The sequence below is a fragment of the Mustela nivalis genome (assembly GCF_964662115.1).
Source record: "Mustela nivalis genome assembly, chromosome: 5".
NCBI classification, from domain to species: domain Eukaryota; kingdom Metazoa; phylum Chordata; class Mammalia; order Carnivora; family Mustelidae; genus Mustela; species Mustela nivalis.
Window position 1 is genome coordinate 95421153 of NC_139024.1, and position 139558 is coordinate 95560710.

Genomic DNA, 139558 nt, shown 5'->3' on the forward strand with positions numbered 1-139558 from the left:
ATAAATCTAGCAAGCTCATACAAGTAAGATCACCTGAAAAAAAAAAAAAAGTAAAGATATAAAAAAGAGATAACCTTCAGAGGTAACTTTAATTTTCCATTATAAGACCCAGCTGGTTTGTGACAGAAACGAAAGCTAGTTTACCATCTATTACCTCTAGCTAAATCAAAACAAAGCCATAGGACATCATTCTTTCCTCCCACGTGGATTTAAATGAATTCAGGGATAAGAACAACAGGACATCACCAAAGTTGTTTATCACTTCCTTTTCCTTGAAGCTACTAGCTGTGGGCAGTCTCTCCAGAGTTCCAAAGTTCTAGTGCTCACTTCTGATCTTAGATTCATGTTTCTGATGTTTGAGAAACTGCTCTCAGAGTTTGGGAGATGTTTACAGACAACAAAGTTAAGGACCAACTATTATATTTCTGTTCTTACCAGTGACTGGTAATGTGTCTAGAGCTAGGAAACAGAGAGAAGTTATATGTCCAGAATCTAAAAGTTATGGTTATTCAATTGGATCTAGAACTATGTTAGGTGTTACCTGACAGGAAGTGGGACCATGTCCAGTGGGGAACTATAACCAAAAGGAGAATTAGCCAGTACCAGGAAATAATGCCTTGAAACAGAGGAAAAGGGAAAAATATTTGGGCTTTACCTATCCACCATGCATTCTTCCTTGAGTGCTTTGGATTGTCTAAACTCACTCAGAAGAGAGATAGCAAAGGGGTATTGGAAAATATTCTTTATCCAACAAAGGAAGAAATTGATTAGAAAAAAAAAACCAGATAATTAATGCACAGTAGTTTTATTATCTCTAAATTCTTTACTGAAGTACAATATACATACAGAACAGTGCATGTGTAAGTATACAGCTCTTTAGAAACCCACAAATTAACCTCAGTATGTAACTGGCAAAACACAACCAAGTACCTTGGAGTCTTCCTCAATGTATCAGCCAATCACTACATCCTCACTACAAGAGTATTCAAAATATTGACATTGAACAACATAGATGAGTTTGAAGATGATGCTGATAATGATGATATAATTTTACTTTTAAGTAGAGTTACGTTCTTGCATGTATTTTTTGTTGTTTCATTTTTGCTCGAGATTATGTTTGTGGAATGCCTCCTACTGTGTGTGTAGATGTTTACCATTCATTCTCATTTTCATATGGTCTTCCATTAAGTGACTAACACATTGTAGCTTTCCATCCCACTGGCAATTTACATTGTTCTAATTAGAAACTTTTATGAAAAATGTCGTTATGAGATTTTAGTTTACACCTTTTGATGATGATGTTGAAGAAATGGGTTAACACATACATTTACAATAATTTTTATATTATACTATAATTTATATTATACATAATATAAGAATATATATTACATATAAAATATATCATATATCTAAATCACATATATAATATAATATATAATACATAATATATATTGTATATCTTTTATATTATATTATAATACATTTATAGATTTTTACATTTTTACTTCATCTAGCAATGTTTAATTGCTTTAGCAATTCCAATTTAATTACAAAAGCTCCACCTCCTCACCCTTATATACTCAACAATATATGGGATATACTTAATTATACCTCATCTTTTCTAATTTAGCCTTTTGAGTGCACAAACCATAATATTGTATTGTGGAGTTAATTTGTACAGTGAAGATGTGTGTGTGTGTGTGTGTGTGTGTGTGTGCATGTATGTAAGTATATATGTATGTACAGACACGTGTACATGTACATACACATATATGTACGCACATACATATTTGTGTATATATGTATGTGCGTACATATATGTGTATATGTGTATGTATAAGTATATATGCATATATAAATACATCTAAATATACATATGCACATACATATGAATTTATATATGTAAAACTTATGTATACAGAACATGAGTACATATATATATGCCTGTGTATGTATATATGTATATTATTGATCACATATATGATATATATATATATAGTTCTATTGTAGTATTTCCCCAGAATTTAGTATCTATAAGTACATACAAGTAAATATATTTATATATGCATATATGTATGTGTAAGTACATATGTATACACACATGAACATACATTCATTCACACATGTAAAATTCTATGTATGAAGTATGCATGTTTATATATATGCATGTGTGTGTGTATATGATTGATCATATATATGATATATCTCATATATGTCATATATTATAGCATTTTTCCCCAGAGTTTAGATACATACAAGCAAACACACTAAGACTCCAATTGCTATCAGGATAAAAATAGGATAAAAATCATTGGATGATATAAGGAATATCTTAAAAGCACAAGATAAAACAAAAAAAGTTAATTGTAAACATAATGCTATGATATAATAACAGTTATGATTATGATTATTACTACTACAGGGTACAAGGACTTATCTTATGTCTTTTTTCTCCTTACAGTAGTTGTCCTCAATCCTACACTTTGGGATATTCTTCTCAAAGGACTGACTAAACACTTGAATTATTTTTATTGTAAGATTTCTATCAATAAACAGGAAAGGACAGCTAATATGAGAATGTTATCAGGACTCTGTAATAATTATATTACATATATTTATATAATATATATACATATATATATTACATATATATGCATATGGGTATAACCCATAACCTCCATCTTTTTTCAACTCTCCCCCCACTCCTGACTCTCCTCAAAGAATGCTTGATACACATCACCAATTGTTTACAACATGCTTTTCAGATCAACATAGGATTGGCCCAAGAATCACATTTAACACAGTAGTCCCATCATGGACTTTTCTTCTCCACTGTTTCTATTCCCGAGTTCAAAGTCCCGTTCTGTATTCCATTCTTTCTTCCAAGCAGACACAATGTTCAAGAATGATTCAGGCTGAAATATATTTTATTTAGCTTTTTATTTGTTACAGACATGGATGGACAGAAATACTAGATCATGAATGAAATAATAGAGGTAATGAACTAAAGAGAAATTTAGTTAATGTTTATCCTCTTTTTTGTGACTTGGTCTCTTAAATTATTCAATGTGGTCACATTGTCTCATGCAGCAGAGAGTTGTAGGTCTTGCACAGTATGCCATCTTAAATTCTTTTTCACCACATTGATTTTTACATTGACCACTAAGTTTTATGCATGCTTCCCACCAATTAAAGACAACATAGTGCTCTTTACTTCTGGCTGAAAGAAGGCAAAAATGAATAGGATTAAAAAATCAGGTAAGAAATACCAAGATTTATTTATTTATTATTAACAGATAATGTATTATTTGTTTCAGGAGTACAGGTCTATGATTCATCAGTCTTTACAATTCACAGCACTGACCATAGCACATATCCTCTCCAATGTCCATCGCTCAGCCATCCCATCCCTCCCAGCCCACTCCCCTCCAGCAACCTTCAGTTTGTTTCCTGAATTTAAGAGTCTGTTATGGTTTGTCTCCCTCTCTGGTTTCATCTTGTTTCATTTTTCCCTCCCTTCCCCTATAATTCTCTGTCTTGTTTCTCAAACTCCTCAATCAGGGAGATCATATGATAATTGTCTTTCTCTGATTGACCTATTTCACTCAGCATAATACACTCTAGTTCTATCCACATCATTGCAAATGGCAAGATTTCATTTCTTTTGATGGCTTCATAGTATTCCATTGTGTATATATACCACCTCTTCTTTATCCATTCATCTGCTGATGGACATCTAGGTTCTTTCCACAGTTTGGCTATTGTGCACATTGCTGCTATAAACATTGAGATGCACCTGCCCCTTCAGATCACTACATTTGTATCTTTAGGGTAAATACCCAGTAGTGCAATTTCTGGGTTGTAGGTAACTCTATTTTCAACTTTTTGAAGAAACTATATACTGTTTTCCAGAGTAGAAATGCCAATAATTAAAAGAAGACACACAAAGGAGTACAGACCACAGAGGGAAGAAAGAAAAAAGGGATTCACCATTTTTTTTTTTCCATTAGAATCTTTCTATCCCTATGTATATCAGAGCAAACCAAGGAAATCAGCAAGCATCCTCTTCCAAATCTAGATGTCCTACTCCTACACATTTCAACTAATCAAGTCATAAATCAGTAAGGAATATCTGGAGAGCTTGCAAAATCATAACATCTTCTTCTGTATCTCTTGTTCATCCCTAATGAATATGAGTAAGACAATCTCCATCTTATCTCTCATTTATTATTCATGCTTAGTTCTGTTCTATTGTGAATCTTTTCCCCCTCCACAAGGTTTCCTTGTTCATTGAAACCTGACTTTAGTGTTCTAAAATGCTAAAAAATACTGTTTGTTTGTTTGTTTGTTTAATTCAATATCTCACCTCTTCTTAGTTCTGTACCCCACTTTCACCCCCAGGAAATGTTCACTAAAAAACAAATACTTTGTGAGGTTAACATAAGGAATAGAAAATAAACAGAAAAGACAAACAGAAAACATTTCAACAAGGCTGTGAATTTTTCAGTACTACTTTCCCTTTTCTCTAACATGAACATTTCTGAAGCTATAGAGACTTTAAAACTTTTCACTCTTTCACTTTGCACTTTAATTCCTTTTTGTAACCTCAACAATCATGAGGAATGAGGTAAGGATCTGCTGATTCTAACAGAAGTTCTGAAATACAGGAGAAGGTTTTCATTTATTTCCTGTATCATCAAAAACAAAACTGTAAATAAATGATGTGGATTAACATAGAACCAGATTTTAGCTCAATATAACAAATGCCTTTTTAACATTTAAAGGTTTTATAAAGATCATGAAATGTCTTGTCTTATGAAATACATATCCGTCATCTTGGATAAATATAATCAGGCCCTACTAAGCCATTGTCACGGATGTCTTTAGGCAAGCTTTAATCCCAGAGACCTTTTCATTGTCTAATTAAACAAACCCTTGTCCATCTTTTTCCAGTAAAATATTTTGTAAAGGTTTTTTATACACATATTTTAAATAAAGTAAAAATGCTATTCATATGATATACTCTTCATTCATCTATTGAAATTTTTATGACCATATAGATTATTTGCTACATGGCAAATAATTTTGCTCTTAATATACTTGTACTCTTTCCTCAACCATATGTAACAGTCTTCTGTTGGGTGGACATATTCATAATGGAAATCTATATCATAGACTATACATGTCTTCAACTACAATGGATTGTAACAAATTGTTTTTTAAATTGGTGCTACCAATCTCACTGTTTTCATCTGTGAATGAAAATTCTTACTATTTCGAGAGTGCCTGATAACTGTGGAGAAGTAAGTAGCCTACACAAGTGTAGGAAGATTAACCTAACAGATCCAATCTGTAAGAGCAGGGAGGGAGTTGAAGAGAAGGAGAAGAAATTTTAGAAACAGAAAACCAACCACTTTCTGAAAGGTAGGATGTGCAGAGAAGTGAATCTGAAGTGACAGGAAGATAGACCACAGAGGCAGAGGCTGGCTTCCAGCAAGTGGGGGAGCAATGGAGCACAAAAGTCAAACTTTTAGAAGTCTGCTCCACTGAGTGACATCAGTCCAGAGGCTAAGCAGGGGTGGAGCCCTCACAGGGACAGTGTGGTCTCAGGTCCCACAGGGTCACTGAAAGATTGGACGTATGAGTATAGCAGGACTTTCAGGTATCAGAGCAGGAAAGCTGGCTACAGAGACAGAGCCAAGGAGTGAGCTCTCAGCTTGGGGTTACCTTAAATTGTGATCCATGGCACAGTCAGACCACTTCTCTTTGAGCAGGGACCACACAAGTGGCAGATCTGGGGAGACCCACCTTTATCCACTGGAAGAGCAGAGCATTTGGAGACTCTCCCATTTGGAGACTCCAAATGGGGCTATGTACCAGAGAGAGAAGCACTCACTCATGGGCCAGAAGAGCTCAGAGCACAGCCAGGAAACCAGGGAGATTGGAGTAATTGACCACTTTTCTCCAAGGGTTCACTTTGGATTTAGGCCCTGAGCTCTCAGATCCTCTGGGCCAGAGATTGGGAGGCCACCATTTTTTATTCCCATCCTCCAGAGCTCTACTGAAAGCATTCAGGGAACAAAAGCTCCCAAGAGTGAACCTAAACAGATTACTTGGCCTGGCCCCTGGCAAAGGTAAAGCAATTCCACCTCTGGCAAAGAAATTTGAGAATCACTACAATAGGCCCCTCTCCCAGAAGATCATCAAGAACATCCAGCCAAGACCAAGCTCACTGATCAAGGAGAACAATGGATTTACAGAGGAGGGAAAAGCAAAGCATGGAATTTATGGCTTTTTCCCCATGATTCTTTAGTCTTGCAAAGTTAATTAATTTTTTTTAATTTCATTTTTTTCTAATTCTAATTTTTAACTTTTACTCCTTCCTCTTTTAACATTATTTAATTAGTTTATCTTCATAACACCTTTCTAAAAAAATCTTTTTAAACCCTCATTATTACAGACATATTTTATCCTTCATTGTACCTAACTTTATTTTTGTATACATATAGGGTTTTTTTTCCTAAAAAATTTTGAGATACAATTTCTTCTAATAAATAAAACTTTACCCTAAATCTAGCACAGGACTTTTTTCTAGTCTCCAGCCTGAGCAAATTCTCTCCACTTTCTTTTTCTTTCTTTTTCCAACGAACTTATTTTATCAATTCCATTTTTGGAATTTTTTAAAATTTTCATCTCTTCAGTCATATTCCATTCTTTAATCATGTTTACCCTTACTTTTCTATATATATAACTTTTTCTTTCTTTAAGAGTTTGGGAGGAAGTTTCTATTGAGGGAGCAAAATACACACAAAATCAAGTGGGTGGCTCTGTTCTATTCACCAGCCTATCTATCTATCTATCTATCTATCTATATATATATGATAATATACAAATAAATATATTTTATATAAAATAAATAAATATAATTAAAAATGAAAATAAAATATAAAATAAAAAAGTAATAAATAAATAAATAAATAAAATTATATATATATATATTTTTTTTTTTTTAATTTTTTAAACTTCTTTTTACCCTCTTTCTTCTACCCCTGATTTGGGGTCTCTTCTGATTTGGTTAGCATACATTTTTATGGGGACTTTGTCACCTTTTTAGTATGTTATTCTCTCATTCATTTTTCTTATCTGGATAAGATGACAAGTCGGAAACTCACAACAAAAAAATATAACAAGGGGCAGTACCAAAGGCTAGGGACCTAATCAATATGGACATTGGTAATATGTCAGATCTAGAGTTCAGAATGATGATTCTCAAGGTGCACGCTGGGCTCAAAAAAGTTATGGAAGATATTAGAGAAACCCTGTCTGGAGAAATAAAAGAACTGAAATCTAACCAAGCTGAAAAAAAAAAAAAGCTATTAATGAGGTTCAATAAAAAATGGAGGCTCTTACTGCTAGGATAAATGAGGCAGAAGAAGGAATTAGTGATATACAAGACCAAATGACAAAGAATAAAGAAGCTGAGCAAAAGAGAGAAAAAACTACTGGGCCAAAGGGGAAAATTTGAGAGATAAGTGATACCATATGACAAAACAATATTAGAATAATTGGGATTCCAGAAGAAGATAGAGAGAGGGGGGCCGAAGGCATATTGGAGCAAATTATTGTAGAGAATTTCCCCAATATGGCAGAGAAAACAAACATCAAAATCCAGGAGGCACAGAGAATCCCCCCTCAAAATCAATGAGTAGGTTCACACCCTGTCATCTAATAGTAAAACTTAGAAGTCTTAGTGACAAAGAGAAAATCCTGAAAGCAGCCCAGGACAAGAAGTCTGCAACATACAATAGTAAAAATATTAGATTGGCAGCAGACTTATCCACAGAGACCTGGCAAGCCAGAAAGAACTGTAATGATATATTCAGAGCATTAAATGAGGAAAATATGTAGCCAAGAATACTATATCCAGCTAGGTTATCACTGAAAATAGGAGAGATGAAAAGCTTCCAGGACAAACAAAAACTAAAAGATTTTGTGAACACCAAACCAGCTCTACAGGAAATATTCTAAGGGGTCCTATAAGCAAAGAGAGAGCCTAAAAGTAGTAGACCAGAAAGGAACAGAGACAATATATATTAACAGTCACTTTACAGGCAATACAATGGCACTAAATTCATATCTTTCAATAGTTACCCTGTATGTAAATGGGCAAAATTCCCCAATCAAAAGACACAGAGTATCAGAGTGGATAAAAAAACAAAACCCATCAATATGCTGTCTACAAGAAACTCATTTCAGACCCAAAGACACTTCCAGATTTAAAGTGACGTGGTGGAATACAATTTACCATGCTCATGGACATCAAAAGAAAGCTGGGGTGGCAATCCTTATATCAGATAAATTAGATATTAAGCCAAAGACTATAATAAGAGATGAGAAAGAACACTATATCATACTCAAAGGGTCTATTGAACAATAAGATCTAACAATTTTAAATATCTATGCCCCTAACATGGGAGCAGCCAACTATATAAATCAATTAATAACAAAATCAAAGAAACACATCAACAATAATACAATAATAGTAAGTGACTTTAAAACCCCCTCACTGAAATGGACAGATCATTTAAGCAAAAGATCAACAAAGAAATAAAGGCCTTAAATGACACACTGGACCAGATGGGCATCACAGATATATTCAGAACATGTTCTGAATACTCGTTCTTCTCTAGTGCACATGGAACATTCTCCAGAAGATAGCACATCCTGGGTCACAAATCAGGTCTCAAATGGTACCAAAAGATTGGGATAATTCCCTGCATATTTTCACATCACAATGCTCTGAACGTAGAATTCAATCATAAGAAGGAAGTTGGAAAGATCCCAAATACATTGAAGCTAAAAAGCATCCTACTAAAGAATGAATATATCAACCAGGAAATTAAGGAAGAATTGAAAAAATTCATGGAAACAAATGATAATGAAAGCACAATGGTTCAAAATCTGTGGGACACAGCAAAGGCAGTCCTGAGAGGAAAATATATAGTGATACAAGCCTTTCTCAAGAAACAAGAAAGGTCTCAAATACACAACCTTACCCTACACCTAAAGGAGCTGGAGAAAGAACAGCAAAGAGAGTCTAACCCCAGCAGGAGAAGAGAAATAATACAGATCAGAGCAGAAATCAATGAAATAGAAACCAAAATAGAAACCAAAAGAACAGTAGAGAAAATCAACAAAACTAGGAGATGGTTCTTTGAAACAATTAACAACCTGGCCAGACTTATCAAAAAGAAAAGAAAGGACCCAAATAAATAAAATCATGAAAGAAAGAGGAGAGATCACAACCAACACCAAATAAATACAAACAATTATAAGAACATATTATGAGCAACAATAAGTCAGCAAATTTGACAATCTGGAAGAAATGGATGCATTCCTAGAGACATATAAACTACCACAACTGAACCAGGAAAAAATAGAAAACCTGAACAGACTCATAACCAGTAAGGAGATGGAAGCAGTCATCAAAAATCTCCTAACATAAAAAAAAAAAAAAATTTTTTTTTAAAAAATCTCCTAACAAACAAGAGCCCAGGACCAGACAGCTTCCCAGGGGAATTCTACCAAACATTTAAAGAAGAATCAATACCTAGCCTCCTGAAACTGTTCCAAAAAATAGAAATGGAAGGAAAACCTCCAAACTCATTTGATGAGGCCAGCCAGCATCACTTTGATCCCCAAACCAGACAAAGATCCCATAAAAAAAAGAATAACAGACCAATAACCTTGATGAACACAGATGCGAAAATTCTTCCAAAGAACCTGCCAATAGGATCCAACAGTACATTCAAAGAATTATTCACCACAACCAAGTGGGATTTATTCCAGGGCTGTAAGGTTGGTTCAACATCTGCTAATCAATCAATGTGATATAATACATTAATAAAATAGAGAACAAGAACCATATGATACTCTCAATAGATGCTGAAAAAGCATTTGACAAAGTACAGCATCCTTTCTTGATCAAAACTCTTCAAAGTGTAGGGATAGAGGATACACACCTCAATATAATCAAGGCCATCTATGAAAAACCCACAGTGAATATCATTCTCAATGGAGAAACACTGAGAGCTTTTCCTCTAAGGTCAGGAACATAGCAGGGATGACCATTATCACCACTGCTATTCAACATAGTACTAGAAGTCCTAGCCTCAGCAATCAGACAACAAATTGGCATCCAATTTGGCAAGAAGTCAAACTATCATTCTTTGCAGGTGATATGATACTTTATGTGAAAAATCCAAACGACTCCACTCCAAATCTGCTAGAACTTGCACCCAAATTCAGGAAAGTGTCAGGATATAAAATAAATGCACAGAAATCAGTTGCATTTCTATACACAGACAACAAGACAGAAGAAAGATAAATTAAGGAGTCAATTCCATTTACAATTGTACCCCAAACCATAAGATACCTAGGAAAAAACCTAACCAAAGAAGCCAAAAATCTATACTCAGAAAACTTAAAGTACTCATGAAAGAAATTGAGGAAGACACAAAGAAATGGAAAAATGTTCCATGCTCCTGGATTGGAAGAACAAATATTGTGAAAATGTCTATGCTACCTAAAGCAATCTACATGTTTAATGCAATCCTTATCAAAAGACCATCAATTATTTTTCAAAGAATGGAACAAATAATCTTAAAATTCATATGGAACCAGAAAGGACCTCTAATAGCCAGAGGAATGTTGAAAAAGAAAGCCAAAGTTGGTAGCATCACAATTCCAGACTTGAAGCTCTATTACAAAGATGTCATCATTAAGACAGTATGGTGCTGGCACAAAAACACATAGATCAGTGGAATAGAATAGAGAGCCCATAAATAGACCTTCAACTCTATGGTCTACTAATCTTTGACAAAGCAGGAAAGAATGTCCAATGGTAAAAAGACAGTGTCTTTAACAAATGGTGTTGTGAAAATTGGACAGCCACATTCAGAAAAATGAAACTGGACCATATCCTTACACCACACATGAAAATAGACTCAAAATGGATTAAAGACCTCACTGTGAGACAGGAACCCATCAAAATCCTTGGGGAAAACAGAAGCAGCAATCTCTTCAACCTCAGCTGCAGCAATTTCTTCCTAGAAATATTGGCAAAGGCAAGGGAAGCAAGGGCAAAAATGAACTATTCGGACTTCATCAAGCTCAAAAGCTTTTGCACAGCAAAGGAAATAGCCAACAAAACCAAAAGACAACTGACAGAATGGGAGAAGATATTTGCAAACGACATATCAGATAAAGGACTAGTGTCCAGAATCTATAAAGAACTTATCGAACTCAACACCCAAAGAACAAATAATCCAATCAAGAAATGGGCAGACAACATGAACAGACAGTTCTGCAAAGAAGACATCCGGATGGCCAACAGACACATGAAAAAGTGCTCCACATCACTCATCATCATCAGGGAAATACAAATCAAAACCACAATGAGATATGACCTCACACCAGTCAGAATGGCTAAAATTAACAAGTCAGGAAACGACAGATGTTGGCGAGGATGTGGAAAAAAGGGAACCCTCCTACACTGTTGGTGGAAATGCAAGCTGGTGCAATTACTCTGAAAAACAGCATGGAGGTTTCTCAAAAAGTTGAAAATAAAGCTACTCTATGACCCAGCAATTGCACTACTGGGTATTTACTCTAAAGATACAAATGCAGTGATCCAAAGGGGCACATGCACCCCAATATATATAGCAGCAATGTCCACAATAGCCAAACTATGGAAAGAACCTAGATGTCCATCAGTAGATGAATAGATAAAGAAAATGTGGTATATATACACAATGGAATACTATGCAGCCATCAAAAGAAATGAAATCTTGCCCTTTGCAATGACATGGATGGAACTAGAGTGTATTATGCTGAGTGAGATAGGTCAATCAGAGAAAGACAATTATCATATGATCTCTCTGATATGAGGAATTTGATAGGCAAAGTGGGGTGTTTAGGGGGTAGGGAAGGAAAAAAATGAAATAAGATGGAATCAGGAGGGACACAAACCACGAGACTCTTAATTTCACAAAAGAAGCTGAGGGTTGCTTGGGGGAGGAGAGTAGGAAATAGGTAGTTGGGTCATGGGCATTGGATAAGGGTATGTGGTATGGAGTGCTGTGAAGTGTGTAAGCCTGACAATTCAGACCTGTACCCCCTGGAACTTAAAAACAAAGAAAAAGAAAATTCTTACTATTTCATTTGCGTTATCATGCTTTGTATTCTCAAACTAAAATAATTTAAACATGCTTTTAAATGTGTGGTGATATTTTATCATGCTTTAAATTTATATTCTCCTGATTGCTAATGAAGATAAAAACAATTTTACAAATTACATAATTTCTACTGAATTTTTTCTTTTGATTTACTAGAATTATTTATATATTTAGATATAAGCATTTTGCAAATTATATATTTTGTAATTTTAATATTCCATTCTATGGCTTGGCCCAGCTGCTATAGAAGAACTAAAGGAATTCTTCATGTGAAGTATTGACCAAGCAGTGTTATAGCCAAGAAGGAAGAATCTTAGAAGACAGTGAGTACTTAATCTTAGGTTTGAAATGAAGGTGACCAGAGAAAATGTACCTTTTCTTTGTATATTAATGTAACTCTGTAATTAGTATAAATTAAATTATTTTTAAATTATAAAATAATAACATAATTCTCTAAGTTCATATAAAACCACACATATGTAGAGAAATATTGATAGATATACAGAGAAACAAAAACAGATACTTAGAGATACATGGATAAATAAATGTATATTACAACCAAGGTAATTTTGACTTTGAGGAGTGAGAATTCCAGAATTGCAGATTACAGTCCAAGGGAAAATTTAATCTTATACATATCCAGCCATAGTGAGTAAATGCAAACTTTTTAAATTTTTTATATCATAAATGCTGGCTTTTCTACTTATACACATTGCCAACAATATCTGAAAGCCAAAACAATGATATTTATTTTGCTAATGTCTCAAAACAACAGCTGTGACTGAATATACATAACTCCAATAAAGGATGAGTCTTCCTTAAACTTATTTTCTTCATAGTATAATTGAAGTGATGTGATATACAACAGAACTTAAACAATTTATAATAAATCAAAAACAAATTATTTTTCTATATAGTTTAAGTATTATATCAAATTTGAGCACAGTTTGACTTAGCTAATGTTAACATATCTTCAAAGAATAATCCTCAAATTTGTCATTATGAGCCCAAAATTGACAGTTTCTTACATGCCTCTGTCCTTTATTCTTTTTTAAAAATATCCTTCTTCCTTTTTCCCCCCTTTCTGTCCTCTAAATATGTGCATTCCCAAAGACTATTTTCTGGTTTTCCTCACTCCCTTTACCCATGCATCTATCCATTTATTCATTGATTCATTAAATAAGTCTTAATTGAGCACCTACTATATTTATCTTGTTCTGTGGTAGATTTCAGCAATGATACGTGGACCAAAACCAAAACAAAACAAAAATAACAACAACAACACACACAAAATACTTGGCCCCTAAATTAACTTGGCCACTAATCTCATCACAAAGTCTTTTCTGAACACTGTCACAAAGACAAACCCTCTTTCTTTACCTTTGCATAGATATTTATTTGTATCACTCACATGGTGTTTGAGAAGACACTTTGCTAAATGATATTCTAAAAAATAATTGAGATAAAGACAAAAACAGTGAAAAAAAAAAATCTTTAAATAAATCCCCAACACCTAGTCTAGACTCTTCTTCCTCAATCACCTTTCCAAGTTCTTTTAATCACAGCATTCCTGGAAGTAGTAAGAATACCTTAATTACCCTCTCTATGTGACAATTATATTTTGTGTATCCAAAGACATCAGGCTTATGTACAAGGAACAATGGTGATTGGCTAAAAGAAATTTTGCCAGTGGTCACATAAGAGGGAAACTAAGACAGCTTAGCAGTCTCATTTGACTTCCAAGCATAGTGGCGCCAACATTTTTAAAAATATTAAGGATGCTAGAAGCAATGATTGGAGAACATTCCCTTTTGGAAATAGTAGGTACATCTGTCTAGATAGAGTTTTATAAAAAATAAGACCCTACGACTTTAAAATGAGATTTCTTTCTTATTCTGAACATGAAATTCAACTTTCGTAAATCTAGAAGTTGAAAGACGAGAAAAGTTAAGTAAATGGGAGTGGGAAAGAGAACATTGGATATTTCCTTCATTTTTTGATAGATAGTGATTAAAACTGCAACATAAAATTCTACTTGCTTTATTTACCTGGATTGTTTTTCTTTGTACTATTTTTCGCTTTTACAATATTGTGGAAGAATTATACCTCTCTGAGTATAGTTTCTCAAAACTTTTTCTACAGTTGGTCATCAATAGTGGCATAGGATTGGTAATAGGTTGGTCACAGCCTACTGCAAAAGAGAAAAAGATTACTTCAAAAGCATGAGAAAAGTTTGTTTTCCAAAATAAAGACAATAATGTATTTGCCTTTATTTCATGGTTCTATATACTATAAAGAGTTTCAAAAAATGATAAGATTGTAAAAATACATCTCTTCAAAATTAGGTTGACTGAGTAAATGAATGACTTGGCTTTTAATAAGATTATCTCACATGACCACTGTAAGGAGTAATAAATTAATAAGGAAAAAGGCAGAAGAGATGTTAGCTATTAACTTCATTGCTATTAGGAGAAAAGCATCACTGCTTATTTGTGTCTATATAATTCTACATAGTACTCAGAAAATTTTTAGAAATTTTTAGAAATATGGAGAATTTTAGTGAACATGTTTTAATAAACTTTAATAAAGATGATGAAGGAAAACATTATTCTCACTCAAATTAAGTCCATGTTCTTGAGTTACATTATCAGTTGAAGTTCAGTCTCTTTTTGGTGAGAAAATGTCAGTTAAAAAGTTACTTCATTTGAGTGTCAGAACAGAGTAGCGGTAAGAGAATGGGTGACTATAGACTTATTTTATGGTGATCTCCTCTGAACTCAATAATGAAGGTATCTTGGAGATCCAGAGAAAGTAGCAAAATAAAAAAGAATTTAAATGGAAGTGATGTACAGCTAGTTTTTGGACTTTGGTAAGCCATTTAACCTCACTTAACCTCTGCTATCAATACTATAAATATGAAATGAATAAATTGCAAGCAAGCATAAATTCATTCCATTCTCAATTTTTTTTTTCAAATATACTAGTGTCATCAAAGTGATTGCAAACTTTACTAGAGAATTGTCCTGAAAATGTATTCAAATATATTCTCCATCTAGGGGCTGTAAATAAATATAATATGGTCTTGTCAATAGTATTAATGTAATGATTTTATAACGTTAATGACTTAACTTAAAAACAATCCTGACCCCCATCCCACTTAGTGCTGATCCCTGTGGCTAATGTTCATGTTACCTGGTGGAATGAAGACACCAAAGGACAAAATAGAGAAAGAAAGAAGGGTCTTCATTGTAAATGATTTCTTAGGAGAAAACAGCTCACAGATCTTCTGTCTTAACTTAGGTATTGTTGAAATAAGAAAGAAAAAAAATACTTTCACTTATAGAACTCTTCCACACAGTCTTGATTACTGAGGCTTGTTAAAAGGAAGAACATTTCTATGCTTGGTTGAATGTTCAAAGAGATACTGGTAGACAAAGTTCGTGTATTGCCACACAAAAATGCCATCTATTGATTTCTCTTGAGGCTAGTTTCTCTAAGAAACTTTAACAGTTACAAGATTATGGGTATAAATTACTATGTGACCAAGATTGAAAGTAACCCTGCAGTAATTCACATGATACTGTGGAAGTACGTGTTTTATATAGCCACATTTATCATTTTAATGTCCCCAATATAAGAATTTCAGGAGAAATACAAAACAGAATTTTGGACTGATATTACCATTGAGGACATTTAATTTTACACATAGAAATACTGAGATCTGAAGTGGTTGGATGATTTTATAATCAATTAACATTTTTATTTAAAATATCTATTAACATAAACAATGATGGCATACCGACTTGTTTGAAAATTATCTTATCTAGATTAGTTGTACCCTGAAGAAAGGTCTATCCTCTCAAGTAGGTTTTATGAGTGTCTAAGCATAATCATCCCATGTTAAAAAGTCAAAGTTCAATTCTATTTTTTTCTATGAAGCATGAAATTATTTCTGAGATCATCCATAATTTTTCCATGGTTTATTAAAGCAGATACTGGAGAAGAGTGGCTGAAATCATTTCTGAGATCCCAATAGGGAGACATTAAGAGCAATAGTCCATTGATTCTCTCTACCCCTTTAGTGCCCAAAGAGTGCACTAAAAATCTGGGGAGAAAGGGTGCCAATGAACATTAGTTATTCTTATTCTACATCAACGGAGGTGTTTGCTATCAAAACATGCATATTTAGGATCTTAGTAAAACTTTATGTACAAAGTAATAAAGATATGTCCAATATTTTTTCCTTTTATAACCAATTTCTTCACTCTGTAAAATCTGAATTTATTTATTTATTTATTTATTTTAAAGATTTTATTTATTTATTTAACAGAGAGAAATCACAAGTAGGCAGAGAGGCAGGCAGAGAGAGAGAGAGAGAGGAGGAAGCAGGCTCCCTGCTGAGCAGAGAGCCCGATGCGGGACTCGATCCCAGGACCCTGAGATCATGACCTGAGCCGAAGGCAGCGGCTTAACCACTGAGCCACCCAGGCGCCCTAAAATCTGAATTTAAAATGAGGGATTTTTATGGAAAGTTAAGAACTTGTTGGAAAGCACATGACTGAGAATTTTATCATCAGCCAACATAGAGGAAGACCATTTAAGACTGTCTCTACATAAGATGAATTCAACAGAAATTAATCAAACACCTATTAATGTGCCTATTAATGCTTTAGTTACTGTAGTATAACTGTGGAAGGATGTAGTGTATTTGGTTGCTGTGGATGAGAATAAATGTTATCTGACTCACTACAACTAAATTACAAATTCTCTCAAAAGTAAATTATTGGGTACCTTTTCTGTTATCAAAACTCCTATGAATAAACCCTAAGAAAAGAGCAGAGAAGAAAGGTCTTTTTTTATTTAATTTTCTATATTTATTCCTTTCCAAAGGTAGGACAAAAGTGCAATATTATTACCTCTAAGAGTAGGACAAAGGTGCAATATTGTTACTTCCAGGGACTGTAGCCAATTAGAAATTTATTTTGGAGGGGCGCCTGGGTGGCTCAGTGGTTTGGGTCTCTGCCTTTGGCTCGGGTCATGGTCTTGGGGTCCTGGGATCGAGCCCCACGTCAGGCTCTCTGCTCAGCGGGGAGCCTGCTTCCCCCTCTCTCTCTACATGCCTCTCTGCCTACTTGTGATCGCTATCAAATAAATAAATAAATAAATAAATAAATAAATAAATAAAATCTAAAAAAAAAAAAAGAAGAAGTTTATTTTGGATATTTTATTTATTAAATCTCAAGAAAAAAAAACCAGCAAAATGAAAATATTAATGCAGACTTATTTAGGATTATTTGTGACTCCAGTCTAATCCTGTGGAGAACATGGAAATCCTCCCTTCTTTGAGAGTTAAGCACCATCTTACTTAGTCTTTTACTTTGGATGTCCAACACATTAAACACAGATTCTACCTCATGAAGCAGAGCTAGACTATTTTTTTCAACACTTTTTATTTGAATATGACATTACATAGCATTTAAATAGGTTTCAATTTACAGACACTGATACAAATTTTAAATCATAGACAACTGGATAATTTAGAAAGGCTTGATTCATTGATTGGCATTCTGTGATCACTTTGTACCTAATATATTTATTTTTTATTCAGTTGAACAGCAATAAACTATTGATATTTTACAAAGTGCGAAACATCCTAAGAATTTCAATCTTTGTATATTTTTGCTATATTACACGTGAAGAAACATTTTAGAAGACATTTTATTTTATTTAGAAGAAATATGTATCTCTTGATTTTACTTAACTCTTTTTCAATCTACTTTTTGTCATCAAGAATTTTCTCGTGTTGTCAAGAGAATGCCAACAGTTTTCTAAAAGTTTGGTGTGAATCCACTGTAAAAGAAATTAATTTATTTGAAAGTATAAGAAAAGGTGCTTGCAGAAGTAATAACACTTTATCTTTATTTTTAGTTAATAATTGGTATGCTCCTCACTTAAAAATAAAAACCTTACAGTATACATTTGTTTGAAAGTGTGTTGAGGGGCTTCTGGGTAGCTCAGAAGGCTAAACCTCTGCCTTTAGCTCAGGTCATGATCACTAGGTCCTGGGATTCAGCCCCATGTCAGGCTTCCAGCTTGGTAGGGAGTCTGCTTCTCCCTACCCCTCTGCTTCTCCTCCTGCTTGTGCTCTCTCTTTCTCAAATGAATAAATAAAATCTTTTAAAACATAAAGATATGTTGAATGAATAAATAAATGCATGAATGACTTGTTTATGAATAGACAGATAACTAGTGAGGAACAGTGAGCTAATATAGAAAATCTTTAGAACAGTACTCAATATGTGTTAGTTCCTTTGTCATCACTATAGATATGAATGTCAATAATGTATTTCTGGGTATTTTTATAGCTAGAAATAATCTTTTTTTTGTTTTGTTCTTTTAATTTATTCATTCAAGAGAAACAGTGATAGAGAGAGAATGAGTGAGAGCATGAGCAGGGAGAAGGGTGAGAGAGGGGGATGGAGAAGCAGACTCCCTGAAGAGCAATCTGCCAGCCACAGGCCTCAGTTTCAGGACCCTACGATCATGACCTGAGCCAAAGGCAGACATTTAACCATCTGAGCCACCCAGGCACCCCATGTAGCTAGAAAGAATCTTCATAGAATCTTCACTATTGAATATTGAGATTTCTAAAGAAAATAAAGAGAAAATTATTCACCTGTTTAACATAAATGTTGTAGCTTGGTTTACACACTCAGAAGTGATTTAGTGATAAATTATCTGCTAAAAAATGATTGATGTTTGAATTGGCTGCAGAATATATGATTCACCTATTAGTCAAAGTAAGAACAATCAACTTTTGATTTATTTTATTCTAAAGTTTTATGATATCAGTAGGTTTCTCTGTGTGTGTGTATGTCCAGACGAAGCAGTAAAGAAAATGTTAGTTGAGAATCTAGTTTCAGTTCTAGCATAATAAATTATGTGGTTTTAAAGATGTCACTTGACCTAACTTGTGTTTTCTATGTCATGTAAAACATGAAGAGCCTGACATAGAAGAATTGCAAGTTCTACCCAGGCTTATACATGTTTTTCTACATATACATTATTAATTCTTGCCTGCATATTAAATGCATTTTTCTCTATATTCAGACTATTAATTTTCATTTACATATTAAATAAATATACTTTTCTATATTCAGAATATTAATCCTTACTGACATATTAAATACATTTTTCTATATCCAGACTATTAATCCTCAAATACATATTACATGTAAATTGATTTCATAGAGTGACTGCAAGTCTGTCACTCCATTTTCTAATTTGATGCTATAGTAATGAATATACACAGTCCTTGTCATTGCAAAGGCATTTCCTTATAAATACTGTCCTTAAGGAATAATATCTAATTTTAGGACTTTTTGAGACATAGGATTTGATGTTTCCTTAGGAAAGAAAACTCAAACTAAAAATATACTTCAGGATAATGTATTTGCATTCAAAAACAATCTTGTGTTTTGAGAACAGTAGTGACAAGTAAAATTTACAGATCCTTAGTAGAAATGCTCTGTCTTCAATTCCTGTATAGTAGAGTTGGCTCAAATGTCTTACAAATTGGAAATAGTTTATTGACAATAACAGGAAGGAGGAGGAGGTCAGAATTAAGTCAAACATACAGTCAGTGCAGAGGGTGAAAGAAAATATCCAAATGTTTTCTCAGTCAAGGTCCAGAGACCTACAATAGTAAATTCTGAATAAATGTTGCTTAATAATAATAATTATCGTAATGACTCAGCCCTATAATATTAATGATTATATTATATTTTAGATATAAATACATGATCCAATATTTTAAATTAGTCCACTAAAAAATTCCATACTCCCTGGTGTAAATTATAGAGAAATAAAGAATAGAGAAATAAAGAAAAATAGAATTTTCGATGTAAATGATTTCTTAAATGTAAGGAATCCATTAATATGATTTCTCAGTTCAGATCTGGCTTAAATAGAAATCGGAAACTCCTTCATTCATAGAATCTCCTAAGAAGTTTTCATTATGCTTAGTTTATTAATGCCACATTCAAAGAGAGATGGTCTGATAAGAAAATTTGCATTGTCTCAGAAAATATACCCATCTGTTTATTATAACCTCAAGGAGGCCATCTTGGGTACAAACTTCACAATTACAAATAATGTATGTTCAAATTATTAAGACATCATTTTAAAATTATGCTACAGCAATTTAACTGGTTCCTGAAAATGTATTTTATACTCTTAGTATCAGAATGTTTAGTCTTAAGATTTCTTGAAAGCTTGAGTTAGTGCTGTGCTTTAAAAGATGTTATCTCATCCAGTATCCACAAGAACCTAAAGGTAGATATTATTCTCTACATTTTCTAGATTAAGAGAAGGAAAATAACTTTCCCAAAAGCAAATAGTTAGTCAAAGGACTAGAATCCTTACTCTGGTATGTTTTATCCAAAATATGTAGTCATAACCACCAAACTTTGGTCAAGTCATCATTTCTTTGCATCTCTTTCCTCATCTGTGAGATATGGAATTGAAAATTTAGGACAATTTTCAAACTTTATAAATTATAGGCTTTTAAAATGGAATTGTGTGTATAAAATGGACTTTTAAAAATCAAGCTGCAGCAGCAGCAGAAGAAACAGGTCTCTACATCTTCCCATCTTCGTGGTGGTCTGAAATAATTTCACAGCAGTCTTGGCTCCTATAGAAACTCATTTTGAAAACTACTAGACTACAGGCCATTGGAGGCCCATACAAATCCTTTTCATAAACATACATTTCCTTTTCAAACTCTATTTTTACCAAAGAAATTTATGATTCTGGCAAAGGACTTCTTAGTGAACATTTCATAAATGACCATCATTGGGCTACTGAGAAAAAACTATGGTTCAAAGGTCCTTTCTACTCTGGTAACTCAGGGAACATTTCAAAGACTATAAATATTCTCTGAGGACATTATTCAGACTACTCAAGAGACAAAAAGCAAGTTTGGCCCAGCAAACAAAAAGACAATGTTCTATCTGCACATGTTCTCGATCAATATGGCCTTACCATTCCCATCACCTTGGCTCAATTTAGACAGGTTTCTTTCTGACAATCAGCTCCTGAGCCCCATTTTCCTAAAGCAAGTACTTCAGAAAATTTGCAATTAGAAATTCTTTCTCTGCTTCTATGAGATGTAAATAATCTCCCAGTCTATAAGATTTACAACACAAGAATGTATTTTTCCATGATCTTCTCAAGGAATAGATGGTAGTCAGGCTTTGGAAGCCTCTTTATGTCAATGGTAAAAAAAAAAAAAAAAAAAAGTGGAAAAATAAATATGACCCAGACTCTTAGATTTTGATGCAGATGACAGTGTTTTCAAGGAAACAGATTATAAAAAATATGGTATGTGTATTGAGCAATTGCAAGAATAAATTTCAAATGATAAGGAGATACTCATGACTTCTACATAACATTTCACAGTCTCCACATGGGGCAGAAAGAATTCTGCTTGGATAAAGGCTAGAACAGACATTATCTTGCATCATTTTAAGAAAAGAAAAGGAGGTTTTCAATAGCAGGGTAAGTTATGGCAAAAGTAATCAAATGAGAAATAAGTTCAAGGTGAAGGAAATATTACCCGAAATTGATGTAGTAGAACAAGGTATAATTTAGGTGATCTTGAAGTGATAATTCTTTCCTGTGATCTCTGAAATGGAAATATGCTCATGCTGAGTATAAGGTGAAATCTCTAAGGCTGAGAACACTCTGTAATATCAAGGACAGATAACAAAATTAATTAAAGATGAAAAGTTCTTACTGAACAACCTGTAACATTTCAATCCAGCCACATGGCTACTTCCAAATAAATTGTCCATTAAACCTGCATTCCCTTTGATCCAAATCTATGCTCCACTGATATTCAAAGCAGTGGTAGTCATTACATTAGTGATAGAATTTATCACATGGTGGACATAATGAAAGTCATCTTTGTGTGAGACAAAAAAGAGAAGAAATCAAAGCAAACATGTAACAGGCTAGAAGGAATCAAAATTTGAGAATTTACTTGAAATTTTCGGTCATTATACACTTCCTGACTTAAAGATTATGTTAACATATATGCTAGAAGGGAAAGGTATTTGCCTGCAAATAATATATCGATCAAGGTTGGAACTTTTTTATAAGTAGCTAATATTTATCTAAGAATCCCCTGTAGCCATTGCTGCAACTCGCCTTCACTCATGGTCACAAAACCTGTGGGAACGGAGCTAATTTACACCAGTGTAAGGTGCAAGTCCCAGAATGTTCAAGGGGAAGCAGAAGAATCATCACAAGATTGCCTTCTTTTCTCTTTTCCTTAAATCTTCTCTAGGTTAAGAAGTGGCTTCTCCATACTCCTCAAAGGAAGAAGTTTATCAAAGTTTTTTAAAAATTCACTTAATATAGACTGCTTTCAGGGGGATAATGAAAAAATTCAGTGAAAATTCTATTTCTAAAATTCTTTCAGTATACCACAATTTTACATTCACAATCCTATTGGAAAGCTATGGTCCTCAAAATACAAAAATGTTAAAAAATATATAAAATAATCCTATATGCATCTCAGTGTTCTCCTTGACAGTAAAGGAATTAGCTTGGGTGAAGTCTAATGCCTCTTCCATGCTCAAAAACTTCTTAAAAAAAAAAAAAAAAGACTAGCATTTATTGAGCATCACTATGCTGAGTATTGTACTAGACACTTTTCATTTGGCCAGTTTCTCATAATTACCTTGCTGAATGGTTTTTACTATCACTATTTTATTTTTATTTTTTTTAAAGATTTTATTTCTTTGACAGAGATCACAAGTAGGCAGAAAGGCAGTAGAGAAAGAGGAGGAAGCAGGCTCCCTGCTGAGCAGAGAGCCCCAGGACCCTGAGATCATGACCTGAGCCGAAGGCAGAGGCTTTAACCCACTGAGCCACCCAGGCGCCCCTACTATCACTATTTTAAAGAGAGGGAACCTTATTCCTCAGAAAGTTAAAAATAGAACTGTCCTATGATCCAGCAATTGTACTACTGTTAATTTACCCAAAGAGTATAAAAATACCAATTCAAAGGGATACATGGACTCTTGCGTTTACTGTAGCATTATTTACAATAGGCAAGATATGGAAACAGCTTGTGTGTCCATCAATTAATGAATAGATAAAGAAGAGGTGATGTATATATCTACACACAATGGAATTATTATTCAACCATAGAAAAGAAATGACATCTTGCCATTTGAAATAAATGGATGGAGCTAGAGAGTGTAATGCTAAGCAAAATCTGTCAGTCAGAGAAAGACAAATACCATATCCTCTCACTCATATGTGGAATTCAAAAAGTAAAGAAAAGAGCAAAGGGAAAAAGGAGAGAGAGAGAAATTAAGAAACAGACTCTTAACTATAGAGAACAAACTGATGGTTACTGGGGGGAAGGTGAGTGGGGGTTTGGGTGAAATAGGTGATGGGGAGAAGGAGTGCACTAGTTGTGATGAGCACCAGGTGTTGTATGCAAGTAGCTGAATCACTAAATTGTATACCTGAAACTACTAAAATACTGTATGTTAGCTAACTGGAATTAAAATAACAACTTAGAATGGGAACCTTAGATTGAAAGAAGGTATATTATTCAGGACACGTTAACTATGAGAGTAAAGTAACTCAAACTTGTATAATATCTTAAATATAACGGAATTTTATTTCTTTCCCATGTAATGTCAAAATAGGTAACAGTGATCTGAAGGAGTCTCTCTTCCAAGCATTTATTCAGGAATCCGGGTCTTGTTCCATTTTAGGATTCTGGTACCTTCAACATTTGGGTTTTAAGGTGACTGAGGAAAGGAGAAGAGAAAATAACCTCATATAGGAATATTTTATGGACCAGTCCTAAAAATGGTATCTATGACTTCCTTTTACTAGATTCCAATTAAGTGACCACTCAACTCTAAAATAAATGGGAGTTACTATGGTCTCAGAAAGAAGAGAACATTATTCAGACTACCAGTCTCAAGCACAACTGGCTTCCTGCTCACCAAATACTCCTATAAGTCCCTTCCCATATGTAGAACAAATTCCCTGCCTCTCCAAAGGAAACAGCTCGAAATCACATTCCAACAAAGCCTCCATCTAGAGCAGGATCTTCAGTCTCATGCAGTCTTTTCTGTCAGGCCTAGATGTGACATATGAAAACAGAAGTTATCTTACAAGAGATAGGTATAAGAATAATCATAATAGTATCATTTGTCATAGAATATCATTAGAAATAAATTTCAAGGATGAGAATAAAGAAATTGTGGCATATTCAAAATGGTTAATTAATAATGAAAATGAATTAATTCCACCTACATTCAAAAATATAAATTACAGGGGCGCCTGGGTGGCTCAGTGGGTTAAAGCCTCTGTTTTTGGCTCAGGTCATGGTCCCAGGGTCCTGGGATCAAGCCCCGCATCGGGCTCTCTGCTCAGCGGGAAGCCTGCTTCCTCCTCTCTCTCTCTCTCTCTGCTGCCTCTCTGCCTACGTGTGATTTCTATCTGTCAAATAAACAAATAAAAATCTTAAAAAAAAATAAATTACAGAAATCTAATATACATGACTTGTAATTCTGACACACTTGTATAACAATATGGATGCATTATATTATATTAACAGCCAGTATTAGAACTCGCTAGAAAAAACATCCTGCTTCATTGGCACCTTCTTTGAAATATTTACTTTGGGTAGAAACTGATTCTCTAAGCAGGAATAAGAATAGAGGTGTCTGCCCAAGCAGAAAGAATTTGATGCTCCAGGGAGTTGAGTTATAAAAAACCAGAATACTGGTTATCAGGCTCTGCATGGTGAACCTTCCCCAAGGCGCCTAAATTTTCATTAAATTTGCAATACCATTTAATGCAAGTGGAGATTTTGGAGTTACCAGAGAAGCAAGTTCATTTTAAAGCCCAATTAAATGCAGAGGTGCCGATGAGGGAGTACGAAGGCAAAGAGAAGCATGAAATGCCAACTGTGGAAAACCTCATGTATCATGAGAAGAGTTCTCACTCTCAGCAGACCATGAAAGTAGAGTTCAGGCTGAATTTAACCAGATCATGGTGGGATAAGTGGATTCTAGTGAGCTCATAGGTTAAACTGATTGTCACTTAAGCTCACAGTAGGTCTTAAGCAGTGGAATAATTGCATAAAATAACTTACAAGGTTGATATTCACCATATTTTACAACACGAATAACCATGGCAATCACCAGTCAGGATGCCGACCATGATGTTGGAGCAGAGTTCTGAAGTTTCCCTGATATGCTAGGCATTGCCCCTTTACTAATGATTCCTGGGAAAGTCATTATGTTCCAGCATACTAGCCTGTGTGACAGTGAAGAACTAGAACACTGGCCATTTACCAACAAGATAGAAGAATTTCACTATTTAACAACTACTATGATCATATCTGTGTGTACCAATGGAACAGAAATAACTAGACACTTTGATACTGTAAGAAGTTAGAGCCTGAAAGTAAAGAGGGGAAGGAAATCCCTTTCATTCTTCCCTTAACAGTAGGTTATATTCTCCTTCCTTGCAATCAATTTATCATTGTAACACCAGGGAATGGATACAGTCATTTTTCACTTAAGGCAGGAGGAGAATGTAACATGCAGGTGTAACCCATCCAGGCAAGAAAAAAAGAAACAAGCTAATTCCCCTCCAGCTTCAGAAAAATATGAAAAGAATTTAAACAAAAGAAGGGCAAGTAGGAGAGAGCTCAGAACAGATTTCTGTTCAGAGCTTCCCACATGGACAGAGAAAACATGGACAAGTTGGGTTGAGAGAGGTTTTCACCCCACTCTAATGCTTAAAGAAGAGATTCCACTAAGACTATTTTTGTACCAACTTGGGGACAACCATGATCAGAGCAAAACAAAAACCTGTCCACATGGGCTGGTTAGACAAAGGAGGAACTTGATACAACTTTCTCCAAGTGTCTTCACTGCCATGCCAATCTCAGCTAGGGTGAGATACATAATTTTCCACATGCACTCGGAAATGTGGAGAGGGACCCACAAAAGTAAACGAGAAGTCTGACTGTGATATTGTTAGAAAACATGGCACTTGTAGGAACAAATTGATCTTGGATTCAAGGACTTCCAAAGCCTAAATTAAAAGTTCTTTATGAGAGGGTCTACAATGCCAGTGAGAACAAAGGTTTGTCCTAGTAATTGGGGAGGACTGCTGGGCCCCAGCTGAGTCAGGAAAGAATAAACCACAAGTTCAAGAGTAGTAAAATTATGACACAGAATCTGGGAGGGCAAACAGACCAGGTGGGCATAGGACATTACTAAAGAGACCAGGGGATAGATGTGCGAATTCCAACACCACCCTTTTGCTATCCTATGCTCACATGAAACCCCTTCCTCCATGTATTCAGATGCTGTCTTCGAGTCGACAGAAGATTCAAATGCCACCTGAAAGATTAAACATTCCCTTAGTGTGACATTCTAAATTATTGTGTGGGGCTCAGTTCCTCAAATGGATTGATAGGGATGGGGTGCCTAAGACTTCATAAGACAGTAACAAGCAAGTCAATGAACTCTCAAAGCTCAGCGGTCTGGAAACTTTCTGAAAAGTGTTTTGTAATCACACACGGTCTGAAAGTCTGTAAGGTTCCAAGTTTTAGAACCCATTATGATTATTTTAATCAAAGCACTGATAACAAATTTCAAAAAATAAATATGCTTTCCTGTCCAAGAATAAAGGCATTATATAATTTATTTGATATTTTTATATTCAAAAATTAAGTGATTAAAATGTTTAATAGTTTGTATTTGAAGGGAAAAACCCTAGCTAAAGAGAATATCATTTTCAACTGAGGTTTCTGTAAAACTATTTCAAACTATAGTTATTGTTTCATGGTATCCATGATGCTTAAATCATTTCTTTTTATTTTGTAATCAACATTATGGTCCAGTTAGGGTTTTAAACTTTGCTCTTTACTATTTTCGATACTTGTCACCAGATTTTGACTACATCAATCACTTCTGTCTTTATCTTTAATTCCACTTTCTCCTTTAAATGTACCCCACTTTCTTCAAAGTAAGGAAAAAAGAAAAGGATCGATTAACTATTCTGTGTAGGTTCTGTTCTATGTAAAGAAGTATTAAAAAAAAAAAAAAGAAAGAAAGAAAATGGGATAACATTGAGCTTCAAATTACACAAAGCTAGGCCAAACTCTAAGTCACCTAAATTGCTATTAACAAGATTTTTTTTTTAAGGATTTAGTTGTTTGTGAGAGAGAGAGGAAGAGAGGAAGAGAGACAGCATGTGTTAGCAGTGAGAGGGCAGAGGGGAAGAATCTCAAGTAGACTTCCTGCTGAGCATGGAGCCCAATGCCAGCAATGACCCTGAGATCATGACCTAGGCTGAAACCAAGAATCAGATGCTTAAATGACTGAGCCACCCAGGTGTCCCTGTCAAAGATTCCTTAACAAACTGTGCTATAATTCACAGCAACACTGCATCAAAATTAAAAAAAAAAAAAAAAAAAAAAAAGCCTTAGATTTTAAAACCAGAAGGACTGAATCCCATCAGTGATTGCATGGTACTATTTCTTACTTAACATGTTTATAAAACCAGAAAGGAAGTTTTCAGATGTCTACCTCATCATTTAAAAGTGGATCTTTAAGTCGTTAGACCTGAACTTATATTTTAAACAAAGTATGTGGCTGTTTAAAAAAGAAATTAGGAATAAGGGAGCAAGATATCTTGGATTGCTTGGCCAGAGTCAAGTAAGTGGATTAAATGAAGACTCTTTTCATTTTTTTTGACTCAAAGAAATCCATTCCATGACAAATAAGTTATCTTTCCTTTTTAATGGCGAAATAATGGCTTATGAGCTAAAAACAATCTGCTCACAACAATTTTAAATATCTAGAGACTTATAATTGTGACATGAAATGAAAGTAAAGCTGTGTTTGCCCTTCATTTGTCAGAAAGGTCAAGTGTCTCAGAGCATTTAATTTAAAAAGAAAAAAACGCATGAAACACAACACTATTTCACCAGTTGAAATGGCTCTGGAGTCTCCCATCAACTTCAGGAATTAGTTTCAAAATGTTGCCTGCTTTCATTCAGCCTGCAACCAGCATGGAGCAGACCACCTGCTGTGAAATAAGGGTGTAGCGACCAACAGTTATTATAGCAGTAGCCATAAGTTTATTGCTTATTGGTACTAAACTTAAATCTTAGTAATTTTGAATTACTGAGTTAGCTTAGATTTATGGAGATGCACAATCATTTAGAACGGCATTCATTCCAGAAGGGTATATTATCTAAACCAATTTTCTTATAGTGATGCAATTGCAATACTATAGTTACGGTTGTATCAGCATTTCCATTATAAAGTCCTATTTTCAGGGTTTTATAATTTGACCATAAAAATTCTCTCCTTGTTGAAACTTGGCAAACAAGGTCTGAGGCATAGAACTGAGTTGTAGGGTTTTTTTAAAATGAAATTTAAGAACACACACACATGTTTGTTCTATTCAGCCATCTTAGGCTTTAACTCTGCAAACAACAATAAAAATGCACCAAGTATATCTAGACAGATGGAAAGAGTAGAGAAAAGATCAATCACCTACAAACACCAAGGTGATGAAAATGGTCAGTCCCTATCAGTTGTACATTAAGTCCCTGTGAGAGTCAGAAGAACAATGGTTTAGAAGGAGGTTTGAAAAAGCAAGTGAAATTCTCACCACACTAACAGCACACCAGTGGCTGGGACAAGTTATTTTGCCTCTCTCATCTGCGAGGTAGAGATGATTACACTTCCCATGGAAAAGTGTGAGAATCAAATAAGTAGAAACAAAGAGTGTGAAATTTTAAAAGCGCTCTATATTCATGCAATATTATTTCTTTGGTTCATAATAGTTTCTGCTTATAAAGTTTACTGTCTACACTACTTATTTTAGATTTATTAGGCCTGTATAGATCTCTCCAAATATGTCATAAACTCCTGGAGTACAGTACCTCTCTCTTTGCCTCCAACGTGGCACATAAAAATATTTGTTGAACTCGTGGGTAATTAATTTTTTTTAATTTTCCCTTCAAAACTGCATGCGGTTGCCTGTTTTGTAGAGTCAGCATTTCCAGTTGGCATCAATCCACCCTGAAAACATGACGGTTGCCCTCTAGCGATCAACAGAAAATATGCACACGGAGTCCCAAGGAAAGGCCAGAATCCTTGACGAGACCCATACGTGGGAGTATATAAGACAAATCTGAGATGTTTGTAAATCCAGATTAATCAATATAAAAGAGGGATGGCATTTCTCAGTGTTGTATTATGGCTATTAATGAAACAAAAACAAAAACAAAAACAAAACAACAACAAAAAAACAAGCTATGATAACAGACTACTTAGGTTCCATCCTGGCTCTACTACTTGTCAGCTTTGTAAACTAGCAAGATACCTGGTAACTCTGAGACCCAATTTCCCACTTCTGAAATCAGGGATAATTGTAGCAACTGCAATCTGAGGGCTGTTATAATAATTACATAGGATAATCCATGACAATCTTGGCTCATATTAAGTATTAGAAAAATGTTAGCTATTGTTATTTTGCTCTTTCCACTGTCCCATTCTGAGCAAAATATTCTTTCCAAAATTGTCATTAATGAAGAGTATCTTTTTTAAATTTAATTATATTTTTTCAGTGTTCCAAGATTCATTGTTTATGCACCACACCCATTGCTCTATGCAATACATGCCCTCCTTAATACCCATCACCACACACACCCTTCTCCTCTACCATTCTTCCCCTCCAAAACCCTCAGTTTGTTTCTCAGAGTCCACAGTCTCTCATGTTTCATCTCTCCCTCCGATTTCCCCCATCTCACTTCTCTTCTCCTTTTCCCAATGTCCTCTGTGTTATTCCTTATGCTCCACAAGTAAGTGAAACCATATGATAGTTGACTCTCACTGCTTGACTTATTTCATTCAGCAGAATCTCCTTGAGTCCCAACCATGTTGATGCAAAAGTTGGGTATTCATCCTTTCTGATGGAGGCATAATATTCCATTGTATATGTGGACCACATCTTCTTTATTCATTCATCTGTTGAAGGGCATCTTGGCTCTTTGCACAGTTTGGCAACTGTGGCCATTGTTACTATGAACATTGGGGTACAGATGGCCCTTCTTTTCATTATACCTGTATCTTTGGGTAAATACCCAGTAGTGCAATTGCAGGGTCTTAAGGTAGCTCTATTTTTAATTTCTTGAGTAATCTCTACAGTTTTCCAAAGTGACTGTACCAACTTGCATTCCCACCAACAGTGTAAGAGGGTTCCCCTTTCTCCACATCCTCTCCAACACTTATTGTCTATAGTCTTGTTAATTTTGGCCATTAACTGATATAAGGTGGTATCTCAATGTGGTTTTGATTTTTAAAAGCATTTTTCTTTACAGACTTTGTTTTAATAAGCTTAAATCAATCTAAAATGGAAAAAAGCAAAGTTGAGTGTTACTTGCACTCTGTAAGGTATTATACAAGATGTGGCAGCTCTTACCTTCAACACACTTGTAATTAACTCTTTCACGCATGGTATAAGTAATTAAGAATTATGGGATCTTGGTGTGAGCACTGCATGGGGATGCAGAAACAAGGATATGGTCTTTATAGAAATTTACATTCAACTGGTAGAAATGTTGGACACTTTAGAAGTGGAGACATAAAAACTGAGCTCCGGAGTATAGTTATGTGGGTTTCCATCTGGTTTCTGTCATTCACTTGCTCTATGAACTTTGGAAAGTTTCTGAACATTTCTGTTCCTTGACTTCCTTATTTATATCATGGGAGGAATTCCCATAAGGTATGTCTGATAGTTTAGTAATTGAATGTGCATAGATGTTAAACATTACTGTTATAACCACTGCTTTTCATACATCTTGGATCTCATGCTCAACTACAATGATAAATGTTTTCTACCTGAGCTTTCCTAGAGTTAGCATATTGGATAATTAAACACCCAAGAAGTCTACCCCATTAAGATATGCCCTTAGCAGACATATAATCTTATCCATGACAGCCAGTTAGTGAAAATGTATGTGTCTTCTTTGCTGGGGTATGGAAAATGTACACTTTATAACTTATAACCTCCAAAATGTATGGAAAAACAACAATTTGTTTACTCCTCAATGGTATTTCAATTTTCTGGGCCTTCTCACACTCAGAGAGTAGAAAAGATCTCATATGAAACTGAGCTCCAAGGTATGTTAAATTTTCTGAAAAGAGCATTTTATGGCTTGGGGGAAGAATAATTTTCCATAAATTTTTGAAGGAATATGAACTTTTTCTAATGATCTATTTATCCAAGGGATTCATTCTGAGATCAAAACTTCAAAGTGAACTCTATGTGAGACTGTTTGTTAGAAAGAAAATAAGAGGCTATAATTTAGGGAGGTTGTCATTCCATAGGATATGCTAGAGAACTGGAAATATACTATCTTCTCTGAGTCAAGAATATGATCATAGATGCAGGGGAGGGGCACAATAAATTGGGATATTATCTAGAAAATGGTAAATTGCTTCTAGGAGATTATTTATCTCTCACTTGGTAAGGATTATCTCCCTAGGACTCAAGTCCTAGAGACCAAATTCCTTCTAGTTAGCTGCTATGAGATAGGGATGCATAGAAGAAGACAATTATGCAAAGAAAAGAAGAAATATTGAGAGAGGTGTTGTCTTAAAACTATTCCAGGGGTGTGCCTTGATGATGGAAAGAGAGACAAGTCTGGTAGTGATGAAGGGCTGCCCACCTAGGTTCACCTCTGTGGTTCACTTCAGTTAACACTATATGTGGGTGGTCCTCAATTCAGCTATTTAAAATTAATCGGGAATATATTAAGTATATGTTATGGATAGGTGCTAAATTTGATGGCTGGAATTCAAGCATAAATTAAAAATAAATCCATGTTCTTAAAAAGATTATGATTTGGTGGAAGAAACTGAAAAAAAATCGAAAGATTCTAATAAAATATGACAAGTGCTTTCATAGAAAGCAGGCAAATAATATTCTGAGGCTACTCAAGAGGGACAAGAAATGTTGAAAGGAAGTCTGGAAATATTTTCTGAAGGAGAAGAGAATTTACCTGAAGCATTTTGTGTGAACTACTTTTCCAACAAATGATAAAAGGAGGGAGCATGTTCCTGACTAGATAGGAAACACAATCAAATGATTTTTGTTAGCACAGGTCCCCTACCTTCAACCCCATGTTCTTTCTGTAGTGTACTGGGCTGGGCCTCAGGCACAGACACGTGGATGTTGATTAGTATTTACTCATGATCTAACCTCATGTTGGATGGCCCAGGCACAAAAGGTGGGCATACAGAGTTTAGGTGGGCTTTTCTGAAACAGAATTTAAAAGATTGATCCTGATACCATGTTGGAATAAAGCTGAATAAATCAGTCTACACTTGTTAGGAATTGGACTACTTCTTGACAGAAGAGTAGAGAGGAAATCCATTTACTTAACAACTATTTAGTAATTGTAATTTAGTAATTGATTATTCCTGAAACAATGTGTAGTCCTTGCCTTCCTAGAGCTTATAGTGCAATGAAAAATTTGCACTAGCAAATTGATCATTAAAAAAGGAACCATGAGAGACTATGGACTCTGAAAAACAATCTGAGGGTTTTGAAGGGGCAGGGAGTGGGAGGTTGGGGGATCCAGGTGGTGGGTATTAGAGAGGAGAGGGCACGGATTGCATGGAGCACTGGGTGTGGTGTAAAAACAATGAATACTGTTACGCTGAAAAGAAATTAAAAAAAAAAAAAAAAAGGAACAAGGTCCCCATCCTGGCTGGCTCAGTCAGTAGAGCATGGATCTCCTGACCTTGGGGATGTGAGTTCGAGCCCCACGTTGGGGGACAGAGTTTACTTGAAGAAAAAAAAAAAAAAAAAAAAGAGCAAGATGACCTGTAACATAAATATAGTATATGCTGGGACACTGGAAGTTTATATCATCAGTTGTTTAATTTAGTATAATTTAAGGAGTCTAGCCTACGAAAAAATCTTATAAGAAGTAGTAGTGATATGAAGGACTAGTAGGAGTTAGTTGTAGTAGAAATAAGCTAAAGTTAGGCAGAGAGATAAAGCAGGAAGAGAGACAGAAATCAAATGGGCATAGAAAGTCATAGAGTGTCAACTGCATGACAGTAAAAACGGTTTGCAGTAGGTGTAGATGATAAGGGGCCGCATCAAAGATAGATTGCTTAAAAAAAATGACAAATAGAAGTCAATCTGCATGTTATTATCCCATGGCACTAATGATTCTAAACAATGATTCTGAACAGCGATAAAATACTTCTATCCCCCCAAAATTGTTTGTTGCTCTACTTTCTAAACAATGACTGAAGATTTTATTCAGCTAAAAAAAAAAAAAAAATCTAATTCCTAAAGTTTGCTTTCATAAACAGTTTATTCTGCGTGAAAATTAATTTGGAGAAATCCCGGTTCATACATCCGGCCCTCAACACATTCCAGCTCAGCTACATATTTGCATTTTTAGACTAAGTTAATAACACTGCAGAATCGTGGGTACTCATTTCAAACACGGTCATTGTCTTCAACCTGAGTGGCACAAAATATTCCTCTGCAAAAACAACAGATTTCAAATAAACAATGTTAGCCTCATAATTGTAAAGATGAAGACACAGAACTTGAGTTACCATCATTCTGTAATTCTATATGCCTACTTGAAGTTTTAATTTGATTTTAACATGGAAAATAGTAAAAGAGTACAAACCGTGAAGGTGTACTATATATGAATACATACACATACATGGTCAAATCATATATAAAAGGTGGACTATTTTCCTGAGTTACCTGATCTAGGTGTCAAATATACAGGAATACCACCTGAGGGAAGATCTATCTTAGGCAGAAGGAATAGCATACGGGAACTCCACAGAGCTGAGAGATTGCAGAATGTTCTCCAGAGGGTGGCCCGTACCTCAATTAGCTGCATCAGGAAATCAAGGGAGAGGTAGGCCCTAATCAAAATCGTGCAGAAACCTGGGAGCAGTGTTTTGAAATTTGAACTTGAACTCATGGGCAACTGGGAGCCTCGGTAGTTTCAAGAGCGGGATTAGCATGATCTTTCATGCTTTCTAGAGATAATTCTAGAGATAATTGTAAGAATGGGTCATGGGAATGATATTGAGGAGATCAGTTATGTGAATGTTGTCATTTCAGTAGGAGAAAGTGGTACTCTGAATTAAGGTAGAGGATTTGGCGTTAAAGAAAAATACAGGTGGAGAGAAAGAAATTCGGGTGTTCCAGTCTGTTGGCTTGGATAACTGAGCAGGTGCCGGGGTGTGACAGGAGAGAGGATCAGTGTAGTCAAAGCTTGTGTGATTTTCCACTGGGATACAGAAACTGAGATGTCTTGGAGGCACCTGAATATATTACCCAGAGGCTGAAGTCACACCTAGAAAGATATGCAGATTGGAGAATCTGAGAATAGACATGTTTAGCTATCTGAAGCTCTTTGGGCTGCATCCTCTCATTAGAAGTTCTGTGTTCCAGATCCCTCATGCTACACCTCGAGTCTCCACCACCATAAACTCCAACACCACTATTTACTAACTCTGTCCCTAGTCAGGCCATTTAATATCACTGGCCCTCCATTATCTGGACCCTAGTAGTTGTCATACATTAGGGGGAGGTCATATTTTGAGCGTTCTTAAAGTATGTGTCCACATTTTTTCTTTAAGTGCCTCATAAGCTGTCTGGTATTTTCCCAATTAGAAAGTCTTTCTTTTTAATTTAGATTGTTGGTATCTTGAAGCATTCCTATTGAAAAGCAAATTCCCCTGGGAGCATAATAAGTAACAATCAGTTACTGATCAAATAGCACTTACTATGTGCCAGATGCCATCACTAACAATTTGTGTATTTTAATTCATTCAGTCCCTTACAAGCCCCTTAGATGGGGCCTATTTCTATCACTCATTCTACAAATGAGAAAACTGAGGAGAAGTCAAGAAATTTGCTCAAAGTCCCATGGCTAGTGGCTGTATTTGAACCCCAGCTCCAGGGTCTATGTCCATTACCACTAATCTACATGACTATTAATTACTTTAGTGAGATGAGCCATTAATGAAGAATTACTTTAGTCAGGCCAGATTGTCAGATAAGTGCAATAGTTTAGAGAACGAGATTTTTCCAGAATGGGATTCAGGGAAGATGAACTTTTACATGGAGAAGTAAAAGTACAGTCTTGTCTAATGCCTGCACTTGACCTCTTGGATATCTAGGTACAGAACAAGACAACACATGCCTCATGGAAGAGATGTAAAGAAAGGCAAGATGATCACAAAAGAAACAGAAGTCCATCAAAGACACTTTTCTGACCCTTCATATTGGCAGCACCTGTCTACAGACAATTTTTCCAAACCACTACATGTTTACCCACTTGTATTTCAGCGGGAAAGTTACCTATAAGATGTGGTACCAAATTCTCTATCAATTTGATGAAAAGTAGGAGAGTCTTTAGGGACAAAGAATCTGTAAAGCATTTCAAATATTTTATAGCACTTTCCCCTTCCTGTCTCCATTTGTTTTCATTTAGCTCATTTTATCTTGATTCTGTTGTAACAGATGCCGATAGAGTTTTTGACACTGAGAATGCCAGATCTATCATTAATGTGTTGCCAAACTGGGGAAGATTTACTAACAATATGTTTTGCCTGCATCAGTTTGCTTTTTTTAATAGAGAAACTCATTTGAATAACATCTGAATAAAGGAGTTAATAATAGTAGCCTAGAAGGGAAAGCCAGATTGGATTACTGAGCAACTGACCCGAATATTCACCCTGAATTAAAATTGAATGGAATTAGAATAATTTTGGAGGCACAAAATGTTCTGTCAATTCTAAACCCGCCTCCTACCCTTTCCCTGCCTCCCTCCTGCTACCATATTTTTAACATAGTGCTCACCTTTGCCCCTCTGGGCTTTACTGAAACTTAAGAAAGGATAACTTGGCTTGACCTAAAAATTATTTTATTGTATCTGCAAAAATATTATCCTGAAATTGTTTATAAATTTTAATTCTTCAGAAATGATGTATCAAGTGTTTCTTGATATGTACGTAATGTCTAAAAATTAATAAGGGGCATTAAGAATACCATTTTCTTTTCCTCTTTTAAAATTTGAATACCAAAGAGTGTTACAATATATATTCAGTTTGTGTGTTTGTCAGGGGAGCAGGGATAGAAAGAAAGAGACAGAGAGACAGTAGGGAGAGAGAATTATTGGGAGGAAGGCATTCAGACCCATATATTTGTAACAGTATTGGCACAGATTTGTTGTAAGAAACAATTGTCTCGTGAGAAGTAGGAGATGAGCTTGTCCTTGTCTAAATAAAGTAAAATATAAAGAGTCAAGGGCTCAATAGAAGATGTGCATGTAGGCAGTATTTGAAAGAGCTATTTCATTTTACAATCAATTCATTAGAATTGAATATGTAGGTTTCGTTGTTGTCATTAATCTTTTTTGAATATAGTATTATTCAATATATAATATATTATTTGAATATATATATTATTTCAATATAGAGAAGTTCAAAAATCCTAAGTGTATACCATGATGAATGTACCTATGGAATGAGCACCCAGATCAAAATAGAAAATAGAAGGTCAAAATAGAAAACTGCCAGCATTCCAGCCATCACTTAACCTTCCTTGAAAACAGGTAACCATTATTTGACTTCACATTCCATAGATTCAGTCTGTGGATTTTGAATTTTATCTCAGAAAAATCCGACAATCTATGAACTTGGAAGTTCAGTATCTTTCTGCTAACATCATGTTTTGAGACTTTGCCATATACATGTGTACACCAATAAGTTGTTCATTGTGGGTCTTTCCAATCAGCTTTCTACCTTATCTTCTAAATGAGCTACTCCTTCTTCATGGTTTTCTCAAAAAAAGTTACATTGTGAAGTCATTACAAAAAAGTCAAACACAGAGAAATTAAATCAAAACACTTGTTTAGGGCGCCTGGGTGGCTCAGTGGGTTAAAGCCTCTGCCTTCAGCTCAGGTCATGATCCCAGGGTCCTGGGATGGAGGCCCACATTGGGCTCTCTGCTCAGTAGGGAGCCTGCTTCCTCCTCTCTCTCCCTGCCTCTCTGACTACTTGTGATCACTCTCTCTGTCAAATAAATAAATAAATTAAAAAAAAAAACACTTGTTTAGAAGCAAGTTAAGGGCTATAATTAAAGGGTTAAACTTTAGGAAGATAGACCACCCCAAAAAATGCTTTAGTATTCACGATTTTGTGACATTCCAATTATCCTGGACTATAGATCTACACCAAATAACTCAACTAATCATTAGCTTATTGATCTGAAAAATATTTAAAAGCAACAGAATAGAGAAAAAGAAAATTTAGGTAGCACAGATATAAAAAAATAAACAGAAAATAGAAAGTACACTACATAAGGCGATTTCAAAGCCTTTTTTTAAGAGAATATTAAATACAATTTCTAGTTGTAAACTAAATTAACATGAAACATACACTATAGGAAACATTCAGATAGGATTCTAGGGTAGACTCAACAGCTAAAAAAAATGAAGAATGTCATTCTTTATTTTTGTAAATGAGTTCAAGCTCACTTAACTAGAAAAAAAAATTAAACGTGAAATGATCAGTTTAGAAAATACTCAACGTGTGGTTAGACATTTCCAAATAGTCTTAGGACATAAATAGGCTAGAAATTAATACAATTTATGGCTCTTTAAATGAAACAACCAAAGGGGCCTCTGATATCTACAAGTTAGGAGTCCAGAGATAAGGAAATGTATAGATATCATAAGTAAAATTACCATTAAGCGAACCAATATCCCGTACTGGCAAAATTTTAAAAAATAAACTATGAAGAATCTATCCAATCGTTTTGCTCCAAGGAAGACATTAGCACCCAAGAATTTCCAGTCCTTTCTCTCATCTCCCTAGAAAAAATTTATGTAATTGAGGATGGACAATAATTCAACTTTCTTAGGTTTATAGATGTTAATAGATATATATCCCACTACTATAGAACACTAGCTCCTTCAGAGAAAAAAAATTAAAATTGTCTGAGAAGCAAAAAGTAAGAAAAATTGACCTGTAAGGTGAAAAAAACAGATAAAGGCATTTTTTATTAAAGTAGAAATGACTGGTTAGGCCAGAGTGAAAGAAAGATAATAAAAAACAAATTTGAGGGTATATAGTAAGTTATAAAAGCCTTGAGGGGAAACAAATTTTACCTTAGTTTAATCAAACCATTCAAGAACTGAGAATACCTCTAACCCATATTTTGAGGTCAGTATACAAAGAAAATTTTGTATTCTCTGTGATACACTCCTACCAACATAGCAGTTAAAATTTGCTCTAAGGTAAAAGGCACTATACCTTCTACACACAACCCGGTTACAGCTGATACAGACACTAGAATTCACACACGATGAGTGGCTCAAGATATTACCAAAAAACTTCCGCTTCCTAAAAGCCAGTTAATGATATTATCTGGTCTAGGAAACACTGTGAATTAGATAAAGTTTATATTTAGGACCTTTTCTATCGCTCTCACTCCACCACGTTTCTACCTTCTGTCACTCTTTCCAACCCTAACAAATTCCTCAACCTCATTATCTCACTCTCAAATCCTCAGAACTAAAAACTAAATATTAAGTCACACGTGCAGAATCAATTCGTAGCGGATATGCACCTGGCACCAGTTCATCCCACGTCTTTGAAGGATCTGCAAATGAAAAGTTCAGCAACAGTAAGCCAGGAATACCTTCTGGGAGGGTTGCTATTAGACTGGTCTGCCCCATTTGGCCATGACAATATAAACTAAAATGATGGTTGGATTCCCTAGTTTGAGACACGTCTTACTAACACTTAAAAGGTTGTTTCTTGACTTAGGACTTTAATACATTTGTGAGATTTTCAAATGCAAATGGTGATAAATCCATTTTTAACGATACTTTCTAGGCAAGGTATATGATAGTAAGCATTAACATATATAAATACATTCTTAAAACTGTGCTTGAAGCTGTGTATGATAGTTAACAACCCAAACAAGGTGCCAAGAACACCCTTAGGGGAGAGGTTTATATGTTATCCTCTGAATATCTTTGTGATATGGATTCACGCCTTGAACCAGCTCTGTTGATTCTTGTGGGATCTGCACACATCATTTGAGGAAATGAGATGCTGGAATATAGTATCCTATGCTTTCCTTTAAAATGTGAAAGTCTCTGGGATGCCTGGGTGGCTCAGTCAGTTGGGTGGCTACATTTACTTGGATCATGATCCCAGCGTCCTGGGATCAAGTCCCACATCGGGCTCCTTGCTTAGTGGGGAGCCTTCTTCTCTCTCTGCCTCTGCCTGCCATTCTGCCTGCTTGTGCTCTCTCTCTCTCTGACAAGTAAATAAATAAATAAAATCTTAATAAATAAATAAATAAATAAAATATGAAAGTTCCTGTAAAAATATTCAGTAAGATACTATATACTGTCTTTTGACTGTTTTTAAAATATAGCAACAGGATTTAAATTCCCCTACATTTAAAAGGAAAATGATCTATATTAAAAATGCCTATTTTATATATATAGTAGCAAGAGGTTTTAGACCATCTTTATATCTATTTCTGAAATGAATAACAACAAACACACACACAAAAGATAATTTCTGTATAAGCAACATCTATAAGACCTCCTATTATTAACAAAGTTTAATTTCTCTTTTTTTTAATATTTTATTTATTTATTTGACAGAGATCACAAGTAGGCAGAGCGGCAGGCAGAGAGAGAGGAGGAAGCAGGCTCCCTGCCAAGCAGAGAGTCTGATGTGGGGCTTGATCCCAGGACCCTGAGATCATGACCTGAGCCAAAGGCAGAGGCTTTAACCCACTGAGCCACCCAGGTGCCCCTAATTTCTCTTTTGTAGTTCATGCACATATCTCTCATACATTTATTTTGTTTCAAAACATGGCTGCACATATACCATATTTTAGGGGCCAGACAGGTAAAGATGAATATGGGTCCTGTAATCTAAGAACCCCTTACTCTCACCACCAAATTTCCTGAAATAATTGGGATTCAAAATGGCAGATCTTGGCTCCATTAAGTGTCACTGCCTCACAACTTTATGCTTAGTCCAAACCCCGAAGTTTCTTTAGTGTACTTTTTTGGGGGAGGGTGGGAGAATGAAACAAGTAATAAAATGAATGATTCTTATTCCCTAAAACTGCTTAAAATATCTTAATTTGTGGATGGAAGTCTCTCCAAATAACTTTACAAAAAGTAAATTAAAGTGTTATTATAACTCTATGTTATGGCACCAGGAAAAACACACTCTTTCCTCCACTTTGATCTGGTCATTCCTTCATCCATTCATTCAGCAAGTATAGGAAACTCATACTATGGTCTAAAGAATGCTCTATATTTCTTCTATATTTATATTTACAGACAGACATATGTAAGAATTGTTTTTCTTTGTGTATAGTAGGGAATGTTGAAAATATTCATATAATCATTCTGTAACATGATATACAGCTTAAAAAGATATGACTAAATGTCTGAAATTTTAGGAGAAAGCAAGATTAATTCTAAGTTATTAGGTAAGATTTAATATAAGTTATTTTTAAGAATAAATAGGAGGTCCAATCCTGGGAGGAATGATTGAGACATTATCCTTGAGAACAAAATTTAAGGTAGTGCTAAATAATTTAGTAAACTAGATAAAAAATATTATAATATATATTTTTTAAAAAACAACTTGCCAAACTATGGCCCATGGGGTTCTCACCTGCTTTTTTAAGTCAGGTTTTATTGGGCTTTTGACTAGTGAGAATGAGAGGAAGGGTATCTGGAATGAGAAAACACTCAAAGCTCTGGGAATGGAATGTGAGATGTTTAAGAATGATAAATAGTCTTGTGAAGTTAAAAAGAGTATCTGGGGGCACCTGGGTGGCTCAGTGGGTTAAAGCCTCTGCCTTCGGCTCAGGTCATGATCCCAGGGTCCTGGGATCGAGCCCCACATCAGGCTCTCTGCTCTGCGGAGAGCCTGCTTCCTCCTCTCTCTCTCTTTGCCTGCCTCTCTGCCTACTTGTGATCTGTCAAATAAATAAATTTAAAAAAAAAAAGAGTATCTGAACAGAAGTGTCTGGGTTTTGTTTGTTTGTTTGCTTAGGTTTTTTTGTTTTTGTTTTTGTTTTTTTTTTTTAATGTGAAATTCTGGATCACAGAGACATTTCCCTGTCTTTTTAAGTTCCTAGGCTACAGAAAGCAAAGAATTAGATTATTTGATCTGGAAATGTTTGGGAGTAATTTGAATACATAATCTTTAATATGATTTGTTGAATTGAATAGTTTCTTTACTATTTTGAGAAACATAGAAGAAATGAGAGAGAATAGAGAAGGAAGGGAGATATTGGAAAGAAATGTAGAAAAGGTGAAGAACACTCACTGTGCAAGTTTGCTAGTCTGTCATGCATGAAACTTCCGTAACTGATGTAAATAAATGAAGAAATTGTAGAAACCATAGATGCACGAGCACAAGGGGATATATATAATAAGACCATAGAGAGGTGGAAAATGTTGAAATTTTCCTTTCTGAAATGAAATTCAGTATCTATTTTGGATTTTTTTTTTAATTCCACTTTACTAAGGAATGATTGACAAAATGTGTATATATTTAGGTTGTACAATCTGATTTTTTGAGTGTATGTGATGATTTAATATATATATAAATTTCTACAATCAAGCTAATTAATACACACTACAAAGCTACCATTGTGTGTGTGTGTGTGCTGAAAACAGTTAAGATTTGCTCTCTTAACAAATTTTAAATATACAGTACAGTATTGTTAACAATTATCAATATGCTGTATTTTAGATCTCCAAAACTTACTCATCTTATAATAAAAGTTTGTGTCTTTTGACCAGTATCTCCCCTCTTCCCTGGCCCTGGCAACCGCTGTTCTATTCTCTGTTTCTATGAAGCCATACACAGAAATGCAAATACTGCTTGATTCTATGTGAAATCTTAAATAGTCTGTATAAATTTTGAAGGAAAAAATACCTATGATGGTAGAGATTGATTGGAACACATACTATAAGAATAGTGGAGAATATTGGAAAGGATAAGCGATTTGAAGCATATGTAAAACTTGCAGAAAAACAGACCAGCTAATATTCAGAGGCATGAAGATTACCGAAAGTGATATGTATTGGTCCTGTACCATATAAAGAACATGATAGTAGTCTTTCTACTTTATATAAATGATAACATATATGTGTATGTGTAAATTGCTAATACATTCATGTGATTATATACCTGTATTCAATTTTTAGATTATTATTGGTTCTTGATAAAGCTCACCATTAAACTTCAGGGCCCATGGTGAATTAATTTTCAAAGTGGGGAATCTCTGGAGCTGGGCAGAAACCCTTAATAAAGTAGAAGCACTCAAATCTGCCAAGTCATCACTTACTGACTGCATACTAATGAGCTCCAAGAGAGCGTAGACTTCCCGTCTAACAACCTGAGCGTAGACACAATGTGATATGAGTATATCCATATAAGTGGATATATCATATATGAATGCATATATTCAAATGAGTGGGTCACGCATCTCCACTAACCTATTGTGTGGCCTTCACTAGGTCTGTCGATGGCTGATATGCTTTCCTTTAAGACCGAAATAACTCTTACAATGAACTTCTAAGCAATGTCAAAGACACTAATGAAAGCAAGAGTTATCACCAAATCCCACTGAGTGCATCTCCATCCCCAGGAGTTTATAATAAAAAGTTGTCATCAAGTATAGCATCAAAAACACGAACTGCAGGCATAGCAGGAGAGTGTTTTCTTTTTCCAGGTTCATCATTATTTTTAGTCACAGCCTTGACTGAGAAACCAGTAAATATGAACCATCAAAATGAGAGAGAGGCAAAACAACAAAGTAAAAGATGCCTAGAGCAATAAACAGATTTTAATTCTTTTTTAAAAAGCATCCATCTCTCTAGCGTCTGTTTGTGATGGACGGTTTGAGAAAAGACCTCAGAATCCAGCAACATAACAATGTAGCATCCAGTAAACGAATGCATCCATCACCACCCCCACCCCCCACGCTGGCAGGGCTTTCCCCACTGAGCTTGCAGAATACTGCTCGGGGATATGGCCATGGGTCCCTTGGACAGAGTGGCCACTGGGGGTGGGGGTATCTCACTGCATTATTTGTTTGCTTTCCCTTCAGTTATGTGGAAGTTATCTACACCATCTCTTGAGGGTGCCCATACACATACTTACTTTTGCCATGACTATTACAAAATTCCTTTAGCAGTTTATATTTTCCATATTCAATTATATTTATCACCTTATGCCATGACAGCCTTATGATATAAGGGAGTTATCCACTATGATGACTGAAAACAAACACGTGCAAATTGAGAGGAAAAATAAATAAATATTGCATATCATGAGCAGGAAGTGAAAAATGTTCAGGTTCTAAACACAAATCTGGCCAAATCATATTCAGCCAACAATTGCTCATTTCACTGTGTGCTGCTGCTCACCCATGATCTTATTTCCTTTGGGCTCCATCCATCTCCCCCTCTCTACCACCTTAATGACATTATTCTCTTAAGAATAATCTTAACAGAATCTCTATTTTCACTTATTCACTCTTCAGTCAACTTCTCAAAAATGTGTGTGCTAGTCTTTCCTCTCCAACACTTTCACTTCTTCTTTCAAACTCTTTCTTCAGTTTTGACCAAATAAAAGTGATTGAGTCTATTCTTGGACAAAATTTCTTCCTTTAGGATTCTCTTCCTGACCTACTGTGTTCCCTTATGACTTCTGTATTCAGATATTAATAGAGTTCCTGTCACTTTCTTGGGTTCATCAGGCAGTCTAATGTCAAACTAAGTATCTGTCAGAGAATCTTGAAAAGCTACAAGCCTGCTGAGACCTGCATTTAAAATGTTATGTAATGCAGATTGCATGACTGGTACATCTTAGAACTGAGTCAGGCTGTAATGTGGACTGAATGTCCACTTTAGCAGAAGTGTCAGGCACTGGAGAAAAAAGACATCAGAGTTAATATTTACTATCCTTGAAGAACCATTCAATTCATTCATTCATTTGTTCATTTTTCCTTATTTTGGTTATTGTTTTTGTAGGCCTCTTCATCTCCCTCTCTTATCTACTAAAGTCTTAGAGTTAATGCTTTATAAAGTATTCATTCCAAGCTAGAAGAAAATAATTTACTGAGCCTTTTTGTCCAAAGGGCGAGCAACATTGTTTGTGCCATATATTTATCCATGAAAGGTTGAAGTGAATGATATAAATGGGAACAGTCTGGTGAAATATGGGTACAGAGACTCTGACAGCAATTAAGGTAATAACTCATGTACCTAGATATCACTTTTCATGTAACCTCAAGTATACTAAATAGAAAAGAGCCTGGAAGAAAGCAAATACAAGCAAACAAACAATTGCAATCATACAAAAAGAATGCCATGAGAACTATCTACTTGAAAATCAAACTTAATTATAAGGGATTTTTTCAAAAACTCTTAAAGTATATTTTTTATCTTTTTTATATAAAATTCATATACATAATACATACTTATATATATGCATATTATAAATCATGTACTATAATACACAATTACAAAAAGTTGGATTCTGTTCTGTATTAAAAAAGTAGTTTAAAAGTGTGGGAAAGATTTGACTTCTATAGGGGGCCCACCAACTTCACATCAACTCTGATAACGGACAAAGAAAAAACTACAGAACGTAGTTTTAAAAATTAAACATAGCATAGCGTTCTTGCTCCTTTTCAATTGAGACAAATGGCAAAATATCATAGAGCAGAATTTATCTGTTAGCTTTTCCTACATAACAAACCACTCCAAAATCCAGTGGTTAAAAATAGCCACAATTTACTTAGCTCACAATGCTGCTGGGCACTCTTCCAGGTCTGTTCAGGCTTCTCTGACCACCACTGGGTTAGTTCACATGTCTGGAGGCAGCTGGTATGGGCTCCTGGGCTGGCTAGTCCCAGGAGGCCTCATTCACAGATGCAGTGGTTGGGGCAACAAGCAGGACTGAGCCAGAGGTTTTTCATCATCTAGTAGGTGAGCTGAGTTACCCAAATGGTGCCATTTTTTTTTCCAATAGCAGCAAGAAAAGAAGCTGCAAAGCCTCTTATGGTTTGGGTTTTGACTGGTACAATTACTGCTAGTTTCTGTTGATGAAAGCAAATATTGAAGCCTCCTTTGATTTAAGGAGTGAAGAAACCAATTCTATATCTTTTGGAACAGCTTCCAAGTATTCCAAGTATTCTGGTGGCTATCACTCTCAATATACTACATAAAGAATAGTAAAATCATAGAAATTCAAAATGGTATCAAACCGAAAAAAAAAACAGACAAGAAAAATTTGTGTATTAAGCTATTTACACATTTTTTGAGTGCTCTGATAATTTTTTTTTGTTTTAACATCTTAATTTAATTTTGTTTTTTCCAGTGTTCCAAGATTTATTGTTTATGCACCACACTCAGTGTTCCATGCAATATATGCCCTCCTTAATACCCACCACCAGGCTCACCCATCCCCCCCCCAAAACCCTTAGTTTGTTTCTCAGTCCACAGTCTCTCATGCTTCGCCTCTCCCTCCAATCTACCCCAATTTGCTTTTTCTTTCTTTTTCCTAATGTCCTCCGTGTTATTCTTTATGCTCCACAAGTAAGTGAAACCATATGATAATTGACTCAGTCTGCTTGACTTATTTCACTCAGCATAATCTCCTCCAGTCCTGTCCATGTTGATACAAAAGTTGGGTATTCATGCTTTCTGATGGCTGTGTAATATTCCATTGTATATATGGACCACATCTCCTTTATCCATTCTGTCTGTTGAAGGACATCTCAGCTCTTTTCACAGTTTGGTGATTGTGGAAATTACTGCTATGAACATTGGGGTACATTTTTCAAAAAAAATAGCAGATAATTTTGAGATTTAAAGAATACCTTAGCTATTGTTATAGCTATTATGAAGCTAGTGAGTACCATGATTCTTTATAAGTGATACAGTTTTCACTAACAGGCTGGTACTGTTATCATCTTAAAAAAAAAAAAAACAGTAATGTAGTAATCCATGGCATTACTCAATAAATGAGGTAAATAATTTTTTCATGTCAAGCATATGCAAAGTTCTGTGTTTAATATCAGGTCCAAAATGGTAAATAAAACATTCCAAGTCTCAATCCTCTTGGACCATGCAGTCTACTGGGTGAGATAGATGATAAAACAAAGAAATAAGCTCCTGCCTGCCATCAGCAAAGACTGTTATAATGAAAACAAGAAGGTTCTGGTGTAGAAATTCAAAGGAAGGGGATGATATCTTTACATAAAGTGTTCCAGATAGCATGTCTGAGGAAATCCCATGGTAGCTGTAATTAATGTTGCTTTAAAAATACTGTGGCTATATGAATATTAGAGTTATTGGTGACCACAAAAATGATGTAATCAACTCCTCCACCTTAGCTGAAAAATAACTGGAGTCCAGACAAGAGGCATAGTCTGTTCACATCTCCATAGTAGAAGGGGGATGACTGGGGAGCAGGCCTTGTTTAGCATGTACCTTTACTCTCTGTAGGTGAATGTGCCCTTTCCTCCTTTATTCTCAAAGGCAATTCTGCAAAAGTCTTTGATATCCATTTGTGAGCTCAATAAATCCTGGCACAACAGTCAAGAATACTGATTTCAGGGATTTTGCAGGCTCTACTCCTCTTGTGGCAAGTGCAGGCTGAAACAATATGGTGAGGGATCTGCAAGAAAGCATAGCAGTTAAAGACTTCAGTCTAGAAGGCATTCTGACCTGGTTAAATCCAGCCCTACAGTTAAATAAAATTAAATCCAGCTCAATCCAGCAGCTACCTGGTCTCAGGCCTCTTTGTGCCTTGGTTTCCTTATCTGTACAATGGGAGTAAGAACACTGATTCTTAATTCATAGGATTAGTAGCAACTGCAAAGCTCTTAAACAGTGCATGACCCTTAGTACATCTCCAATAAACACCAGCAATTATTATTCTAATGTTCATTCATGAGGCATTAGGCAGGAACCCTGATACCCTTTTGTAGCAATCTAACTGGGAGAAAAGAAATGAATGAACTAATGGAGGGATTAGAACTGAAGAAGTTCTGACATTTCAAAATAATATCACGGAGCATATTGCCAAAATTTTTTTCCTTCATTTTCAGTGAGTATAATAATAATAATTATAGTAATAATAATAATTATTATTATTATGCTTTTGTTTCATAAGTTCCTAATTGAAACTTCAGGAGTTACAAACAAGATTTAAGCTAACGAAGATGCTTCCTTTATTTCCCTTTTCCTAGTGTCTTACCATGTTTACTCTTCCAAATGCTGCAGGACATTCATTGTAGACATAATAATTATATACAAAACTACCAACAAACATTGTTGTCAAAACTCTGTAAGAACTGAGTGACTGATGCCTGTCATTAATTCATATGATGATCGAGATGAGGACATTTTGGAAGCCATATGGAGGTGGGTGCAGTTCATGTATCCTCCTTTCTACCCTACACACTCTCAGAAACTGCAAATGTCCTTACTGTATGTGAATGCTTGGGAGCTGTCACAAGCACATATTCAGATGTTATAATATTTTAGATTTATGTTAATATGTCACAGGGTTAACATGAGAAGTCAGGAAGTGCCATTCATATAGGACTTTGGTAACAACTTCTTTCACCCCACCACACGTCTTGTCACATTCCATGCTGTTCTGGAACTGGCTTATGTTGCCACCTGATCTTAACACTCCAGATTATCATCAGATTCCTCTTCAAGAGTTCCCGACATTCCTTGATTTCTGGGTTGTGCAGTCCATGTCTGGTTAATCACAACATGTATCTTCAAAAGCCTCCAGTCAATTTTGATTACCATCTGCTGCACATTTGAAAGTCATTCCTGGAATGGAGTGGCCAGACTGACATGTGTTATACCAAAACCTTCATGTCAAAGTGGAAAAGCCAGTTTTGAGAAACTTAATTGAAAAGCATTCTTTTAAAGGGACATTACCGTTGGCTACATACAGCCATCATTTTAATTCATTTTTCTCTTTGTTCTTTTTATTAGTTTTTATTTCTTCTTGGAACTCTCAACCAACCATGTTTTCTTTATAAAATTTCTAGATATCAAGAGATTACATTGATAAAATAAATGATTCTCTAGTATCACTGGGAAGTTGTTAAGACCCAACAATACAAAGAGTTTGAAAGGGAGGGAATCTAAATGTTTGAAGAACATAGTGAGACTTTCTGAATTTATCTATCTCTTCCTAAAAAAGGAAAAAAAAAGACCCACTATCATTTAGTTAGTCGTTAATTGACATTGTACTGGGTGAGGTAGGAGACATCCACCTTCCATTCAAATTATTCTCATCTTAGAGATAATGCTTCTCACAGCTTGAATGACTAGTACATCTATGGTATAATAATGAATTATTATCACAGTTATTTATGCAATTTGTCCCAGCCTCTGTCACCCTTGTCATTACCACCCTCATCAGTGTCATCCTGTCAAACAGAAAGCCCTAAAACATTATTTCTTATGATCATTATCTTAGTCCATTCAGGCTGACAAAATACCATAGACTGAGTAGCTTATAAGCAACAGAAGTTTATTTCTCACAGTTTTGGAGGCTGGATGTTCAGTGTTAGGATTTGGCCAGCACAGTCAGGGGATGAGGACTCTCTTCAGGCTCACAAACTTATTGTATCTTTGGAAGGCAGAAGGGGCTAGGAAGCTCCCTGGGGTCTCTTTTATAAGAACATTAATTCCACTCATGAATGCTCCCTCCTCATGACCTAAACTCCTCCGAAAGGCCTCACTTCATAATAACATCACATTGGGCATTAGGATTGCAACAGCTTAGTTTTGGCAGATACAAACATTGAAGATCATGGCCACTCTCCTCCTCCAAGTTTTATTTTGGTACTTCTATATATGATCACTGTTATAAATCTGGGGGATCACATAGAAATATATACAGTAATTTGTGTTCTTAAAGAACTCCCAATCCTAACTGAAAGGAGAAAATCTGTTCAAACAAATCAGTGCCAACAACAACAAAAGCTGCCTAATGAGCACTGAAACAGAAAACATCTGTATGGAAGAGAGAAATGTCTCTAGCAATCCATTGTAATGGACTTTGAAGATTTTCTTTTTGGGTCTTTTTCTCCATAATTCCAGTATATTTACTGAATATCTATTATATGCTAAACTCTGAGCAGAGTTCCAGCCCTTCCCACCTTCTGACAACACACTTTCCTGCAAGTCACTTAGAGCCTTGGGGAAGTTGAGCTCACCTAATGAAGTGAAAATTAACATAACTTCACAGTGTAGTGAGAGGGCTGCTCTGGGATATTTACAGAATGAGTAGGGTGGAGAAGTAGTCTATAGGGACTGACAAAGGTTCTTTTTTCCCATGAAGACCAAAGTCCCAAGAACAGTTACCTAGAATAACAATTTCCTCCTTAATCTTAGCAGACACCCCCAATCTATAAGATTTTAGAATATAGCAGGTAAAGGGATTGAATGCAATACATTTCTATGAACTTCTTCAGGTTGATGGGATTTCTGGTTTTCTCTTTTGACATCTCTTCAAAAGCATTCCTCCAAGTCTTACAAGTAGGAATTTTGTTCAAAGGCTAAACCAACTACTCATACCTTTGGGGGTTATGTCAAAATAATAATATTGATTTGCTTCCTTCACTCTTCCTTGAAGTGAGATAGAGAAATAGGTTGTTGGTTTATGCCTAATCCCCATAGTCTTTATGTGAATAAAACCATGTCACAAACTTCTCTGTTGGCCTTCTCTACCAGAATGGAAATCTAAGGTTTAATTTTCACTGGAAAATTTTGTTTCATTTAGTTGAAGTAAGAGGAATAATCAGGAATGATTCAACAATGATGTCCTGTATTTTAAAACGCTTAACTTCTCCTTTTTGGGGTGGAAAGGAGATTACTCAAGACTTAGGATTTTCCTAATGCACTTAAATACATATGTAGCTATTAGCAAAATATTAGAACACAGTTCATATCACCACTACTTCTTTTTAAAGGGATTACCTACTTCAGCATTCTAAAAAGCCAAATCAAATATTTTATGGAATAAGGAAGGTGGGATTCTAAAAATAATTAAACATCTAAATTGTCAATCAAGTATACATTAAAAGAGCAAAAAGAAGTAGGAATTTTACAGAAATGTGATGCTTTGCCAAGTTTGTCTAATCATAAACCACAAATTGCTAGTTTTATTTAAAATAAGCCCTGGTCTATGAGGCTTGGCTTCAAAAGTGTTTTGTTTTGAATTTATTATAATTTATCTCATTTTGTCATTTTATGACACATTTTCCCAAAGGATACCAAGATTTTTAACTAAACCTGAGAGAAATGGCAAAATAGCATGATAATTGGTATTAAATGGATCATTTGTTAAAGCACTCTGCTATTCTAGTTCATCTCTCTCCAGGTTCTTTCTTTTTTTCGTACTCCCAAATGATGCCAATTATCTAAAACCCGGAATAATAATTTATTAACCTTCACTTGTCACCTTATTAACTCAGTCCTTCCATTCTTTTTTTCTAAACCCTGCATCATACAGTTATTTTGCATCAAGCAATACTTTTGATTATAAATAATTACAGTCTGTAAAACCATCTATCAATGTCCATTACTTCAGGTGGAACCAAAATCCAATTTTTATTTCTGCAGAGCCTTTAAACATTTTTTTTTTTCTGTCCTCTTTTTGGCCTCTCAGAAGGAGTAGCTTTTTTTCTCCTTAGATTACTGCAGAGATTCAAGTGACTTTTATATGAGGTTTGGGAGAAAGTTCAGGTCTACTTTGCATAGAACCTTCCTGGCCTCATTTCTGCCATGTCCCTCACAATCTGGCTTTGCCTACCTAAAACAGTATTCTATGTTTACAGAACATCTTCCTTTCAGAGGCTGTTTTTAAAAAGGTGCTTAATTCTCCCTACAGACCTATTAGAGCTCTGTGCCTCAGGTAGACATATTAAAATAATGACTACTTGAGGCACATTTTGAAAATAAGTGGTTTCCTAGTTAGTGTGAAAAGTGAAAGAGAGTTAAAACTCATTGACCAAAGAAGATATGAATATTACACTTATTCTCCCTTTTCTGTAGCTAGTCTATGGAAACATAACCACATGGATCTCCTTGGAATAAAAGCCTTTCTACCCAGTACAAAGTGGGGGGGCTCTTTCAGTGTTCCAACATTTATAGTCTATACACAGAACAATTGTTTTTCCTGAGTGTCTGGTATCCATCAATGACTAGTTCACAGGTTGATTAATGCAGTGCCAGTCACTCCCAAAGTACTTGGCATTCCTGCTTTTAGATATCCAGATCCATTGACTCCATAGGCTTACTTAGAGTTCACAAATTTGTCCTTGGTTTGGATTTGGGAAACAATTTAGTCACCACATAAGTGACTCCAAACTTCCAATTCTCAAAGGAAAGATTTCTAGACAGGAAAAACTTCATAACCTATCATCTTGGGAAACCATGGGAAAGTTGTAAAAAGCCTCACCAACTTCTCTTTGCCACTGTGCTTTTTTGACACTGATGGGCTCACTGAAGGATGTTGGAATTCAGTTAAATTCTCACAGTAGCCTTGGCTGCCAACCTAGGTTAGTCAAGACAGTAGGACAGATGGTAAGCATATTAGCATTGGCTATTTGTAAGTAATATCCTCCAGTGTTAAGTATGAAGAGGTTCTCTTTGGGAGGAATTCTGATTACACAGATGAGGAATTAAACTTTATAATAAAGTACATCATGGAGTTGAGGTTTTATTCCAGATTTACAGGGCTCTAAAATTAGACCTATTATGCTTATACTTTAATGCCTCCTTATCAGCTTCCTAGGGCTGCCATAACAAAGTGCTTAAAAAAAAAAAATTGTAGCTTGAGGGGGACCTGGGTGGTTTGTTGGTTAAGCATCTGCCTTCAGTTTAGGTCATGATCCCAGGATCCCAGGATTCCGGGATCCTGGGATAGAGCCCCCCACTGGGCTTCCTGCTGCTCAGTGGAGAGCCTGTTTCTCCCTCTTCTTCTGCCTGCAGCTCCCTCTGCTTGTGAGCTTGCTCTCTCTCCCTCTCCTGTCAAATAAATTAGTTAATTAATTAAAAAAAATTGTAGCTTTAAACAAGAAATTATTGTCTTGCAGTTCTCCAAACTAAAAGGCTGAAATCAAGGTTTTGGCGGGGTCATGCTTCTTTTTGAAGCCGTAGGGAAGAATCTTTCCTTGCTGCTGCTGCTTCTTCTTCTTTTTAAGATTTATTTATTTATTTGACAGAGAGAGAAACAGTGAGAGAGGGAACACAGCTGGGGGTTTAAGGGAAGGAGAAGCAGACTTCCTGCTGTGCAGGGAACCCTATGCGGGACTCAATCGCAGGACTCTGGGATCATGACCTGAGCCAAAGGCAGACACTTAATGACTGAGCCACCCAGGCGCCCTTTCCTTGCTTCTTCTAACTTCTGGTTTCTGTCAGCAATCCTTGGATTTCCTTGGTTTTCAGAAGCATCACTTCCAGTCTCTGCTTCCATTGTCACATAGCTGTTTCTCCCTGTGTCTTTTCTAGACAGGTGTTTCTAGAACACCCGTCATATTGGATTAGGGTTCACTTTACTCCAAGATGACTTCATCTTAACTAATTATAACTTAATGACACTACATCCAAATAGGTCAAATTTCTGAGTACTAGGGGTTAGGACTTGAACATATCTTTTTAGAAGACACAATTCAACCCATAACTGCTCCAATGTACTAAAGCAATGTCTTCAAAACTAACCTCGAGTCTGTTAAAAGACCTTCTTGGCCCCAGGAGAGTTTGAGTTTGAGAAAAAGAGACAGAGAGGTATTTCACTCCATGTCACCTAGCTCATCACTATATCTAAATACTAAAAATGCTAAATACTAAAAACATGCTTACTTAAAGCTAAATCAAATGTTTACTTACTTGAGTTTTAAATACTGTATCATATTATTCCTGGGTTATTTCAAAAGTGTTATCATGGTCGCCCAGCAGTCAGCAATCAGGGTTTATGTTTCTTTGAATCCTCTATGCCACTTAACCTAAAACAAAATAGAAGCACTGTTCATATTTATGGATTTGAATTGCTTTTCATTATATTGAATTTTCAAAGAGGAAAAAGGTAGAACAATGGGGCATTATCTGTGGATGACCCCTCCACTTCTGCAGATATATCTCCTGGCCACAGGGTATTGATGCTACACGTCTTACAGAGTCTGGATGAGTCTATGTTCAGAAGGGAGCAATGCTGCACCTTCCAGCTGAGCCAGAGAAGGACACTGGGTATACAGTCCCATGAGATTAAGTCAGTCCACTTGGCCCAGCCTGGAGGAATCTTTAGTCATAATATACAAAGAAAAGAAATTCTGATACTATTAGGTATTGGGTTTCTCCAGAGGAACAGAAACAATAGAAAATTTTATATATGCATATATAATAAATATATGAGATCTCATATATATGAGATTTATCATAAGGAATTGGCTTCTGTGATTATGGAAGCTGGAAAGTAAATACCACAATGTGTCACCTGCAAGCCAGAGATGAAGGAGAGCTGGTGGTATAGTCCAACTCCAAATTCAAAGGCCTGAGAAAAAAGAAAACTGATGTTGTAAATTCTAGTCCAAATTCAGTAGCTATATGTCTCAGCTCAGACACAATCAGGCCGAAAGAAAGCAGATTTGCACTTCCTCTTCTTTGTCCTTTTCAGGCCCTTAACAGATTAGATGATGCCCACATATATTACTGAGGGCATTCTGCTTTACTTAGTCTACTGATTTGAATGTTAATCCCATCCAAAGACACTCTCACAGATGCACCCAGAAATGATGTCTAATCTATTATCAGGACACCTTGTAGTCCAGTGACACTGACATATAAAATTACCTTCCATGCAGACTGTTGTTGAACAAAATGCTCTTACATATTTACCAGTTATTTAGGAGATATATTTCCTCTTCCCTCTCTGCATTCGGTCCCTGATTTCCCAGGCCAGGTTTGGTGGAAGTGAAAGCAGAGAACCCTGTGTTGTCAACATGGGAAACAATTTCTGAGGGTAAAGAAGCACATTTTCCCTCAAATCATTAATACTTCCACCCCATCCATCTTTTTTTCTTTCATTGACCTCTAAGTCTCCAAACGTAACCCAGAATTTTATTTCAGAAATAACTGAAAGTTACAGACAATATATTGTAATTGAGAAAAACAGAGAGCTAAGAATTCAGATAAACCCATATTTTCATTCCAAATCTGCTTCTCATTCCCCAGGAGGTCTGAGGGCATGGCTTGACCTCTATGAGCTACCAACACTTACATGTAGTATCAGGAAATTAATAAATTCTTAAAGACTTATTTTGAGTAACTAATGAGATAACAAATTGACACATTGAAAAAAGGCTCATCACCATACCCCTAGTATGTAGGAATGGAAATTTGAAGTCAGTGTTTATTTAATTACTTAGCCCATGTTCTGAAACTTAGCCTATAGTCAGCAAATTACAACCAGTAGGTCAAACCCAGGCAACTGCTTTTATTTATTCATTTATTTATTTTGCTTTCTTTTATACATAAAGTTTCATTGGAACAGTTCCATGCCCATATTTTAGAATATATTACTTGCCCCTTTTTTAAAAGTTTTTTTTTTGTTGTTGTTTATTTTTTTGTCAGAAAGAGAGAGAGCACAAGCAGGAGAGAGAAGCAAGCTCCCCACCCAGCAAAATGTCTGATGTAGAACTCTATCCCAGGACCCCAGGATCATGACCTGAGCTGAAAGCAGAAGCTTAATCCCACTAAGCCACCCAGGCATCCCATTTACCACTTTTATAAAAGGTGAATTGAATAATTATGACACAGACAAAAACTTAAAATATTTTTATTATATCACAAGTTTGCTAACTCCTGATCTAAGCAATCTTATTATACTATTGGGGATACTTGTGGTAATATTTGAATTTAAAAAGGTACAGAAAAATAATATAATAATGTTGTGTCAGTGTAGGCTCATCGATTGTAACAAACGTGCCACTCTGCTGTGGGACAGTGAGTGAGCAGGAGAGCTTGTGCTTCGATGGGGACAGAAGATACGTATGAGCACGCTGTACTTTCTGTTCAATTTTTTATGAACCCAAAACTTCTTGAAAAATGAAGCTTATTTGTTAAAAATATGTATACAAAGCTCTGACAACAACAAAAAACTGAAACCAAAAGGCAAATCAAGAGGTCTACTTATTTCAGTTCCTGGTCCATTCTCTGTCTATAGAGTAACTAGAAATCATATTTGGCAGCAATCCAGGTAAATAGTGCTTCTAGACACATTCTATTTTTCTAGGAGATTGCCATACTCATAATAAATTATTTTAATATGTCCCTACTGGTTTAAGTGTATACCATGTTTACGTGTTATGACACACTAATAATAATACAACTAATAATAGTTATGTCATTATTAACAAGCTGTCACTCTTAGTTGACGAGGAATGTTCTATCAGGGACAGATGGACACTGTATTCAGCTAACCAATTGCTCTTTTCTGCACTGTGTCTAATAAATGTAGCATCCTGTGCATGACTGGCTATTTCTAGTACAGCCACATATGATTTAACTGCCTTCTAGTAATCTGAGCATTGTGTCTCATCAAAAATATTTCAAAAAAATCAACCACCTGTGGATATTAAAGAGGATTTCTTTCTAAAAGCTAATATCTTTTATAGCCCTTGAATAACTATTTCCTGACAAATTTATTAGAATTAGGAAATTCAAATTCAAACTATTCCTATCAACCAGATTTGACAAAAATCACATGTTCAAAAAAACAGAAACAAGTTCTCACAGAGTTACAGCAAAAGATATTGCTTAACCTGTCATTTATTTTTTACTCAAAGTTTAAGATAACAAAATAAAATTGTTAGAACTTAAAGTTAAGAAATTAGTTAATGAGGGCGCCTGGGTGGCTCAGTGGGTTAAGAAATTAGTTAATGAACAACTACAAATTTGCCACTGGTATCCATATGTTAAAATTCTGTAAGGTTTAGTTGATTTTCCACATTTCACACTGAGAAATAGTGTACAGTAGATGCTGAATAATTCCCAAGTTTGTTCCCAAGGTATATACATGAAAATATATAAATCCACATAACCACTCACACACATCCCCACACCCACCAACCCACCAGCACATATATATAGAATAGCCCAATTATTCTGGTAGCAAGGTCAAAAGGAAAAGGTGGCCATAGGTTAGTAATAGGTTGGAGGATTTGGATGGAATGTGAACCTAAATTACCGTGTTACATTACCTTGCTGAAATCTTATTGCTAAAATTTTGCACTGCTAGGCAGTAAACCAAAAAAAAAAAAAAAAAAAAAGAAAGAAAAAAAAAGAAAGAAAGAAAAGAAAAGAAATTGAGAAAGTGTTAATTTTTAAGCAAGTTTGACAAAGATTGAGTTTCATATGACAAATATTGTCAGCAAGACAGGATTCTGTCAGTGGAAGAAGTTTAAACATTAACAATTTCTGTCAGGCTGTTGACACAATCATGGCAGACATTTCCCAAGATGCCGAGATGACTGCTGGCATTTGTCAACAATCCTGTCATAGTGACAGCAATAAGACCATGTCTGGAAATGTGACAGTTTTGGCTTTGTGCTCCCCTGAGCAATAGCCCAGGTGTTCAGAGAAAGTGTGGGAAAACCCATATTTCTGCATTGTCATTCGAACACAGAAAACACAGGAGGAAAATGAGCTGTCACTCCAATTCCCATGATGCCTTGCTGCTTAGCATAACTCTACAGTGCGGCCCTGGGTCCACTGGTCCATACTCTGACAGATAATTAAGAAAGCAGCAGCTTTTTCTAGACGGCTCTTCCTCATGATTTGCATTTTAGCCAGAGGCGACCAGTTATAAAAAAAACATGATGGAAAGATGGTAAGAAGCCAATTAGATGGATGGATGGCTGACTGACAGCTCTCTGGTATTATGACTCCAGATTTCAGACTACATAGCCTGGCAGTTTTCGACAAGAACCAACTTTTTTGCAGGTTGGTAAAGCTGTTAAATGTGGAACTATATATAGCGCTATATAATTTTTGCAAAGTTGTACATTTTCCTTAAATAAGCATGTATTCTTTTCAATCAGGGTTTGCATTAAACAAGTTTTCACAATTTAATCACAACTTGTGTCACTAAATTTAGCAATATTAAAATTCTAGACAACTTGTAGGCACATTAGCTGTGCCAGTAGAAAAGTGATTAAAAAGCTGAGAACCACATTGAGCCAGCAGAGATAAAGTGAACTAATAATTAGAATGTCTGTGCAAATATGCCTTCGGAACTTTGAAATGTACATTGTTTGGTTTGAAGGAACTGAAAGCATAAACCCTAAACTTCCTCTCCGCCTTTAGATTCTACACACATATATTTGCCTATTATCCTTGTTCAAGGTCTAATATATGCTTGTGTGTCTGCTACTTCAGCTAATTTTGAAATAAGAAAAATAAACTGTTAGACTCAAGCTTCCAGTTTGGCCGTGATAGTCTAGAGCTTCTAGCCAATGGGAATTAACTCTTCATAATATTGCCCAATTTGGAACCTTAACCAATGTTTCCTGTGTGTTACATGCTGTGATGTGTATGTTGTATACACACACACACACACACACACACACACACACACTCATGCACGCAGTTACGCTTTTCTAGAAGCAAACCATTTACTATTAGAGCAACACATCTCCATCTGTAGTTTAAAATGAGAGATTATTCTTTCAGTGTAATGATACCTCAGATTTGTTTGGCATTTTGAAATGGTACGGGGAGGTGATTATTTCACTCTAAACTGAATTTTTAGTAAGGAGCATTAACCGAAAGCAAAACTGCAGAGTGTTTTCTTACTATGGGTGATGGATCCTCTCCAAACTGAAGGTGAATATAAAGCCAACAGTGGGTCTCAATGCCTTTAGTCACTTGAAACCAAATGAGGTGTATTTTAAAGTTCTATGTTTACCACTCACTTTCCATTTGATGTCAAAATACATGATTCAGAAAGTCTTACCACATGTATTCATCCTTCCTTTTTTTTTTCTTTTTTGACTATACTTGTATTTATCTTTTTGCTTTTGCTTTATATCACCTTGTCAGAATAAGATAAGCTTATTATACTCATAACCATTCTATAAAACATTCTACATGTACATACTTAGAGAGTATAAACAGAAGTCCAGTTCCATAACCTACCTCCCAAATTAGAGAAGAATATATGCATGTTGTCTTTCATTAGAAGCATTAAGATTTTTCCTGTAGACATAGTGCGATAACAATAGAAATAGGAATCTTCTTGAAGGGATTTTATAATTTTTTAAAAGAAATCCTCTCAACAGTGGAGCTAATAAAAATCAAAATACATTTTCATGATTCAACATTTGCATTCCCTCTTAATTGACTATTTTAAAAGGAGAAATCCTGAGATATAAAGTGTCCTGATAAGCCATTTTTCAAATAAGAGAAGTAAAAAGTGTTGAAATGTTTGCTAATTTGACTGGATACTCATGCTCAGAGTTTGGTTGGATCTTTTTACCCATGTCCTCAGCTTGCACCAGCCATTCATACTTTCTTTGGAAATTTATTTCACTGTTGGATTCTCTTACTTATGTTACAGTATCAGTACACCCTATTTCCTCAAGCTCTAGGAGTTATGTCTCTTTTGAAAAAATCATTAGAACTGAAATCTGAGGAATAGTGTATTATAGACAGATTTCAAAATAACAACTCTCCTTACTATGCAAAACTTCTTTTGCCTCTAAACTCTGTATTGAGAAAATTTCTGTTTAAGGGGAAAGCTGAAGAAAGGTATTTCTTAAAGTGAAGTCAGTTCTGAAAATGCTAGTTTTACAGGGGACCCATTGTATCACTGTAGGGGAAAGAGATAAATTTGTAAATAAAAGATAAAATGTGTTCTTATCAAAATAAAAAGACACCTCACCATAAGACTTGTAGTGTTGTGCTTGGAAAATATAATAAAACTCCGTGGAGCTCATCGTTAACATCCTGTTCATATGAGACTCATTTGCAATGTGAGTGGCTGGAATCTGAGCATAAAGAGCAAAGGGAAGAATATAGACATGTTTTTTAAAAACTGTTTTCCTTCAATGTATCTGTATTTATAATTGAATATCTGATTATAGTCGTGCTTTGTCAGATTTAAAATAGAATATTCTGATGGCATGTAACTCCTGTAGGTCTGTCTGCCTCTCAGGTAGATATATGCAAATAATGATTTGAGACACATTTTGAAAATAACCAGTTTTCTTTTCAGCTCATTTTGTACTAAGTAAAAAGTAAAGGAAGGAAAAAGTTAGGTAAAAATAACTGAAGGTGTGAATGATAAAGTTATTTTCCTGTGTTTTTTAAAAATATGCTTTATAGAAATACAGTCTTATTGATCTCTATAAAATAAATCTTTATAATTCTATACAAAACTGTATTTTTTTAATTCAATATTTATCGGAAATTTCTATAAGTAAAATAATAATTGATCTTGAACAATTTCTAAACTATATCATCAAGAAATAATGTTGTTTAGGGTTGAACAGTAAACATTAAAAACCATGTCATTAAAGAATAATGCTATTTATGTGAAACTGTTCTTCAGTACCTCATATACTTTTCTAGTTCCCTAAACACCCAAGGGACCTTGCAAATTACTAGTCACAACACAGAGGTGAAATATTTGCTTCCTTTCCTTATTGGGTTTGGAGCACCTTCCAGAAGCCAACATATTACTGAAGATCTGTTCATCTTCCCTGATTTGGAATGGAGTCTGGCAGCTCATATACATATACTATATGTACTATATATTCGTGAATACATGTATGGCACACAGAGAGAGAGAAAAGAAAGCAACATGAGCCCTTAAGGGATAGAGATACTAGGGGAAAAAGAAATCAGCAATGATTCCTTGTTATACCATGCTCATAAACTGTTCAGAATCCCATTAAAATGAATAATTTGAATTAAATTTAAAAGTCCACAAAATTAAGACATATATAGAAACACCAGAGCCTTCCAAAAACTAGAGAGGTATGTACATCCCAACAGTAAAACAAAACTTCCCTTCTCTCCCTGCATTCTGATGGTCTTTCTCTTAAATCGCTTTTCAAGCATATCACTAGTCTAGTCTCTGTAACAGCTAACCATAAGCATTTTAAAGGCAGGGGCTGCATCTCACTTGTCGTTTCATTCCTGCACTAAAAATATCAGCTCATAGTAGAAGTTCAGTTAATTGTGATTGAATTTAATGCTTTGCCGCCATAAGTTCTCATACCTATAGCAGGTTAATTGCTCAACTGGTTGCTTCCATGTGCTCCAGTTGGGACGAGCCCAAGTTATTTTACTGTATTTCTCATGCATATGTAAGCCAAGTTAAACTATGTGCCTTGATTATGACAAGAATAGATGAGAAGTGATGGGCAGAGCAACGCATGTCCTGGGCATCATCATCACATGATAAGCATAGGAACATTATAATAACTACATCATAGCACATCATCTAGTGAAAACTGAGCATTGACTGATCTTCTATCCCACAGAGAACCATGTATACTGTCTTCCACAGCAAAACTAATCCATAGGTGTAGTTAAAGATAATAGAGTATAGGCAACTTTTTTTTTAATCATTCCACCCAATTTTATTTACCCAAACATTCAAAATATCATTGAAAGATAAATATTTTATCTCATTTGCATATAGGATATCTAGGAAGTTAAGTAACTTTCCTTGGTGTAATATCTAGTATGTGGCAATATAAAATTTGAACTGAGACTTTTGTTTTTGTTTTGTTTTAAAATCTTATTTATTTGCGGGAGAGAAAGAGAGAAAGAGCATGAGCAAGGGAGAGGAACAGAGGAAGAGGGAGAGGCAGATTCCCTGCTGAGCAGGGATTCAGATGAGGGGGTTGATCCTAGGACCCCAGGATCATGACCTGAGCTGGAGGCAGATGCTTAACCAGCTGAGCCACGCAGACACCCCTGAACTGAGACCTGATTGTAAAGTTTATACTCTTTCTACTGTGCCTGACTTCCTAATAATAAAAATAATAATTTCATTCAGTCATTAGCACAATAGGTTTTAATGTTAATGTGAGCATTTCTAGAGAAAACTTAAGATTAAAGAATTGTAGTGTTATGTACCTTTGTGTATGGACATCAACTTTATTTAATTGTGTTAACACACATGCTGTCAATACACAACAGAATTTTTCTTATAATCTGTAGAGGCTCAAGCTACTGGATAGGGGAAAACAGCTGGATAATGATCTTTTCACAGGCCAAATTAAAGAGATAGAAGAGAAATCCTAAAGGAATACAATATAGTCTTTGCCTTCTTGGGACTTAAAATCTATTGAAAAAAGACAGAAATAACCCTAATACAATATTTGATACACACCGTGTAATATTCTGAGAAGTAAAGCTTATTGATTGCCCTGAGAAAGTAAGAGGAGGTTCATCTGTGTTAGACCTTGTCAAGTGACTATGCATTTAGGCTGCCTGAGATAGGGAGGCCACTTAAGGTAAGAGGAACAGCATGAACCAAGACAGGTAAGAATGAGGGTAGCAAATTCTTACTGTATCTAAAGCATGGAGTGAAGCCTGTAAGAGCAAGATTGGGTGAAAGGCTTGTAGAGGGATCAGTATGTTGGGAAATAATCCTGGACAATCAGGCTAGCATGCAATAAATGAGGCACATTCTTGCCAGACGAAGCATACACTTTCTTCTGCAGGGAATGGGAAGTCATCTCGGAGCCTCACTATGATGTAACCAGTTTCATGAAGTAGAATGATAACTCAGCAATACGGAGCAGGGTAGGAAAGTGAAAAATCTGGCAAAAGAGGGATGGTGTGGGGATGGATTCAGTGACAGAGATGATGACTGAGCTAAAACGTGCGAAGTGAATTGTAGAGATGAAGCTTTCATTCTAGGCAGCCCCAGTTGGTTAGGATCAAAAACATCTTCCTTATTTGCAGGTTCCTCTGGTTTTTGGTTTTTTGTTTGTTTGTTTGTTTGTTTTAACAATAGTAATGTCTTTACTTGTATTAGATTTAGGTTCTAAATATGTGAGGAATTGTCCAGGTTGATTGTTAAGCATAGTACTCTGTCTCCCAGGAAAAGTCAGAGTAGAAGAGAAAAATGTTTCAGTATTTTCTTTTCCTTGGGGGGAAAAAAAATTGTGATATTAATATTAATTCTTCTATTTTTATTTTTTTCAACAGAAGGTCATGCATATGCTATTTCAGAGTTCACAGCTAGCCCCTCGCTCCTCAACTTGTGGGTGTTATTGCCAGACTACAGAGCTGCGCAAGGATTGACTTGAGAAGCGAGGAGATTATTCATGCGCCCGCACACACTGTTATCTCTGGGAACTCTGAATTGATGCAGGGCGAAAGCCAGTCAGCACGACTGAGGTTAGGGCACTTGAGCTGTTCAGTGGGAGGTGAGGAATTAAAATGTGATTATTACTCAAACTGGAATATAAAATAAAGAGCACGTTCCAGGAAAGGAGAGGAGGAGGATAATAAAAATAAATAAAGATTTACCTACTGAATCACTTGCAACACTGTGCCTTGTCCTTGAAATGCCAGAGACATTCTAATAAGTGGTGACGGGAGGGAATGGTTTGGGGGATTTATACTTCATTGGTGTTTTGTTCCTTGCAGATTGCTGAAATAGAAGTTCTTAAATGCTGGGAATGTCTATTAAGTATCCCTGGATATATAGATTAAATCCTCTTATGGAAAACTGCACCAGAATTGAAAAAAAAAATCTATGTATGAGCCAAAAAAACAAATTCTAAATGGCAATCAATGGCACAGAGATTATGACGATGGATCAAATTTCTAGTTGCCAACATTAGAATTTAGATTGCAGTTTTGGAGCTCATTAGGGACATGATAATGTAATCTGGCTAAACATCTAAAAAATTCGTTAGTATTGAAAAACATGACACCTAGTTAATAATGATTTATTTGATGGTTAATTTGAAGACATTTTAGCTGTAAATACGTGTTTGCTCTGATTTCTGGTGGTATTGCAGTTCATGTAAAAAAAAAAAAAAACCCACTGACTTACATTTGCATACATCCTAGTTATCTGAATCACTTTACTTTATTTCTCTTAGACTGTGCCTATGAATTCATATTTCTTAATTTCCCTCGATCTTTTGTGTGTTTCCTATCTTGTGTTTTTATTCCACATTTTTAGCATATATTTTGACTGTATAGTTTTGTGGGGGTTTATTCTTCCCTCAAAATCTAGTTACTTTCTGGGTAGTTTTTTTCACTACCAAGATTTCAGCTGTCACCCACACCTGCACTCAATATTCAGTAACTTACTATCAGCAATTACTGAAAAGGATAACATACCATGGTAATTCAAATTAACCTTGGAGAATTCTTTTTAAAGTACCTTGACATTCCCTCCCCAAATACATGCATCCTCATACATTTTTTCACTTCCAGACCTCTGAGTCAGAGCAGAGAAATGCTGTTGTGCTTCTGGGCAGAACGTCTAAACCACGTTATGCAGAACAGCGTGGCAGCCATTGTTTGGGTTTAACACCTATTGGCTTGTTCTGCTCCTCTCATAAGAGATTAAAGTTTTCCAGGGATTATAGGGAAAGTTACACTATCACACAAATACTTCAACTTCAGGAAAAGTAAAAACTGGGGAGTACTATTAGCCTCACAGAGACGTCTGTTCTGTCCCTGCTTTCTTCTTTTTGTCCCTCCCTTTTTGTCATCTGTCTTCCAATCTGAGTCTGAAAGATCGGAACATTAAGGAAACTTGCATTGGTAGAAGTCTATCAAAATGTGTTGTATCTTTCTGTTTCACTGCTAAGAAGCAAAATACAATTTTGTACCTTTAAAAAAAAGTGAAATTATTAAATATGATTAACTTTTCTACGTGAGTAAACCTCATATAAAAAGCAGGGACTACAAAAGGAATATAGTATATAGTTCATGCACTTTCCACAATGCTTTAATTTGAGCATTCATCGAAAATGTATGATATCTCTGAGTGATATTCAATCATCTTTTTTAGTGTTGTTTGCAAGTACTTTCAGGTGATTCTGCAATGTTAGCTTCTATAGTAACATAGGTGACCTTGAACTTATTTTCATGATACCTGCACAGAGTCACTTTTGTTCAGAATGGTTAAAAATACTTTCATATTTCTTTCTCTTTTTTTGTTACAAATCACTTTATTTTTCACATAATAAGTGTATTACAGTACTGCAGTATTTATCAAACTTGAATAAAATCCTTACCCACTTTTAAAAAATAACTAATTCTCAGGGCTATCCAATTTTAATACAAATCACTTTATTAGCTATATGCTATAAACCTAAAACTGGAATACATTCTTTACTGTACAATTCTTAAATTCAAAAAATTTTTATATGTTAAATGCAGATGAATTTAGAAATAAAAAATAGAAATAAGATTATTTATTTCACATAATTGAAGAAGTCATTTTCCTGTAAATAAATTGCTGCCAGCTACAACAATATAATACAGCTATAACACAAGATTATACCCTGAATTTCATGTGATGATGCCATTCTGTCACCACTTTTTCTATTTCAATTACTTAAAAAGAATGGCCCTTATTTTGTACCTTGACATCATTTTACCTTCAAGTTATCATAAATGTATTATTTGCTTATTAAGCACATTCCATCCTGTCCTTTTCTTGTTAGCCCACGGTCATTGAAAAAATATTCTTTTCTTTGGGGCGCCTGGATGGCTCAGCAGGTTAAAGCCTCTGCCTTCGGCTCAGGTCATGATCCCAAGGTCTGGGATCGAGCCCCACATCGGGCTCTCTGCTCAGCGGGAAGCCTGCTTCCTCCTCTCTCTCTACCTGCTTCTCTGCCTACTTATGATCTCTGTCTGTCAAATAAATAAATACAACCTTTAAAAAAAATTTTTTTTATGATCATAAACACAAATGCACACATAATTGCTGAAATTACAATAGCAAATTATGAAGGGGCCATTGAAATGTCCAAAATAAGCTTCTACAACCATTTTTGAGATCATTCAGAGAAACCCACAAAATATGGAAATTTATATAAATTACTTATAATAGTTATATAATCTTTAGTTATATAATCTTTTTCATATTCATAATTTTCTTCAAAACACTTACAGGGTAAGATAATATGTTGGCAAATAATAAAACACAAAACCAGAACTTAACCAGAATTTTAACTTAGGAATCAAAATACTTAATGCTAAGACCCATGATTTTCCTTAGATCTTTGTAATTCTGCTACAGACAATGTGGACTCTATTTTGAAATTAGCTTTAAAGATGTATTTATTTATTTATTTATTTGAGAGAGAAAGAGAGTGGGAAAGGGAGTCAGGGGAGGGGCAGAGGAAGAGAACCTCCAAGCAGACTCCCCACTGAGCATGAAGCCTGATATGGGGCTCAATCTTAGAACTACAAGATCATGCCCTGAACCAAAACCAAGAGCTGGACATTTAATTGACTGAACCAGGAACCCCTGAAATTAGTTTTAATGAAAAGTCAAGGATCTCTGAATAATTAAGCAAAATACTTGCTATACTAAATTGTTGCACTCTATGACAGACATTGTACTCAATAATGAAAGAGGTATTTATTGGTAAATACAAACATTCAGAATGCCCAGAGGAAATTGAAGTCCTTATGAAAAGTTTGAGTTCATTTTCTAAATGAGCACCAGAACCAGAGTACAGGCCCTCTTTAGCAAAAAGGGAGCCTCCTTTGAATTAATGTTGTGATGCAGTTGATAGAAGGGCTAAGGTGAACTCATAATGTTTTGTTTACGTGTATTGTGTCTCCATTCTGACCACACAGGCCTCCTCCCTGTTCTTGCTTCAAGGTCTTTGCACTAGCTCTTCTCTTGGCCTGGAATGTTGTTCCTCCAAATATTCTCCTAGCTCACCTCTTACAGTGGTATTTTCTTTACTTACCCACTCCCAGACACATCTCCCCTGAACTCACTGTGCAATACAACACTGCCTCTATTTCTTGTTCTCTTCGTTCACTCTAGTAGCATTTGAAGCTACAAGGGAAACACCTACAAAGAGTCTACTGTGAAAAACGGCTTCTCAAATGTGTAAAATCAGAATAAGGGCAGTGCTGAAGGTTAATAAGTTAGAGGCATCTTTAAGGCACTTCAAGAACTCAGAGCCAGAGCCTTAATGAAGGTTTGGAACAGATTTTCTGAGAGAGATGATGTTTGGTCTCATAAAGAATGGCTCAGACTCAGACAAAGGACTAAAGTAAGCTGGACTTTACTAAATTACTAAATTATCACAGGTGAAGAAATAGATTTAGGATAGAGCTGAGGAAACCATAAAGAGTGGTAAAGCTCAAACTTGGAGGGTAGGAAAAGTTGGGAAATGACACTTGTAGATAATTTTTAAGAAACATATATGAATATATTCCCCATCTCTGATGATTGTCCAAATCTACAGACCTTAAAGAAGGGGCATTCTTCAGGAGTCATTTTTAAATAGCCATATTGCCTTCATCTCCTCAGAATTAGCTAGAAACAGGTGACTGAATCAGGGAACAAATGATGCACTAACCAATCAGATTCTCATTCTCAGTAATTCAAACTGCAAGATCTGGAAAGAGGTGAAGGGATTCAGAGGAAAGATTTGAGCAGAGGTGATATTAAGCCAATGCCACATGCAAGTGGAAATTACGGAAGATATAAGTTAAGAATCAAATATGGGAATAGGAAGTAGTCATAAGGAGACAAGAAAAATTTGAGACAATACAGAGAGAGAAAAAGGGAGAGAGATATGGCAGTTCCAATTTCCAATTTCCCACATCCAGTCTCTTTAGTTCTAGCTGATCATAGATCTTAGTTAGACTACAAGTTATCATTTGTGAATTATATATAAATTATATTTCCTTTGGCACAGTTTTTGTGGGACCTAAAGACAGGATGTGCAAACCAGTTCCACATCCAAAGCTAAGGGAGACACTGGGGTTTTAGAGAGGGATTCAAAAACTATTTTTTTCAACCCTTAGCACCTCACATACCTTGAATGTATTGAAGGTGAAGAGAAAATATTTTGAGGTAATTATCAGTATAAAGGAAGTTTACTCTCTCCATGGAGTAGGGATAGATGTGCTTCCTTTTTATGTCAAGTCTAGCAAAATTAGCTTTTTACGATTTTATTTATTGATGTGTGAGAGAGACAGAGCACATGCTAGAGAGGGGCAAAGGGAGAGGAAAAAGCAGACTCCCTGCTGAGAAGGGACCCTGATGTGGGCCAGGATCCCAAGGCCCTGAGATCATGACCTGAGCTGAAGACAGATGCTTACCCAACTGAGTCATCCGGGTGCCCACAAAATGAGCTTTTAAGGACCTTATCGAGAAAAGCTCTATCTGTGTTCTACTGGAGTCTGATGAACACAGCCAGCTGGTGTCAGAGTTAAGTTTAAACATTACAGAAATGAGAGGAAGCAAGTGGGGATGCCTTCTATCTGGTCAATAAAGAGGGCTCAAATGGCAAATAGGGTTCTCCTATTGGAGAACCATTGGGTTCTCCTACCCAAGACCGGTTTAAGATATATGTCTGTGCTGAGGTGTACCACTTAGATATAGGTGTAGGGTCATTTATAGAGGGATCCAGCCCAAGAATCTTCCTGATGTGGTGTTGGAGCCCCAAAATCAAGAGACTGAATAGAGTAAAAGCCCGGAGCCCAAAGGAGGGTCATAAGCAGGTAGCTGAGAGTGTCCTCACCGGTTGTCCGAAAGTTCTTATGGATGCATAGCTGAGCAGTTAACAAGAGCGTACAAGAGAAAAATACTAAATACTAAAACCAACTCTAAACACCCACAAGAGTCAAAAAGAAGCAATGAGAAATAATGTCTTAGCTAAGGTTTTTCCTCCGCTATCTCTTCTCTCTACCAGGCTTCAAGCTTGGAGGATTGAGAAGGCCTCACTATGGTCAACGGCTGCCAGGGAAGAGCAAGGAAGCACAAGCACAGAGTGAAAGAGAGAAGGCAAAAAACTCATCCGCCCCCAACTCCAGACCCAAGTTGGATGAAGGGAGAAGTTCAAAGCTTTGGCTTTTAGTCAGGACTCAACTTTTTAGTTGCTGAAATGAAACTATTCCTAAGAAGAATAGCTAAAAGAATTTCTTTTTCTACAAGTAAACAAATAAGCCATGGCTTCGGTGCAAGATTTTATCTGGGATGTCTTTGGTACCCTAGCAGCAGAGCCTAAGATGGGATATTTGTCTACGTGGTATTTTGGGATGAAAGCTCTCAGGAGAAAGTGATGGAGGCAGCAAGGCAGGGAAAGAGAAGGAAGTTAAACGAGGGAGTAAACTCAACCGGGCATTAATTTCAATATTAGATCTGGTCCTCCAGGGACGCTCTGGAGTATAAACTGCCTCACAGGGCTAGTCTCTTCTTCACTCATAGTGGTGGGCTGCCAGGCAAAGGTGACGGGCTAGGAAATCAGGCTGGGGCAGTGATAGAACATATTATACAGTGAGAGGGAAGGAGAAGACTTCAACTCACAGAATGCATTTGTATAGGAGAAAAACTAAAGCTCTATTCTAATCACATCCAATGAGCTCCATTTATGCAATAACCATTTCATTTATAGAAACTCATCCTACTTAATTGAACAAAGAGACCGAATGGTTTCTTTTCCTATTCTCTAAAACGAAAAAACATTGCCTGAAATAAAATTGGGGAGTTACATAATGACCTTTCCTATCTATACCAGTTAAGAGTGGATGAAAATAGAAAACATTGTATGGATATTGGCAAACTGGAACAAGTAAATAGATGAATATAGCATTTCATTGATTAAAATCACTTGCTGTTTTCAGTCTCATTGCTTCTGTAGTCACAGTAATGAACTTGATATCTCTGTAAATAGGGCTCACACAGGACTAAAGATCTGTAGGCAGACAGGTAGAGCACAAATGTGGTAAATTTTAATAAGATCTGGAAAAAAACTGTAATTAAAGGAAGGATTACTCTAAGATTCATTTATTTGCCTTTGTGGATTTCAGAGTGTAATAAACAAAAATATGTAAACCATGAAAGAACCATTTTCTTTCTTTTTTTTTTTTTTTTTCAGATGTGCCACCATATATTTTGGCATGAAAGGCTGAGGCATATTTTATTTTTCTCCCCCAAATTCAGGTCTCTATGAACCTTAAATTATAGCAATTGGTGATCAACTTTCTTGAGTAAGACCTCTTGTAAAATTCTCTCAAAAGAAGGCCATACTCTGGCTTACATTTCAAAACAGGTGGCATTTGCTGTTTCCTTTGTTTCAAAGTGTTTTATCCACTCCAGGATGCAAATTAGGCACTGGCTTCCCCTGATAAAAACTGTCATGGTGTCTACTGCCCCAATGACAGCCTGTGTTATTCATTCCACCACCAGGAGTCAGGCTAATCACAGCTCCCAACTCACAGTAACATGTTCTGAGAAGAAAACCGAGAGTGAGATGACACCCTGTATCCTCTCCTGTATGCTAGCACTATTGCAGGTGTTTTGTTGCTACAAAGCTCTGAGGACACAAAGCCATGGCACCAATACCAAGCAAAGAAGTAGCACAGATGGCAGGGAAGGGTTTGAAATGCAGGAGTCCAGAGAGTGATACTTTGGGGCAAGGAGGTTCTCCCTACAATTTCTTTTCACACTTTGAGACAAATGGTAGTGAGGGTACCAAAGCTTAGTTAGACAGTTTGGGTTGGAGATAAAAGTCATTCTGTTAAGAATATGTGGGTTACAGCCTGGATCACAGAGAGTCCTCAGAGTGGCAAAAGAAGATCACACATAAATCCTAATTGGATGACCTGACTGAACAAGGAGAAATCCAGAGTTCTAAGAGCTCAGAAAAATAAGAAAGAAAAAGACCAAGAAGGCATTGAAATATGAAGATAAAATCAATACAGAATTGCCTAGGAAATCAATAAGAGGGATAAAGGACGTGCAGGGGATGTGAAATATGTGTTCTGTCTCCTGTACAAGGAAGAAATCTGGCAGCATGTTTTGAACATTCTGCAATGCTGTAATTAAAGCTCGAGGGAGAACAGCAAGAAGGAATCTTAATAATCAAGTGAAAAGATGCCACGGCAGTAAATGACTCCTTGTCAGGAAGACAGTTTCATAGGCAAATCTTAAGTTAAATATGAACTCATGAACATAGCCAGGAGAGAGATCGATGATTTTGTCTGTGTATTTGAGGTAGTAGATATGGGGGCTTGTTTTTAGAACCATAACCCAATAAAAGTGTCACCTTTCAGGAGGCCAAAGTAATTCACTCATACAATTACCAAAAGCCTGATGATTACAGCCTTGTCTTAGGATATACGTCAAAGTTAGAGATTATTTCCTATCAGATTCCCAGGGTATCTGCAAAGGGACAGAACCCCTAAGACTCAGTCTTTCATAGTTAGATGCATTTATAGAAATCCAAGGATAAGTGTTTATACTTACTCTCTCACGTACTAGATATGAATAAAGCAATTTTTCTAAAAGCCCAGAAAAGCTTACACACACACACACACACACACACACACACACACACACATGAGCTTCTTAATGATATGATATGATATATATATATAGATAGATAGATAGATATAGTGTTACTAAGAATCATGTTTGATCATGTGGGCAAAATATGGGGAGTTCTTTGCTTAAAAAATTGTTACAGTCTTTTTACTGTTCTTTCTGCATTTAAGCAGAGAGGAAGTGATTGGCAAGTACAGGGGGAAACATATATATCATAATTTCTGTGAAAATCACTGTTTTTCAAATTATCTCCAAGGGTTCCATTCACAGAGACCACAATACAAACAATGGCTCTACCTCAGGACCTGTTAAATAGGTACTTCCAATTATAACCAAGTTAGTCTGCATATAGGACTATAAAAAATGGAATATTTATTGAAAACATATGTATCAGAACTTGTGGATTCAAATGATGTTTGCCACCTTCAAAGTTTTTATTTAAGAAACTTATTATAAAAATGTGACTGATGTGCCATTTACATTTGCAGATCCCAAAATTACCAACATTCTTCAAAGAGAATATTTTAAGTTTGAAAACAAGTGAAAATTATTTACCATAAAACTTCAAGTGTCGGAGATTCCAGAAAATTGGTAGCAGGCATATAACTTTTTTTTTTTTAAGATTTTATTTATTTATTTGTCAGAGAGAGAGGGAGAAAGAGTGAGTGAGCACGGGCAGACAGAGTGGCAGGCAGAGGCTGAGGAAGAAGCAGGCTCCTGCCGAGCAAGGAGCCCGATGTGGGACTCGATCCCAGGACGCTGGGATCATGACCTGAGCCGAAGGCAGCCGCTTAACCAACTGAGCCACCCAGGTGTCCCAGTATATAACTTTTTTAATTCAACTGATCACTACATCAAAACAGAGAAACTAGTTAGCAAAACCAAAAACCAAAGACAATATTTACAATGAAACAAAAGTGGCAAAGTTATCTTCAGAAACCCCGAAATTCAAGTACATAGAGAGAAACCACCAACAACCACAAGATCTAAATCCATACCTGTGCTGTAAGCCGAGGGAAGCAATAGGTTTCTAACAATGTTCAGCAAGGGAATCTTGAAACAGTCAATAGATATTTGCTAGGTAGTAGGGTGGATACTAAAAGAATAGTATCTGAAACTGGTAGAGGTTCGCCTCCTCCAGTGGGGGCTAATGCAGGGAGCCTATGGCAGGAAGATCTAAAGGTGGCTGGAGCAGAGTGGCCCCTGTGAGGTCTAGAAAGGAACCATCCACATCAGGGCCCTGCATGGAAGAGCAAATTTGACTGGTTCGATAAAGCTTAAGAAAAGAGAAGGACCAGGTAGGAGTTGGAGGTGGGGTAGAAACAGCATCAGAAAGTCTCAAAAAGCCTTTGGCCATATATATATATATATATATATATATATATATATATATATATATATTTTTTTTTTTTTTTTTTTTAACATTACATTAGGACAACAGAAAAGGGAGCCTTGTGAGGTTAAAAAAAATTTCCTGAAACCTAACCTCTTTTAGTTTTAAAAAAAAATAAAAAGGTGAGCAACAATAAAGTAGTGTAATTAAATTTCTTACTCAGCTGTTTCAAGATATAAAAAATGATAAAGAACAAGATTACTTTTCTATATACAGTGCATAAAAGTGCATGCTCAGAAATACATAGAAGGACAAAATAAATCAGAGCTAGACACATTCAATAGTCAGATGACCAAACCTAGGAAAAACTAGAAATAAAAGAAAAATCATTTTAAAAGGCTGACTTACAGGAATCACAGGAATGGCTAAATATGAAAAATAAAGTCTGAAGTGAATATAAGATAAAAGGAGAAAATTTTCTTAAATCATAAGGAAATGAATAAGGAAAATGTTTTTGAAAAGAAAAATTATGATATTGAACATAGAAAAAGAACATCCAACATGAGGGTAATGAGAATGTTTTAAAAAGAAAACTAAATAAAGCAGATAACAGAGCCAGTATTAGAACATACAATTGAAGAAATATTTACTGAAAAAGAAGAAGAAAGAAAGAAAGAAAGAGAAAGAAAGAAAGAAAGAAAGAAAGAAAGAGGGAGAGAGAGTAGGAGGAAGGAAGGGAGAAAAGAAGAAAGATATTGAAAGAGAACAATGAAAGAAGATGGGATTGGGAGGGAGACAAACCATAAGTGACTCTTAATCTCACAAAACAAACTGAGGGTTGCTGGGGGGAGGGGGTTTGGGAGAAGGGAGTGGTATTATGGACATTGGGGAGGGTATGTGCTTTGGTGAGTGCTGTGAAGTGTGTAAAACTGGTGATTCACAGACCTGTACCCCTGGGGATAAAAATATATGTTTATAAAAAATAAAAAATTATATTAAAAAAAAAAAAGAAAGAGAACATTACATTCCCCAAAATGTCATACCAAGATGATCAGTATCAACACCTATTTTGATAAAATTACTGCATGTTAAAAAAAGAGACAAAATTCTTTGGCTATCTTGATAAAAACAACAACAACTAATAAAGAAAGAAAACCTAGATTATTAGATTTTTGGACACCAGCACTTTATGTCAAAATAAAATGGAATAATACATGTGAGTTACTAAAGGAAAGAAAAGGCACAAAGTATTTTATATCCAAGCAATGTGACTTTGAAGCATAAAAGGCACAGACTATCAATATGTAAAGATTCAGAACAATTGTATCCATGTTCCTAAGGCTATATTAGAAAACAAGCTTTAGACAACCAACATAGATAAATATTGATCTAAGGACTAGGGGTGAACATTCATTATGTCTCTTATAAAACTGAGGCCCACTGAGGGTTTAAAAATGAGGCAAAATATTATGTAATGGTCATACTCTCTGACAATAAAAAACTGGTGCCATCTTAAACATTGGAGAATGAGAAGGGCATAGGCAATAACACACACATGTAACTGTTTCAGTAGTTGTACTGGGATGACAATATTACTATTGTTATCCTTTTGCTGTAGTATACATAATGTGAAATAAAGGAAATGGATAATTATGGGATATTCTTAGCATCCTCTGTCTTTGACAACAAGGATTCCTGGTATGAAATAATACAAGTATAACACAGGTTTTGAAGTTTTTCAAGATTTTATTTATTTGAGAGAGACTGAGCGAGAGAGAAAACACAAGTTGGGGTTTGGGAAGGCAGAGGTATAAGCAGTCTCCCCACTGAGTGGGGAGCATGAGGGGGCTCGATTCCAGCCAGGGTCCTGGGATCGTAACCTGAGAAGAAGGCAGATGCCTAACCGCATAACCGACTGAACCACACAGGTGTCCCTAGATTTTGAATTTGAATTGAAAATATTACTACAAATATATGATACATCTTATCTTTAAACATGTCCTTGTTCTTTCTATTGAAAAGATCTAGAAATAATAGTCAACCCAATTGCAGAAGGCGTTGAGCATCAAAGTACCATTTCCTATGAAAAGAAACATGGGCTCCAGAGTTGAAATGGCTGATTCCTGAGTTGATGTCAGAAATGTATGAGACACACCTGGAAAAACTGACATACTAAATAGCAAAGAATCTTCAAAGAGAATAAGGTCACATCAAAAGAACTCAATTGAGACCCAGTTTGAAGAGGTCTCCACTGGCCAAATATGGGAAAATTTGAACTTCAATGAGAATAATCATTGCAATGGATTGCAACCCATATGGTATGTTTAAGTTCATAAATACATAATGATATTTTTTTAAATGGTCATCTTTAGGAGTTGATGTGGAAACAAATTCAATTTCTTGAGAACTGGTAAATCAAGTTAAGGAATCAAGCATTTATCTTGTCTTTCCAATAGGAATTATATCACTGGGTAACCAAGTAATAAATCAAGGAATTTCCTTATTAAAGAGGTTAAACTCTAAATAAAAACAAATGGAAAAGAAATGACAGAATCAAATATCACCGTTCTGCAACATCAGTGATTCGTGATGTAGGCCATAAACATCAATACCTGCAAACATCACAAAAAAAAAGAGAAAATCAGATAATATATCCTTTCTGATAAAAGAAAATACTACATGAATGGTCTTGCCAAAGAGATTGAATCCTGAATCTGATCCAAACCCTGGAATCCAATCTGCAGAAAATACAGAGGACAGAAGGATATGTTTTTTGCCCCTTAAGTAGAGGTCACTGGAAAATGCAAATTATGGGAAACTCTACAGATCCAATGTTCTGAGTTCTAAAACAGAGAGATTGCAAACAAAATAAAGGGTTGGAAGGATGGCCTGTAGCTTCAAGAAAACTAAAAAATATTTCACATTTCAAAAATGGAAATGAATAAGTCTTAGTGTCTAGAGAAAGTATCAAAGTATGCATATTTTGAGTAATAAGTATATAGGGAGACAAAGGAATGAATGTATAAAAGTCAAAAGTAGTTGAATTTGGGGAGAAAGTCATAGATGGCAATTTTGATTGGAGGCAGAGTACTACGGGGAACCAGAAAAGTAGTATATATATAGTACACATAATACATGTATATGAACTGCTAGACTCCATTCCAAACAGGGAAGATGGGCTGATCTTCAGTAATACATTGGCTTCTGGAAGGTGCTCCAAACCCAATGAGGAAAGGTTATAGGAGTGTTTATATTTAAATAGATGATATAAATATATATGATATTACATATATGTTATTTTTATAATATAACATGTATTATATTATACATAATAATAACTAGCTATAGATTTGTTTGTTGTGATTTTATGTATCTATTTATTTTATAATCTAAAGACTTAAGTGTTATGTGTTAAAGAGCATTTAAATAAAGATATGCTAAACATTTTGCGGTTAAAAAATAGGTGTAGGGTACCTAGGTGACTCAGTGGATTAAGCCTCTGCCTTCGGCTCAGGTGATGATCTCAGGGTCCTGGAATCAAGTCCCGCATTGGGCTCTCTGCTTGGCAGGAAGCCTGCTTCCTCCTCTCTCTCTCTCTGCCTGCCTCTCTGCCTACTAGTGATTTCTCTCTATCAAATAAATATATAAAATCTTAAAAAAAGAAAAAATAGGGTGTAATCAGTAATGACACTGATTTTTTGTATAGTTTATTATATAATCAGAAATAATTTCAAAAGAGTTTTGTAAATGTTTGAATGATACAATTGCTCAAGTATCATTGTTTGAGTAAAAATATAAATTGCTTTGGTAATTACTTTTACAGGACAGTATGTAAATGAATATTTTCCAGTATATTTTAAAAACCATTGTACTTAAATTCTAAGTGCATTCATTTATTAACTGTACTTAAATTCTAAGTGCATTCATTTATTAAGGTGGGAATATGGAACTGGAGGAGGACTATGAGTTATCACTTACCTATCCTCATTTTAGGATAGAATTGCATGGATAATTATCTCAAAAAAAAGTTTTTTTCTTCCCCTTTCCTCACTTCCTTCATCTTCTTACTTTTCTATCACTCATCTCTTCTTCCTTTCTACTCCTGCTGAGTATCAGGAAGCTAATTCAGTTTTCAGCTTCCGGGGACCCATTTGCATAAGCCCCTCCCAAGGCTCTAGTAGAGTCCCTAGAAATGTATCTACAAGAACATGCTTTTGGAAAGCTCACAAAATGAAGAGATTTTGACCACAGGCAATCCATATCCATCTCCTTCCTGTTGATCGAATGCCCTCTCATAGCTGGTGGCACTGTGTACAGCCATTTTTGGGAATCAGCTATAATGAGTTAGAAGGGATATTTACTTATTTTCTTTTCAATATCTAGATGAGTAATTGCTCACAGTCTTGGTGGAGGAATGGCTTCAGAAATAGTTCACTGTCCTGATTCATCATGGGGATACAAAGGGGCAGGGCCCAAGTTCAGATCACCATGTTAAGATATCTTACAGCAAGGAGTATTGGCAGGTACGGAAGGAGATACATATTCTAGAGACTTTGGTTCTCATTGGAGCCTGGTCAAAACAAAAGCAATATTCTAAGTAATGAAAAATATGCAATTATAAATACAAACTTTTCCTTTTCTAATGAAAATCATACAAATTGAATTTGTCAGTATTTTTGTATTTATATTTATTGTAACAGTCAGCTTTTTTGGGGGGGGGGTGCAAAAGGTGTTTTTATTAAAGGACAGAGACAGGACCCTTGGGCAGAAAGAGCTGCACTTTGACTATGAGGAGTTATTGACATATATAATTTGTTGCAATTTCTTTTTTCATTTTAAATAAATAATTGTTTTTACATTTAATGCTGTATTCCTAATTTTATATTCTTTCTCTTAAAACAGACTTCAAAATTGTTAAAGCTTAAGGTCCTACAAAGTCTGCATCTGTTCCTGTCTTACTAGAGAACAGTGAGGGAAATGGGAGGTATATTAATTTCTTGTTCTTACTTCCTCCGTTGTTAATAGGCTGAACTTAAAAGAATTTTTAAAAAGCCTTAATTTTGGAATGAGCTGTAATAACGGATTTCCTATGTCTCACCAGCATTCTACACTAAGAGTATGTTCACACTCAGGACAATTTGAGCAATTTTTGGAATGAACAATTGATCCCTGGATTAAAAAGAATGCCATCTTTGAGTCAAAAGAGGGCACAGCCCAGAGGACAGGAATTTCTATTCTATAAGAAAAAGAGACAATGTTGCATCACACAAACATAATCAGAATTTGATAGAAGGACCCAATTTTATTAAGTACCTAGTGAAGTCACAGTTTCTAGAGATTTTTCATGCCCAGTGCTATTCAATTCTCAGAAAAGCCCTGGAGGTAAGTACTATTCTGAACATTCCCATAGATAAAAAAGGCATCTCAGGGTGTTAGCTTGAATTAGTAACAAAGTCCATATTTGAACCAGGCAGCCATCCTGACTCCAAAGTTCATGTATTATTCCATTCTTTAGTAACTAATTACCCAACCAATTAAACTGTCTGGCCTCAGTTTCCTTATCTGGATAAATATGATATTTGACTAGAAGAACTGGCAATTCTCAAAACCTTCGACTCAATGAAACCAAGTCAAGCAAACTTTATAATCTCGTTAGCTCATTCCCATTTCATTTAAGTAGGAAATTCATCTTGATTTCCTTCCACCTCATCTAAATGTGGTAATAATTAAAATCCATCTGTCCTTCGCAAAGGTATAAATTGTAACCTGTTTGTTACAATCTCACATAATAACTTTCTGTTATGATGAAAGAAGCAAAAGCAGGCAGGGAGGGATGAAGGAACTCTTGAAGGCAATGTCCAGTAAGGAAGCTGGACGTGCTGAGGCTTCATCTCATCTGAAATATTTAAATGTGAGTCTTGACCTCAGCAAGCCATAGAAGAAAATAATGCTTTATTTTTCTCACCTCTCAGGTGTACTAAGAAGCATGAATGTCTAAATGACATCTAGAGAGATTTAAGTAAAATTTAAGTAATGACTTTGGGTCGGGTGCCTTTAAAAGGTATGTGGAAAGAGACTGAATTTCCTTCTCCGGCTATCTATGAAAAAAAATCAGAAAATGTTCCTACCCATCTGGAAACAAGGATCTAAACCAAAGAAGAGCAGGAAGCTGGCGGGGAGGGGGACAGGAGGTGCGGTTGGGGAAGGGGATGGGATTGGTAGGAAGGGTTTCCCCTGCCTGGGAGCTCTGATTCTGTGATGTCTCCGTGGGCCTTGGTGGGCTTTCGCGCTGCAGCTTTACCTCTGCTGTTGTCATTATCACATCTATTTCTGACCGTCTCTTCTGCCTTGTGGTGGGCTCTGCAATTGCTCTCACCACAGTTCCTTTGTTAGAGATTTGCCCTCTTGGCACATCCAAATGAAGAAGTTGTAGAGTGAAAAAAAGACGGGTGACAGACCCCACGATTTCATTCCCTGTAGTAGGTCCTGAAATCTTATCTACATGTCATCTGGCTAATCAGAGGTCCATGGTGAGATCTGTCAGAGATTTCTGTTTTAAAAAAGCAATTCAGACACGGTTGACAGGAGAACTGGAATGTTTTTCCCCAGGTCCTGTGGCGGTTACCAGCGCTGTCTATTATTATGTGAGAGCAAGCCTGAGGCTGTGGTGAAGGGAAACTCGGGGTGGCCTCCTAAGGACCTCAGGACCAGGGAGAGGGCCCTCCCTCCCTCAACCACAGAAAACAAACAAAGAAGAACCCACTACTAACCACAAAATGCAGAGACGAGGTAAAAATAGCAAGGCAGCTCTTCAGTCTAAACTGGTTTATAAGAGAATATAATGGAACTCAGGATTTACACAATCAGTGAGAAAGAGTGTCAAATGGGGTAACTACATCTTTCAAAAGGGTTGGAGCATCCTACTGATAACGAAACCAGTTCAATCTGCAAGTAGAAAATGCCTTTTTTTACTTACGGAATTTGCAAAACTATGGGAATTAAAAATTTACATCTGTAATATTTGGCTCTGAAAAAGTAACTAATTTCCTTGGAAGCTCTTGACTCTCTTCCTCTTAAGTACAAAGTTCAGGGGCCTTGGAGTCAAATCTTACCAGAGATGGGAACATATACACTTATTGAACTCTTTGCCAAATCACTCCACAATTCAAAGTAAATCACCTCTGGAAGTTGCCCAAGAGAATATAAAGCTCAGTGGTTAAGAGCACAGATTCCAGAGATGAAGTGCTTTAATTCTAGCTCAGCCATTTATAAGTTTTCATCAGGCTACTTAGCTGCTGTCTCTGTCTGTTCCCTTCTCTACCTACAGGCATCATAGGATTATTAAGGGAATTAGAATTACCAATAAAAAGTGTCTGATGCCTAAGAAACATTCCTTAAATGTTACTGTTATCATCATATCAGTTGAGATAGGTTACATTAAACTAGGTAACAACCATCCCCCAAATTTTATGTTTAATTAAAATACAAAAAGTTTATTTCTACAGCATGCTATAGTTTCATTGGTAGAGAACCCCTACTCACCAGAATTGTTCATGGACCCTGTCTAACATCTTGAATGGAGGAGAAACCATCTAGAAAACTGATGGTTGATGCACCAGAAGGAAGAGAACTTTCAATGGTCTTGAGTCAACAGTTATATACCCTATATAACAGAAAAAAAAAAAATGCACATCACCTTTGTTCACAACTCATTGACCAGAAAGAAGACATGTGGTCCCATTAAACAGCAAGAGTAGCAAGAAATGCAAACTTTTTATACATCTAGAAGGAGAAAGAACTGTAAGTGGCGAACTATGTGAATACCTATTATAATATTGTTATAATATTAGTGATAGTAGTAATAGTAGTATATCGAATTAACTTTTTGAGATACCAGTGATCCATTTATTAATGTGAGATATTCCTAAGTGAAAGATGAGAACTGAAAGTAGTTTTTCTTATGTACCTCACTAGTTGCAGACTAACAGCGCTTGAATATGTGATAGGTATCAGATAATATGCTAGCTGCTTTCACATGGCTTTAAACATAATTCTAACCACCTTAGAAGGCATGTACCATTAGCCTAATTTGGCAGATAAAGAAGCAGTTCTTAGAGAAATTACATAACTTATCCAATAACACAGCTAATAGGTATGGAGCCAAATTTTAGACTCAAACCTGCTGAATTCTACGTACATAATCTTTATATCATGCCATATATGGATTCTAGTACAAATGAGCCCTATACTAGGCTCCCATGTACATGTAGAAAGTACACATAGATATGAACTAGCCTGAGAAAAAATACTTAGAAATGTTATAAAATCTTAAGGCTTTGTTTTGATTTTTCTGATGGTAAGAAGGGAAAATTTTGTCTACTTAGTATTATAGGAACTAAATAGTCTACTTTGGGATGTGTTCAATTTTAAGCTTAATAAAATATTTTTCATTAACTTCAATTCCAAGGTGAAGTCTGGTTTTCATTCCAAGGTGAAGTCTGAACTTGGGTCCTCAGTCATAACAGGAGAAAAAGTCATATTAAAAATGTTTGGGAGAAGGGGGTGGGATCATGGACATTGGGGAGTGTATGTGCTTTGGTGAGTGCTGTGAAGTGTGTAAACCTGGTGATTCACAGACCTGTACCCCGGGGATAAAAATATGTTTATAAAAAAAAAAAAAAAAGTTAGAAAAATGCTACTAGTTCTACTGAATACAAGAATCCTCACCTTCCCCTCCAGATAGTTCCTCAACTTCAGAAAAGCCCTTGGACTGGAAGGAGTAACGGAATGGACTGACAGAGCAGTACACGCAGCAATAACAATCAACACACCACTTGGGAACACTTAAACAAAATTGGTCTCATGTGAGAAAGTTGGAAAGAATGCCTGTCATTTTTAGATTGGGCTAGAAAAGAATAAGCAAAAACAGTAATAATTCCTCAAACACGTTTCTTATGGATTCTCAGGTTCTCAGCTCACTTCAGGAAACAATACTAGAGGCATAATTATTATGCTTTCTGGAAACCGCAAACACACCACCTGAGCTTTGCATTCCTGGGTAGAAACCATTTTCCACTAGAGAGACTTCCCTTTATCTCCTAAATTATGTGTGTAGCCCTTGAAATGTAGTGTGACAACCCAAGGTGTCAGCGAACCAGAGTTCACTCCAAATAATGGCGTCTCTCTAGGAAATAAGTCATGAGGCTCAGCAAGGGGAACTGTTGCATATTTTAGCCTGTAATGTCTTTTACCATTTGAGCAGTTTTAGAAAAATTTTTCAGAAGAAAAAAGATAAAACTCTAAAAGAGTATACAAATACAAATCTCTGACTTTCTATTTCTTTCTTGACTGGATTAATTTCAGCCCATCTCCTTGTAGTCACTTCTCCAGGCCACACGCACAGCTTTTCGCAGTAACCAAAATGGATGCCTTATGCCCACATAACACAAATAATTCTATTTTGCTTAGGACATGCAATGCCTACTCTTAAGTGCTTTACACATAGTATTTTGTTCTTACCATAACCATTTGCCATACGTATCTTATTATCTCTGTCTTATGAATGAGGAAAATGGGGACACAGTATGAAGCATTACTTACCCAAAGTGACGCATTTAATAAGTAACAAATCCAAACTGAGGGAATCTAGTTCCAGAGACCATCCTCTTTGCCTTAAATTATGCTTTTATATTTCATGTTTTCTTTATTTGGCAGATCCTTTTACCCTTTAATGCCTGGCTAAATCCTCCATATTCAAAACATAGCTCTGACCTTTATTACCTAGGAAAGGTGTTCCTAATCCTCTCTTACCCTCATCACCTCAACATTCTTCACAAGATTAGTTGCCAATCTTCTGTAACCCAGGCAGCCTGACATGACTGTGTTAGCTGTTGGCCTTCTCCAGTAGACAGTGAACTACTGGACACTGAGGTAGTGTAGAGGTACACTCATTTCTATATCCATGTGTCTATGTGTGTATTCCATCTGTGTATGGCTCTTAGCAGGCTTAAGTAAATACTTGTCAAATTAATTAATATAATAAACAGAAGGAAGATATGTCTGGACAGAGGTTAGAGTTACCTTTTATTCACTAGTTAGTGAGTGATCTTTGAAATTTTGTTAAAATCATTTTTAATATTTTTGAATGGGTGTAGCTCAGAACTTTACCACACACAAAAATCAAATGAAGATTTCTATTGACATGCAGGTGTTTCTCAGAGGAAAAGAAGCCCTGTTTTTAAGCTATTTTACAATGTTTCCAACCCAATCCGCAAAGTGTCAAATTTCTTTTTTTTTTTTTTTCTCTAAGAGCACAATTACTCCTGAGATCTAATGAATGCTTTCTTTAGTTGTTACAAAGGGAGAGAATATCAACAAAACAAAACTAGATGTTTGTTAGTGTATTATGTTTGAGGTAAGGCTTTGGGAGACAAGTCTTTCAGATACTGAGTGATTCAAATCTAAACAACCTTAAAGGAATTCTGACTCTAAGCTTGAACTAAGAAGTATCCTTTGAATGGACTCTGGTGACAGAAGTCAAGGTGATGGTTTTGGACAACATGACATTAAGTCAATAGCTTGTTTTGAAAACCATGTTGATGTCAATGACTTCTTTATAGAAAGCAAGGGATCCAGTGTGAGTTGCTATAAAAGAGCCTCTTCTATACATGGCTGCTCCTTCAGTGTCCTTTCCAGGGTTTTTTTTTTTTTTTTCTTCCCTTTAGCCCGCTACTGTGTGTGAGAAAGTCACAGCATTGTCCAATAGTCCCAGACTGGAGGATTCTGTTGTCTTTCTGCAAGTGCCCCTACAAGGAGCACCGGCTTCAGAGCTAAAGCTGCCAAAACCCAAGTTGGAATCCCAGATGGGTGGTCTCCAGGAAGTTACTTCTTCCTGTCCTCTTCTGCTCATCATCTTCTTCTTCTTCCTCCTCTTCCTCATTCTTCAACAATCTGTTAAGCCTTAATTGATTTTTCCATAAAGTGAGAATCATAACAGGCATCTCGTAAGGTTGTTCAAAGGGTAAAAACCAGTTGAAGTCTGTGAAGGCCTGGCATAGTATGGAACACACAGAGATGCAAACAGTAACTGTTGTAATTATCATCTATTTTGCATTATCTCATAAACACAGTTTGGCCAATGTATGAAGAATTGTTAGTTTTGTTCTGTGGGGATGAATGTGCTCTGCAATATTATCCCTGTAGGAACCAGTGAGATGGGTCTGAGGGAAAACCGATTTGTAAAGCACCAAGCAAGCTGTGGGGCATTACCTCAAAGCTTCACATGGTAAGAAAAGCCCAGGGAAACCCAAACATACACGCAGTTACGTTAAGAGAACATGCCTATCTACCTCAGGTTAGTCAAGAGTTTTACATCTACTACAATGGAGTACTTTTTCCTCTTTATTGGACTTAAAATATTTATACCTTGCCTAGGCATGATAGAAACTTTGTCAAATGATCAGCGGTGTATAGAAGACCTGGATGATAAGGAAGGAAGGAGGTGATATGATTTTCATAATAGTTTAAATTCCATGGTCCAATTTCTGAGCAGAACCAAACAGTTCTATCTACCTTCCCCAGCCCCACACCCACACCCACTTCTTCACCAACCCCATTCTCTATTTCTTTTTACCATGTTTGTGCTTGAAAAATTGCCCCAGCAACTCTAAATATGAGGAAAGCTTTTGTACAGATTAAGGTAACCTGAGAAATCCGACAGAAGCTATTAGTCTCCTATGCCTGCTCCTATGCCTCCTATCTCTTTCTCCTTGTGCGATAGAAACTGTCCTCTCTAGGTCTTGGCTCATTACCTGTGCCTTGGGTCCTGTACCCGTGAATCTTTTCAAGATTGACTCACAGTCACAGTCCCCTTCTTTTGACATAAAATATGATTGAATAAGTTCTATATGAGGGAAGGTAGAAAAGGAGGAAGGAAGGATGGAAGGAAGGGAAGAGTTTTAGGAAAAATTTTAGGAAGAGTATTCTAGTAAAGCTTGGATAAAAGGATGACACTTTTGAAAGCCCCAAAAAGGTGTACAGTGTAGATATCTGAAGGAAGAACATTCCAGGTAGTGGGAACAATATCAGCCAAGGTACTGAGATGGAAGGATGGCTGGCATTTCAAGGAGATCATTGGGGATAGAACAGAATAAGAGAGGGAGAGTAAATGGTACTAGAGGTAGGGCTTTGAAGGCTAATGTGAAGTTTTACTTTTAGGAAGTGAAACAGGGAACCAGTAGAGGATGTTGATAGAAGAATGGCATGAATTCAATTACATCTAAGGATTCATGCTAGCCACAGTGTGTGAATGGGCTAAAGAGAGTAAAGACAACAGCAGAGAGACTAAATAGGATGGTAGAGTAACTCAGGTAAGAAATAGTGTTTTGATAAGAGACTCTTAATCTCACCAAACAAACTGAGGGGTACTGGGGGGAAGGAGGTAGAGAGAGGGTGGTTGGGTTATGGATATTGGGGAGGGTATGTGCTATGGTGAATGCTGTGAAGTATGTAAGCCTAACGATTCACAGACCTGTACCCCTGGGGCTAATAATACATTATATGTTTAAAAAAAAATTTTTTTTAAAGAAATAGTGGTTTGAATGAGGTAAACAGGATAGTGAGTGATTAGATCCTAGTAAGTGATCCAATGTGGATATGTTGAAGGTAGAATTGGCAAAATATAACAATGGATTAAAATATGGAATTTAATGGAAACAGGTAAAAATAGATTCCAAGGTGTTTGTTTTGAACAACTAGAAAAAGAGAATCTCCATTTGCTGAAGAGAAAACTGGGAGAGAAGTGGTTGTGGGGGGAGAGATCAGTGATTCATTTCAAACCTGTTAAGTTTGAGATACTAATTAGGCTTTGAGGAAGACGTATCAGGGGTCAGTTACACCAGGAGACTGTGCTTCAGGAATGAGATCTGGGGTAAAGATATAAATTTATGAGTCATCAACATATAGATAGTATTTAAAGCCATGAACCTGGCTGAAAGATCACCAATGACAGTGACAGAGAAAAGAAGAAGACTGAAGAATAAGCCAAATGCAATTCAATACTTAAAAGGTAGGATGGTGAAGAAGAACCAAGATGAGAAGCAGTGTTCCATGAACTTGGAGAAAAATCAGGAGAATGAAATGCCCTGGAAGCCCACCAAAAAGAGTATTTCAGGGATGAGGATATTTTGTCAAATGCTGTTGCTGAGTCCAGGAAGCTAAGCCTTAATATTGGTCGCTGGATTTCACTACACAGAGCTTGTTGGTGAGTTTGGTAAAAGCCTTGTCAGTGGAGTTTGGGGGAACAAAGTCTGGCTGGAGGAAATCAAAGAGAGAAATCAAAGATGAATTTTGCAGACATCTTCTGTAAAGGAAAGAGGGGAAATCAGTGGTAAAGAATATGAGACCAGAAGCGTCATGTGTCTTTAAAGGAAGGAAAAATTACTGATGAGAATTATGAAGTAAAGAGAAAATCCATGATGAAGGAAAGGGAGAAACAAAGGATTTCATCTGTATTGTGGAGTAGGCAAGAACGAGTTAGGTTGAACCTCACCTGTAAACATTTCAGGATCAGTTTGGAACAACCATACTGCTCTGGAGACCTGAAAAAACCCAAAAGATAGTTGGGGGACTAGATCTTTCCTCCTTCCACTAGGAGTGCTCAAAAGCACTCCCTACCCTACAGTTAGGAGGAGTAGATAAAGAGAGATCACTGAGAGTCGGGAAAAAAAGTTCTGAATTAAAATACTTACTCAGATAGTCCTGAGATAAACTAAAATGATTTTCAAGTTTAAAGTCGTTCTTGGTGCTCTCCTTTTTCTCCTAAGCCCACACCCCTCTGTAGTATGAACCCAGGATGGAATTAACAGACTCTAAAATGTGTTTGCTCTTCTAACCAGTGATATGTAATATTCAGCCCTCTACACTATCCTGTTAATTTTCCTATCACCTTTTTGAGGCAGCTACTTTAAGGTGCTTTTTTTTTTTTTTTTTTGGCACATAGTGGTTCAATAACCTCCTCAACTGTGTAAACTAGTAAGTATTAAAATCTCAGTCTGCCTCAGTCTGTCTTGTGCTTTAACGGTATGTGATACCAAGAACCCTAGGTTGAAGATCATGGAATGTAGGTCCCTTCTTAATAAAGGAACACAATTATTGATGAACCAAAATCTTTTGAGAGTCCAATAGCTCAGGAGTGGTGTGCTTAGACAACCTAAGAGCTGCCATATTGAAAGGGTGGGTTTGCTAGCCAAAAAAAAAAAAAAAAAAGAAAGAAAAAGCCATAATTCAGCACTCTGGGCACAATCCTAGTGATGTTCTTGACCCTATTCCAACTTCAGACTTTCCTATCTCCATTGGTCTTTCCCATGTGGTCTGTACTCTCCCTACCCCAGACTCTATACAGGCCTGGTTTCTGATTACTAAATCACAGCTCCCTGTCTGTTATGTTAAGGATTCTTTGGTTGAGCTCTGGTTCCCTTATGCTTGCATAAATTAAGCTTACCCTGATTGAATACTAATAGATGTTATTACTGTGGAACCTACTATGTGTAGGGCACAGTAATAAATTATTTTAATGTATACTGAAACCTTTACTGTCATCTGGCCAGATAAACACCACCACCCTCAAATTATAGATGAGAAAACCTGGGCTATGAGAAAATTAGTTACTTGCTTAAAATATAGAACAGTCAAGATTCACAATTAGTTCTGACATTAAAGTTTTTACCACATTTATCTGATTTTCTGCATAATTAGTTTACAAAAAACTGAAGCTCTAAGGTTTACTCTTAATGATTTAAAACCAGTGCATACCTTGCTGATTTACATTAGTTCCAGCCCCTCTGGGGAGACTCCCTGTGAATCTGAGTCATTCCTCCAAGAACTTCAGGGCAGGAGCTTAACTATTCATGTGGAACAAAGGAAGAGGAGACAAAATCCTTCAAAGGAGAAGAATGTGGGTTCATGGAGCAGCTTCATAGCTTGGAAGGGAAGTATTCTGGCTGCAGAAGCAGCACACAGTTCTAAATCCTAAATGCAACACCCATAGGTCAGTGCCTTAGTTTCCTCATCTATAAGAAAAGGATGATATTAATATGTAGCACATAAAACTGTGTAGAGATTAAATATGTTAATACACTTAAAGTGCTTGAAACTGTACTTGGGGCACACATAAGCCATTATTGTTATTGTTATTGTTATGTATTTTCACTCCCTTAGTTGCCAGATTTTGCTGAACACTACCATCCATCTTCCAAAAATTTTGACAGATTTCAGAACTATTAATGGTCTTTTTTAGTGACATTAGAGCAAGAGTGGGCTTCCTGGGTGCTACATGTTGTGCCATTTCTCTGGAAAGACAATTGCATAATCACATTGTCACTTAGAAGAAAAAGAAACTGATCTTCTACTATTGTCTCATTTTCTTAACATTCTTCAGCCTCTTATGCTCCAATTGTAGTTACACGCAAACTGTGCTGTGGCTTAGTCAGATTTTTACCTTCAGGCTTAATTGCTTGACTATTCCAGGATCCATGTTCCTCAGTCTCTTAATCATGGTCTCACATGTCTTCTGACTCCTTCCCAATTTGTCTACATTGCTTTCAAAATGAGATGTCTCTACACAAACAGGATTCGGAAAGTGGAACTTCTCCATCATTAGAGGAAGAAGATACCCTCTTCCTGCTCCAGAGCCTGATAGCTCTGTATCTGCATCTCCAAGTAACACTGGCCTTTTCAGACTCAATATCCAGTGTCCAACTGACTGCAGTGTCATCTTATAAGCTGTCCACTGTCCTGCTACAAACTTCTTTGACAATATCGCTTTCTGCATTTTATTCTTCTTCTCAACTGTCTACATGCCAAGTGCACAAGTTGGCATTTTCTCCAAGTGAAACCTCATTTTGTCATTTTCAGCTCCTACTTAAAATGACATCTGATAGAGGAAGTAATAAGTTGCTCTTAATACTTTAGTAGATTACCTCCTTGCAACTGGATAAGCTTTCCAGAGCTTAGAAGATAGAGTTTTCGAGCATTTTTTTTTCTTTCTTTGTTTCCTAGGTGTGGAAAAAATTGATGCCATGTTTTATAAAGTGACCCAACTTTTTAAAATGCGTCTAGCAAATCTGGTCCAATTATACAAGTAGGGGGTTGAGGCCATTTACTCACCAGTTTGTTTTACCAGGCACACAGTTTGATAAGTATCTACAGGATGACTGATTTATATTTTGTTCAAGAGGAAGAACTTGCCTTGGATAACTATGGACATCTTGTTATATCCCATTCCCAAATCTGTCAACCATTTAATGACAGCCAGAGCACAAAACAATATTTCACTTGTTCATAAGCAACAAGACCCATGAGTGAAAATAGCTATTTTTCTAAGTGTTTATATGGCAAGGGGGCAGGCTAGAGTATATAGCTCATGTTCTTGGGAAATCATCATAAAACGGTATGCTGTGTTCATTTCCCATATGCCTAATCAGTAAGGTGCTATATGCATGGTTGTTATATTGCAAAATACTTTTGAAAAAAAATAAAGTTAGTAAAAGTCAAACCCTGATTGATTTGCCTCTTTTAATATAATCCAAATGTTTCAAGAGAACACTTTCAATGAACATCAGATTTAATTCTCATGATCTGAAAACCAATATCCTGTCAAACGAAGCTTTTAAGTTCAGGTCATCACAATTTAAAATTAATTTTTTGGCCAAGTTGCAACAAATGTTCTACTCCCTTTCATTGAACAAAACAGAAACATTATCAGGCTGGAAATATACTATGGGACACAATTTCACTTGTCATAAAATGTGGTTGTGATTTTTTAATTTTTTTTTTTTTTTTTGGTCAAATAAGCAATGTGGCTGTCCTCTCTTGGAGACTCATATGCTTGGTGAGTCCTTCCCTATCCCCCTTATTGCTTAACTGTGAAGTGTGGTAGGGCACAGTCCTTGGCCCTTTTCTGTAACCTCACTTATTAGCCTTGGTGATTCCTTACTGTCTAGTGACTTTGGATACTATTTATATATTCTAAAATTTATATAAACACCTTTAATCTCTCCCTGCACTTTAGCTCCTATGTACAATTGGAACTTGACATCTCCACTGAGATTGATAACAGGCATCTTAAACTTAATATTCCCACCATGAGTTCCAGATCTCCTTCCTTAAACTTGTTCTGTGCAGTCTTCCACATCTCAGTTAATGGCAATGACATTAGGCCAAATACTTAGAATCGTTTCCCTCACACCTTACACCATCGAACCCACTAGTCCATCCCACCGGCTCTGTGTTCTCAATGTTACCAAAGAATCTACCACTTATCACTACCTCCACTCCTGGGACCGTTCTCCATGACACTGTCCTCTCTTGGCAGGAACATTGCAAGAAGCTCCTTACTGGTCTCCCTGCCTCTACTCTTGCCCCACTTCAGTTGATTTTCAAGTCAGCCTCCAGAACAACAGTATTATCAGATTTCTCCTCTGCCCCAAATCCTTCCTTGTCTTACATGATTTTGATATCAACTGATCTCTCCTCTTGGGTGTCTGTTTCACAGGTGTTTTCCAGGTGCTCTCTCAAATACACCTGTTGGGGGTGCCTACTGGATACTGTGAATCCTCATACACTCCCTACCCACTTCCAGGATTTGTTTTTCTCCCTAGGATCTACCACTATATAAAAAGCCACCTATTTTAGTTATTTATTTTGTTTATTGTCTCTCTTACTCCAAAAAGATGAACTCCATTAGGGCAGTAGGTTTTGTCTGTTTGTTTGCTTTTATAGTTCCAGTAGTTCTAGCAAAGTCTGGTGCGCAGAAGGTGCCCCAAAATATTCATCAATGAATTAAAGACACATGTAGCTACCTCCCTTTTTTTATAATCATTTAAAAGGTATGAAATAATGGTTATGGGAATCATCATCGTATCACACTGATATTGTAAAAATATTCCCTCAACAATGAAAGCAGGAAAACTAAAACCAATGAAAAAATGTTCCATAATCAATTTCTTCTCCGTATTTCTATTTCATTACATCACCTCTTTTCTCTGATATAGGCTTTCAAAGATTTATCTAAATGGGAGCAGGTTTATATAAAGGGAAGGGAAAGAGATTTAAGATAGTCCAGTAATAACAGCCAACTCACTATCAGTGTTGTCAGCATATTATTTCACTCACATTTATCTTGGCTTCCTCACTATTGATGGTACAGTAGAGCTGGGGGTGTGGAAGCCTCATACAGGACTGAGAACCCACCTTGAAACGTCTTCACTATCTATTTTAGCCAGAAAAGTATTTGAATGAAAGCCTAGAGGAGGTTGCTGTTTCTAGTCCAGTGTTTCTATGCAGAAACAAACCATAAAAACCATGAAATGAGAAGATGATCTGACCTACATATAGCAAGGGGAGCTTCTTTCCTCTGTATCTCCATTCAGGGACATTATCCTTTTGCCTAAGAAGAGAAAATCAAGCTGAATCAAATACAGAAAAATTTAGGCTCATTGACATTTGGTTTATGTGTAAACTACTATTAAAGAAATCAAGGGCATTTCTAGACTTTGAGAGCCGGCTGTAAATTCTCTTGTTTTCTCAAATATCTTCCCTGATCTCCTAAATCTAATTTTTCCTTCCCCCAAATGCTTCTCTCCTTCTTTTATAACCATTAATCATATTTCATGTACCTGATACCCTACATTTTTTCTTCCATCCTCCTGAATAGAAAATAACCAGGTCTATGTTAGTGCATATATATGCATATATAAGTTTTAGGATGCAGGAAATTATAAAAAGTAAATTTTTAAATAAACTTAGAGGAAAATATAATTTAAAATAAGAATCAGATTAATATTGAATAGAAAAAAAGATGTTGAGGTACACATGTAATGAAACTGGGAAAAGTAAGTGAAAAAAGACAAATGAGAGATATCTGAAGGTTACATAAGTGAAACATTTTAAAATAAAATTTCATGTGGATAAGAATTATAATTAACAGGACATTTATATACATAAGAAAAGATGAGGAGAAATGATTATTTTTTACTCCTTTCGGGGGAGGATGACAGAACATAAGTTATTGACTACAAATTCCAGGCAGTTTTTCTCTCTGCCTTTTTCAAGAATTAAAATAACCTCCTCAGCTAATGGAATATGATATGCTTCTGATTGTGCATTGCCTTGCAAACTTTAGTGTATCTAAATTTTATTTACACACCATTAGTTCTTTGTATGTTGGTAGTCAAACAGAAAGGTGAAGAGGATCAGAAGCTTCTGGTTTCCCCATGGCCTCTACATGGCACAGAATAATCACTTGATCAATATCAGTTGAAATAATAAAAGAATGAATGAATACAGTAATTCAAATACTTGGCAGTTTAGACAAAAGTCTCCAAATATCAGGGTTAATCCACGTGTTGCTGATTCTGAGTAGCATGTTCATCTGTTCAGTGAAGGACAAAGAAATCATTCACAGATGGACCTGGACAAAATCACGCCTTCCACAATCAGTGCTTTACTTATCCGGCTTGAGGCTTCTAATCCTCAGTGCTCAATGGCAGCCCAATGGCTGATTCGTTTATGGAATCAGTTAAATAATTTCATATCTGCTTCCAAAATACTATTGACTATATTTTTTGAACTCCTTTGTGGAGGTATACATGACTTTCATATTTTATTAGTTTCACATGTACAATGTAACGATTCGATATGTGTATATATATTGTGAAGTGATCCCCATGATAAGTCTAGTCACCATGCCTAGGAACAATTTTTTTCTCATTTTGAAAACTTTTAAGGTTCATTCTCTTGGTGGCTTTCAAATATATAATACAGTATTGTTAGCTGTAGTCTCCATGCTGTATGTTATATCCCCAGGACTTATTTATTTTATGACTGGAAGTTTGTACTTTTTGATTCCCTTTACCCATTTCTCCTTCCCCGCACCCTCCACCCTCTGGTGACCATTATTCTGTTCTCCACATATATAAGCTTGATTTTCTGAAGTCTTCAGCCCTGGGAAATTTCTTGTGTTTTGCCCCATTAGTTTAGATGACCTTTACTCAATTTACCAATGTCATGTTTTCCTGTAATGATTCACTTCACTCCTTCTACTGCTCATCATCTTCCTCGATAAAAGAAATCAAATAACAAGCATAAGTATAGAACCAAGTGAGTGTAAGACTGAGAAAGAGTCTGAGGCTTTTACATGAGCTTAGCTCCATAATAACTCCCTGATAACCAGCACAAACTGCATGTTGTAGACCAGCTTCTGCACTTTCTCACTTTCCTCTCTAACCAGAATGCTCTTTTTCTTTCTATCTAGTTTCTACACAACTACTGATGTCCATATTCAAAAGCAAGTCTTTAAGTAATTGTCTGTCCATCTATTTAACATATTGAAGATATTTTATGTTAGCCATCAATTTTTTCATAGTTTTTGGGGGGTTCTTTTATGCAAGGTTTGTAACCTATATCAGTTGTGCCCTATAGTATCGATCATGGCCCACTATGAAATAGTCACTCAAGTGTTTATATTGATGAACTGAGCCATTCTTAGTGATCTTGTGTCTTTCTTGATGTCAGCTGTTTATAACATGTACCAGTTGGGGCACCTGGGTGGCTCAGGCATTAAGCGTCTGCCTTTGTCTCAGGTCATGATTCCAGGGTCCTGGGATCAAATGCTGGATCGGGCTCCCTGCTCAGTAGGGAGTCTGCTTCTTTCTCTCCCACTCTCTTTCCTTCTGCCTAATGCTCCCCTGTTCATGGTATCACTCTATTTATCTCTCTCTCTGTCAAATAAGTGAATAAAATCTTTAAGCAAAATAACATGTATCAGTTGATGATTTCATTTCTAGCACTTATTGTGGTTGGGTATTGTGCTTATAGGCTCAATTACTATAATCTGCACTTCTACTTCTAAACATTCAGGATGGCTTTTGGTAACAAATATTAGAAAATCCAGAGAATAATGATTTAAATAGGTTTTTATTTTCTCCTATATGAGAAGGCTGAATATTGTAGATGTTGAATTTGATTCACTAATTCAGTGATAACAAGACCAGCATTAAACAAACATGGTCTTTCTGCAACAGATACAAACGGCTACTAAAGCTATGGACATCAAGTACATGGTCAAGGAAAGAAGGAAGACAAAATGGGAAGGGTGAAGTCAGTAATTCAGTCCTTTTTAAAAAAAAGCCAAAGCTTTCAAGAAATATTCTTGACACCTGGCACCGGACATGTGCACACTTCTCATTGGCCCCTGGAAAGGCATGGTAGAGACAATGGGGTTGCTAATATATTGGATTAATTAATTAACAGAATCTGCCACAAACTCCATGCTGAATATGGTCTATGTACCTCAGTTTCTCTGGGGATTAACTAGGCATAAAACTGACAACAAACTATGTCAAAAGAGACTGAGGTTGTGAAGTGTTTGGGGTCAAGATAAAATGACATCCTTCCTATTCATTGCCTAGAAAACTGGGGGAATGAAATCTCTGATAAAGCAAATATAAGGTTTCATTTAATTAGGCAAGGAATGGGATGCAAGCAAATGTTATTGAACAAAGACTATTTGCAAAGAGAAAGAAAAGGAGCCTAGAATTTGCCACTACCCTCTTTTCTTCTCATCTCAGGGAAATTCATGCTCGAGGAAAATGGAAACTGCTGAAATAGAGTAGTCAAATAATACCCTGCTCTTGCTCAAGAGAATGTATGGAGTTGGCTCCCTAAAAAATGGAGGAGGGAGAACTTAGTTACATTAGTGAACCATTAGAAGTGTTCAGAAACCAAAATCCTAAATGATTTGAACGTGAGTTTCAGCTCCCTTCCAAAGTGGAGTAGCTACACCTATGTAACAACTTTATTAACAAACTTTAAGTGCTTGCATGAGTACCACTTAAATCTGTTTTTAAAACAATCTATTTTAAAATCATTTTTGAAATATCAAAAAGAAATCAATAAAAAAGCGTACGATAGATTCATGGATTATCTAGGTCAAGTAACAGAATCTATTTCGATCCTGTTACTTTAGACTTTTTACAATTTGAATAAAGGCTGGGCTGATGTTTATTTTTGTGCCACTTTGACATATTAGTAAGAATAAAAACTTTGGTAATTTGTACCCACATAAGGAAAAAATAATTCTTAGTCACCTTAAGTGCCTGGACTGGAATCCAGAAAAGTTACTGTAAAGAATTACTTATCATTATTGGGTATTTATTAAGATCTCCTCTCTGAAAAATGTGTGTTGATAACAACACAAAAGTGTTTTAAAAAGAAAATGCAATATTACACTCATATGTTTCACTACTTCACAGAGATATCATTCCCTTAAATTGCAATTACTAACGATGTGATTTTACCACAATAGATAATTTGACCTGAGTCTTACCTTTAATGAATAACGATAACAGATGCAGTTTTGAGCTTCTATTTGGAGTAAATAAACCTGTTGTTCTTTGTTATGCTAAGTAGAAAATTAACATTTTTCTATACTGCAATGATTAGAATTGAAATTACATACTTTTGATATTTGACAAAAATTTAATTTATTCAGCTTTACTCACATTTGAATTGTCAAATTTTATCTTGTATATAAATAGAGGTTTAGGACAAGGGGCCACACAATTTAAACTTGGCTTTTAGTTTATTTTAGAACCCTAGATCAAACATTAGGTGGCACTATTGTCACAATGAAAAACTGCATTCACTCCACTATTGAGAAGAATCTTCTTTTAAAATTCTCATTTAAGACCCCACCGTGAATTATTTTCACTTTTCCACTGTGAAAATTCCACTGTGATTAAAATATATCCATAATAAACATAAAAAAGATTAAAATTCGTTGTCAACATCTGCTAGTCACTAAGAGGTGTGAACCATGATAACTTTTTAAGGAAGTGTTCTCTGATTCTAGAATTTAAAAGATCTTTGCATAAAGAAGAAATAGTGATTATGAATAAATATTGTAATTTCTTTGTTCAAAAATTCTTATTGCTTTAGCATAGGGATATCAAAATAGTGTTTAAAATTCCTTTCTGGAAAACACTGCCTAAAGTTTTACTGGATGCCTAAATATGACAGATCAATTTGTTTTGTATTGTTTTGTTTTTAATGATAAAAGAGAAAGTACTGGAAAATATTTTTTTAATGTGCAGTGGAAATAAAAAGGGCTAAGCAAATGGATACCAGAAACATCAGTTCCTATGTTTATGTTGTTTGGGTGTACTCAGGAACACGGAGATAGATGGGAAAGGAGAAAAACTAGCAGCGGAAGGAAAAGTACTTAATTCTAAAATGGGATTCGAAATTTTCAGGTAAAGTTACAAGAAAGAGAAACAGAGATATAACTGAGTTCTTACCAAATATCAAAGTGAAGATGAGCTCCTCTCTGTTTAATGAGTTTCGATTTGGGGGGGTGCTATTGAAGACAATAGTTTTTAACCATTTGTTGAAGGCTGCCATGGAGTTCAGTGGGTAAGAGCAAATGCACCTGTACGCCAGCACATGGGCATGTTACTGAACCTCCAAACCTAGATTTTTTTTTTCTGTAAATTGAGGGTAATGCTATTCTTTTGAGCTGATTTGAAAATCAAATTAGGAAATTCATGTAATGCATAAAGCCTGCCACATTCTTAAATCGAACTTGGAGGAGCAGCACCAGTGGGGGTCTTAGGATTTTGTTGTTATTAACCCAGTGCTGGTGCCACAGAGGTGGTCTTACTTCCCTGTTGACATCAGTGGTCTGATCCCCACTGGGGAGGTAAGGGGAGAGGCCCTGGGGCTCCTCACTATGAGGCTGATCGGGGGTTCAGAGCTTTCCGTCTGGAATCTGATGGCCACCTCTGCCAGTTGCAGGGCTATGAAAAAATTACCTCATCTCTCCAAACCTTAATCACTCCACCAGCTAAGTAGACATGAAATTAGCAAACCTGACCTTACAGGGGTATTAAGAGGACATCCATATGCACATATTGCTGTGATCAGGGTAATAGAAATGGCTTATGAAATATCAGTTATTACAACTACCACCACCACCAAAAGATGATCCACTGGTGACTTTCCAGTGTGTGAAAGCTTTAACACCTTTCACTTTCTTCTATTTGGAAAATAATTTAGTCTCCCAAAAACATACTTCTATGTGGACCTCTCCTCTAATACTGGGAGAAAACAATTTATCAATATCAACAGAATTTAGAAAAATCATAACTTCAACAATACCATACAAGAGCAGAGCTTTTAAAGGTAGGTATATTGTGAATTGTAAACTCAAGTCACAATGTGTCCCTCTACTTGGCTGACCCCACTATGCAAAGAGCAAAGGCTACATTTTGACCACATAGAAATCCTCTCTTTCTGAGATGCCTGGGTGGCTCAGCCAGTTAAGCAACTGCCTTCAGCTCAGGTCATGATGCTGGGGTCCTGGAATGGAGCCCCACATTACACTTCCTGCTCAGCTGGGATTCTGCTTCTCTCTCTGCCTACGGCTCCCCCTGCTTATGCTCTCTCTCTAACATATAAAGAACTAAATAAAATCTTAAAAAAAAAAAATCCTCTCCTTTTTAAAACAAGTGTGCCAAGTTAAAGAGAATGTAACCTGTATCTGTTAACTTAATGCACCCATTCTATCTTATTAAACATTTCTGATGGTAAATCTCCCCTCCCCTCATTATACTGTAAACTGCATGATGGTAAAACCGTTTTTTTATTCCCAGCATTGATTTCAACATCATCATGTGTTATGCATCAAGTAATCGTTGTTAAGGATAAGCAAATAATTGAGGTAAAAACAAAACAAGAACAAACCCAACAAAAACCAACTATCTGTCAATCAAATCATAATGGACACCTTTTAAAATTTCTTTCCAGCATGTACAACAGAAATCCCTTCTCTTCCAGTCTTGTCTGGCCCAGCTCTACCTTTGACCTTCAACTGCTGGTCCCCTCAGACTGTGTGAAGGGGCTAAGGAAAAGGCAGACAGATTCTTATCTATGTGGGTTCCTCATCCCCCAAAGTCCCAAAACATCTTAAACTATCCACCTTCAGGACTTGCTGAATAAAACTACACTGCCTCCAAAAGAATTAGGGGACTTCCATTTTGTATTTTATATTTGTAACACCAACTGTTAACTTCTATTGTTCTGATTTAGGTACTTAAACTGAACATTTCATCCTGTATTTCAGCCTAGCAGGGATTTATTTTCATACATTTTCCTTGTATATAAATGGTAATTATTATAAAAGTTCTAATACCTTCCCCCAGACAGGCAGGTTTGCAGTCCTGCACGCAGTGTGAATTTGAGGAACAAAACCAGTTGCTTTTGAGGGAGGCCTCCAATGCTTCAGGCAGTTTACTGACCTTCTGATACTTATGCAATGCTTAATACATCCTGAAAACCAGCTCTTAGGATAAATGAGGGAACTGAGTTTTAGAGAGGTTAAATAACTTCTCTGTGGTCACAGAGCTGAGTAATCTGAGAGTCAGAATTTAAATTCAAATATTTATGACTTTGAAACCTATACTTGTGCTCCTTTCACTTCTTACTAGAAGTTATTTGCTGAAAGTAACCATTTCTCTGTAAGAGAGAAATTTATTAAGCTAAACTAAGATATATGTAATATATATATATATATATATATACATATATATATCCAAACTTGGAAGACCTAGCTAACTTAGTAAATAAAGGATAATTGCTGGAAGAAAATAAAGATACCAGCTGCCTTTCTTAAGTGAAACAGTAACCCATATTGACAAAGGTCATACATGAGGGGTCAGTCTAGTAAGCAGCATTGGTTCACTTAGTATATATTCATTAAACATCTCCATGTGTCAGGCACTGCGTGAGGGACCTGCAGGAAACAAGCCAAGGGAGACCGATTCTGGAGGAATGGAGCTTGCAGATGGGTGAGAAACCGTGCACCTGTAAACTTGTGAAAAGCAGGCTTGCAGGTGCTTTGCTCACAGTGAAAAGGAACATGTGGGTCTTGGTATGTTCACATCAACAAGAATGAGAAATAATGAAACCTAGTGGAATAAAGTCTTGAACAATGCGATGAGAATAAAATAATGCCACCGGAGGAAAAAATTAATCAAAGTGAATGAAGTAGGTTATATTATTTTGACACCAACTCTCACAGCATGTGTCCAGGCAGGCTGAATGTTTTCCCCTCATATATTCTCTGTTCTGCTCCTTCTTTTATCAGCTTCATCGGTCAGGAAAGTAAGTAGTTGTTGTATCAATATATTTCGTATATTAAGGCCATCTGCCAGCTCAATTACTCCAATACATTCTCACAGTATGGGATTTCTCGGAGGAGTAATTCTATTGTAATGCTGCAGAAATTATATAAGTGTCCTATGTGACTGAGAGGAAAGAAATATTCAGAATGACAATCGCTTATCACGTGAAGAGAGCCAAGTGTATTGTTATTTTATTGCTGTGTGCTTTTTCTAGACTTTTGAAACTTATTTTGATTTTGGCATCTTACAGCTAAATATTGAGCTTTTGTTTAATTTAATTTTGATGAGATAATAAATACATATTGTTAAAATTCAAAAGGCACAAAAATGCATGGGGAATTTATAGGCAGCCTACTTCATGAGTTAAACAGTGATGGAATTCCAGAAATAAATCTTCTGTTTCTGTCTGTTAATGTCATGCATGACCTTTACCTCCATAAACCTCAGCTTCTTCATCTCCAACAGGACAAGGATTAATCGGAGGACTTGTGGTCGAGGCTCCAGGACCAAAGGAAGCTTTATTTTAAATTACAGACTCACCTGATACTCGTCTTCCATATACAAAAAGAAAAGTTTCAATTTTAAACTTCGATTGTCACAAACTACAAATGCAATTGACAATAATTCTGTGACTTGACAGATTAAAAAGTAAATTGTAAGAAATTATAATTTTATAACATAAAAAAGGATATTGGGTAGATATTCTCATAGAAAAGAATAAATGATGTAGAAAATGATCACTCCACATGAAGGTAAGAAAATGTGTTCAAAATGAGTCAGGGGAATTTAATTTAAACACACAGAATTACATATTACTGTTGGAGGCAATGAAATTCTTTTATCTCAAAGATGATAATTGTTCTTGAAACAAACAAATACTGGATTAACTTAGCCCTGTTTTAGAAAGCAGATTCCTATTTTGTTCATGTTCAAGCAAATAAAATCTCCATGTTTAGATGTAGTAAAGTGGTGTTATCTTTTTCTGTTGTTGTCATTAATTTGGGGTTTTAGTAAAAGAACAAAAATGAGTTTAAGGGGAATATGGGTTCAGCAATTCTGTACTGCTCATTTCACATTTTTGGCTTAGAATTCAGCATATACCCCAGCTTTTAGGAGTAGGTTTTAGTCCAGTCCTGCAGGAAAGCAGGGATAAAAACAGATGACCTCTGGTGCTCTCTCCCATAGCTGAGAATCTATTAGTTTCACATTCATTAAGCTGTTGGTGTGTTCAAAGTGCTCCGTCTAATTATTCCTTTTTTTCTCCTGGGATGAGGTTCTCTTTGGGAGGAGGTGAAAAAAAAACATTAAATCCAAGTCAAGACCCTGTTATTTTCCTCTTGAATTCTCCCTCTGCTCCACTTTGCACCAGGCAGCAGAGAACATCTTGCACAAAGTCCGCTAAGCAAATCCTCTTTATTCCATGAACGAGAAAGTTGCTGAGAAGAAAGGTCACGATTTTGCTTTCTTATCTTATGAAAGCACCCAAAGTGAACTTACTTAATTAATACTTCCTTTTTGAGGACCAACTCTGTGATGGCATAGGTTGACTGGTCATATCATTTTACATTGGGAAAAGGTCCAAATGTGATGGGTGTCGTCAGACTCCACAGTCCCAGAAAACAGCACATTCCTCTGAGCCATAAAAGCTGTCTTCCCTGGCTGTGCTTAAAATACAGGTTCCTGTTTTATTAGAAAATACAGTGCATGATCAATTTTCTGAGAGGATTTCAGGAAAATCTCCTTGGAGTAATTTTTTTTTTAATTACAAACTCTGATAAAATATATAAGCAAATAAAATATGAAATAATAATCACTATTATTTCATTAATAGGTAAAAATCTAAAACTATAAAATGTTTGCCAGTTGTGGGTATTATTCTAAGAGTAGAGGATCAACTCTGTGCACTAGTACCAGGAAGTGGAAAAAATATTCCATATACCTAAAGAACACTGGTGCTGTACAGAGCCAGTTTTGAAGGAGTTTAAGATTCCAAGAGTCCCAGATTTTCTCACCAAACCCTGGGCCTTTGGAATCATCATAGTAAGGGTGACCAAGAGGTTATTTTAAGAAAAGCTTGCCAACTTTCCTTAAGTGATAACACATAACACAAGTGATAACAACTTTCCTTAAGTGATAAAGAAGGGCATGAAGATAGCACCATTGCCTGGACCTTCATCAAGCAAACATGATACTTGTGGAGGGCAGAGAAAATAACACCGTTCTGTGATAAAGACTGTTCTGTGAACAGGGCTTTATGAACAAGGCAGCTCAAGGTGGTGACAACTGCTTTGGGAACTCTGGCCACTCCAGTCTCCTCCAAAGATTCAGACACATATTCTCCCAACTTGCAACCCACAAGGAACACATTAGTGTCAGCCAATAAAAGAAATAGAGAAGATAGAAAACAAGATCTGTCTTTCTACCACCAGAGTTCTGTTGCTACCTTAGGCCCTAAGATTAAAGAAGAGTGAGCTGGAAAACACAAAACTTTTGGTGAGGGATGAACTCACTTTAGATGGTGCTGGTACAAGCATCTCTAGTGGCTATGATAGCTTAAAAAGTCTTTGTCAGTGTGTGTTTGGTGTGTATGAGTGTAAACATCTGTGTAGATTTCAGGTGTGTGTGTGTGTGTGTGTGTGTGTGTGTACTGGAACTGAAATGAGGGAGAAGAATCCCAGTAAATGAGACCTTTCGTTCTCTGTGTCTTTGTCCAGTCCTGTTTTCTGTACTTGCCCTAGAACTGCTACACTGAAGGTTCTCCAGCATCATATGAAGAAAAGAGAGTCATGCCTGAAGCTCAGTCTAAAGTAGAGTTTAGAAGCAGAGGAGTAGAGCATAGACCATTTTATGAAAACTTAAACTGGAAGACATCCCAAGTTTCTAGATGTAGACACTTACAAAGAAGGACATGAAGATGGCACTGACGGAAGTTGGGAGGAGCTCCTTCCTTCAGTGCCCTTCACCGTTGCCTGGACCTTCATCAAGCAAACATGATACTTGTGGAGGGCAGAAATCAGTTTTAGTACTCAACGGTGAGAACACAAGGGTTTTTTAAGACACTTTTAAAAATCCACACTACTATTAGGGATCCACCAGAGGATTAAATTCTTCTTTAAAAATCCTAAAGTAAGAATAGGCCAAATACAGGACTCTGAAGAAAATATACAGCATCTTCACATTTTGAGATGCCTTTTACAACACAAGTTTTCAAGATCTCGGTGGAAGACAGATTTTTTTTTTTTTCCCTAGGCAGGCTGTGCTGCAAATTTTCTCAGTCTATTGGAATTTACTGCTCTTTTCACCTAAAATCACTGTAAATGTTGTGACATGCTTAAAAATGTGTCTGCCTCTCCCCTGTTTTATCTAGCCCCAAACTATTTTTCTTTATAATTTGACCATACACTTTCAAAGAGTGCATTACTATCTTCTATGCTAGGGCCTGTTCTTTATTTTTCTTACGGTAAATAGCTTTTTATTTGACTTGAGTGTGGTGCCATAGAAGGAGGGTAACTAACCTGTAGATGAAATTCTTCTGGACATGGGTTGAGCACCAAAAAAAATCCATAACTGGCTAACTAAATAATCTTGTTTGGATCAAACAGACTTGGGTTTAAAAAAAAAAAATGGGGCAAAGTCGACTTGTAATTGAAATCATAACGTTAAATTGGCAATACAATTTTGTGGAAACTGGTTCAACGTTGAGAGTGGAAAGTGATAGTATTAATAATTATTCAAGGATAATAATTTTTTTTTTAAAGATTTTATTTATTTATTTGACAGAGAGAGATCACAGTAGGTAGAGAGGCAGGCAGAGAGAGGGGAAGGGAAGGAAGCAGGCCCCTGCTGAGCAGAGAGCCCGATGCGGGACTCGATCCCAGGACCCTGAGATCATGACCTGAGCCGAAGGCAGCAGCTTAACCCACTGAGCCACCCAGGCGCCCCCAAGGATAATAATTTAAATTGAGATTTTTCCCCCCCAAATAGTAAGATATGGTCACCCTATTGATAATCTTTCTATTTCTATGCCTTTAGCTGTCTAATCTGGGTGAATCACTTAACTCTGATAGGAATTAACCAGTGATAATTCCATGGGAACTCTGATTCCAGATTTAAAACTTGTTTGTAGCACTTACTGGCTGTGTGAGCAGAGGTCCCCAAGCACAATCAGGTGCACAGTCAGTAACACAGTGTAGAGCAAAGGGAACTGGTACTAATAAGGAAGCACTTGTTCACCTGGGCCTCCCTGCCATGGCACACTGAATAAAGAGTTATAGAAAATGTCCCTAGAATTGTATTGCAAGAGACATAGGCAACTGATATTTCTGCTAAAATTTCCTCACTCTCAGAAAGAAAAAAAAAAAAAAAAAGGGCTAATGATACTGATGAACTGGTACATGTCATATTATTCTTCTCAACATTATACTTACCTACCCGTGTCAGCTCTGTCCTGATTTCAATCAGTCCAGCTCAGGGACAAAACCCACAATGATACACCCTAGTAATTCAAAGACATATCAACATACTTTCCTTTTAATATAAGGATAAGAATATAATATATATAAAGGTGCAAATCTTAGCATAGTGTTGAAAATCAAGGAAATTTCTTTCTATCACCCTGTCCTAAGTTTACTCTCATTTCTAAAGCATAACAGTGACATTTTTGTTTTTGATGGATTCACTCCATTATTTTAAGTTGTGTGTTGGGAGTAAAACAGAATGTGAAAGTTCTTCTCCCCCTAAAAATGGACTTACACACAGGGACATTAGAAGAAGGATTAGAAGAATTATAAGTGACTTTTATTCTTAGGCCAAATTGTCCAATTAGGAGGTTACTGTCCATTTCCTGAGTTCAATCCCATTTCATTAATGTGACAAGAAGTCTTAAACCTTGTTTATGCATATCTGAAAAATAAGTTCTCGCATTCCATTCAGACTAGGCTTAAAGCAGTCATTCAATCAAAAGGAAATGTTGCCTTTAAGTTTTAGTGCTTTGTAATGTTCCGTAAGAAGCCATAATCAACTTCACTACATAAAAGGAGGCAAATGGAGATGGTGTCTGTGTGTGCACAAACGTGTGTGTACAAATGTGTGTATCCCAAAGCAGCTTCCTTCTCCTTCTAGATCATCAGAAGGGACCAAGAAATTGACACGGGTTACTTACGCAAAAATTTACCAGTCATGCAAAACTATTGGGTCAATGAGGCCAGTTTACAGTCTAAGAAGGGGATGTCATTTTTCAAACAGCCCATGTCAGAAATTTATACAGAAAAACAAGGAAATAAAAATATCAGAATTTTCTAATACTTCCTCCACGCCCAAGCAGCCACCTGTAGACTCGGATTAAAAGGCTCCTTGCTTTAGTAAAAGTCCAGATTTCTGGCACAAATTAAATGCCCCATATATAATCTTTTTAAGCTTTGGAAGGAAAATCCAGTTTGACTTTGCAGAAAGTTAGCTAAATGAATCATTCTCCAATATTTGTGAGTTCAAATTATCTGAAGATTTATTCAACAAACCATTTTTAAAGATAGCAATAGAAATATATATATTTCAAATATTTAACAATAAAACACAGGAACAATAAATCCTTGACTATATATACATGTAAAACACAATGTAAAATATAAGGAATGTTTCACTGGCTCAGATGGAAGAACATGTGACTCTTGATTCCAGGGTAATGAGTTCAAGCCCCACACTGGGTACAGAGATTAGTTAAATACACACACACACACACACACACACACACACACACACTTTCAACATTTTTTTAAAAAGCAATGTAAAATACAAGGAACATTGACTGAAAATTGTTTCTGTTAAGTTGATATGCATCCTGAATGTTTATTCAAGTGTTCTTGATAATCAAATATTAAAATAAATTGATAGGTTATAGAACCCGCTCAGCTGCTTCTTCTTCTTCTTCTTCTTCTTCTTTTAGATTTTATGTATTTATTTGACAATGAGAGAGAGAGAGAGCGAGAGAGTACACAAGTAGGGGGAGCAGGCAGAGGGAGAAACAGGCTCCCCATGTGGGGCTTGAGCCCAGGACCCTGAGATTGTGACCTGACTGAAGGCAGCTGCTTAATGACTTAGCCTCCCAAGCGCTCCCCTCAGCTTCTTGAAATGAGCATGAAATGTGACTGTATTGAGACATATATGTGTTACATAATTTTTATGCAGTCAACAATACTTTCATTCAAATATGAGAAGAAAAATACAAGCCTAAGTCAGAAATGGGCTAAATGGACGGTCTTCATGACAAACACCTAGTCAGAATCTCAATTCTGCTGTTGTCTAAATGTATACTCTTGGCAAAAGTTGTTTAACTTCACAAGACTTAGCTTTCCTCTATACAAGTGGTTTTCAGCTTCTACAATTACATGGTAGTCATTAATAGAACTATTGACTTAGAAGAGCATTTTGAGGTCATCTAGTCAAATTCTTTATTTTAGGTGATAGATATAAGGTCCAGAGACCAAACTGATGTCACCCTGGTCATCACAGCATTATCAGCAGAGCTTATCACCTACACTGAGCTTTCAACTCTAGCACTTTACCTTCTGAAACCTTAGCAAGTAGAACTGTTGGTTCAATTTCTAAAACATTTGTGTTAAAACCTACCTAATACTTGATTTTCCCATATGATTTCCTCCAACACATTTCCATGATATGGACAACCTAAGCTGAGGATCTCAAATATAATAAAACTTTAGTGAAATTTAGTTGTACCCACTGGTTATTTCTACTGGATAAAATCCCTCAGAAATAATACCAGTAGTTTCTACTTTCCTAAATTTTAAGACACTGAACTTAAAGAGTCAATGATATGACAAATTTCATTGACACAAAAGACATGGGACTGAAGAGTTCACTTACCTTGATGAGCATGGAGAAATGCATAGAATTGTTGAGGGAAAGAAAAGCATAGCTCTTTTAAATTATCTACTCCTTCAAGTGATGTTTTTCAAATTAGCTACTACCAAACCTGTTGTGAGAAAAAGATAATATAAACAAATTCATACAGAATTATAAATTATTGTCAGCTTAATCTATTATTTTTTCCAAATATAACTGAATTTTTCCAGGCAAAAGTAAACCTTTGACAAGAAGAAGAGAACTATAATGAGTGAGTTCTGAAAAGGAAGGTATCAAAGCCAGTGGATAAATCTTTCAACTCATGCTACAGAGTGACTGCCACCTAATCCATAACCTAAAACCAGTTCAAGTCCAACTGTAATGTGTATCAGAATCACCTAGATATCCTATTAAAATATAGATCATTATGTCCTACCACAAGTTTCTGATTCAACATTCTCAAGTGATGCCAAGGCTTCTGGTCAGCCAGCTGGTTATACTTTGAGAAACTTTAACCCAGACTGGCCACCAATACAAATGATAACATGATGGATCAGATAATAGTAACTTTGTTCTCTTAGGCAACTGTGTATCACAGACACAATATGAGAAAGTAGGACCGGGATGCTTTCTACTAAGACTACCACAGTAGGAAGGTGGCTGGTGGCCATGGAAACTCTAAAATTTCCCAAATTGAATGGAATGGAGGGGCAAAGCATCAGGTCAGAGAACAGCAAGTTCAGAAATGAAGATGTGTATAAGGAGTGAAACAAAACAGTTGCTCCAGCACTGGGAAGAACATAAAAAACTGAGCAGAAATACCAATGGAACATGATGCTATAACCTGAGCTATTAAACCATAGAATGTGAAGGGACAACATGCCCACAGGGTGGGGACATAAAATCCTATTGCAACAGAAGCCATTCTTTCTAACGTCTCATATCTCTTTTCTTGCTTTCTTGACCTAATAACCCTGCATCAACATCAAGCTCAAAGTTTGTACTTCCCATATGAACTCTACTACTTTCTTTTTTTTTTAGTAACCACCTTAATTTCTTAATTTCTCACTTGTTCAAACCTCAGCACATTAAACTCTAGATCAGGTACAAGAGAGTTCAAGTTCTTGACAAGGGCATGTCCCCTGCTCTGCTTGAATGAGAAGCTAAGCAATGATCCTTTGTTATGATCTCCAAGGTGGCATGTAGTGATACTGAGGATATACCCTCAGGAGAGTGAATGATCTGTGAGGACTGACCACCTCTTACATACACATAGGCACACACACACAGACACATTCTCATACCCACACCTTCTCCCTTTATTCAGAGTTCCAGAGAGAGCCATTATTAACTTCCCGGGAAAGCAAGAAGAGAACTCAGAATAAAGGACTGGTAATGGATCTGGGAGATGGAATGAAGAGACTTTCCCATAGGACCTCAGATTAGATCCTCGGAAGAACTTTTGAAGTGCTTTGATCTTATTCGAATATTAGATGCTTTCCATACTTTACTTTCACAATATTCTTTAAAGATTATTTCTTTCATCACTATTTTGTAGACAAGGAAACTAAGAGTCAGAGAAGATTAGTTCTAGATCAGCAAATAATGGCAAAACTGGACTTAAACAGTATCTAATTTTGTTTTCTTAAAGAATTATCATGAATATTTAAAGTTGAAATCAATTATATTATTAAAATGTATGATTACTGCAATTCATATTTTACTGAAGGTAGAAGAATTAGAATGTCCCAGAAACTCTATTTTCTAATGCCCTTCTCAATAGCAGTAAGTACTTCACAACCATTATTTTACATACTTTTATATATGCTCAGAAACCTCATGAAAGGCTGTATTTTGTAATTTTGTAATTTGAAGGATGAGGAAACTGAGACATTAAACATTTAGGAAAGTCATCCATCTAAGTAGCCGGCAAAGCATTCAAATCTAGATCTATAGGACTCCAAAGACCAAGGCTTTATTTATTCCCACTCTTCAACTTTTTATAGAGGTTTTTTAATTTTTTGATATGACTAGGGATAAGTATTCAGCAAAAATCTTTTACTCCACGAGGACTGTGTGCCAGGACAATCTGGGCTAATCACTTCCTTTTTTTTTTTTTTTTTTCCTCTTTCTTAAACTTAATAACAGAAGGAAGATTTTTTCTTAAACTTAATAACAGAAGGAAGATATAAAATAGCATGAGGCAGAGAATGCCTTATGAAGTAGTGGGATGGTATGTGGCGAATGGCAAGGCCCTCAAGACGTGTTCTAGGGTAACCCCTCCCATAGGAAATACATGAAAAAACATTGCAGCTATGAAATACTGCACATTTTATGTTCTCCACTGCATACTTTCAAAGCACCCGATGATATTTTCTCCATATTTATTAAGAAAATAAGTTTTAAAGACTATGTAGAACTTGTTAAACAACTTTGGGTCACCTGGGTGGTTCAGTCATTAAGCCTCTGCTTTCAGCTCCAATCCTGATCCAGAGTCCTGGGATTGAGCCCCACATGGGGCTCCCTGCTCAGCAGGAAGCCAGTTTCTCATTCCCCCACTCCCTCTGCTTGTGTTCCATCTCTCATTCTCTGTGTGTGTGTGTGTGTGTGTGTGTGTCAAATAAATTAATTAATTAATTAAATATTTAAATTTTTTTTTTAAACAGCTTTGTCATTTTTCTCTACTAGCATCATTTAAGAATCTCTGTGAAATTAAAAAATAAATGGTAACAAATACATAGAATTAATATTTACAGTCAAGTAATGGAAAATTCCTAAAAGTAAAAAAAGGGAAAACTTTTTGTTCCCAACATCCCATAATAAATGAGTAATTTAACATTAAGAGATTTTAAGCTGAAAAAACACTTGATTTGCCAGTCTCTGATTCCTCACATGGATTAAAGGGCCAAACTCCTTACACTGATTTTCTCTCCAATGTGGTACAAAGGAAAACATAAGGACTCCAGAGTCAGTCCTGGATCCAATGATCTGCTGACACTTATTAGGTATATGACTGCACATTCACTCTGGGCACTATTTTACTCTTCTGTAAAAGATAAGCTATATTAATTCATACTCGACCTCATTGTCATTGTGTGAGTTAAAGCAGTACCATGAATAGTATAATGTCCTTCTTTTAGTAGCTTCATGTTTTGTCATATAAAATATTGCTCCAAGATGTATCACTAAGGCTTAAAAATCCTATGCATTCTATACAGAGTGTGCCTTTTATAGTTTGTGAAAAAAGTAGGTCTGATGTGTATTTAGGACATCGGTTGTCACACCTCTTCCTCCCATACTTGGTGATTTATTAAGCCAATGTTTACTTAGAGCAAACATCATTTAATAAAACTCTTAGAATTGTCCTAGGGTGATAAAACAAGGGATTTCAGAAATCAGTTCTTACAAATTAAGTACATCTCCAGAAATCTGGCCAAAAGCTAACAAATTTGAATTTTCTACTTGTCATTTGATTCAGGTGTCATAAAATCTCTTCGTGTTTTTTTTTTTTGTTTTGTTTTCCTAAGACCCCTGATCTGAATTCTAGACCTGTACACTTTCATACTTTTCTCATGAGTTCCACATTCTTATAAAAAGAACATGAGGTAAATGATATTTACACTCCACTTGAAAACTTCAAGCATGAGCATCCAGTCTCATGTTCTCCAAATGCAGCCAGGGGAAGGAAGCTGCTTTCACAACATGGTTAATGCTTTATTACCGAGCCAGATGTGGGTGACAGCAGCGTACTCTTTGACAGTTCAAATGGCACATTTCTGAGAGAGGGTTTAATTCAGGACTGCAAGTGGACAGAGCTATGCAGACCTCTCCAACACTCTTATTATGGGTTTCAATTTTGTTGCTGATATTTTCTCCCTTTTTAATAGGTGAGGCAGCTGACAACTGAATTAGTACACTCCCCTTAGTATGCCAGTGGTTCATGACAATAGCCTAAGGGGGAAGATATAGATAACTGAGAAGTTTTCTCACTGTTGTGATATATTTTTTCATATGGTTAATAAGGCAATTGAAATGACATTCTGTCACGGTAGTGTAATACTATGAATGTGTGATTTCCCTTGTGCTGCCACTAGGAGGAGATGCATTTTGTTTAATACTTTTTTTTTAAAGAAGTGGAAAAAGAAAAGGAATGTGCTTAGACATGTGACAGTCTGCAAACTTGAAAGTCCATAGTGTAATTAGACAGCAGTGGTACCTAATGCTAACGGGATGGGACTTTGTGCCAGACTGGGCTTGCTCTGGTGGTGGAAATGTAAGGTCGAATTAATAAAGAAAACTTAAGAATTTAAAAATATCTCTTTATCAAACAGCTTTAGAAGGTACGAAAGCTAAACTGATGTGACCTCCTCTCTTTAAATAAAAACAACCCCCCTCAATAAATGGAATATTATAGTTAGGACCGCTTTAAGATCTTCCTTTTCTCACATCAGATATTAAAGTGTACTTATATTCCACATTCGATAAACAAATGTATAGGTATGTATAATGATATGTGGTAAGTTGACTAGTTGGTCTAATAGTACATTTGGAAAACATTTAACTAAACATAAATTAATCATAATTTTGAAATTTCTAGTTTATGTTTTGGAGCCAAAGCTATTTTCCTACATCCTTTATACTTTCATTAGCCACTGAGAAACTCACAGATCATTTTTTATCTTCTACATGAAACAACATCTTGAGAAATGTACTTTTCAGGATGGGTCTGTCCATCCTGTGTCTGCCCAAATGCCAGAATATGAAAATTCTCATCTGTGGTGAAAAAAAGGGTTTCCACTTGGTCTTACAACAGAGTCTCATGAAACAATTTGAATATTCAGACTTTGAAGGTTATATTATCAAATATTGGTGTCAAATACATTTTCAGTAATATGCTCCTATACATAAAAGACTAATATATCATCAAATCAGCTTGATATAGCTAAGTCAAAATATCTGTTGGGGAACCACGGGGGAACTAGTTATGTAAGTAATAACCTAAGAAAACTTATGTAAGTTACCTAAATGAAGAAGGATTAGAGGAGGTTGTTATCTACATGTGTTCAACTTTGACTCCTCAATCTGCTCACCTCTACCAAGTTCTCTGCCAAATGAGTCATTTTCAGACCTATGAAAATAGACATGCATCACTTGTAGCTAACATATCTCATGCACTTCACCTTTGAGGTTTAATATTCTGTAAAACAGATAATATCCTTCTCCAAAATGTTGGATTTATTTTTTCGTCTTGGTGAGAATCTCAAATTTCAGGAAACAGAGATCTAGTTTAAAAGCATATGACACTTTTTAAAAAAACTTCACAATTGTCAGCTTGCCTCTAAAATGTAGATTTTTGCTATCCTCACCCCAAAGGAGAAAAACAGGCACCATGAAATAGGATGGTTTAGCTGAGGAACAAGCTAAATAAATGGTAGAGTTAAAACTAACGTACACTCACATTCTGACTTTACTTTCCATTGGCTCATGTCCCTAGTAGGTGAAGAAGGGAGGCTTCATATATTTAAAAAATATGACCCCTTTTTTTCTAATTCTTATTCTTTAGTTTTATTAATTTTCCCTCCTGATAAAATGGGATAAACTTCCTAAATCATTAAAGAGACAACATTAGAGATTTCTTGCTGATTTCCGTGAGTTGTGAATCAGTGTGAGTAGCTGACCACATTAAACCATTAGTAGACTAAAGCTCTGTGGGCTATAAACAGATAATTAAGTTCAAGTAATTCTTCATGGATGTCGGCATTTTGTGGGGACTCCAAAAGACAATTACTAGAGGAAATAAGTAAGAAATTATGAAAGTTTATATTTTTTTATTTCTATTTTTTAGAGAGGGAGGGTAGAGGGGCAGAGGGAGAGAGAAACATAGGGCTCAATCTCACAACCTCCCTGAGATCATGACCTCAGCCAAAATCAAGAGTCCGACATTTAAATGAGCCACCCATGTGCTCCAGAAACAATGAAACTTTAAAGTAATTAGTGAATAGTTCATTGATTATATAACCTCAAATAAATATTGCTATCCAATAGAAATAATTGGCCTGTATCCTAGTTCCTTGGAAGTCCCATGAATAATACATAGACTTGCCAGAGTAAGAGACCAAGAACCTTATAGTAGCTGGTCCTAAGAAGGGGTGTCTAGACAAGGCAGCAATGTCTTAGGGAGAAAAAAAAAAAAAAAAGTCCTAAATATTCAACTCAAGAAGCAGAGCAAGAACAGATGTTAAAGGGAAGTCTCAGCAATTTGAAGAGTTCTGTCCTGATAAGTTGGAAGGAAAAATTTGCCCTGGTGTTTCAAGATCCCATATGTGACTATCAAACATTTTTTTTTTCTTCTCCTCTTAATCTAGCCTACTGGAAAATAGCTCCTGAGGGTTTTTAGCTGATGGTGACTTAAGTCACATATCTCCCCTTAGTCCAGCTGCCTAACACAGGAAAAGAAGGTATATAGCAGGAGTTGGAGACATGATTACTGAGAGTTTTTCTAATGCCTCTCAAATGGCTTCTTCTTTTTTTTTTAAAGTTTATATTTATTCATTTGACAGAATGAGAGAGAGTGGGGGAAACGGCAGGCAGAAGGAGAACTGCTCCCTACTGAGCAGGGAGCCTGACACGGGACTTGATCCCAGAACCCTGGGATCATGACCTGAGCCAAGGACAGTCACTTAACTGACTGAGTCACCCAGGTACCCCTCTAAAATGGCTTCTGCTGCACTTTGTCATAAGCCAACTTGAACAAAAATTTGTATGTACAGGAAATGCATCATGTCCCTGCTTACGATACAGGACAGATTTGGAAAACACAAAGAATATACTTAGGCCTGGGATCATCTGTCTGAAATGACTCAGGCAGAGCTAGTCATTAGTAACATGATACATATCATCACAAAAATAGGCTGTAGAACAAGTCTTATTTCCTTTGTGCAATAAATTCAGAATTAATAATTTGCAAAATATAGAAACAAAATCACATTCTTCAAATAACATTGGGCCATATCATCCTAGTAGAAAATAATATTCACTCTCTTGAGCAGTGCTGGCTTATGGCTAACTCATGAGGAAACTGGCCATTTGGTGAGTTGAACTAGAATAAAGCTTAATTCTTCCTGCTACTCTTCAGACAAGAATTCCCTACCCACATTTCAATGCCAGTAAAATGATAAGAAAAGGAGCTTTCACCATGAGCTTTCCAAGGTGTGAAGTTTTACAACAGGCCAAGGACAGGCCAAGGGCCAGGACTGTTTTCTCTTATTGGGATGTCTGGAATTCCATAAGGGAGAGGACTGGAGGCACCAGATATTGGAAACTTTTTTTAAGATAGGCTAAAGCAGGTAGAATGTGGAAAATGAACAAAAGTAGAAAAGTGGAAATCAGGTAGCATCCACCCTCAGAACTGCTACAACCTATGACTGAGTTTAGTGTGTGTTTTTGAGAGGTCGAGAAATACCTCACAGAAGTCCCCTTTCCTGCTGGCCAGGCTGAGAAGGGCATGGATGAGCATGGGGAACCACTCAGTGAAGAGGACCACAGACGGCCAAATCCCTCCAACATAAGATTCTTAAAGATAATTTTCCACAACTTTTCTCCCTCCCAAGACAGCAATGGCACTGGCTTAAGACTATGCCGTAGGATCCATTAGCACGTGTGAGTGAATTTATTTGTAGATTCTTCTGCCTGGGCAAAGCAAACGTTAAGGTAACTTTCATTTATTTCCTTTACATAATTTGGCTTTTGCCAAGGTAATGTAGGCCTGGAACAGCACCTTGGCACATGTCTGAATGAGCACCTACATGGAACCTAACAAAGAGGAAGCAGAAAAAAAAGTTTTCTGACCTCAATTACTCAAAAGTGACAACGCATTCAAAAGAGAGAGGATTAGACTCTTCTTGTAAGTTAACTTTTGGTTCACTCCCACATGGCTTCACCTTCTTCCTGGGATACAGAGAGAGATACACAACAGGAGCAACTGTGGTAGTAAACGTGTGGTCTCTACTCTGTATGAAGCTATTTAATAACTACAGAAGCTTAGTATAATTGCACACAAAATCAGGGGTGAAATAAATACAAAAGAGGAAATTGATGTTTTTTAAAAAGGGGCTTTTTGGTGCATTTTCAAAGGTTATTAATAGATCTACTAGGACATCCTTTTTACAAAATGTTTTAACATACATGTTAAAATATACAAATGTTCAACTACTGGAATCCTAGCAGAAGAAAGAAAAATACCTAAGAAAATGGACAGCTTCTTCTTAGAGTCTGAATCAATTATCTCAATTGGTGATTTTTGCATCTTGTTAAAGGTTGAGTGGAAATAAAGGAATCTGTTATTATTGTTTTAGTACACTGTTGTTCTTCTCAAACTCTAGTCTGAACCTCCCTCCACCTTCCCTACGCCCTTACCTGTTGTACCCCAATACCTAGTACCGTAGAATAGCGATTATCAACAGACATTTGGTTACAGTCTACCCACCACTGCCCATTCCAAATACAACTCTACTGTTACTCTTTTCACTAGTTTGTGAGGTGCAGAGCAGTGCCTTGAATCTATCTATGTTATACCTAAATCTACGTGTGAAACAAGCCCAGATTCTAAAGTTGTGGACCCAAATCTAAAGGAAGGAGACATGGAAAGAGAAGGAGTTCTCAGGAGATAAAGCGAGAGGAAGTTTGCTCAGGACAGGAGAACATAGCAAGGGGCTTGCCTCCCCTCCTCTTCAGAGCACACGTACAATAGGGCATTCTCTGACACTTGTCCATTTCCCATTTTTTTGAGAAACTCTGAACTAAATGTCACCAAACTTTGTAATGGTCTTAAGATTCTGCAGACCTGATTTCTGGAAATTGCCAATCCATTTTCTCCTTCTGAGAAGGATGCCTCAGGAAGTTATTTTCAACTCCTAAATTTTTCTTGGAACACAAAGAATTAGCTTGCTGTTAAGAACAAAATCATTAAGTGTTCCACTCTCCTCTGTGCAGTACATAACCTAAGGACAGAACAAATTCTTGCCCTCAAGGATCTTACAATCTCTCAAAACACTGTGCATTAGCATTTTAATAGTATGATAATTCTGTGATGCTGTGGGAAATGCTTTACTTAAATGGGCACAACAGCTACATTTTATTCTAATGAAGATTCATTGGCACTATGGATTAGCATTTGACAGGGCAAAGTGGCTATTAACCTTGATGTATGCGAATACAGCCACATAGAGTGGCCAAGTCTTCACACAGAGTACATTTTCTAAGGTATAAAAACATGGGGGTGGAGGGAGTACGTGAAGAGAGGCCATCTCTGTGCTCTATATACCAGATTTGGTCTGTTTGAAAGGACAGGACAGTGCAAAGGTGGGTCGAAACCTCAGGCATAGGTAGAAGCCCAATCTTGTCTGACCAGTGACTACTCTTTTTTAAACTCTACCTGAGTTTAGAAAATATTTGTTGGGCTGGCAGAAAGAAAGGGCTACTTAAGATAGCGAAAGTCCCCGCCCCAAAACCTGAGCTCAGACAGGAGAACAAAGACCCAAACAGGACTCTGAAAACCCTCGCGTCCCCGGCTCCCATGGACCAATGGGACCCTGACCAGCAGGCGAAATATCCAAATAAGGGAAACTTGCCTAAAGACCCCTGAACTCCCCTTGAAGCCCCTTAAAACCTCCCTTCTCCCCGCCTTGGGCGCGACTTCCGCCACTCTGCTTTCCAGAGTCCCGGAACCTTGCCCAAGGGTGCCCACCTCCTCCCGGTGCAACTTTCCTGGCTCTCCTTCTCCTGAGCCCTGAAACTTCGCGGGAAAGTGTTTTTAATAAATCTTGCCTTGCACCCACTTTGCCTGGTGTTGTGTTTATCTCCCCGGAAAAACTTTACAATATTAGGGGGAAAAAAAAAAACAATATTAGAAAATTCTAATACTAGAATACTAGAAAAATATTAGAAATTTAGATTATATTAGAAATATTAGGAAAAAAAAACCGATCCTGTTCTTTACTATCTGGAAATTTTGTTTCTCGTCATTCAGATTTTCGGCAATGGAGGTACTAACCTCGTGTTGTTTTTTGATAAGGATAATAATGTTAGTACTGGAGGCACCTGGGTGGCTCCATCAGTGCAGTGTCTGCCTTTGGCTCAGACCATGATCCCAGGGTCCTGCGATCCAGCCCCTTAGTCAAGTTCCCTGGCTTCTCCCTCTCTCTTGTGCTCTCTCACTATCTCTCACTCTCACAAATAAATAAGTAAGTAAAATCTTAAAAAAAAAAAAAAAATAATGCTAGTGCTGCTAATAAGGGCTATGATTTATAAGGCTGTTATATATGAGATGGAACTCCCTATATGAGAGTCCATTTCATCTTCTTAGCAACCCCAAAAGCATTAATGTTGTCCAAGATTGTACAACGTGTAGCTGTGGGTCCAGGATTCTTAGTTTTGTGCCAGACTCAACATTCCCACTCCTTTCACTTTACTGGAAGGTTAACATCAGTCCAAATATCACTGGAATAAATAGTCTCTCATTTACACAAAGAGAGCCGCCCATATATGCAGACATATATAAGAACTTTACAAACAAAAAGGCTCTCACTGCTTCAACCTCCCTAAGAACATTTGTATTACCCAGAAACATTTGAAAATCAAGATTCTCACTACTATACAGATATATCAAATGCCAAGAAATGCAAGATTCCCTTTTCAGAGATGCTGACTGTGACCTCGTGCCTCCCTGATTTATCCCAGATTTAGAAACAGTGACCACGCTGGAGCAAACCTCATTCATTCTGGAATGCTATATCACCAGCCAAACCTTCCAACCCCCTTGACACTGTCTTCAGTTTCAGTGATGGAGTTCCTTTGTTTGTTGTTTCTTTGCTTGTCTTTTTTTATTTTTATTTGCTTTGATGTCAATAATCCTGCTGATCCACGCAGGTGACCAAACTTTCATCCGTAATATGTAGCATTCAAATTAAAGGAATGGTTTATAGATTCTAGGATTTTCTGAGCACCTCACATAAATCCTTCTTAGGCCCCTTATGAACAGATAAAGCCGGGAGCAGAGGATGAAGTTAAATTGATCCCAATCAATGTACCGCAAAGCATCACATTGCATGCACTACCAGTCTACAAACAAACAAAGATCAGTTTCTCCCCACTTTTAAAATGAATCTTATTTTTATTAGCCTTTATGTTTTGTTTGTTTGTTTGTTTGGTTTTTGTTTTTTTCCTTAGTGCTACTTGAACCACAAGCTGGTGTTTCCTAGAAGGTATAGATTCATGGGGGTCATTTGTCCTTCGTTAGGTGAAAGACAGATTTTATATTCCCACAGAATTCAGTTTCTTGCTCCCTTCAACCGAACACTTCTAAAATGCTTACACTCCGCTACATTAAGAACAAATATAATCTTTTTATATGGCAAAATTCTATATCTCTTTAAAGAAAACAGATAGAATGAAAATAAGTGCACTTTTTTTCCCAGTCACATTAAACAGAAAGGTTAAGCTCCTACTGACAGGAAAGATGTATTTGCAAGTGATTAGTTATATTTCTATCATAGTGCTTGTCTGTGTTCTTCCTTTGATGTTTAAACAAAGCTCTTGAACACGCTGGGCTGTATGCTCTGATGTTGATTTATAGGTAGAACTGAATTCCAAACACTAAGCCAGTAGGTAGGCTTTAATAAAAGGCACAGACTTTCCCCCTGCTGGTTAGTGTGTGACTAAGCGATATTGTTCCAGGGCCCCAATCTGTCAAGACAGGTGTACAGTGGGGGAGTCCTTCAGGCACAAAAACCCGAGCTAACCACAGAGGGCCACATTCTGCTCTACAGGAAGGCGGAGTTTTAAACCCTTAGAAGAAAAAGAAACTGTGCATATGTGTGTGTTTTCTTTAAACTCTTTTCTCTTCAGTGACAGTGTGGACACACCTTCATTGAGAAGTAAGCTGTCCCTAGGAGGAAGAAGCTGAAGATAATCGGACAGTCAGATGGCAGATGAAATTCAGGCCAGGCACCGCCAGTCCTAAAGCAAGGACATCAGAAAGAATGGTAGAGCATCTTCTACTGGCTAATTCGTGCCTGACTGGCTGACATCTCTCAGTGGGCTAGAGAATGGGGATCCAGGCAGCATCATGGGTAGCTCAATGAAGCTATCTGCTCAAGGCTCAAAAGGAGGAAAAATTAATGTAATAGAGATATTTGGTTAAATTAACAAAGGCATCCACATCTGGCCTAGCCCAGGGAGGTGTGAATTACTGTAGTCATTAAATGAGGGCACGTGTAACACCTCACTCTGCCAACTTCATGATCTCAACACACATGAAATGCACAGGGCCACACCATCATCTGAAGTACAGAAGAGCAACTCACTCTTCAGTATTGCAGGAAATGCTTCGTTTTCACCTGGATATTTTGCAATACGTGTTTCAAGTAATGGATTGCAATTTCTACTGTACTTCCAGTCTATTTGGGGAAAGTCTAGATGCAAGCCCAAAATTATGATGAATGTAAGCTTCTTGAGGAACTAGATCTTAAAAACAAACAATCTAAAAGCACCAGAAGGCATTGCTTTTATAAAAGGAATCAATATATATGTGTATAAAACATGTGAAAAATACAGACAATAACACCAAACTACAGTTAACCAATTTTGCATTTCCTTCCAAATCTCTTAATATAATTAGCATAGGGATATATTAACATATATATGCACATATCTATTTTTTACAAGTGTATATATGTATGCATATGAATATTCATACTTACATATGCAGGTATAAATACATATCTACAATTCAGGGTATATATCCTGTTTTATAATTTCCTTTTTCTGTTTATCTTTTATTGTAAACACATTCCTTGAAAAAAACTAATTTACCACCTCATTTTAGTGGTAAAAGATTCTCAATAATTAAAAGGTTAGATTTTTCTACAAACTTTATTATTATAAACACGTTACAAGAAACTTGAAATACAGTAGCAAATAAATATTTGCTTTCTGAATTAACAAATGCATCCATTAGTGCACACTCACTTTTCTCAGTGCTCAATTTACCTTTCAGATAGACTTAGTATTTTTTTCCTAAATGATGGGCCACTCAAAATTAGGAACTAACTTGGGGCTTCGAAAAAAAACTTTCCTTATTCCTAATTTGCTCTAAGGAGTTAGACCAAATTGCATACTAACTCATTATTTTCTTATACATGAACCATAAGAGTGAGAAGAACTGGTATATACCTTTGCCTTCACTCCAAGAGGTGAGAAAGTTTATTAAAGAAATCTAAGAATCATAGGACATTGTAATAAAATCTTCTTAAAGATTGAAGTTTGAAATTCATATATCTCTAAGTAACACACTTTTCATGATGTTTAGTTCAACATATAGTGTATCTATACTTAGTTCCCAATGCCGTAATGATGAACTAAAAGCATTTGTTGCTTATAACTATTATTCCATGTATCAATATTTATGACCATTAGGTTAAGATTCCATTTTTCACCTGCCCACATGTATTTTGATTCCTTCCTAATTGATGCTACTTTCCTCTTCTTAATCACCCTTAAAAAAAAAAATGCATCCTCTAATTCAAGGATGAACAATCAATGGCTCACAGGTAGAACATGATGGGTTTCCTGCTTTTGTATGGTCTTCAAGCCAAAAATATTTTTTACATTTTTAAAGTGTTACAAAAAAAATAAAGAATATGGAACACTGACCATATGTGGTCAACAAATCCTAAAATATTTACTCTCTGATCCTTTAAAGAAAAAGAAAGCTGACCCCAACTCTAATCCCACCAGCAACTAGGCTAATATCAGATTTTTCCAAAGAGATTCTTATAAATATCAATTTGCTGGTATTAATCGTGATGATGAGATTGGTGTTGGAAGAAAACAAAGATGGGTATGGCATTCTGTACTCAACCAAGTTTAGGAAGCCTCAAATTAAATGAAATTAGCCCATTTGTGTTATTATAGCATGTCTTAGTTTTTTAATACGCTAATATGCATCTTGATTTCCCAAAGTGAGAAGACTATGCAACACAGTGCATTGCTTCTCAATCTTATTGATATGGACGTTTTGTTTTACGTTTTGTTTTATAGAGATAGTGTGCAATGAAAATTTGCTGAGGCACATTTATGAAATAAGTAGGGAAAGACATCAAAAGTAAAGGGAGGGTATAATAAATTTATTTTAGCAGAGTAATAAATTCTTATTCCATTTATCCTATTCTTTTTTCAGGATAATTAGGCTAACAGGTTTTCAAGGTGACAGCTTTATCTACACAGAAATTCAGACTCATTCAGATTTTCCAGGATCATTTTTTAACCTCAACTTTCTAATATTGATGATCAGAATTTGAGAGCAGTTTAGGGATGGGAAACAGAAATATTTTCGTGTTGAATTATGAAAATAAGTACTTGTTCTTTTCATTATAATTCAGTTTTCACATATCGTTAGATGTAACTAGTTCAATTTGTATGTATCTAGTTCAATTTTCCACCAGCAGCTCTGGGAGGGGAAGGACTCATTTAACAACACAGAAAATTTAATTACTAATAAAAGAAGGTAATTGATGAAGTATTATCTTTTCTAGTTCTCAGCTATCATCTATGTGGCCATATCGCGGGTGAATGTTTTCTATTTACCAGTTTTGTTTACACATTATTGACTTTCAAATCCTACACCTACTCTCGGACTATTTGCTCTAATTGCCACATGTTCCATTTGTCCATTTAGACATAAATATTGATGTTCACCTCTGTTTCCACCCTTGACACACATATCACTGGAACATTTTAGGCAAACTGTAAAAACTTACAGATAAAGCACATGCCAACCAACATGAAAACATTGTTCAATAATTTCCCTTAGAGATTTTTTAAAAACGGACTCTGTGCCCATTAATTCTTCAATTATTAGTATTTTGCATTCTGTAAGTCAGGCAATGGGACTAGAGGATCTCTAGAATTTATTCTGGAACTATAATTATAGGCTGTGTTTGGCACCCATTGTATATAATCAAATACTATTTAATTTAGCTTTCCATATATTCCTCTGCTTTCACAAACCCTCACATGCTCTGAAAGCTCCTCAAATCCAAATCTTCAAAAGAAAATTAATTTTTAAAAAAGCAGTCAGTTCCTTTTTTATAGAGTAAGGACATGGCATTTAACATTTCTTCTCTTGCCCAACTATTTTAACCAGCCTTTTCCATCCCACTGTTTGGATGTGGTCTCTATGATCTTTAATCATAAGGCACAAAAATTATTTTGCACAACTCCCAAAATAGCTTCAAAGATGAGAATGAAAGGTGGAAAAGAAAATTGAATAACCAAATTTATCCTTGAGTAGATCAATCAATTTAACAAATATATCATTGAAAAATAAAACCAAATTGTTCTGACATCCTTTGTAACACCCCACTTAATACAACACAACCACATTAAGTCAAGTTCCTTGTGATATGGTAATTTATAATTAGAAATATATATTTGGTCTTTGTCCCCATTTCTGGCACAAAGCTCCTAAAACCTTTAAAATTTCCTGAATCATGAGAGCAATAAGTTATCTTTTGTTAGGTCAGTGAGGTGACACTTGTAAAGTACTAATGATGGGAACTGGTTGCCAGTGGAGCTAGTATGTTATTGGAAGTTTGGGGCTTTCAATTCCACTTGATCCCTGGGAAGGAGGTTGAGGATGAAGACTGAATTCAATTGCCACTGGCCAGTGATTTAATCAATCATGCCTATGTAGTGAAGCCTTCATAAACCCCAAAAGTATAGGTTTTAAAGAGTTTCTGGTTTGAAGAACATGTGGAAGTCCTGGGAGACCTGGAGAGGGCATGAAGCTCCACTCCCATCCCATACCTTGCCCTGTGAGTCTCTTCCGATTGTTCCTTGGTTATATTCTTTTATAATAAACCAGTAATTCAGTGAAAACCAGAAACAGATTTTCTGAGTTCTGTTAGTCACTCTAGCAACTTAATCAATCCCAAGGAGGGGGATTGTTTGACTAAATAACTGGATGCTAGAGCTGATGGAAGCACACACGTCCAACTGACCATGGCAACCAGACATCCCTTTTTCAGAATGACATAGACTAGAATTTCATTCCAGGACTTCTTAACAAAAGGAGAAAACCAAGTACAGAATTCAAGAAAGACCAATACATATTTTAAAATCACAGAATAACACTATTAACACTACCTTATAATTTCAGAGTTGATAACCAAATTTGCCTTTGCATCAGATGTTCCTTTTTTAAGTGTTCTTATAAATATAGGGGCACCTGGGTGGCTCAGTGGGTTAATCCTCTGCCTTCGGCTCAGGTCATGATCCCAGGGTCCTGGGATCGAGCCCCACATCTGGCTCTCTACTCAGCTTCCCCCTCCATCTCTGCCTGTCTCTCTGCCTACTTGTGACATCTCTCTCTCTCCCTCTCTGTGTCAAATAAATTTTTAAAAAATCTTAAAAAAAAAAAAAAAAAAAAGGAAAGAAAGAAATATCTTCCCTGGGGCACCTGGGTGCTCAGTCAATCATTAAGTATCTGCCTTCATCTCAGGTCATGAGCCCAGGGTCCTGGGATCAAGCCCCACATTGGGGTTCTTGCTCAGCAGGGACCTTGTGCTTCTCCCTCTCCCACTCCCCCTACTTGTTTTCCCTCTCTCACTGAGTCTCTCTCTGTCAAATAAATAAATAAGTCTTAAAAAAATAAATATCTTTGCTGATTTTATTTATTCTCACATACTCTGTGTAAGTTAATGCATGACTTCCACCTTCTGGCCTACCAAAGTGTGAAGCAAACTTCTTTGTCCATTAACACCACAAAATCAACATTGGTAGGGAGGAAAGGAGGATAAGCAGCAAATTTTGCATTTCTTAATTAAAGATACTACTAATTAAATGATGACTCCCTGCATGGCCTCAACAATTCAGAATAGTGAAGACATTGAGCATGAAAAAGACTACCTTCCCCAAATAATAAAATATTTAGAGTAGAGGAAAGTGTTACTTTTTCTCTCTTTTTTTTAGTTTATATACTTTTGTCATTTATACAAAATAATTCAGTCTAACATTATTGATATATGTGTTGCAGACCTGTTTTTAAAACATAGGAAGAAAATTTTCTTTTAGGATTCTATGATAATTTTATTCATATTTCTACTTTTCTTTTTTTTAAGATTTTATTTATTTATTTCAGAGAGAGAGCACAAGTGGGCAGAGAGGCAGGCAGAGGGAGAGGGAGAAGCAGACTTTCCATAGAGCAGAAAGCCTGAAGCAGGACTCAGTGCCACAACCCTGGGATAATGACTTGAGCCTAAGGTAGACACTTAACTGACTGAGCCACCCAGGCATCCTAGATTTCTACTTTTCATACATATGAACCATGTAGATGGCTCCACCCCAGCAATACTATCCAAAATTCTTTAGCTCAATGTAATGACATCGACTTTTTAATATTTATAAGACTAGTACATAATTTTTACAAACCTCACTTAAATTCATGATAAAACACACCCATCTATTACTATATCAAAGCATTGCTATGTATTCCTAAATCTGAAATCAATCCTATTTCTTATTAATTTTAAATTCCAAATTCTGAACTAGCATTTTCTGACTTCACTCTGACTACCAGGGCAGTATTTTCCCTTGTCAATTCTGAAATATGAAATGAGAAATCTGCTTTTATTAATCTAGTTAGAGGAATGAACTTCAGACTTCTAAAACGCGGCAAAGAAATTGAGTCAGGCAGGAAAAAAAAAAAATAATGAGAAAGTTAGGATGCCTTAGTGAGCAGGCAGAGTCATTTTATGTAGAGGTTTCCCTCAAGCAACTAAATCGAGCCCAAACAAGCCTATTTCTCTGAAACTTGCTTTACCCGCCATTCCGTCACAAAATACATTGTAATAATATCATAAAACAGCTTGAGACGAAGAAGGATTCTGATTGACTGTTCAACATTCCAAAAGGGTAGATTAATATCTGTGAATCTCACAGCTGAAGCATTTTAATGCAAACTTGCAGTTTGTGGGAATTGAATCTGTCCGCCAAAATCATTTATTTATATATAGAAAATGGGGGGGGGATAGACATTTCATAATAGCAATGAGTCCAAGGGATGCTGTTACCATGAGCTAATCACATCCCATGGGCATGATAGCAGTCAGCTGTGTCCCCTGTCTTGTATTGCTCCAGAGGAATGATTATCTCATGATAATAACCCTTATCGTGGCTTAGTGGGTAATAAAAAAAAAATAACTTTCTTCCCAAGTTCTTGGGTATTTATTTATCAGCTAATTTTTTTCCTCTCGAGCTCTGGTCATATGTTACTTCCTGCTTAGGAAACAAAAAGAAATTCTGTGTTCTTATATTTTCTGTTGACAAAGTGAAAAAACAAACAACAACAACAAAAACAAAAACAAAAAAAAACCAAAAAACAAAAAACAAACAAACAAAAAAATGTGTGTGACTACAGTGATTTGGCTGTGAAAGAGCAGCATTGCAGACAAGCTCTCATCTCCTGAGACCAACATGCAAAAGATCCATACTTGCATTGACATTTTATAGGAAGTCTAGACTGGCTAATCCACTTTGGAGAAACAAATATATTTTGTAGCATGGAGACAATAAGAGAAACAGACGCTTACACAACACCGCACTCGCTTTTGCGCCGTAACATACAACCATCCAAGAAGTAACTTAATTGGAGCTCACACACCATGCAACTTAAAATGGGGCTGTTCCCCTTAGACAAAAACCTCTCACCAAGGACCCTCATGCCGCCAAACTGCCAGGTTTGTCGACAGAGATTCAAGGTGGTGTCAGTCACAACAACAGGGACACCAAGGTTGTCAGTTTGTGCAGTTTAGGATGCAAATGGGAATGGGAATTGCTGAGGCAGAGTCATGGACACACAGAAAATTGAAAAGGAATTTGAGCCAAAGACAACAGGGAGGAAGTGAAGTGGGAGAAAGATTTTACAACATAATTCTACTTGTTTATATGTGGCCTACAGGAGAATCCCCCAATTCTCTAATCTACCACATTTTCTAACAAAAATATTCACTTATTTTTTAATTTCAGAAGATGTATCATTAACACAATGTTTTCTATGAACCACAAAATATGAAAAGCACACTATTTATAAGCTGCACTTCCTTTTACACCCTGAGACCAACATCTAACATAGGCAGTATTTAATGTACGAGAAAAATTAAAGGTAAATCCAATGAAATAATATTAGCCCTGTTAACGAGCATAAAAAATACAAATGATGCAACTAAAAGAAACTAATGGTCTATGTATGTAATCACATGAAATCAAATATGTGAAAACAATGTTAAGAAATGTTGGTGCACAGAATTTTCGTTCTGGAGAAGATATAAAACTCCACATGTTCGTATAAGTAAATGGAGACTGTAGTGTGCCGTGGGCTAAAAGAAAGAACAAGAGTCTGTTTTTTCTCCTGCTTGACTAGCAACAGGAAGTGGACCTGAGCAAGTTACTTTCTTTTCCCATTCATCAGTTTCCTCTTTTTTTTTTTTTAAAGAAAATCGCAGTTTAGATAAGTTCTCATGCTCTGTCCAACTGTGATTTTCTAAAAATTTATAATTATATTTGGATCAAACGAGTTTATCTCATAATCTACCATAAACAATAATGGAGACAAAGAACATGACATAAACTAAGTCCGAGAGCAGAAAGAGGAAATGATAAGAACATGGAGGGCATCTTTGATTGTATAAGCAAGTTCTGGATCTGCCAAATTGGTCATCAGTTAAATAATGAGTTCTGTAAAAATATGTAAAACGTCATGTTAAAATTATTCACTACACTTGAAAAAAAAACCTCTGAATTATTAGTTCAGTAAAATATCAGCATATTATTACTCATATATTCATGTATGACTGAAAATATTTTTATAAAATACAAAAAACAAACTACCTGCTTTCAATGTAAGATGGCAGGATGGTGATTTGTACAATCACACTTATTCTCTCTGCATACCTTTCGAACACCCCATAAAACTGATGGGGAGGAAAAGAACACTGAATTCAAAGAAACAGATAATTATGTTTATTTGGTTGGTCTAATATGTGTTAGGTCAGTGAATTCAGAAGATCTGGTGGGTAAAATCTATAAGATCAGAGAGTGTTTACTTTGGGACGAGAAAAGGAGATGTCTTACTTTAGTTGGAATTCTTGGAGATGTAGGAAATCTACCTGAATCTCAATTGTGCCACTATCTTCGCCATCCATTATGCCGATATTCCTCACGTTGATGCTTTATAATGAAGTAAGGAATGTGGAAAAGCATAATGATAATTAGGCATGAATGACACAAAGTCTAATTCTATCCCTTAGTGTACCAGAGCAAGATTTTTAGGGGGGTTGGAAGTGGAAGAGGGTTAAAATCAGAGGGGATAGAATTTGTTTATTTTTTTAAAAGAGATTCTGGGAAGATGGTAGTGTGGCAGCACCGTTTTTCAGTCCCTCCAAATCCACACAGAAAACTGACAAAACAGATAGAAAAGGCTAAAACACAGGATAATACTTAAAGCAAAGTTAAAATGGTGAGGGAAAATCACCATCAGCCACATAATATGGCATCTCTGTACATGAAGAAGGAAATAATGGGGCAACAATTCTGGGACTTGAAAATAAGAGAACCACAAAATAGTCGGCAGGTATTTATTGGAAAATATGCTAGCCATCTAGGGAATAGCAGCCAGAACTAGGTAGGATTTGATCTCTTCTACAGGGGGGAGTGTAAAGTGTCTTTTGTGAGAAGAACAAATGGGACTGGAAAGATCTAGCCCCTATGACCTCTTCAAACTCACTAACCAGGGCTCTTCTAGAACTGAGCCCCACAGTGAGGAGGAACTTCTGGAAGTGGAACTGAAAATGAAAGAGAGAGGGAAGGGCAAGGTCATGATCAAAGTGGTAGAGAGGAAGAGTCAGGAAATAATCAATGGAAGATGGAGTTCTGGGACGTTGGAAAAGTTTTCCTACCCGGTGCCTCTTGTTAAAATCCCAGTAAAACCAATGCCATCTAAAAATGAGCAACAGAAGCTGATTGAGATCAAATTCCATGCATATTTATTCTTAAATAAAAGAAGAGAAAGCAGCAGAACAGTCCTGTAGACAACAACATTACACCAGGAAGACTTGCTTTTAAGAGGACAAATGCTATTTCAACACAAGTTAAAAGAGAAGGAAAAAATGACAATAATTATTAAAGAATGACATGGACTGGAATCAGGAAAATTTAAAAATAACATAGAACTAGGATAAGAGTTAAAAAGAGTCATTTCAGGGGCACCTGGGTGGCTCAGTCAGTTAAGCATCTGTCTTGGACTCAGGTCATGATCTCAGGACCCTGAGATTCAGCCCCCCATTGGGCTCCCTGCTCAGCAGGGAGTCTGCTTCTCCCTCTGTCCCTTCCCCTGCTCATGTTCTCTCTCTCTCTCTCTCTCTTTGTCTCAATTACATAAAATTCTTAAAAAAAAGTCACCTCAGAAATTAAGAATAAACTGTAAAGAACACATAAGCTAATAAATATAACAGATAACACGTAAGGGAAACCGGAGGTGAATGGAAATAAATTCAAAACCAAATAAAAAAAAGATACATGGTCAACAGAATTTAAGAGAAAGTGACAGTACTGGGTATAGGTTAAAAAAAAAAAGATAAAATATATGTTTGAAGAAGAAAACCAAAGCAACAAAATAAAACAAACACCACAAAACTATTTCACTGAATTAATAAAATATTTTAAACTACATATTGAAAGACCACATTGTAGACCTGGTAATACTGACTCAGAACAAACAACAGTAGACATCTCCTAGAAGTATTCTTAAACAAACAGACAAAAAAAAAAGTTATTTGTTTATTTAGATAAAAAGAGCATGTGACTAATACGAAAGAAAAATAAAGTATCATTAAACTTTTAACAACAATGTTCTACCTCAGCAGAAAATATATCTTTAAAGTATTTGAGAAAATAAAACATGAAGGAAGGATTTTTGTACCTAGTAAAGCAGATTTTAAGTAAAATGGTGGCAAAAACTACTATCAGCATTGCAAGAACTCAGAGAATATTATTCACATGATTCACATGATTCCAGATGAATTTATTAGAGAAAGAATTTCAGACATCAACAATGACTAGACAGACGTCAAAGGAAGACTGGTCATGAGAACTAAATCTATAGTTGTTACATGTAGAAGAGAGCAACATAAGACCTAAAAAAAGGATAAGAGTATACACTGCAATGACTGTAGGTTTTGATAGTTCAGATATAGTACAGCCAAAAAAATATTAAGGAAGACACATACTAAAAAAGTAATGTTTTCAGTAACCATATTGATTGTAGTATGATATTTGTTATTCTGAGATAGCTGCTTATATGAGGTAAAAATAAAAAGGTAATTATTAGTAATTAGAATATTCCTTCTAACCCAACATCACCTTATCTTTGAGAACCAAGATTTTTAGTGTGGAAGAAAGAAGATAAAGATGGAATAGAGAAAAATGGGGAGAGGGGTGATGTAGTACAGAAGAGGTTGAAAAAAAAGATCCATACTTCTGAACTTGGATTGGAAGTATCAAAATGAATTAAAAGGGCTTCTTAGAGAAAAAGTTGATTTCTGGGGTGAGAAAGAAATGTATATATAAGGCCTGGAACATTTTATTCTAGCAGATAATAAGGACACTATTGGTGACTCTTAGAGAACTCAAGGACTGTCTTGAAAATGCTCCCACCAACCGCATATGGGAATTTTGAGTTTATTGTGATAATCACAAAAATTACAATGGATTAGGAACCATTAAAATGTTTAAATCCATGCTCATAATAATATTTTAAATATCAGCCACACTTGGAAGACAATAACTGGTTTGTTCTCTTAAAATCTAGAAAATAAAGAGAAATAACCAAGTGTCAATTTTGTCCATTTCCTAGAACACAGGATAATCAGCTGAGGAGAAGTGTTGGTAAAATATTCCCACTAATGAAGGAAAAACAAATTATATAATTAGAATATCATCATTTTTAATCTCTAATGAATAGATATAGGCACTAGGCTTCAGTGGTTGCTAACATCATAAAAGGAAAGAAAACCAAATCCCATGTCACTCCTATATTTCTGGTAAATACCATCGATAGTTGTGCCAAAACAATGAAGCTGAGTGTGATCCAGTTTCTAAATCTCAGAGACAATTTATTAAAAATGCAGAGGCATAGAAACATGATGAACTGTACTACGGGTGTATAATCAGCAAAGTCCAGGTTGTGGGAAAAACTCAGCACAAATGGCATGGGCTTTTCAACAAGTAAAAGAAAAGACTAGATAAGAAACCTAGAATTAAAAGAGAATTAAGAGACATCAAATTTAAAAAGAAATAAGCAAGATTATAAGTACATGGGGAGATACATCTGAATGATAAGCTTTTTAAAAAAATTCTCAATAAACACCATGTAAATTAGAATAGTGACTACCTACAGGAGAAGACTGGGATGGGGCATGGCACCTGGTCTTCTGGATGGATTACAAAGTTTTATTATGATTTATCTGGTGATAATGATAAGGTGTTTACCTTAGAATAATTCATCAGATCATATTTTTATTTTTTCTACTCTTAAAACTAGCATTACCCCATATGTTAACTAAAATTTAAATAAAAATTTGAAACGTTACAAAAGATCATATTTTTACTTGATGTATTTTTCTGAGCCTGTGTTTTTTATTTTGTGATGAAAAATATAACAAAGAGGGGCACCTGGGTGGCTCAGTTGGCTCTCTGCCTTCAGCTCAGGTTATACCGAGTGTCATGGGATGGAGGTCTGAATTGGGCTCTCTGCTCATTGGGGAGTCTGCTTCTCCCTCTCTGCTTCTCCCACTTCCTCACTCATGCTCTCTCTTGTACTCTCTCAATTAAATTAAAAAAATATTAAAAATTTAATAAATAAATATAAAACTGTATTCATCAACTTCAATAAAATGGAACTATTTCTTGAAAGACACAAAAATGAAAACCAACACAGCCATTGTTGGAGAAAAGGAGAAAACACAAAGCCATTAAAGAAAAGAATATATGCAATATACATAAACAGTCTCAATATTAGGAAATCTAATCCAGTAATATGCACCAAGAATTATACACATAAACACGAGCTCTTTACCACAGGACTGCAAGGTCATATTAAAATTCAAAAATAAAAAATTTTATTAAACATATTAACAACCTAAAAGAGCAAATCCGTATAATTATCTCAATGGATACAAAATAAGAATTTGGTAAGATTTAACATCAATTGTTAAGGAAAACTGTCAGGATGCTACCATTTTGAGGGGACTTCCTTAATCTGTTAAACAGTGTTTACAAAAACCTACAGATTGGCCAAATGATGAAAATCAATATGATAACCCCCACCAAGATTAGAAAACAAAGGCAAGTCTGTCCCTTCTTACCACTCATACTAAATATTCTATTGGAGTTCCTAGGCAGTACAATAAAGAAATAAAAATAAATAAGAGGCACATATATTGGAAAGTAAGTAATAAAAATGTCTTTTTTTTTTTTTTCAGATCGCATATGTATAAATTCTAAGGACTCTCCAAAAATCTATTTGATTTAATGGGTGAATTTAGCAACAGGCACACAATGCCAGGTCAATGTTTAAAAATCAATTATATTTGTATTATATTAGGAATATGTAATTGTAAAATGAAATAAAAATATTTCCAATGATATCAAAAAGCTTAAAATACTTAGGAATGGATTTACAAAAGCAAATTCTGCAATACTTCTAGACTAACAATTAGAGAAGACTGTGAGAGAATAATTAATGCCTAAATATAAAAAACATCTGACATGCTCATAGATTAAAAAAAGAATAAAAATGAATCCCTAAAGACAGAAAGACAAACTTGATTACCTGGGACCAGAAGTTGGGAACTGCTTGCAAAGAGGGAGGGAACTTTTGAAAGTGATAGAAATACTTTATTTATTATATAACACAGTATTGATTGCAGTGGTACTTACAGAGTGTCTACGTTGATCAAAACTAAGAAGTACATGTTTTAAATGGGTACCTTTCACAATGCACCTGCAGGCCTGGTAACTCCTTTGTATACAGTTAGAGCTCTCAATATGGTCACCAAAATATATTAAGTGAAAATATGTCTCCTCACCTCTTCTACCTGACACTTATTACTGGAAATTAGAGGACAAGGAGAAGATCAAACTTATTCTTGTGCTGGCTTTTAGAATTACTCTGAGTCCCTTATTGTGTGGAAATATTCTGACTTTATTTCTTGCTTTGGTCTTTATAGCCATCCTAAGAAAATCCTACCTAACTTAATAGGAGTCCTAAATAGAGGAAATAATGAGTGAGCAATTAAATAAACAATCAAGACTTATCAGACATTCAAGAAAAATCAAGACTTATCAGACATTCTCATTTTGATGAAAAACAAGTAATTAAGAAAAGAAAAACTGAACAAACAAAAATAATTCCAATTGTAATGTTAAAAAATTTTCAATTATCATCCTTAAAGATGCTTAGGAACATATTCCCTTAATAAATGTACAACAGTGTAACATGTAAAATACATCATCAGAACACAAAAAGAAACCAAGGGAAATTTTAACAAACAAGGTAAAAAATTTCTAATTGAAGATTGGAATATAGTTAAAGGAATCTCCCACATGTCATTTACACATTCATCTATTTATTCAGCATTTACTGGCACTTACTCTGTGTGGTGGGGATAATACAGTGAACTACACAAATTATAACAATGTCCACATGGACCTTAAAATTATATTTGCAAACAGAAAAACAGATGATTTATGTACAATTTAATGTCAAGAAGTAATGCATATTATGAAGGAAACCAATGTAGGGAAAGGACATAAAGCAAATGGAAAAAAGCATAGTCAAAGAAGGCCTTTTGATGCACTAACATATATAAAGGAAGTGGAATGCAGGAAAGTAATAAGGCATCTAAAGTCTGGGGAAAATGGTTTTCAAGCCATAACCATATTCAAATTCCCCAAGAAAAGAAGAAGTGTAATATGGCTAAAGCAACAAGAACATCAGTGTGACTAGAACAGAATGAACTAGGCAGAGAATGACAGACAAAAAGGCAAGGGCTGTTTAAGCTTTTGGAAGGAATTTGTGACTTCTTACTCATGTGATGAGAAACCACTGGAATGTCCTGAACATGGAAGACCCATGGCCTGGTTTATATCTCATGATGCCTGTGTATGTAGAGTTGACAGTGGGTGAGGAAGAGCTGAAGTGTTGAAATCAATTAGGAGCCTATTGCAGTGATCTTGGTGAAAATTATAGTGACTAGTACTAGTATGTTAGCAAGGAGATTAGGATGATGTAATTGGATAAGTGATAGAGACATTTTAACAGTAGGGGTAACTTGGATCAGATGTGGGATGTGAGGAAAAGAGAGACAGTAAGGATGAATAAACATTATTTTACAAATTAATCAATGAAGTAAAATTGATGCCACTGTTGGTAATGAGAATTTTTTTTTAATTTTTTTTTAAATTTTTTATAAACATATAATATATTTTTATCCCCACAGGTACATGTCTGTGAATCACCAGGTTTATACACTTCACAGAACTCACCATAGTACATACCCTCCCCAATGTCCATAACCCCACCCCCCTTCTCCCAACCCCCCTTCCCTCAGCAACCCTCAGTTTGTTTTGTGAGATTAAGAGTCACTTATGGTTTGTCTCCCTCCCAATCCCATCTTGTTTCATTTATTCTTCTCGTGCCCCCTTAACCCCCCATGTTGCATCTCCACTTCCTCATATCAGGGAGATCATATGATAGTTATCTTTCTCTAATTGACTTATTTCACTAAGCATGATACCCTCTAGTTCTATCCACGTCGTTGCAAATGGCAAGATTTCATTTCTTTTGATGGCTGCATAGTATTCCATTGTGTATATATACCACATCTTCTTTATCCATTCATCTGTTGATGGACATCTAGGTTCTTTCCATAGTTTGGCTATTGTAGACATTGTTGCTATAAACATTCGGGTGCATGTGCCCCTTCGGATCACTACGTTTGTATCTTTAGGGTAAATACCCAGTAGTGCAATTGGGTCATAGGGTAGTTCTATTTTCAACACTTTGAGGAACCTCCATACTGTTTTCCAGAGTGGTTACACCAGCTTGCTTTCGTAGTGGGAAAATTTTAAGAGAAATTTTGCTGATGGAAATCATGAATTTTGTTTTGGATAGGTAAAATATCTATTAGACATTTGGGGGCCAAGTAAAGAGTTTATATATAAGTGTAGAACCTAAGCAAATACATAAACAGAGAGATAAAAGACACAGAGATAGAGACTCAACTCAAAAAGCCTATTTAACTCATAGAAAGAGCAAAAGAAAATGAGCTAAATTATTCTGAAGGCCATTAATGCCAACCAAGAGATATTTCAGACTTTCTGTTTTCTAAGAGCATGTTGGAATCTCACTCTCTGGCTTCCCTTTAGTTGGATGGAGGATGTAACCAGTTCAGGCCAGTGTATTGTTAACAGAAGAAAAAGCAGTTACTACCACACATTTAATTTCCGGTGAGGACATCCAGTGACTTCCTTTTTCCCCTAAACATAACGACTGGCCAAATTAGTTATGTTTTTGGTGACAGCTCCAAAAATCTGTCCTGAGTGACACAAGCAATACAGCCATGATAGACATGTAGCATCAGTGAAAATAAACCTATGTTGTTCTAGGACACTGATTGACATTGCTTGTTATGACAGAATGAGCTAATGTGTCTTGTTTGTTACAACTATTTCTCAAGGGAGAGGAAAGGAAATAAGACATTTGTGGATCTACGCAGCCTCAGCTCTTTTGCCTTCTATGCATCTGTTCTTAAGTCATTACTTGAAAATATATTCCAGGAAAATGAGAGAGTAAAGGAAAAAAAAAAAGGATGACATGGGTTCTAGGAACATATGATTCCATCCTCACAAAATAAAGAAGGAGAGTCGCAGGACGGGCAGGAGAACAGAAGTTAAAAGAAATGAAGACTCTGGGAAAAGAGGATGCTATAATAAAAAAAAATACACACACACACACACACATATACATATATATATACATATATATATATGTATATATATGAAGAACTTAAAAATATGACCAAAAATGTGCTAAAAAATGATGGGAAGGTTATAGAAAGACTATCTACCTCCACCTCCCCTCCAAAGAAACAAAGCAAGTCAGAATTCAAAGACGATTCAAGTGCTACAAACTTTAGAGAAGTCAGGCAATTTCAGAGACAAGAATTCACAAGATCTATCAATAGGTAGAATGTTCAGGAAGTTGAAGATACTGATAATAAGATAAAAATATAAATTTCACAAAAGCTGAAATGTAGAAATCAAAACTTTCCATGCCCTGTTGTAAACTATTTACAATTAAACTTACTTCTTTTCTTACCACACTAAAGCTATAAAATATGTTTTACTCAATCCAATCTGACAGTGAGGAAACAGATACCTGAGTAAGTTGTTCAAAGTCATGCAAGTAATAGTAAGTGGCAAAGTCATTGTGCAAACCCTAAAAGTCTAGTAAAATTTTAAATATTCTTCACTGTGGGATTAGAAAGACAACTAGACCCTCCAGTAAAGGTGCAATTCCAATACAAAAACCACTCAGCAATTTGAAGCAATTATGAAAGTATCTTAAGAAAGAAAAAAATCTATTTTACATTAAAAAAATGGTGCAGTCAGAAATATAGGTAAGAAATAAGTGCTCAATGCATAACACGTTCTTCTGTGGTAAACACTTCACATACTTATTGTAAAGTAAATTCTGGTTATTATTGTTCAATTATAAAATTAACTCATAGATAAAGCACCAGAATCTAAGTTTTCATTATGGAACAGAATTTAAATGGTAACAACCTAGAGACTTGAAGATGTGTGAAAAATTGTTGTATGATGCAAGTCATATTGCAAATCAATAGGCTCTATGCACTTTTCAATAAATGGTACTGGGAAAATCAATTGTCTATACGGAATAGTAGTAAGTCCAAATAATATTGGATTCCCCGGAGATAAAGATCAAGTGGATTAAATGCTTAAGTACAAACAAGCAAAACTGCATAATAATCAGAACAAAATGGAGGAGAATGTTATGACCCTATGATAGGAAAGTATTTCTTAACCAAGGCGCCGAAGCACAAACCATGAAGAAAAAAGTGTTAAATTTGATCATGCTATAATCAGAAACATTCATACACTAGGAGACACTCTAACCAAAGCAAAATAAAACAAAAACAAGTCACAGAAAGAAAGAGATATTGGCCAAAGAATCAGTATACAGAGTGTATAAACAATTCCAGCAAATCAATAAACACACAAATTGGGCAAAGGGTAAAAATAATTCACAATTTTAAAAAAAGCAAACAGAAATTTCAATGAAAAAGGAAAATAGTACTTTGGTTGCCTTCAGCTCATGTATTATATACAACATACATATGTCTGTATGTATCTCTACATGTGCTCACAGAAAACTATGTATATGTAAATACATATATACACATACAGTTTGTTTAAGAATGCCGAATAAAATTACATTTCGGGGCACCTGTGTGGCTCAGCTATTAAGTGTCTGCTTTTGGCTCAGGTCATGCATGAGCCCAGAGTCATGGGATTGAGCTCCCTGCTCGCGGGAAGCCTGCTTCTCCCTCTCCCACTCCTGCTGCTATGTTCCCTCTCTCGCTATGTCTCTCTCTGTCAAATAAATAAATAAAATCTTTTTTAAAAAATGCATTTTATCTTTCCTAAAGAACTGACCAGCAAGAGTGATTAAAATTTGGGGAAAATGTAACACATTTTTATCTATAGGTCAGATACTTCCCGCACAAGGGACATCTATGTTTCACAAGATATGTCTTCTCCCAGAGACAAATTCTTCAAAACTGAAATGTCCTGGGCTCACTGCATCTGTTTTAACTTCTCTCCCACCAACATCACTAAAACTAAAAACTAAAATTTAAAATTTAATTTTAAAAACTGAAAATGTCTCTCTTTGGAAGTGCATGGGGCACTGTTTTGTTTGAAGTGTACATATACCATATACTAAAGTACATATTCCATATGACAACCTGGGTATTGGGTGGGCTGGAGCAATTTCTCATTCTTCTTAGCATTGATAGGTTATGTTGAAGAAAAGTCTCTCAATTTTCTGACCTACACTGTTATTCAAAATAACTATCTGTAATGACAGGTTGTACTAGGATCAAGAGGAAGAAAAGTCAAAGACATTTCAGGCAGGTTCTGTAGAAGTTCCATTATCCTCTTAAATGATGAAAAAGAGAAAAATCCTTCCAGAATATACCAAAGCAGAATCTCCTATACAGAAATCTTAAATGGATTCTCACTCTAATCGTTTTGATTCACAGCTACAATAACTAGACATTTATTTATCAGATTTCAGAAGTAATCTAAATGACATGATTGGAAAAGGAGAATATTTTGCTAACATTTTGTAAAATATGGTCCATGGTCCCATATTTTTATTGTTTTCTGACTGTGTAGTTCTTAAAAAAAAAAAAGATTTTATTTATTTATTTATTTGAAAGACAGAAAGAGAAAGAATAAGTAGGGAGAGGGATGGAGAGAAGGAGAAACAGGCTCCCTGCTGAGAAGGGATCCCAGTGTGGAGCTGGGATCATGAGCTGACCTGAAGGCAGATGCTTAACCAACTGAGCCACCCAGGCACCTTTGTGTAGTTCTTTTTAAAATAAAATCATATATTATTAATCTTACCTATTTTTCTATTAAAAGTATTCATTTTGCAAAGACTGTAGATAATAGAATGTTCTAGGAAACACTTTTTGGGCAAAACTTCATGATACAATATGTGCCCTTAAAAGACCACACAAGTTTTTAGGGCCACGGGGCCATTTTGTAAAGTATCTCCAACATAAACATTAGATGGCAAGAGACGATTGTCCTTTAAGATTCCAGAAGTTGTTTGTTTGCTTGTTTGTCTGTTTTCAAAACCGACTCGAAGAGAAAAAGAAGAGAAGGAGGAGAAAGAAAAAAAGGAAGTAGAGGAAAAGAAAATATAGCTGTCATTATACTAAGCATCTCTCAGGCACCATGCTAAGTAACATACAAATATAAATATCTGTATATAATCCTGGCACACAGCCAAAGGCATAATTATAATAACACTACATTTTACTGTTCAGGAAACTGATACAAAGAATATAGATTGGCTGCCAAAGATCACATATATATAAAACTTAGAGGGAAGACCAAGATTATGACACAGAGGTGCCTGGAAATCTCTGGCACTTTAGTGACGCTACTGTCATATGGGAAAATGATGTTCATTTGGATGACTCTCATTTGTAACAGATATAATGTTGCCATGTAGAAAAAAAAATATGCTCTAGGCCATATGTACTTACTTGTTTATTGATTATAATTTCACAAAGATGTATTTAAATACAAGATAATGAAAATGAGGTCATTAGAAGGATTACCTTAAATTCTCTTCAAATCATGTGGGACGGTGATTCCCAAACTTTCATATTTATGTCTATGTTTAGTAGTGAACTTGCTATCTACTTATGAAGTAAAAAGAGCTACTGTGAGGGCGCCTGGGTGGCTCAGTGGTTTAGGGCCTCTGCCTTCGGCTCAGGTCATGATCCCAGGGTCCTGGGATCGAGCCCCGCATCGGGCTGTCTGCTCCGCGGAAAGCCTGCTTCCTCCTCTCTCTCTGCCTGCCTCTCTGCCTACTTGTGATCTCTGTCTGTCAAATAAATAAATAAAATCTTAAAAAAAAAAAAAGAGCTACTGTGGCTTATATATTCTCTGTGGCTCCTTATCGGCATAAAAAGACTAGCAGTAAAAACTTTATCCTAAATGACCAGGTATCTGTGCTTGGATCTTGGTTATACCCCAGGCAGGCATCATCTGGATTCCTGTGATGAACCAGAGTCTAGCGGTGCAAGCATCTTCCCACAGTAGAGCATGGTGGTTATGGGCACAAGGTCTTAAAGTCACACTACCAGCCCTGCCACTTCCTAGGTTTGTGATTAGAGGCAAAGAGCCTTCCTTCTCTGCATCCCTATTTCCTCATCTCCGAACTAGGAATAATAAAAGCACTTATATAGCACAGGTTGCTTCCCTAGGAAACAGACTTAGGGAAGGATTTACCATGCAGGAGATGTATGTAAGGAAGGCATCTAGAATCCACACCTGTGAAAGGGTGCGGAGACAGCAGAAACAGGCAGAGAGAGAATTTGCTTAATGCTGATCTAAGAACAGATTTTGACAATCGCTGGGAGGACTCTGGAGCTGGAAGTCTTTCAGTAGTGTCCAGAGTTGGATGGACGTGACCAGGACTTTTCATGCAGGTATGAATCAGTCATTAGATGTGAGCTGGCTTGGAAAGAGCATGACTTTGTACGAGGTAGTTATCTACAGCTGAGGCAATTGCTGTAGGAGCTGACTGCTGAAGACTCTGTCTCCTGCTCCCCTCTAAGCCTGGGTAGCAAATACTTCCTTGAAAGGAGATCTGGCCCACATTTTATAGCATCCACCACACTACCTCATAGGAGTGCTGTGGTTTAGATGAGAGAGTGACAGAGAGAGAGAGAGAGAGAGAGAGAGAAAATTTTGGCTTATAGTCAAGACTATGGAAGATGTTGGCTATCATTATTATTGAATAGGCAAACTTATGCAAAAATATACTGTTCATGTGGAAGAAAAGGATGAGCCTAGAGAAAAACTGGAGGTTTTACTGGTTATAGTAAACACCTAATACCATGACATCCTTGGATAACATTATGCTTATTTGGGGAAATTAACACTCTCCCATTTGAACCATGTCGTTCCAGAGGGACTGTAAAGCACAACACCTCATTCCTTCCTCTAACCCCAGGGCACAGTGGGCATGCAATTTACTGGGGCCAATAATGAAATTCCTTCTAAACACCAAGCCTAGTCTGGTCTGGAGTGGGGATATGATACAAACGTAGTCATTCAAATCCTAGTGTCAGAATATTCAATATAGAAAGAAAAGATTCATTTCTCTCTAGCAATCAAAAAGCTTACAGTTTATGGACTCCATAATCACTGTAGTTAGACTCATATTTTAGGTCCTTGGAAGATATAACCATACTCACTCATTTGGCTGAGAAACTGGTTAAAGAGAACATATAACCCAGGATGCTGAAGACCTTGCCATGTAGTAACTCCAGGCACCACCATTTAGAAGACTGGGAAGCTCTGGGTGATTTGAAGGGAACCTGCCTTGGTTCATTCTTTGTGAAGACTAAGGTCAGAGTCTTCCGCAAAGCATATTACTCATAGAACCAGAAACCACAATTGACAAGTTACCTGGAGCATAAGCCTTCCCAGATCTAAGATACAAATCATTAAAGTCCCTTAATATCTCCTTGCTCTTTGCCTCCCTGTGAGGGATCCTGCTCCTAGATCTTGTTTGCGGTTTGCACTTGTAGTTTGAGGTATAAACACTAGAGGTCTCTCCCTACTCATGAGCCTTTCTCCCTGCACACAGGGCTTTGCCTCATACTCCTGCCTTGCTGGGCTTGGGTTCATCCTAGTCTGCAGATCCTATACCAATTGTTTATTGTGCTAAGACTGGAAATGCAGAGTTTTGAATCTCCAGATCCTTCATCTGCTTCCTAGAGCCATGTCACAGCCCATGAAAGGCAAAGTACATTTCTTAAAAAAAAAAAAAAAAAGAAAGAAAGAAAGAAAGAAAAGAAAAAGAAAAAGTTTCTATCAATATAGTGCTGCTCTCCCTTACCCCCTACTGAAAAAGAGCCAGTGACACTGGCTGGACCCAGTGTCCAAAATAACATGCAGAACTAATATTAACTCTTTGCTTTTAAATTCCCTTGGAGTTGACCCATGCCATTAGGTATTCATCCTGTGACACTGGCTGGTCCCAGTGAGCCACAAAGGCCGTTGTCAGCTGCAATGAACATATTCAGAGTAACAATCGCACTGCTGAGTGACCACCTTAGTGCATTATGCCTTAGACGTCAATGTTAGCAG

At 36.1% G+C, this 139558-nt stretch overlaps 1 long non-coding RNA gene across 2 annotated transcripts; it reads right to left on the reverse strand.

Annotated features, from left to right (window-relative positions):
• Window positions 1-47056: 47056 nt before the first annotated feature.
• Window positions 47057-100215, reverse strand: LOC309864347. Of its 2 annotated transcripts, none has more exons than XR_014311468.1 (7): window positions 100100-100215; window positions 79908-80028; window positions 54361-54478; window positions 53960-54016; window positions 53356-53471; window positions 51926-52021; window positions 47057-47107 (listed from the first exon to the last, which is right to left on the reverse strand). It is a non-coding gene; the product is annotated as an uncharacterized lncRNA (long non-coding RNA). The 2 variants fall into 2 exon arrangements; XR_014311469.1 differs by lacking the exon at window positions 100100-100215 and adding an exon at window positions 90753-90810.
• Window positions 100216-139558: the final 39343 nt, after the last annotated feature.